This window comes from Squalius cephalus, assembly GCF_949319135.1.
Source record: "Squalius cephalus genome assembly, chromosome: 22".
NCBI classification, from domain to species: Eukaryota; Metazoa; Chordata; class Actinopteri; order Cypriniformes; family Leuciscidae; genus Squalius; species Squalius cephalus.
This window is the reverse complement of record NC_137143.1, coordinates 4768327-4884252: the sequence shown is the minus strand read 5'-3', so window position 1 is coordinate 4884252 and position 115926 is coordinate 4768327. Positions and strand designations below refer to the sequence as shown.

The 115926-nt window shown below is 37.8% G+C and overlaps 9 protein-coding genes across 15 annotated transcripts; 6 read left to right on the top strand and 3 right to left on the bottom strand.

Moving 5' to 3' along the window:
• Positions 1-3327: 3327 nt before the first annotated feature.
• Positions 3328-20649, top strand: nab2 (NGFI-A binding protein 2 (EGR1 binding protein 2)). 2 transcript variants are annotated; one of them, XM_079857381.1, is made up of 7 exons: positions 3328-3912; positions 8313-9220; positions 10617-10750; positions 13076-13139; positions 14698-14806; positions 15062-15247; positions 19693-20649. In XM_079857381.1, exons 2-7 carry the CDS (start codon positions 8315-8317, stop codon positions 19770-19772), a joined length of 1479 nt encoding a protein of 492 aa, XP_079713507.1. In that variant the 5' UTR covers positions 3328-3912; positions 8313-8314; the 3' UTR covers positions 19773-20649. The 2 variants fall into 2 exon arrangements, with proteins under 2 accessions (XP_079713507.1, XP_079713508.1); XM_079857382.1 differs by lacking the exon at positions 15062-15247 and having other exon boundaries at positions 3778-3912; positions 19693-20508.
• Positions 20650-22862: 2213 nt separating this feature from the next.
• Positions 22863-27286, bottom strand: LOC307150300 (uncharacterized protein). Of its 3 annotated transcripts, none has more exons than XM_079857387.1 (5): positions 27126-27286; positions 24847-24958; positions 24612-24725; positions 24161-24357; positions 22863-23279 (listed from the first exon to the last, which is right to left on the bottom strand). In XM_079857387.1, the coding sequence occupies exons 2-5, from the start codon at positions 24956-24958 to the stop codon at positions 23106-23108; spliced, it is 597 nt and encodes a 198-aa protein (XP_079713513.1). In that variant the 5' UTR covers positions 27126-27286; the 3' UTR covers positions 22863-23105. The 3 variants fall into 3 exon arrangements, with proteins under 3 accessions (XP_079713513.1, XP_079713511.1, XP_079713512.1); XM_079857385.1 differs by having other exon boundaries at positions 24847-25022; positions 27126-27242; XM_079857386.1 differs by lacking the exon at positions 27126-27286 and adding an exon at positions 26921-27024 and having other exon boundaries at positions 24847-25022.
• A 5037-nt stretch (positions 27287-32323) lies between these two features.
• mcrs1 (microspherule protein 1) lies at positions 32324-43259 on the top strand. 2 transcript variants are annotated; one of them, XM_079856445.1, is made up of 15 exons: positions 32324-32490; positions 32707-32761; positions 33172-33334; positions 33424-33562; positions 34976-35140; positions 35220-35329; positions 36301-36409; positions 36553-36691; positions 36776-36851; positions 38127-38155; positions 38264-38356; positions 38439-38521; positions 40442-40529; positions 41120-41247; positions 42453-43259. In XM_079856445.1, the coding sequence occupies exons 2-15, from the start codon at positions 32752-32754 to the stop codon at positions 42537-42539; spliced, it is 1419 nt and encodes a 472-aa protein (XP_079712571.1). In that variant the 5' UTR covers positions 32324-32490; positions 32707-32751; the 3' UTR covers positions 42540-43259. The 2 variants fall into 2 exon arrangements, with proteins under 2 accessions (XP_079712571.1, XP_079712572.1); XM_079856446.1 differs by lacking the exon at positions 32324-32490 and having other exon boundaries at positions 32683-32761; positions 42453-43120.
• Positions 43260-43774: 515 nt separating this feature from the next.
• suox (sulfite oxidase) lies at positions 43775-54116 on the top strand. The gene is made up of 4 exons (XM_079856442.1): positions 43775-43886; positions 50591-50657; positions 50799-50991; positions 52278-54116. Exons 2-4 carry the CDS (start codon positions 50599-50601, stop codon positions 53760-53762), a joined length of 1737 nt encoding a protein of 578 aa, XP_079712568.1. The 5' UTR covers positions 43775-43886; positions 50591-50598; the 3' UTR covers positions 53763-54116.
• A 1971-nt stretch (positions 54117-56087) lies between these two features.
• Positions 56088-60597, bottom strand: LOC307149858 (tubulin alpha-1B chain). The gene is made up of 4 exons (XM_079856443.1): positions 60135-60597; positions 58627-58849; positions 58174-58322; positions 56088-58078 (listed from the first exon to the last, which is right to left on the bottom strand). The coding sequence occupies exons 1-4, from the start codon at positions 60135-60137 to the stop codon at positions 57098-57100; spliced, it is 1356 nt and encodes a 451-aa protein (XP_079712569.1). The 5' UTR covers positions 60138-60597; the 3' UTR covers positions 56088-57097.
• A 401-nt stretch (positions 60598-60998) lies between these two features.
• On the top strand, positions 60999-65733 carry LOC307149859 (tubulin alpha-1A chain). The gene is made up of 4 exons (XM_079856444.1): positions 60999-61277; positions 61852-62074; positions 62379-62527; positions 62623-65733. The coding sequence occupies exons 1-4, from the start codon at positions 61275-61277 to the stop codon at positions 63601-63603; spliced, it is 1356 nt and encodes a 451-aa protein (XP_079712570.1). The 5' UTR covers positions 60999-61274; the 3' UTR covers positions 63604-65733.
• A 4395-nt stretch (positions 65734-70128) lies between these two features.
• On the top strand, positions 70129-86847 carry prph (peripherin). 2 transcript variants are annotated; one of them, XR_013819718.1, is made up of 10 exons: positions 70181-70838; positions 78832-78892; positions 79547-79642; positions 81133-81300; positions 81378-81503; positions 82106-82326; positions 82413-82465; positions 84459-84532; positions 85685-85948; positions 86067-86666. XR_013819718.1 is itself a non-coding variant. In XM_079857640.1 (9 exons), exons 1-9 carry the CDS (start codon positions 70345-70347, stop codon positions 85751-85753), a joined length of 1362 nt encoding a protein of 453 aa, XP_079713766.1. In that variant the 5' UTR covers positions 70129-70344; the 3' UTR covers positions 85754-86847. The 2 variants fall into 2 exon arrangements, 1 of the variants encoding a protein (XP_079713766.1); XM_079857640.1 differs by having other exon boundaries at positions 70129-70838; positions 85685-86847.
• A 1196-nt stretch (positions 86848-88043) lies between these two features.
• sarnp (SAP domain containing ribonucleoprotein) lies at positions 88044-98657 on the bottom strand. 2 transcript variants are annotated; one of them, XM_079858180.1, is made up of 11 exons: positions 98570-98657; positions 97570-97669; positions 96566-96648; positions 95381-95439; positions 93975-94026; positions 92196-92269; positions 90502-90533; positions 89676-89695; positions 89513-89581; positions 88523-88609; positions 88044-88228 (listed from the first exon to the last, which is right to left on the bottom strand). In XM_079858180.1, the coding sequence occupies exons 1-11, from the start codon at positions 98600-98602 to the stop codon at positions 88187-88189; spliced, it is 651 nt and encodes a 216-aa protein (XP_079714306.1). In that variant the 5' UTR covers positions 98603-98657; the 3' UTR covers positions 88044-88186. The 2 variants fall into 2 exon arrangements, with proteins under 2 accessions (XP_079714306.1, XP_079714307.1); XM_079858181.1 differs by having other exon boundaries at positions 96566-96645.
• A 1215-nt stretch (positions 98658-99872) lies between these two features.
• cdk2 (cyclin dependent kinase 2) lies at positions 99873-113669 on the top strand. The gene is made up of 7 exons (XM_079857004.1): positions 99873-100229; positions 101311-101388; positions 101538-101658; positions 105723-105893; positions 108971-109072; positions 109160-109363; positions 112910-113669. Exons 1-7 carry the CDS (start codon positions 100114-100116, stop codon positions 113012-113014), a joined length of 897 nt encoding a protein of 298 aa, XP_079713130.1. The 5' UTR covers positions 99873-100113; the 3' UTR covers positions 113015-113669.
• The last annotated feature ends 2257 nt before the right edge of the window (positions 113670-115926 follow it).

The window sequence follows — 115926 nt, the reverse complement described above, 5'->3', positions numbered from 1 at the left end:
TAGATAGATAGATAGATAGATAGATAGATAGATAGATAGATAGATAGATAGACTGACAGACTGACGGACAGATAGATATGGATGGATATAGATGGATGGATGGATGGATGGATGGATAGACAGACGGACGGACGGACGGACGGATGGATGGATGGATGTTTTTAGTGGACGTTTAACCAGTCCAAACATATTTTGTACCACCAGAGGTCTCAGTCAGCCCAGAATTGTGATGTGTTACAGCAGTTACTCACATATTAATCAATCCTTACTGACTCATAATATCTTGTTGGTAACCAAACTGGGCACCATTTACTTCCTTAATATGGGAAAAAAAATACTATGGAAGTCAATGGAGCCCATCAATATCATCTTTTGTGTTCAGCAGATGAAAAGAAATTCATACAGGTTTGGAACAACTTGAGGGTGAGTAAATGATGACAGCATTTTTATTTTTGGTTGAACAATCCCTTTAACTTATCCCGTTAACTTTTTCAGAAAAAAAGCCAGTATTGGGAGATGTAAACTCGCAAGTGTGAGGATAAAATGGCATAATTATGTGATAAAAAGTCACAATTATATTTTAAATTGCATGGCAGAAACAAGCTTTGGCCATGCCCTCTCCTGAAGCCATTGCTTTTTTATTTATTTATTACAATACCTTGTCTGTTCCATGAGCTGTAAATTAAAAATCTTTACGGTAATTCATTTGCTTGTGGTGCTGTGGCAGGGCTCAGATCAACCTTAAACCTTTTATGTTGTTGCGTCTGCCTATACCCGTAGACTCATGCAGGACGTAACAATTGACATTTTGAAGTCATATCACAATTGACAATTCTTGCATTTTCTTATGGAATATTGCAATATTCATAAATGATTTATCTGAGCAAATTATTATTATTATTTTTAAATAACCTCGTAATCTTCAATCAAAATAACATCTCTTCCCTCTTGCAGTGACTTCTCTTCTCCTCTTCCCTTCTCTTCTCTTCTCTGATGACGTGTCTACTTGCGCGAGGGCGGGGCAACCTGTCACTCACGTGAGATCCACCAATAGCAAACTAAAGCCATCCAATCAATTCCGCATGGGCAAAATAAAGACCCGCCCTACATTTGTTCTTGTTCTAGAAGCGTTAAACTCGTTTTTGGAATAAAATCGCTGACTCGTTGCTAAGGCTTATTTCAAGCTAACAGTTTATGTATCCTAAATATACACACATAAAAAAAATATTGAATTTGAATTTTAAAAAAAATTGATCGACAATGGCGCAAAATAAAAATATTCTATCGTTATAGGCAATTCTATATACAGTGAGGAAAATAAGTATTTGAACACCCTGCTATTTTGCAAGTTCTCCCACTTGGAAATCATGGAGGGGTCTGAAATTGTCATCGTAGGTGCATGTCCACTGTGAGAGACAAAAAAAAAAAATCCAGAAATCACAATATATGATTTTTTAACTATTTATTTGTATGATACAGCTGCAAATAAGTATTTGAACACCTGTCTATCAGCTAGAATTCTGACCCTCAAAGACCTGTTAGTCTGCCTTTAAAATGTCCACCTCCACTCCATTTATTATCCTAAATTAGATGCACCTGTTTGAGGTCGTTAGCTGCATAAAGACACCTGTCCACCCCATACAATCAGTAAGAATCCAACTACTAACATGGCCAAGACCAAAGAGCTGTCCAAAGACACCAGAGACAAAATTGTACACCTCCACAAGGCTGGAAAGGGCTACGGGGAAATTGCCAAGCAGCTTGGTGAAAAAAGGTCCACTGTTGGAGCAATCATTAGAAAATGGAAGAAGCTAAACATGACTGTCAATCTCCCTCGGACTGGGGCTCCATGCAAGATCTCACCTCGTGGGGTCTCAATGATCCTAAGAAAGGTGAGAAATCAGCCCAGAACTACACGGGAGGAGCTGGTCAATGACCTGAAAAGAGCTGGGACCACCGTTTCCAAGGTTACTGTTGGTAATACACTAAGACGTCATGGTTTGAAATCATGCATGGCACGGAAGGTTCCCCTGCTTAAACCAGCACATGTCAAGGCCGTCTTAAGTTTGCCAATGACCATTTGGATGATCCAGAGGAGTCATGGGAGAAAGTCATGTGGTCAGATGAGACCAAAATAGAACTTTTTGGTCATAATTCCACTAAACGTGTTTGGAGGAAGAAGAATGATGACGAGTACCATCCCAAGAACACCATCCCTACTGTGAAGCATGGGGGTGGTAGCATCATGCTTTGGGGGTGTTTTTCTGCACATGGGACAGGGCGACTGCACTGTATTAAGGAGAGGATGAACGGGGCCATGTATTGCGAGATTTTGGGGAACAACCTCCTTCCCTCAGTTAGAGCATTGAAGATGGGTCGAGGCTGGGTCTTCCAACATGACAATGACCCGAAGCACACAGCCAGGATAACCAAGGAGTGGCTCTGTAAGAAGCATATCAAGGTTCTGGCGTGGCCTAGCCAGTCTCCAGACCTAAACCCAATAGAGAATCTTTGGAGGGAGCTCAAACTCCGTGTTTCTCAGCGACAGCCCAGAAACCTGACTGATCTAGAGAAGATCTGTGTGGAGGAGTGGGCCAAAATCCCTCCTGCAGTGTGTGCAAACCTGGTGAAAAACTACAGGAAACGTTTGACCTCTGTAATTGCAAACAAAGGCTACTGTACCAAATATTAACATTGATTTTCTCAGGTGTTCAAATACTTATTTGCAGCTGTATCATACAAATAAATAGTTAAAAAATCATACATTGTGATTTCTGGATTTTTTTTTTTTAGATTATGTCTCTCACAGTGGACATGCACCTACGATGACAATTTCAGACCCCTCCATGATTTCTAAGTGGGAGAACTCGCAAAATAGCAGGGTGCTCAAATACTTATTTTCCTCACTGTATATATATATATATATATATATATATATATATATATATATATATATATATATATATAAGATATATATATCTTTTAAATTAACATAATAGCATTTGTAAAGTATCTTAATGATAAAGAGCTAACAGTTTATGGATCCTAAATACACTCCCAAAAAATTTGCATAATAATTCAATAAACATATTCTATCGTTATAGGCAATTCTATAAAGTTATATCTTTTTTATAAAAGATACGTTTTTGTAAACATAAAGGCATTTGTAAAGTATCTAATATGAATGATAAAAAGTAATAATAACTAATCTTTTTAAAAACCAAGTCGCGCATCAAGCCAGATCACCCTGACGCAAACGCCGGGGATTCCCGCAGCTCAAGCCGCGTCACTGAGCGACGTTCACCGCCCACAGACCCGGTGATCTCCGGCACTCCTCCGCACAGCTGACGGACTGCAGTCATGTTTGCTCATGTATAAAATCGGCTACTTATTATAATATGATTGGTCTCTGTAATGCTGTTTAGTTTCCTATCCTATCCATTTTATACAGACATGAGCTTAAACAGTGAAACGGACAGATTCCCCGTCCCTCCACACGCCCTGCTGTGAGAGCGAGAGGAAGGCGCTCCCCCCTGAGCTCAGACCGGAGAGGAAGGCTCTTATTCGGTCAGATGGCGTGCCGCAGTCCGCCCACGCGTTTCTCGCGCCCACACAGGCAGCGAAAGAGCGTCATTAACTCACCGCTTCTGCCAGCACAGCAGAGAGAGACTAGACAACACAAGAGTTTCAAGAGTATTTCAGTTCAATCTCACATCTGTGGAATAAGGTCTAACAAGCACTGACAACAAATATGAATTTCTTGTTTGAGGCGTAAAGATACAGGTCTATAAATAGAACGAAAAGTTTGAAGTGAGTTATAGCAGTGCACATCTATAGATTCCGTCGCTTCGGTTACTGAAGCTCAAGTTTCTTCTGGATCCTGTCCTGGATTCTGTCTTGAAGTCTCTCGAGGTGAGTAGTTCAACTAGCCTACCGATGTACATTCAGCAGTTACACTCTCAAAAACAAAGGTTCCTTATTGGCAGTTTATTCAATGAAGAACTTTTAACATTTTACACTGGACAGAAGGTTCTACTTTATAGTGGAAATGGATTCTTTGGATTTTTAAAATGTTCTTCATACTAAGAAAAAAAGAAAAAATTTAGAACGGTACATTGAAAGGATCTTTGGGGAACTAAAAATGGTTCTTTATGACATCACTGTGAAACCCCCCTATTGGAACATTTATTTTTAAGTGTGTACTATCTTTGTTATACATTTTCACAGGAAAATACTGTAGGCTGTATTTAACACCATTGCTGGATATGAATGGCTTACACAAACTATGCTCATTATTTGTGAATTTTAACTATGTAAGCAAAAAAAAAAAAAAAGAGAGAGATGTAGCCTGTATGTTTTACTATAACTGTAATTACTGTGACTGTGTTGCAATGTTTTTGCCAGGAATTTTCCCTCTGTATTATTGTAAATAAACACTTGTTGTTTGCCTTTAGCGCTTTGGTTTCATTTGCTTGCACTGACATCAGTCCGTGTCAATAATGTTATTCCCTAAAACCCTTAATAACGCCAGGGGACGTAACAAAGACCTTCGTTCATCATCGGAACGCTGTACAACGTTGTTTACATTGTAAATACATTGCAGCGCTTCTGGGTTCTACATCCGAATGCTGGCTCATTATTGGCCGATGCTGGTCACGTGTGCACCACGACACGTGTGTGATGCTGATGCAGGAACTGGCCAATAATGAGCCAGCATTCGGATGTAGAACTGGGAAGCACTGCAATGTATTTACAACTTAGACAGCGTAGGAGACTGACGCAGACAAGAAAAAATTGTTGAATGAAGTCGTTATTTTTGTTTGTTTTTTTTGCGCACAAAAAGTTTTCTCGTCGCTTCATAACATTAAGGTTGAACCACTATAATCACATGGACTATTTTAACGATGTCTTTACTACCTTTCTGGACCTTGAAAGTTGCAATGATGTTGCTGCCTATTGCTGGTTCAGAAACCTCTAAGAATTCATCAAAAATATCTTAATTCGTGTTCCGCAGATGAACTTAAGGTCTTATAGGCAGTGGTATAGTCGTACCCACTTGGAAAGGTCAAGGGTTACTGTATACCCACTTAAAAAAGTACGAGGATACATAACCACATCGTTTTGTGACAGAACTTTCACACTTTCATTCATAAATTCACCCCGTCTTTGATGCGAAGCGACAGATCGAATCACTGAATCAAGTCACAGATGAAACTTACTGTATAAAGCAGAACGTCACAGAATTTGGCCATTTTTGGCAATCTGTTGTTTATGGATCACAACTTGTCGGTATGTCTTATTATTTGTAGTTGTGTTTTCTATTAACAGTTCCAATTATAAGCTCTATGTAGTTGCCAAAGCTTTGTCTCCGCTAACGTGCTAACTAACATTACAGTATTGATGTAGTGTTGACAAAATGGTAATGGCTACGTCTTCAGGAGGTTTGTGCGTATACCCTGCATTGTACTGTTCTCCGTAAAATGTGCAGCGCACAGACAAACCTTGAGGTTATAAGGTTCAGGAACAGTGTTAAAAATACATTTTAACCTCTCTAAGTTCGTCAGCCTTAAGACAAAATTATTCTGGGGTGTAAAAAACAACAGCAACAACAACTCTTCCTCTTTTCTAAAGCAGCCCAACATGGCCTCACCCTCTTTGTTGCGTGTTCTCAGGGTTTGTGTAAATTTGAGGGTTTGTGACGTCATCAACACCCGGAAGAAGCTTGTTGTAGTCCCTACCAGCCGTTTGTTGTAGTCCTTAAAAAGCAATTTCTTTAAAAGAAAATATCTCCCTTTGCTTTGAACTTTGAAGGTCGTATAACTTTGCAGATGTTGTTTATGCTCAAACAGCAACATTACACACTAACTAAAGTTAGAAAAGTGAAATATTCAAGGACCCCCTTAAAATTGAGATATTCTGAAGTCTGCATGTCTCTGAGTGAATGAGATAAAAAACAACTGAAAACAGGTCAAATTTTATCATAACGGTCATTAATCGGCTGTCGGTGAACATGTCAAACTAACGATCCAACACTTCAGATTTTAGCCTAGGATCAGAGGAATCTTTTAGGATTTAAATTTTTTGTCTCAGACGGCCAAATTGTGGCCAAAATCGTACAGTGTGAACCCGGCTTACGGGTGAAGATCATTTTTAATAATCTAAAGAACCTTTTTCCACTATGAAGAACCTGTTGTGGAATAGAAAGTTTCCATGGTTCTTCATTGACGCCTGTAAATGAACCTTTATTTATAAGAGTCTCCATATTGTACTGTGGGAGGAGCAGAAGGAAATCTGACTGCACTGCAACTGGACTGAAAAACACTTGAAAATAAAAATAGTTCCCGAAGCTCTAGTTTGGATCCAGCTTCTTATGAAGACATCAGAAGAGAAGACTCCAACTCCTGCCAGGACTTCAGATGGTGTAAAATCTGAATCAACATACATTTTCTATATATTTTAATAATTATTTTCTCAACTTAAATAATTACTTCAATGAGCTCATTGTTTGTGATCTTGAATGATCTTATTTATTACGAATAAATACATACTCTTTATTTCGAAACAACACCTACAGCTCCATACTGATAAACTAAACAGATATTTGATATAATCAAGGGAGCAGCTATATGAAGTCTGTTCAGAAACTACAAGATCCACATTCATTATTCAAACAAACACTTTCTACCGCTGTTGATCAGACCTCTGCAGTGGTGAGGTGACCGGAACAATTATCTATAAAACTGTATTTATAAAACTGTATCTAACATTGCATGAAAAGTATCATTTTTATTCCGTATGTTTTTAATCGCATGTTTTTTATATTTCCTGTACACACAACAGTTATACCAACAGTTCACTCCCAGGATTTCATTTATCACAATTTTCTTACTTGCTTAGAAACTTCCAGTTGTCTGGAGCCCCGTCTATATTTTACCATAAGCTTGTGTACGGCTGAAAACAGTCTGTTAAGCTGATTTGTATTGCAAACTTTTTATTGTTATCGCAGAAATTTCAATTCATTATTGTAATTATAAGAACACTGATTAGTAGTTCAAATAGTTTTACCGTTTACCGCAATTTGCACAAAAAAACTGTACATTTAAAAAAATTATTGGAGTATGTTTTACAAGAAAGTACTATTATAGTCTTTGTACATCAAAATTGAATGTGTAAATCAATGTGTTGCTTGCCATTTCTCTGTAATTATTTGTGAAATTTACTAGCATCTTACTGAAATTCTACACCTATTTGTTTATATATATATGGTAACACTTTACAATAAAGTTCATTAGTTAACATTAGTTAATGTATTTACTAACATGAATTAACAGTGAGTAATACATTTGTTACAGTATTTATTAATCTTTGTTAATGTTAGTTAATAAAAATACAGCTGTTCATTGTTTGTTCAATGCTAGTTCACAGTGCATTAACTAATGTTAACAAATACAACCTTTGATTTTAATAATGTATAAGTAAATGTTGAAATTGGTATTAACAAAGGTTAATAAATGCTGAAGAAGTATTGCTCATTCTTAGTTTATGTTAGCTATTAAGGTATTTAAAGGTACACTATGTAGTATTTTATTAGCTAAAATCAATGTCTTTATTCATAAATATGTCCTTATTGGTGTAAAATTACCTCTGCCAATGATCTGACTTATCCTCGTAAGCGAAGAATTTGTTATCTTTATTTACATTGGACGGGTAAGTCCAAGGAGGCTTCCATGTCGTTCCGCCATTTTGAAAAACTATAATAGCTGAGAGGGACAAAAAGCATTAGCCTACCTCAATGCGTTTCCACTGCGCGTTTCCGTTCAGAGCCAGCCTCACGTGACTGAAACCAGCTGAAACGGACAAGGAGATCAGTGAGAGGCGCTTGTCATTTCCCCGGCAAATTTGAAAGGCTGCACTGCACGGTACTTCATAATGCAGGATCATACTTATGCCGAGCCACAGGAGAAGGAATCCTCGTCGCCAAAAAAGTGAAAAATTTAATTTAAAAGGAAGCGTGACCGGCTAAACCTCATCACCCGAAAGAAAACTCGATGAAGTGCTATTGGAAGACATGTTGTCATAGCTTCTTGGTACATAACGGCTACCGTAGGTGCAACACGCATTTGAAAAAGCGAGGCGCTAGAGAGCACTATTTGTTTGAATGCAAAATACAATTTCACCACTAGATGGGAGAAATTCCTACACATTGTACCTTTAACTAATGTTAACTAATTAACCTTATTGTAAAGTGTTACCATATATAGTATATAATGTATATGGTACTAATGACATGCTTTGTGGGAATCCTGTTGCAGTCATGTCACTTCCCCGGACGCTGGGCGAGTTGCAGCTCTACCGAGTTTTACAGAGAGCAAACCTTCTGATGTACTACGACACCTTCATCCAGCAGGGAGGCGATGATGTCCAACAGCTGTGCGAGGCAGGCGAAGAGGAGTTTCTCGAGATCATGGCACTAGTTGGCATGGCCACAAAACCCCTTCACGTGCGCCGCTTGCAGAAAGCCCTGCGCGACTGGGCATCAAACCCAACGCTGTTCAACCAACCACTAGCCACCAGTGTGGCTCCCAGTGGAGTCCCTCTCCTCAGGATCGACAGCACCAGTTCTGCTGGCTCGGTTATGGGTGCAAGAAAATCTTTAAGCAATGGTCAGCCAGGTTCTCCATGTGAACGAGAAGAAGTGGGGTCTTGCCTTACGCCGCTCAGAGATAACAGTCCGAGGAGTCCCTGTTCACAGGCGTCTCCTGTTCCTCCAGACCATCTGTACAGAGAAAAACTGTCCCCCATGGACCCTCACTGGCTCAGCCCTGAAATGTATGGAGCTGGTGAGTTAGATGAAGACCAGCCCATTCCCTCTCTGCCTTTCGCTTGCCACTCGCGTCTTCTGGGTCCTCCAACCCCTAATTCTTCCTCCTCCTCTTCCTCTTCTGTGGTGTCTCCGTGGCCTGGAGGTCAGCTGGACTCTGAGACCATTAAAGCCGTGGAGGAAAGCGTCGATCGGCTTCTGAGAACCATGCCTCAAGCCGATCAAAGCGAGCTGAAGACGCTTTTGAGACTCAATAAGAAAATGGCCAAGACAGTGGGCCACATTTTTAACCTGGAACCTCATGACAAGAGCAAAGAGGAAGAGATACGCAAATACAGCCTGATCTACGGGCGCTTTGACTCCAAGAGGAGGGAAGGGAAACAGCTCACCCATCATGAGGTTTGTGAAAGAGAACAGTTTGAAAAGTTTCAAGCTTCGGAAAGCCTAACAAGTTTGAAGTAGTTTAAGGAGTTTTCTATTCGAAGCAGTTTGAAGTAGTTTTAAGTTAGAAAGAGTTTGAAGTTTGAAGGTTTTATGTTTGAAGCAGGTCCAAGTTTGACAGGTTTAAGTTTGAAGTGTTTTTTAAGTCCCCCTGTAGTCAATAATTTTAGGCATCGGCTATTTGCATTAAGTGATAATAGCAATACATTCTATTTACACTATATATAAAAGCAGCAGTTCTTTGCAATAAGTGCAAATAGTTGTTAGATCCCATGCATACTTATAAATAGTGGCAGATACTATTTTCACCCCAGTATTGTTGTAAATAAACAGTATGCAATAATAACATAGAGTGTCAATTATTATATTTATTAAAATTATTAAATGGATGCCACCTTATTGGGACAATATGCCCTCCCTACACCTACCCCTAACTTTACCCGATAAATACTTTATTATTAAACACTCGTTAGGCACTTTATTTACACTTTTATCTTCATTATCACACATCTTAATTTTTATTGAAAATAAATACCTTTCTGGTCTGATATGTGAGTTTGGCAAAAGGCGGACTAGAACTCGGGTCAATCATGTCAAAAGGCGTGCGTCTTTTTTAATCTTGTGTGGCCCAACCAGGCATTGGTGGGCGGAGTTAGTGTAAATAGCCTTTGAAATTGCCTGTGTAAGTATCCCTTAAAACTTTGATCACCAAAATTACACATTTAAAAGTTTTGTTTTTTTTCCTGGGAAAAATGCTTCATGCCTTAAAATAGCTTGAATGTAACACTACACCCTTGCTTCATTTAGTAAACACAGACCCATGAATATGCAAATTAGTCCCGCCTCCACTAACTCGCACCAACTCAGAGATCCACTCGTTCGGTCAAATTTACTGTAGTAAACGCTGCACAATGGTATTGCTCTTTACAAGCAATGTCAGCGTTCTTATTAGCAAGCGAGATTTGATTCTACAATTTTTTGATTACAAGCCCATTTAAAACTTTTTCAAGAAAAAAAGAAAGAAAAAAAACAACATCATTGATTTAGATGACTACAGTAATGCAACTATTTCATTTTCAGAGAATTAATATCACATGAGTCTTTGCATGTGTTTTTCCAACTTAAAGTAAATGTATGATACATTTTAAAGATAACTGCAACTCCTAGATTCTTGTACAATTCGACCATTTTAAAATATGAGATGTTGTAAATATAAAAAAAATGACAGCAGTTGTTTATGTTGTTTAATGCATTTTGTAGATGGTAGTTTTTGCATGATTTAAGCACTTTCATAGAGCTCAGATGATCTGCTAAAATAACATCAAAGTGTTGATTCTCATATTTCCACTTTTAGATGCTCATCAATGAGGCGGCGGCTCAGTTCTGCATCCGGGACAACGCTCTGCTGTTACGCAGAGTTGAACTCTTCTCATTAGCACGACAAGTGGCGAGAGAATGTGCCTACACCTCAACATTTAAACATCACAGGTCAGGAATGAATCTTACTGTGACTTTTAGTTTTTTCAAGATTTGTATGAGGTGGTTGCATATATTGTTAAATATATTTGAATTTTATAGACCCAGACATTCAGATGAACACATGCACGCACATATACAGCTCTGGAAAAAATTAAGAGACAAAATTACCAGTTTCTCTGGATTTACAATTTTAGGCATGTGTTTGAGTAAAATTAACTTACTTGTTTTTTATGTAAACTTTTTTATGCCATTTCTAGAGCAAAAGTTTTGTTTGATGGCTTTGTTTGATGCTTGTGGCCATCCATCTTCCTCTTGATCATACTCCGGAGGTTTTCAGTGGGGTTCAGGTCTAGAGATTGGGCTGGTCATGACTGGGTCTAGATTGGTCTGGTCATGACTGGGTCTAGAGATTGGGCTGGTCATGACTGGGTCTAGAGATTGGGCTGGTCATGACTAGGTCTAGAGATTGGGCTGGTCATGACTGGGTCTAGAAATTGGGCTGGTCATGACTGGGTCTTGATCTGGTGGTCCTCCATCCACACTTGGAGTCACATTGGGTAACATTTGAGAGCAGAAGGAAGCAGGTGTTCTTCCAGGTTAACCTTGTACATGACTTCATTCATCTTTTCAGCCTGATGAGTCCAGTTTTCAGCTTTGCTTTGACAGAGACCTCGAGAGGCCTATAAGCCACGGTATCTAGCACCCACTTTGAAATTTGGTGGAGGACCGGTGATGATCTGGTGGTACTTAAAGGGATAGTTCACCCAAAAATGAAAATTCTGTCATTAATTACTCACCCTCATGTTGTTCCAAACCCGTAAGACTTTCGCTCATCTTCGGAACACAAATGAAGATCTTTTTGATGAAATATGAGAGTTTTCTGTCCCTCCATTGACAGCTACGCAACTACCACTTTGACACTTCAAAAAGTTCATAAAGAGATCATAAAACTAATCCATATGAATTAAGCAGTTCTTCATTTGTGTTCTGAAGATGAACGAAAGTCTTTCGGGTTTGGAACCACATAAAGGCTGAATCGGACAGATTGTGAAGACCCAGCCCAATCTCCAGACCTGACCCCAATTGAACATCTCTGGAATGTGATGTGAAGGATTGGTGGAGAGCATTCCAAGATGCAGGAAAGCTGGGATTGGGTTATTCCACCGAATCTTGATTTCCAAACTTTTCCTAAATTAAAACGTTAGTATTGTGTTGCTTAAAAATTAATAAGAACTTTTTTTCTTTGCATTATCTGCAAATAAATGCATTAAATGACAGTATTTCTATTTGGAATTTGGGAGAAATGTTGAGTAGCTTTTCCATTTTATTCAAACACATACCTATAAACAGTAAATCCAGAGAAACTGATCATTCTGTACTAGTCTCTTATTTCCCAGTGCTGAATATGGAGAGCTTTTCCAAAGTTATAAGCAAAATCTTTAGATTTCATGACCAGTAGGTAGCGCTGTCTCCAAACTGCTCAGGTACCCTCAGGTCTTGGTTGTGATGACATAAGTTTTATTTCATTATCTCAGAGCGCTGTGAAGATACCCTCATGTAATTTTAAGTGTGCTTTCTGTTGAATTATTTGAATCATTACATGATTTGGTTTGATTATATCAAAAAAGCTTTGAAGATGATATTAGCTCAATTGGGTGAAGATGATCTGATGAACGCTGTAGGTTAGAGTATGTTCTTCAGAAAAGTTGGGCAGAAATTGAATCCATGGTTTGTGTTTGACTTGGCTCAAACCCAGTAATCAGAAAAAAATAATAATTATGTTTCAGACCATATGGTGCAAAGACATAATCACAAACTGAAGTGCCAATTTTAATTGTTGGTGCTGCTACACGGTTTGAGATAAAGAGCGCAAATTTGAAGATTTAACTATTTACCTTACAGTTATTTGTTTTTACTCTGTTTAGTTGTTTATCCAACAGATTCAGCAGAAATATGATGGACAGAATTCATCAAATTTATTCTAATTTAAAAAGGTGTTGAAGAACACACAAAATCAGTGTTAGACTTTGTGCATTAGGCTGAGCAGAATCTCACCAACTTTTTGTTTGTGTGACCTGGTAACATGCTAACTAAATATATAGTCTAATAAATGCATCTGACAGAATCTTTCAACTCATATAGGAAAAACAGATTTGTGTAATTTGACATTTGACCTAAAAACTTAAAGTTAATGCGATATTTTGACTGCGAGCCAATCCGCCCCCTACATTTGTCCTTGAATATTGAGTAGATGAGTGTTTGACTTCATTACTGTGACTTTTTTTGAATTCTGAGCTGGGAATCTGAGCTGAGTTTGTTATATTATTATCTCAGGACATACTCAGATGATTGTTCTCCCTCTGTTGACTGTACTGCTCAGAAGAGAATCAAGCTTGATGTAAGTACATCAAGATATGTGTCTATTTATACATTTGCATAAAAAGGAATACAAGCCTTCTAGAAATATGCTCAGGTGAAGTATTAATAAAATGATTAGAAAGGTAATAAGATACCTAAGGAGATGAAAACAAAGATATGAAGTTAGTCATTGACTTTAGCTATACTTGGGGTGTCAAATAGAGACCTGCGTGGGACGGATTTTTCACAAATAAATGTCACCACCTCCCAGTCCCACCCGAAGGCGAATGCATGCATAGATTTTTCCATTACGTCCATGAAAGTTCAATGAAACGGTTTAAAGTTACGTGCCACCTAGCCACAACATTACCATCCCAGCATAAATGCTCCCGATAAATTATTTGTTATCAAAGCATCTACATTCACGAACCTGTTATTTTCAGTGGTGAGGGGAACTTAAACACCTCTGATTGGCCACTGCGTTCAAGAAATCAACAGATATGTCTGTGATTGGCTAAATCACTCAACGCTGCAAAAAACACGTTGTAAATAGAAACCTTTGATGCTCTCCGGAGCGCAAATACAAATACGCATTGGATCGCTTGCCAAATCTGTTTCGCTAATATGCTATTATTGTAGAGAAAACTGATCCTAGACCTGCAGTTATGGGCAGCTTGGCTTGCGCCTGTAAATAATTTGAACTTTATTTTAGTTGTTCTTGTTGCTTTTGTGCAATAGATAAATAACAATTTATTTGCTTTAATTTTATTTCTTAGATATTTCTATGTTGCAAGAGTCCTGCAAATCATTTTATTCTCCCGTAACCCGCAATCGCTCATCAAATCTTGTCCCGCATCGCAAGGTAGTCCCACGGGAGTGCAGGTCTCTAGTGTCAAACTTCAAAAAGAAGCTTTGAACTCCTTTTGAAATATTGATATTATAACGATATCTGTAACTTTATCAAACAGGTTGAAATATTCAGTGTTGGGGTAACGCATTAAGAGTAACATGCATTATGTAATCGGATTACTTTTATGATGTAACTAGTAATGTAATGTTTTAATTTGCTTAAAAGCACTGAATTAAAATTCTCTCTCTTCTCCATAACGTAGTCACTTAAACATGCATGACTTACATGCACTTAAACATAACTCATGCATGCGCGCAAACAGATAAAAAGTACAAAAGTAACAAAACACATTACTTTTCAGTTGTACGGTATGTTATATAACCCATGATGTTAAGAAAGCTTATTTATAGCGTACAAGGATCAGGAAATATTCAAAGTGCTCAGAATAATAATATTCATATGTGTTTTTACTGAAGGTGGATGTTATATAGACTATGTTGTTGAATAAATTACTGCGTTAAACACTTGCTTAAAAAAAATCTCGAAGAGCTGAGAAAAAGAAACGCAAAAGTAACGTAACGCATTACTTTACAAAAAATGTAACAAAGTAACGTAATTAATTATTTTGGGGGGAGTAACGGAATATTGTAATGCAAAGTAAAAAAGTAACTTTCCCCAACACTGGAAATATTTTATATTGAAACAAATCAACTACTGTTACAAAACACATAATACTAACATGTTACAGGTCACAGATTCGGACAGGCTGTCTAAGGACCCAGTAGCCAATAGTGATATCAGATCTACAGCAGATGACAACAGCCTCTCTGGAGAAAGTCTAGATAGTTTAACACAAGGTAAGAATTTTAGTATTATTACTTTGACTCCAGTGTTTGTCAGTAAATCCTAGACGTGTAACCCCAAAACCATCACTGTCCCACATTGTGCCATGCAGGGCCTCTTCACACGTAAAAAGGGTTACTTTGACGTAAAGATCATGCAAGATTTTCCACATTTTTGTCCATTCATACTCGTGTCTGGTTGAAACATTGCTGAAAGAAACCGTAACGTGATTGAGAGGCATGTTTGTCTAATTGTGTGTGTCTTGATAGATATCAGCCCTCAGTTGCACCCGTCCTCATCCCCTCACCCCCCCACCGACACCACTGGCCTCATCACCTGGAGTCGCCAGCTCATGCAGCAAACTCTCATGGATGAGGGCCTCAGATTGGCTAGAATGGTGTCACGTGACCACGCAAGCAAAGTCAGCCTAGGGTCAGAAAAGAGACAGATTTCAGGTGAATTCTGTGATGTTTTATAACATAAACCACGCTTTTCATGCACCATGAATAGGGTACAAAACATAGTTTGAAACTTAAATTGCCAAAAAAAGAGATGATTATACCATCAGATGATTATCTGCCTTGTTGTTTATCTGCCTCAACGGGTAAAACGTATATAAGCGTTTCATTTTTTTGATGACACTTTATTTTAAGGGGGTGTAGTTACGCTACATATACTTAATAACAGTAAAACACACATTATTGCAACTAATCCTAAAACTATAGTAAAGTACATGATGAGAAGGTTCTGTCAGTCGCTTCATATATAGAACCTTTTGAGGTTCCCATCATGGGATCAGTTTATGGATTTAGTTTTAATTCTTTCATTTTGTTATAATTATTTTTTCATTTTGATTAAATGTTATGAGTTAAACAGCATGTTAACATACTTTTTTAATTGAAATTATGCAATAATTTAAGACATTTTTATTAATACAGAACCTTTTTGGGTTCTTTATAATTAAGTCAGAACCCTAGGGATCTATTCACCTTATTATTAAAGAGTTAGTTCACGCGCAAATGAAAATTCTGTCATTAATTACTCACCCTCATGTCATAGACCGCTACGCAACTAAGCAATTTGTTCATTATATAAAGTGATCAAAACTCTTCAGAAAATTTTGACTAAACCGCTCAATTCACAGATTAGTTTTACGATCTCTTTATGAACTTTTTGAAGTGTTAAAGTGGTAGTTGCGTAGCTGTCAATGGAGGGACAGAAATCTCTCAGATTACATCAAAAAGATCTTCATTTGTGTTCTGAAGATAAGCGAAAGTCTTTGCAACGACATGAGGGTGAGAAATTAATGACAGAATTTACATTTTTGGGTGAACTAACCCTTTAACTAATGTTAACATATGAGATTTTATTGTAAAGTGTTACTGAAATTTCCTTTAAAGGCTTCAGGTTCGCTATGAAATAATTCATTTTTACTAGAGATGATAGTGAAGAGACTAACACACCTTGAAGTGTCTCAGAGGAATGTAAAGAAGAACAGTGACAAATGGATTTCTTGTACTTATCTGGTTAGCTAATTTTGCTCATCTTGGATGGGATGAATCAGAGATTGTCAATGAATTTGAGAAGCTCTTGCAGAGGCAAACATCTCAGTCAGACATCGTCATTAGGGACTGCAGAATAAAAGAGAAATGAGAAGAGAAATGTGTTTGGGCGGAGGGGGCCACAGGAAGTGTGTGTGGGTGATAAACTGGAGCCCCTCTTCCCTGTCTGACGTCAAAGCTCATGAAAATGTGTGAGTGGAGGGCGGATGGATGGATGGAGAGAAAGAGGGGGTGAATGAGTAGGAGGGAGTGAGAAGGGCGTCGCTTTGACTCAGAAAGACAGAGTAAAAATAAACCATGTGGGCAGTATGCAGTCTCTCTCTCTCTCTCTCTCTCTTAATGAGCAAACTCACCAGTGCTTCTGTTCAGTGGCCAAAAATGAGCTTTAATCAGTCTTTCTCTGGGTTTTTTGTCTCTCCTTCAAGTGAAAATGCAAGTTCCTCATTTCATTGCGCTGTCAATCATTCTGCACTTACATTCCTCAGCATTGTTCTGCCTTCACATAACAATAAAGAGTTTTAATATAATGTTTTATTGCATTGCTGTAACAAATACCGGATACGTTTGAAAACACATATTTTATATATTTTGGTCGTCCACACTGAGGGCACGTTTACTCGACAACGATGTAGGCTACTAAAAACGGATAAGACTTTCCTTTGCGATTATTTGCGTACAGATGATAACGTTGTCAAAACGATCCCCACACGGTTCTGCAAAAAACGACTAAAAACGCTTTATTCTGCAGCCAAGCCAGTTGCGATGTCACTTTGTTAAGAAACACTACGCGCCATAGAGTGGTGCAGATACTATCGTCAAGTTATGTTTAACACAGGCTTTATTTTACTCATAAATTTTAAACCCCATTATAAAACCCCATAGGTAAATCTTGAAGGAACCAGCAGCAAATCAGACTTCTGGGTTCTGACATCATCCCTGCTCCACTCTATAGACCTCACGTAGCTCCGCCCCTTTTCAGCGCTGCGCTCGTTGTGTTCTGTCTTCCGGTTTGTATTTCTACGGCATGAAGGTAAGATCTTACGGATTTATAAATTAACCGCTTGTTTTAAAAACTTCCCGGTCTACTGACATCTGTTATGTATGGAAGCTTGTTTCCGCCACAAAATAAAACATTTTAAAAGATAATTGCGACTTTTTATCTCACAATTGCGAGTTTACATCTCGCAATTCTGACTTTATTTCTCAGAATTGCGAGCTATAAAGTCAGAATTGCGTGAAATAAAGTCGCAATTGCGTGTTATAAAGTCAGAATTACGAGATATAAAGTCAGAATTGCGTGTTATAAAGTCAGAATTGCGAGATATAAAGTCAGAATTGCGTGTTATAAAGTCAGAATTGCGTGTTATAAAGTCAGAATTGCGAGATATAAAGTCAGAATTGCGTGTTATAAAGTCAGAATTGCGAGATATAAAGTCAGAATTGCGTGTTATAAAGTCAGAATTGCGAGATATAAACTCGCAATTGCGTGTTATAAAGTCAGAATTGCGAGATATAAAGTCAAAATTGCGTGAAATAAACTCGCAATTGCGTGTTATAAAGTCAGAATTGCGTGTTATAAAGTCAGAATTGCGAGATATAAAGTCAGAATTCTGACTTTTTTTCTCGCAATTCTGACTTTATAACATAATTGCGAGTTTATATCTCGCAATTCTGACATCTTTTCTCAGAATTGTGAGATATAAAGTCCAATTCTAAGGAAAAAAAAGACAGACTTTTTTTTTTTTTTTTTTTACCTCAGAATAGTTTGTATCTCACAATTCTGACTTTATAACACGCAATTGCGACTTTATATCATGCAATTCTGACTTTATATCTCGCAATTGCGACTTTATTTCTCAGAATTGCGACTTTATATCTCCCAGTTGCGACTTTATTTCTCAGAATTGCGACTTTATATCTCGCAATTGTGACTTTATTTCTCAGAATTGCGACTTTATATCTCGCAATTGTGACTTTATATCTCGCAATTGTGACTTTATATCTCGCAATTGCGACTTTATTTCTCAGAATTGCGACTTTATTTCTCACAATTCTGACTTCATATCTCGCAATTCTGAGAAAAAAAGTCACAATTCTGACTTGATAAATCGCAATTGTGAGAAAAAAAGTCAGAATTGTGAGATAAAAAGTCACAATTATTATTATTTATTTATTATTCAGTGGCGGAAACAAGCTTCCATAGTTATGATATCCGCTTCAAACATGATAACTTTAATTAACTCTACAACAAGAAAAATCCACTTCACCAGCTAAAGCGATGCCGCAAAAACTGAAGTTCAAAAACAAAATACTAAAGGTGGCTGCACTATTGTTTCTCTGGCGCATAAGGTCTTATTGACTGAACACATAATACGCATGACATCACTGTTTTCACAAATTAGTGCTTTTGTTAATTACACAGAGATGAAAACAGTATCATAGTCAAAAACTTATCCTGTGAAATATTTTTTTTAAGACACTTTTTTTACATTTGAAAATGGCATTGTAGTGTGTGGACTTCGAAAATTGAGGCATTTAAAAACGATGACGCACGTTTAGTTATGACGCATATTGTACCAATAGAAATCTGTTTATACCGATATTTGCCCAATATTTACTTTTATGTGTTGCTAAAGATAAATGTTACACTGTACAATCGTCCTATTTCCTGCAAAGATAAGAGAAAATTTACTTGAATGCTGTCCTGCATCAAAACAGCGATTGAGTGCAATTTGATTCTCACCAAAATCAATAAAATGATTGTGCCAGAAGAATAGTGTGAGATCTTTATTATATCTGGTCTCTCGGTATAATTTCAGTGAGCTTTTATTAAGTTTTACGCATGTGCAGTAAGACGATTTGAACGTTTTCAGTTTGAACACGCAACTTAGAAAATGCTAGTGTGGACATTAACATTTCAAATGTATCCGGTTTCAAATTAGACGTAGCCTTAGTGTCAGCTGTTTAATCAATCAGGTATCCACTTGTCTAAAAGCATAATCACCTCAATAATAACACAAGTAGAAATGCAATGAGAAACCTAGTGATACAAACTCTCCCAGTTCCATATACTCTTGATAACTCTTTACATCAATGTGCAGGACAATCCTGACAATCAACTGTCTTGCTTGTTGTTTTCAATGGGAATGTGTCACTTTCAAAGGCAATTTGCTCATTCAAGTTAAGTCAGTTTAACCTTTAAGAGTGTCAGTGTGAGCAAGCCTATAACAATTGATGAAATTGTGATACTGTAAAGTACTGTATTGTGCTCCCAACCCTATTGATAGTCAAAAATGACTCAAATTTAAATAAAAGTAACTTTGTTTATATTCTCGTAGATATGGAGGAGAAGGTGTCCGAGAGGAGAGGATCGAGTAACAGAAGCATCAGTCCAGCGAACACCAAAGACGACCCATAACCGGCATTCTGTGTTGAACTCGGGTCGGATATCACGCAGCCATGGTGTTCGGTTCGCGACCTTCATTATTAGAACATTTACAGACAAAAAGTTGTGTCTTTTCAAATGAAAGTTGAAGCAAACGCAGGCTAGCACAAACAACGTGTTACAAATACATTTCATTTTCTTGGTCAGGATATTTTGACTTGACAGACGGTGCTAATTTTTATCCATTACCAAACCATTATTTATTAGGATAAATGGCATGCTTCTCGTTTGAAGAGCTGTGAGACATTGGGATGTAGGTTTCAGTACATTTTCTCAGTTTCGATGCCGTTTTAAACAAAAGTTCATGAGGTGCGTGTTCATTTAATCCAACCAATGACAATGCTAGAATACGCTTTATATAAACTGCTCAAACACTTTATTATGTAGCCTACAGCGGGCAAAATAGGTTAACCTTTACATGTTTTGGATCATGAAATTGATTTTATTGAGAAACCCTGACACTATTTACTTCTACTGATGCAGTGAATATTAATATATCAACTCTAAATGCTCATATTTTAGTAGATTTCCGAGGTTACAACAATGTGTAAATGATTCAAATGAATCATGGGAAGAATAGTATTCTCACTGTTTAAAGGTTGAATGGCTATAATGAATTTGTGCTTTACATCTCCAATATTAGAAATATATCTGTGGCCTCTTTAATGACAGAGTATTTATTTTTTAATTCCTCAATAAATTATATCGTAATGTTTCTGTTTTACGTCTTGAGACTGTTACTTGCTAATAGTGTAAAAAAATATAGAAACTTTGTTTTACAACAACTTTTGTCCCATATGCTGCTTTTTGTCTGTCTCAAGAAATTAAAGTACTGCACATGAAAATGTATAGAGAATTTTGAGGTTTCTGTCACACTGATCCATAACCCACTCGCCCCAGTCTCATCTCAGCAAACCCAGACAGATGATGCCTGTGATTCACTGGCCCGATCCTGACATCATCATCATCATCATCATCATCATCATCATCATCATCAATCTTACAGATGGGGGAGTGTTTTGGAAACCTGTCTTAATTGTTTAAATTCTGAAAAATTCACCTTTACTGGATTAATCAATCTGTAATCATTAAATTGATGCAATGTGCTTGTAAAGACCAGTGATTGAAGGGAAAGTCAAATATTTAAATTCTGTCATCATTCAATTACCCTCATGACCTGCATAGATTTCTTTATCCGTGGAACACAAAAGTACAGAGGACAGAAACCCAAACATGCATACTGGATAAACTGGTTAGCATGTGTTTAAAGCAACACTTAATAAAAAGTAATGGCAAGTAGGATGTATACAAGACTAAAGAGATTCGTCATGTCATGTAAAAATCTTTATCAAATTATGCCTTAATGGCAATAATCATCTCAGGTAAAAAAAATAAATTGTTCCACGTACATTTTCCTAACGTTCCCATTAAGTTATGATTCTGAATGTTATCTAAACGCTCAAAACTTTGTTTTTGTCATATTTGTAAAGTTTTTTTTGGTGAAAAATCATTTCTTCATGCCTTAAAATAGCTTGAATGTAACTCTACACCCTTGCTTCATTTAGTATAGGTGGTTCTATGAATATGCAAATGAGCCCCGCCTCCACTCACTCACTCAGCTCAGAGATCCACTCGTTGACGATCACATGTTGACCTGATTGGTTACAAGATATTTTGTGACGTCAGAAACACCAGCGATTTCAAAAATGTTCTCAGTTATACAAATGTTAAGGGAACATTTCATTTTGCAAACATAATGATAACGTTACTTTTGAATGTTTTCTGAATGTTCTGAAACAAGTAGTAACATTTCAAAAATGTTAGACGAATGTTTCGGAAAAAAAGCGTTCCATTAATGATGTTTAAATAATGTTTTTGATAATAACATTTTGAGAACATTATTAAAGACCAGATAACTTTGAATAAATGTTCTATTATTGTTACTGAAAGAATGTTTCTTTACAACTTTGAGAGAACCTTGCCAGAACGTTAGCTGAAGTTCTGAGAACATTCCCTGTTTGCTGGGATACCATTGATTTACATGTAGCCTAAACATAATAGTAATCTAATGAGGTTTTACAGCATTCATGCCGCCTGTTGGTATGATCCATTAATGCCCCACAAAACATCATTTTATAGTGTATTTAATCTTTAATTGATAGACAGCACTATTCACTATCATAGGGTAGTGAAAATACAGCATTTGGGTAAAAACAGTCAATTCAATTTAAAAAAAAGAAAAAAGATATATTTCTATTTGTACAAAGCAAATACTTTTCTGAGATGGAACCATATAATTAGGACAGGAGATGAATCATCACGTGATAAACAAATATGTGCATGTGTAACATTTTTGTTATTCTTCCTGCTTTATCATATTCCCCTCAGTTTCACAGATAAGGCTTAAACTAGTCCCCAACTAAAATGCATGTTTGAGCTGTTTTAACTGAAAGCATCTTGCAGTGATTTATCTTAAAATATGGCATTGTTTTGTCTCAAGATTCACACCAGTAATGCTTTTTTAAGGCATGTTAATAAAAGCTACTTAAAGCTGCAGTCGGCAAGTCTGGCAGATTGAGGGGACTTAGCCAAAATGTTGAATGTTTACAACTATCATGCCCCTCCCCCACTACCAGCGAGCACCCTCCCATCGAGTTCGTGCTCGTCAGATTTTCTGTGAACACGCCCGTCTCTTCAGCATCGAAGCATCTTTTTATTTTCCTTGGTTGTTTTGGACCTCCTAGCTCTGGTTGTTAACCGAGGAATTGGAAGCTTGTTAGTAGATTTTCTCTCCGCCATCACGTTTCGTACAATCCAACACACCTGCGAACTTCAGGAGTGTGCATGTGATGTTGTAACGTGCACGGGGGAGGGGGGATCTGTGGCGTGTGCACGAACTGTGATTGACAGTCAGATCTCACACAGCCCTGCGCTGATTGGACCAGAAGAACCGGGAGCGGTGGCTTTTTGCAAAACAAATAACAGGCTCCAGGTGGAGGTAGAAGCGCGGGTTTTTTTCTAAAACAGGCTGATTTTTGTTGTTCTGTCGGATCATAGTGTCGGTTTCAGTGAATATGATCAAAAAAATCTTGCCGAGTGCAGCTTTAAATGTCCTAATTGAATGAAGGCTTAATCCTGGCTTAATCTAAACCCTGTCTGTGAAACCAGGCCATTATGTGTTTGCACTACAGCTTAGTATGCATTACAATTTAATAAAAAGAAATCTTGACCATCACTGACCTAACCTTAAATATTTTCAAAATCCACTTTTTTTTGTGTGAATTTGATTCCCAGCACTGCTTTTCTTCAGGTCATGTGTGTAGTGAGGTGACGCAGAAACTCTCCACGGGTGCTTGTGTGTCCCGGAAACACAGCGTGACAGAACTCACACACCTGCGACTGCAGCGTCATTCCAGACATGAACAGCCCTCCCGCTTGACTGACCAACTCGCTGTCCAGAAAGGAGGATGACCAGGGCCTCTGTGGGACAGACAAACACTCTTTTCACACACATCAGATTGTAAACTCTTAGGGCGCGCATCAAACGGATGGCTGTGTCCTTCTTAGTCTAGTCCTTGTCATTTTTATCCCTTAAAAGTCATCTTTGATCACCAAAATGAACAAAATATGTCACATTATGACTGTGTGGTGTTTTTAATGTGATTTAAGACAAACCACGAGTAAATTCATAAGTTGACAGCATTGCTGAGTATTTTCTCCTTAAAACTGCAGTGAACCAAAGACAGTCTCAAAAACACGCTTTGAAATCGCTGGTGTTTCTGACGTCACAAACTACCTTGTAACCAATCAGATCAACGTGTGATCGTCAACCAGTGGATCTCTGAGCTGAGTGAGTGAGTGGAGGTGGGGCTCATTTGCATATTCATAGAACCGCGTATTCATAGTTACACTCAAGCTATTTAAAGGCATAAAGATTTTTTTTCAAGGAGAAAACATTTAAATGCGTCATTTTGGTGATCAAAGATGAGTTTTAAGGGATAAAATTATTGACTACAGGGGGACTTTAAATTCTTGCATAATTCGTTTATGGGGGTTACTTACATTTTTTGTCTAGTTTAGTTTACGAGCTGTTTAAGTAATAGAATTTCATTAAAAAATTAAACCAAATCCATAATATGTCTTATTAACCACTGTTTCTATATATGAAGTGTCTGACAGAAGGCTTTCAAGGTTTTATATAGAACCTTTTCTAACAAGAGTGTAGAAAGAGGTTTAGCAGGAGGTGTGGTCAGAAGGACTAGGCACAATAAATTAAAAGTCATTCTTAAAGTTTAGGAGCTTAAAACCGAAAAGAAAACCAGAGTGAACCAAAGCTAACTAAAAACAGCTATAATACAAACCCGCAGCCGCTGTGAAGTCTGGTTAGCATAATAATGTTGCTCAACTTTCCTCAGGTCATCCCAGGCACTGTTTTCAGCCGTCTTTACGGGATTATGGAAAACCACATTATCGTGGCTACCTCGTTTCTGATCGGACACGTCCAGGTTAAGAAGCAGTTGGTCTAGTCCTCTATCAATGTGACTGAGATCATGAGCAGCTGAAAAACAAACACATAAACAGCAGAATGAAAAAACTGGCGCTCAAAAGATTTACAAAAGGAAGTAATATCAATGGTACACTGACAACTTTCACTCAGAAATTGCTTGTAAATTTCACAATTATTTACAATGAAATGACTTGTAACACTGAATTAAAAATGACATTTTAAAGTAGTATTTTCTTCTAATCTTTGTTGTATTTTAAAACTATTTACATCAGTGTAGAATAACTTTCATAATGAGAATCCTGTACTTTGAGGGTTCAGTATGCGTGTTTCAGTGGGATGTCTCCGAGATTCGTGGGATTCTGCAGGATGGGGTTGGCGTCCCGTCTCTTTCGCTGTACACTGGCACAGGTTGGCCGACTCTGAAAGTGAACATCAGTGTCATTTAAATCATTTATCACAGTCTCTACAATCATTTAATACATTAAGATATGAATAATACATGAAGTACTGAAAACTGGTGGTTTATTTGAGTCCTTTGACCTTGTTGTCGTTGCAGTGTGTCAGAGAGATGTTGTAGCATTGCTGCTTGTTTTAAGCAGAGAGACTGGAGACGGACAAACTCCTGATACAGCGCTGTATACGCCTCCTCCATCTTTATGAGTGGAGGAAATTCAAAATAAAACTTATTGGAAAGTCTTCGAGCTTGTAGTCAACTTCTGTATAGTAAGAAATAGAGAAAGAGAGAGAGATTTCCACCATTATTAAAAAAAAAAAAAAAAAATTACAAACGTACATTTCATTGATCAAAATGGAGCAAGTTCACTCAATGTCATTAAAATGCCTATTTACAGCTTATGAGATTTTTTTCCAGCAAAATTTAACAGCAAAAACGCTGTGCATATAAAAGTAACATCCGAAAATTAAGGCTGCTCTGTCCCTGCTCAAACTTCTGTGTAAAGTCATAATGCTGCATAAAAGCCAGAAATTATGCCTGCTCTGATCCATCTCAGACCCTAGAATCAAATTATACAGTAGTAATTGCTGTGTAAATGCAACTATGCCACCTCTGAGCAGCATTAAAGTCAGCATGAAACTGAAGTTGCGAATCTGCGATAGTCTTTTCTTTTCAATTGCGACATATATCTGATTGAACAGTGTCATGACGAAATCGGGTCCTCCCTCGAAATCAGTTAATGATTATACTAAGCACGTACAAACAATATTAATTGTAAATATGTGTAACTTACTATATAGTGCATAGCCTAAAACAAAATGAAGATTTCTTTCACTTGATAAAACTGTAAGTTAATAAATAAATAAATAAATAATAATAATAGCCTGTTAAGTGAATAAATTAACATGATTACATTCTTTTTAAAACTGAAATATTTGGAAATTTAACACTTAATTTAACACATAATTACATTGTGAATACATGTAGGGTAAGTACAAATGCATGTATAAACTCAGCTATCAGGCTAATCGGGTATCTGTATGCTATGCTAGTACATAGGCCAATTAATACAAACATTAATGGTCATTATAACGTTAATTCAAACAGCATTTATCATAACATGATTTTGTAGGAATTGTAAACGGGCAAGTGCCTATTCAAAGTAATTTGAGCCAATGTGATCACTTGGGGCCCGAGACCCAATTTGCGAATAGGACCCAATTCGTCACCACAATGGCTTCTGGAACAAGAACAAATTTTTAAGTTTAGTTAACTACTTTATTAACCACACAAGGGGAAGTTATGGGCGTGGCTTGATTCTGTCCATGGGGAATTGATTGGATGTTTGTGGTTTGCGATTGGTGGATCTCATGTGAGTGACAGGTTGCCCCGCCCTCACGCCAGTGTAAACATCATCAGAGAAGAGATGTTTCTGCAAGAGGGAGGAAGTTATTTTGATTAAAGATTTCAAGGCACATGAATTTAAAACAAAAACTAATTTACTAATAAATACTGCAGAATTCCATATAAATTGTCAATTTTGATCTCGACTTTAAACAATCTGTGTAGACACCTAATTGCTGCTTCAGAAGCCACATTTGTAATGAATATTTGGGAAATAAAGTTTTTTTTTTTGGTTATGACTCAAAAAAGCAAAAAAGCATTGGTTTGGTACCCGCCTCAGAACAGATTAGCTTCGACAAACAGGGAAGTAAACACAACAGATTCTGGGTGCCACAAAAAAGGTTGCTGTTTATTTTACCATCGGGAACTAGAGGGGAGACAAGTTAGTTGTTACAGGTCATAAACTGGGTGCTGTCACAAAATTATAACATCTGAATATTTTTGCCCTCTTGACTTGACATTAAAAAAAAAAACTTGGCTACAACCTGTCAGGGTGAGAACAACTGTTCAGTTTTCCCTTCAGAGCGATAAGAATCAGAATCTGTACGGCTTTACAGAGATGGCGACAGCTTCGAAGTCGAAACATATTTTCTGACCGAGGTGACATTTTTCTTGTTGGACATTTCAGTTAACCGATAGTTAGCTAGGTTAACAACCATGGGTAAACCTCAAACCATCAAAATCATCCGCAGTGTTCCTCCGGCTACTTCAACCACAGGTGTCAACCGAAAGCACAACAAATACAGAGCAGCCTACCTTTGTTTGTACCAGATATTCAAGACTAAATCTGTAGCAAACAATAGCAACACGTTTCTACATTGCATTGATGTGGCCACAGAATGAAAGCATAAAGAGGAAGAACAGATTTGCATAATAGTAGCCTATACATAATCTACGTGCTTACTAATATCCAGACATTCGTAATCAAATCGATACAATGGAAGATATATATATATTTTACGTTTGTCACTCTGATGACCGTGCGATGAAGAGTCCGTATATGCAGTCCAGAGTAAACTTTACAAATTTAAGAAAACAGTAAGTTGGCTGTCAGGAAATCCAAAACAGGAACTCGAGCAGGAACCTCCTCCCGGGTCAGTTAAAGTGACCCAACACAGAATCAGCGCATTATCTCTTATCACGTCTGTTCTCGAGTGAACTGTCCACACTGGATGTGTTATCATGGGAGCGTAGTGTTGTGCGTGTTACAGTGGGCTACTAGTGTGTACTGTACTGTATGTGTAATTTTCTTTGTTAAAGGGGACATAAACTGCATTGTTTTATAATGTTTCCTGGGGTGCACTTATAATGTTAGTATGATTTTTACATCAATTTTTGTTGAATTTGTCCTACCCTGATTTTAGCCTCTGATTTAAAGGGGCGTGTCTGCTGTGAGACTTCAGTGTAAACGCCCACTGCTGTGATTGGCTGACATCTTTGCATATAAAATAGTTAAGTATTACATATGGAACTCTCTCGCAAACTTTAACCACATTTTTACTTTTACAGCTGTCAAGGTTAACTAATCGTAATTAAGCTTGATTGATGAATATTTTCTTGTTCAAAAAGGATAGAGGATTCAAGCTCAATCCAACCTCAAACCCCAAACTTTTTTGCCAGCCGAACCCCTTAGACATAAAATATGAACCCCCTGAGAAATTAAGTTAACATTTCAATAATTTAACAACACATTTACATATTCACTCTTCTCTGATATTTTTAAATAGTCATATGACTAGCAAGTAAATAGATTTAAATAAATATTTGATATTTTTTAATAAGTGTTTTATTTTGACATTGTAGCTGGACTTTAAAGTGGACTTTTTAGTTATGATGCCTTGGTTTTCTTTTAAAAATGTCACATGATCCTTCAGAAATTAATAGGTGTGTTCGACTAGAAGTGCCGCTGTGCAGACCGATTGGTGTATGACATAATCAAAGTACCAAAAGAGCGATTCAAAAGCATTACAGGGGAGCCGTCTGCTCTCTAATTGTTCTCGCCCCGCCCTCAGCAAATGCCCCATTGTGATTTGTGAGTCTGTGAGCCGGCAACTACCGTGCCAGAGAGAATCAGGGGCCACCATGGCCTTTTAAAATACCTTTTTTCTGAGGATCTGCCTCAGAGCTTCAGTCCTCCAGCTCGGCCCAGTAGGGAGGTTCCCCTGGCTCCGCTCCCAGCCTGCGAACTCATCACTCTACTCCTGTGGACCTGTCAGCTCCACCTTGGCACCTCCCTCCCTCGGCTCCACCAGAAACCATCATCCTGACGGCTCCACAGGGCTCCCTCGTCCCACCGGCTTCGCATCAGCCCTCAGGCTCCTTGGTTCCACCTCGGATGCTCCTCGCCGAGGCTCCACCTCGGTCTCCAGTGCCAGCCATGTTGCGTGGGCTCTTCGTCTCGTCAGCTCCACCTGGGTCTTTATCTCCAGCGGCTCCATCTCCATCGGTCATCCCCAGCCAAGACTCCACCAATCCTCCTCCCTTCCTCAACTCAGCCCTGGGGCCTCATCCTGGCTGGACTATCATCTGGCTCCTTCTCCACTCCCCCATTGACTGTTTTGTTTGCCCTGGACTGTTCGTGTCTTTCTTCTCTTCCACGTCCCCCTCCAGAGCCCCCGCCCTCCTCCTCAGTTGTAACTTGTGTACTCCGGAGGAGTATACAATGCTGTTTTTACTTTGTTTCATTGGGTTTTTGGTTCTGTCCATAGACTGTAAATAAATATGGACGTAGTGTCCATGACGTCACCCGTAATTTTCTAAAGAGCATTTTTTAAGCCCAAAGTGGGCGGAGCCGGCCGTCACCATCTTGGCAGCGCGTCACTCCTGGATAACCGAAAATGGGCAAAGAGACGGGATTAGCTGAGGTCACGTGACGCTAACAGCCAGCAGACAAACGGCTAGTAGTGACAGCAGCGGCAATCCACCTGTCACTCAAGTGGCCACGCCCTTAATTGTGCAGAATTTTAAGGCTTAATATAATTTCAACGGAAGAGTTATAAAAAAAATTCACCCCCTCACAGTTTTCAGGAAGGGAAAAATTAGCTATATAGACCAAAACCACTTTTTGTACCTTTTGAAGCGTGTCTCTAGCGGTCAGTCGATGAATTGCAGTCTAAGTCACTTGCGTGTTGGATTCAAGAGAGAGACCGGAAGGCTGCCGCTTGGTTCTGTCCTGTTTACCTGTGTGCCCTGTCAGTTGACCTTATTTCCATGTACTGTATGTGCCTGTTTCATTCAGTTCACATGTTGTTTAATTAGCTCAATAGTTCCCTCGTTTAGTCTTGTATATATGCATATATGCTCCCTGTTCTATCCAGTTCTTTGTCCTGTCTAGTCAATGTTGAGGTGTTGTGTATTCTGTTTCCCTGAGTATTTCTGAATTAAAGACTTTTTTCCTGGATTATTCCTGTCATGCACTTTGTTCAGTGCTTTGATGAAATCATTTATTATCAGGCATTATCAATCCATCCAAGTCCTCCAAGTATTCACACATCAAGTCTTCTCACATAGGCTAGTGACTTTGACATTATTGTCAGCATTATATTCAATAGTTTATAGTAGTCATCAGTAAATATAAATTTTCTGCAATATGCTCTCATGTTCACTGCATTGCTCTTCTCGAAACGATAACATGTGCTTACATGATGAGAATAAATCTAAAAACCCTTTAAACTTGCATATATTCAGCTCTGACACATTGGTTTGATACTGTAATCGTGGCATGACGTTGCATTTAAATTATAGGAATTTGAACAAATCGGTTGAAGGATTCACTGACTCATGAACACTTGCTGCCACCTATAGCGGCTTTAGTTTCCCATCTAAAAGTAGGCCTATTATTTAATATTTTCCCTACATTTCATATTTCTATATGCCTATTTATAGTTTTATATTTAAAACATTAATCTCATAACATTATTTAAGCAATTGTAATTGCTGTGCAAATGCACAGCTAAATACCACATCTAAATATCAGTTATTGTTAGCAATATCCAGTTATTCATTCTCATTAATGAAGTATTCAGAGGGAATCTGGTCTGTTTTCATTTACAACTAGCCTGTGTATTTATGAAAGTTTGAATTATAAATTAACACAATACTGCATCTGCATGGTATGGCGATACTTAGGCTGTATCGTAGGACAATTTTATGGTATCGTGACAAGACAAACCCTTGTATTTAACTCCAGTTGTGTGTGTGTGTGTGTCACTAAAGATAACTTTTTAGTGGCACAATTTAGCGTTATTCTAGCAGCACAGTTAGAAAATAATGTAAGATATATTTCTACCTAGAAAATTCCATTGTTAAATGGTATGTTTGATTCTGAAAGTTGCTCGTATTATGTTACGCTTGTGTTTATATCAGGTCTTGTTTATTCATTGCATAAAATATGGATCAACACAAGTTACCATACACAACTCATAATCTTTACACGTTGTCATGTGAATAACAAGTCAGTAACGTGCTTAAGTTTCAATAAATGTACAACATGGGTTTATTAAGTGGGACACCTTTTTTTACAGTCTATGGTCGGACATGACGAAAGTAATAATTTCGGGTTCAAGATCTGATTCGGATTAACTCAGTAAACACTCAGTCTGTTTTTGTTTTTTGTTTTTTTATAACTAAAATGAATCGATTAGTCAAGTCAATTAGATGTAGATTTCCCATAATAAAAACGTAATGTACTCATCATTACAGCAGATTTACAGCAGAACCAACGGCTAGGCTACTTGTCAAGTCAAGTCAAGTCAAGTCAAGTTTATTTATATAGCGCTTTTCACAACATAGGTTGTATCAAAGCAGCTTCACAGTAATAAATTAAAACAATACATCAATGTTTGTTTCTAGTGGAACGTCCACGTTTGGTAATGCTGATCAATGGTATCGTTGATTGATTAATTCAATTAAATATCCCCAAATATCCCCAACTGAGCAAGCCAAAGGCAACCGTGGCAAGGAACCGAAAAACTCCATCAGGTCAGGTGACCTAATGGAGAAAAAAAAACCTTGGGAGAACCCGGGCTCAGTCGGGGGCCAGTTCTCCTCTGGCGTTTATGAACTAGAGACCGGATTTAACTGTAAGATTAAAAGTATTATATAAATGCCTGGCTGAAGAGATGCGTCTTTAATCTAGTTTTAACTTTTACTTGTGTCTTCCCGCGCTCACTTCTCTTTCGCCTCGTAGACATAGAGGGTTAGGGTTAGGGTTAGGGTTAGGGTTAGGGTTAGGGTTAGGGCTCGTAGACTGGGATCTACGTCATTGGTCACATTGCACGAGCGCCCTCTACTGGCGGAAACAATCCATTTCTATCTAAACTCAGTCAGATTATTCAATTATATTATTCAATAAGCTTATTAAAACTCGTTTTGACCTCAATTGGTTTCTTGCTTTTCACCTGCCTCTGACTTTTGAGCTGACAGAAGAGTCGACACGACTGTTTTTAATAGACAAAAATATTCAATAAAGCACTGAATCTAACTATATCAAAGTGTGGCCATATAGACACCCTTCTCAGTCATGACTGGGTGAAGCTTGAGCAAACTGGCAGAGCTATTAGCTTTGTAGAAAAACCGAAAGACCTTTGAGAGGTTTGCCATTCCTTCTGAAATGTGACATTCACCTCTAATTAAATGGGTGTGGTGGAACAAGGCCAGCACGATTTTATTAGATTTAATGAATTGTAATATTTATGCTTGACTATTTTGTTCAATTTAACTGCTTCTAATGTACCACATAGATTGCCAAGCCCTGCCTAATAACAAACACAAAACAAGCAATATATTAAAGAAATCAAATTTGACAGAAACTTCATATTTAATGCTACTTAATTTGTAGAATGTATTTAATAGATTATGCTTTCTTGAAAACATTTGCTATTGGTTTGTAAAAGATGTCATGATTCATTCTACATGTTTGAGATTAGTTTTCGTTGCATTTACACACAGGTGCCGCTAAACTGTGGCGTTATTAGCGCTTCGAGTGAATCGTTGGTTCAGTTCATTCAGAGTTTTCAAAAAGCTTTGTTTCTCCTATCGCTAAAGTTTAGCGCCATTAATAATACATTACATTTACTGTGCATGTATCACAATCAGTGCAGTTATTTCAAGTCTTTGGTAACTTTGGACAGAGATTTGTTGCTCTCTGGAACGACATTTCCGGTCTAACCCGGAAACGATCCAAACTCCACAGAAGCCTCCAGTTAGCTTAGCCTCGTTGCTTATTTTTTGATTATCAAATATAAGAATAACATATTGCGTAATATTTGAATTTTATATTATATTATATTAATCAGAGTCCGCGCGCAGCGATACCTATTCTAAAGGTAAAACATACATCGCCCGAATTCTCGAATTTTAATGTCTAAATGTCTTGTTTTGGTGTCATGGTTGATACAACAATTGTCGCTGTTAGAGCTTACAAAGCAATTCAATTATATAATACACATCTAACATATAAATAATCGATTTATTATAGTGTCTTTCTAACGATCCACTTGTATTAATAGTGTTTATTAATACTCTTCTCTGTCTGTGTTCAGTATTCATGATTCATCATCGGGTTTCAAAGAGTTAATCAGCTGATCATGGAGAAAGGTAAGTCAACTTGAACATGATATTAACAGATAAATAACATTAATATGTTATAAGACTGAGCTTTTAGTACGTTTGCTGGATCAATAATAGATCAGTTTGACAGACAATGCTATTATAGTACAGTAATTCTGCTGTAGTAGAGGACACCTTTTTGTTATCAATTTCATATAATCAGATATTGTCTGTGATCTACGTCAGGGGTTTTCAAACTGGGCTCCAGGGAGTGACAGAAAGTCTATGGAAAATTCCTGAAAAAAAATGTAAAATAGATCATTTAAAATATGTGGGTGGTCAGTGGCATCTAAAATATTGAAAAGCTGACCGGATGTGTAGAATAATTACTATGATCACTCTCTGTCCTCGCTCCCAGCGTGTTTACACGTTCTGTTTGATCATGTGATGTGTTGCAGACGTAAAGGCGGGCATCTCGTCTGCCGTGGCTGCAGGAGCGTCAGTCGGGCCGATGGTTTCACAGAGCAGGTCTGAGGATGAGGAGGCCACTGGTGTGAAGAGAACCACTGCTCAGGCCTTCAGTGGAGCGGGAATGATTCCCAAACGCAGGAGCTCCTCCAGGTCAAGAGAGTTCATCTCCCACCGTCCGCTTCACTACTGCTACTGTACATGTCATTGTAAATCAAAGGTGTCTTGTCATTATATTGTAGATCAATAAAGAGAAAGAAGTTTGATGATGAACTGGTTGAGAGTAGCCTCGCGAAATCTACCAGTCGGGTCAAAGGTCAGCCAGTCATTGAGCCAATCAGATGCCCTGGGAGTGACCTCGCATCCAGTGACAAGAAGAAGGTAATGAAGGTTACTGTATGTCATTATATAACTCTACGGAACATTTGATTGTGGTTAATCGTATCATTTTCTGGTCAAGCATCACTAAACTGTATAATTGACCTCTGAAAATGGGCGTGTGAGAGAGACTGAAAAACGTGAGTTAATCACTACCGGTCAAATGTTTGTAATAATTATAGTTTTCTAATGTGTTTGAAAGAAGTCTCTTCTGCTCACCAAGGCTGCATTTATTTGATCAAAAATATTGTGAAATATTATTACAAATTAAAACATTTCACATATTTTAAAATGTAATTTATATCTGTGAATCTTCAGCATCAGCAGCATTACTCAAGTCTTCAGTGTCACATGACCCTACAGAAATCATTCTAATGTGATGATTTGATGATCAAGAAACATTTCTGATTATTCTGTTTGTTGAAAACAGTTCCTTAATTTTGTCGATACCATGATGCACTACCATTTAAAAGTTTGGGGTAAGATTTAAAAAATATTCTGCAAGGATGCATTAAAATGTTCATAAGTGACAGTAGAGACATTTATAATGTTACAAAAAAAATGTTTCAAGTAAATGGTGTTCTTTCTAATCGTTAAATAATCCTTGAAAATGAAGTATCATAGTTTCCACAGAAATATTCAATAGCAAAAACTATTCAGCATTGACAGTAATAAGAACCATTATTAATAACTGAGCAGCAACAATAATTGAGACATTGAAACATCAAATCTTCATATTAGAGTGATTTCTGAAGGATCATGTGACTCTGAAGACTGTAGTAATGATGCTGAAAATCCAGCTTTGGTCACAGGAATAAATTACATTTTAAAATATATTCACATAGAAAATTATTTAAAATCATTGCATCAATATTTCACAGTATTACTGTTTTTACAGTATGTCTGATTAAATAAATACAGCCTTGGTGAGCATAAGACACTTCTTTTTAAAAACATTTATTTACATTAAAAATGTTCTTATTCCAAACTTCTGAGCCGTAGTGGAAGTGTGTGAGAGTAAATGTGAATATCCGAGGCATGTTTGTGTGTTGTGCGCTTATGCGATTATTTCATGTGAATGTGAGAAAGTTTTATGTAAATGGTAACATTTAAATTATGGCCTAAACTGCACCTGATAATAATTGTCCCAGGTAACAAATATCCTACATGGCTGCAGTAGCATGTCTTGTGTTACTTTGCGATTTTTCTTTTTTTTAATGTAATTGAATCATTTATATAAGAAGTTATATGTCATTCCCTTTCATTTATTTTGAAGGTAGGTGCAGTATAATACAGGTTTATATTCAGTGACAGTGTTTTTCTCAATACTTACGAAATTGTTTAGTGTCTGTGATGATAAACTCATTTTCATTGAATGTGCTTTGATTTGTTGTTGTTGTTCTTTCTGAACCGTAGGGTTTAAAGTCCGGTAGCTCTCTCACGCCTCCTCTTACCATGGTGATCACTCCTTCATCGATGTCCAAACGAATGAAGAAAAACAAGCAGCCGTTACAGATAACCAAAGACCTGGGCCGCTGGAAACCCACGGATGACCTGCTGCTCATCAATGCTGTCCTACAGGTCAGCTGTCAGATTTGAGTGCGCTTAGAAGCTGACTAGTTCAGAGATGAACAGAAGTTACATGTACATTTATGTTCAGACTACAGATCTCACGTCAGTTCATCTGGGGGTGAAATTCAGCTGTCGCTTCACACTGCGGGAGATCCAGGAGCGCTGGTACGCTCTGCTGTATGACCCTGTCATATCAAAGTGAGTTTTTGACCAAAGCATCATTCTTATATCGCTATAAGCCCTGTTTTAAACATTAAAGGAAGAGAAAAAATAAAACTGCCATCAACGTCATGTGGTTCTGAAACCCTATTGGCTTCCACAAAACACAAAAGGACATCATTTCAAGAACGTTTTCCACATCAATTTCATAATAGTATCAGAAAAGATATACCTTTTGTCCTATAGCTCTTTGAAGATGTCCGATTTGTTTTCAAATATAGCTAACTTAATTTGTTTCCACACTTTTAAGTTAGAAAATAACTATATTTCAATTTATATTTTTGACATAAATTTTAATGGGACTATTAAGCAGAGCTGCTAATGAAGTCTTATTACAAGAAGCTTCCTCAGTTGCTAACCATTCTGGCTTGTCACCTAACTCCACCAACTATACTTTCTGTTTTTAAATAGATTATTTTTTATTATTAATTATTTTAATAAATGTTTTGCAAAATAAATACTGCTCAAATGTGTGTGTGCATATATATATATATACATACATACACATACAATGCACATACATACATACATACAAACATATAATGTTGGTGGCAGATGTTAAAAAAGTTGCATTACATTGGTGCAATGAATTCTATTTTGTATTACAGAATATTAAAATTTCAAATGAGAGCCAAGTAGGTACAAAGTAGGTAATGTCTAAGTATTAAGAAAACCACAGATGTATATTTGCTTTCCTGAAGCAGCTCAGACACACACACAGAGTTTGCCATTAAGAATCATTTGATCCTACACAGATGAACTTTCCCTCCAGTGAGTCTTTACCGCTTTGCATGTAAAACAGTCCTCAGGTTTTGTTGTCCGGAAGCGTTTGGAATGATATGAGGGTTAGTAAATAATGAAAGAGTTTTTGTTTTTATTTCATTTTTTTACTCTTTACTTGATCTTAGAATCTGAACGTCCATTTTGTAAGGGTTTTGTCTGTTCCTCAGGTTGGCGTGGCAGGCCATGAGACAGCTTCACCCAGAGGCCATCGCTGCTATCCAGAGTAAAGCTCTCTTCAGCCAGACAGAGGAAGCCCTCCTCGCCAAGATCATCTCTGTGAGCAAATGACATCTGCATTTTAATCCCATGCATTTGATGATACGTAGCAATGAATGCTTTCTAGATTTTATAAATGTTTTAAATGTATCTGTTCTGTTTACTTCAAATGTAATTGATCCTTGCCTCATGTTTGTGAGTAGAGCAGTCAGCCTAAGCTGGAGGTGTTTCAGGATTTGCTGAACAAGCACCCAAATGTGTTTTACCCATCACGCACTGCTAAGAATCTGCTGGTGCACTGGCAGCTGCTGAAGCAGTATTATTTACTGGAGGATCAGAGCGGTGAGATGCTGTTAAACGTCACTCGGTCTGATGATCCTGCTTGTGCTGATCGCTGTCATTTAATTTCATCTGATTTGTTTCTAGTTCAACCTCTGCCTAAAGGAGAGCAAGTGCTGAACTTCTCTGATGCAGAGCAGGTGGTTGATGATGCCAAACTCAAGTAAGTAAACCATTTTTTCAACTCCCCTAACAATATACCATCATGTGTTTTGAGTTTACTGACAAATAATACTTCACAGTAACACTTATTCCTCCAGTGTGCAAATTAAAGCCACCAGATAAATTAGCCACCAGAAAGCTGTTTAAGTACAAAGTATACTTCCTTTTTTACGTGTATGCTAGCATACATGCACAGTTGTACGCATGGCCTTTCTAAGTATTCTCCATTAGCCGTTTGCACTCTGTCTACACAATGTTTTGTCACGAATTATAACCCATATGCACAGCTTTATAATCTTTTAGGCTAGAGTTGTACAAATACGGCTACTTTCTAACCTCTTTGCACAATCTCTCATCCAGTTTACAGTATGTGCGTATTGTACTGATGACGAGATTTTGCGTAACGCACATTATACGTGAACCCTAGCATACGCCTAAAAAGAGAAGTATTCTTTGGGTTTTAGCATATTCTGCTTTGCACATTTAAGTATTTTACACCTTGTGCTTTTCAAAAGTTTACATAACATTAGTTCATAATAGAGCGCTGCAGTGATGATGTATTTTTTTAGGCCAAACCATAAGTTTGCATCACCCTGGTTTATCGCGACAAAACCCAATAGGATTTTTCCTATTAGCTTTTGGATTATTGCAGGACTAAACGAAAGTTTATGATTCTTACACATTTTTCTCATGATGATAATCTTCTCAAGTGAACACAACTTTAATTTGGAAACCTAAACACAATCGGCAGCAGTAAGAACGAAGCCGAATGTAGGCTATAAACGAACTACAATACGGTCGCTTGACTTCAACGACACCATCACTAAGCTTTTGACAACGGTTTATTTAAATATATTTTCCTTGAAAGTTTGAGTTATAATAGTTGGTAAGAGTGCAATTAATAAACACACCGAGGATGTAAAAGTGGACTAGTGTGTAAGATGAGTTTACCTGTTTGGTTTGATGATATTTAATGTTTTTTGAAGACAAGTGAAAGCTTTAAAAACAAATCACAAAGAGGGTATTAGACTACAGTTTGAAATTATCTTGAGCTTGTGTTCACCACAGACCTTTTTTCAGGCATTTAACCAAAAACCCATTAAAAAAACCCATTGACTTAAGGACGATGGAACTGGAAGTGCTAAAATGCAGGGTTTTGACCTGCAGAAAATCTGCAGATTCTGGTTCATAATGTGTTGCTTCATTGACTAGCTTGCAGCCTTTTGTGGTAATCATGTGTGACTGTCAGGTTCTGATCATGTATCATGTTCATCAGGGACAGCAGAGATGAAGTCCTGGAGCATGGTGAGTTATTTCATACAGCCTCTTGTTGTTTTTAATGCGTGTCAGTGTAGTTGTTTGAATGCTCTCTCCTGTGGCTGTCTATGACGTGTTATGTTGCATGTCTTATAGAGCTCATGATTGCAGACAGACATCAGAAGCGTGAGATCAGACAACTGGAGCAGGAACTTCCTCGCTGGCAGGTGTTAGTGGACAGCATCACAGGTCGGATTTGTGACGTTGTTTTCAATATGGTAATGAGATGAATGGTGATCACTTAAGTAATTGTGTGATGTAATTATTTCAGGCATGAATTCACCAGACTTTGATAATCAGACGCTGGCAGCTTTACGTGGACGAATGGTCAGATATCTGATGAGATCTAGAGAGGTCAGTGAACATTTGCTAAACACAGGAATATTGTACTTTGACATTATAAGTGTGTATGAATGGTAAACATCTATTGTGCTTCTGTGATCCCTTCGGTATATGTCAAATCAGTGCATTGACTTGTACCTGGACTTTAACCCTCTGAGGTCGATTTGTTTTTTACATAGCAGCAAAATAGACTTAAAGGGATAGTTCACTTTGAAATTAAATTTTGGTATGTTTTAGCTTACCTGAAGGGCATCCAAGATGTAGGTGTCTTTTTTTCCGCAGTAGTTTCAATTTTGATATTTTTAGGTCAAACCATCTAGTGTATATACCTATGCACCAGTCTGCGCACACGACACACACCAGGATGCGCTCGCGCCCTCAGATCACTTGGACGTGGTTGTTATAAGAGGTAAAAACGATATAAATACTGTTCGTTTTCTCACACAAACCGCTCGTTTCGTGTCTTAGGCCATCAATGTGTACTTACGATGGGGAATTGTTTAATTTGGACGATGGGGAATTGTTTTAATTTGGACTCTGTGCATGCTCTTTGAGACCGTGACCATAGACCTGCATTATATGACTGACAGACAAGAACGGTTTGACCTAAAAATATCAAAATTGAAACTACTGCGGAAAAAAAGACACCTACATCTTGGATGCCCTTCAGATAAGCTAAAACATACCAAAATTTTATTTCAAAGTGAACTATCCCTTTAAGAAATTTGACAAAATAAACTGTAAAATGTCTACTTTTGTATGTGTCCACTTACAATTGAAACAAAGCATTGTGCTTTTGTAAAAAAAATAAAATAAACGGGGTGTGCTTTCTGCCTCTCCATCTCTAACTTTTTTCTGGAGCAAGTCTCTAAACTTAAACAAAACTCAGCGAATACTATTCAACCAGGCATGAGCAATTTATCTTTATAATCATTTAAGTGTCTACTATTAAATTATCTAATTCAAAATGAAAACAAATATTCTCTGTTTATGTAATCTTTATGAAAAGAGAGAGATGTCATTTCAGCTCATTATCTGCTAATGTGAACACGCCTACTGAGAGCGCGCGCTATTCAAACGCAAATGATCTGAGGCAATCCATGCAAACGTGTCAACGCCACATCAGCTCGATAAAATACATCAAGTTTAATCAGGCATGTACTTTACGTCGTCTTGCTACGCTGTGAGGAATAATACTATCTTAATAATAATCCTAGAAAATTTACCTCAGAAGTGCTGGTTTAGTTTCACTTCGAGGAGCAATGGATCCATCTGAGGATTGTGAATAGTAAGTTCTTTATTCTTAAGTGCTTTGTTCTAATCGCGATATGGAATGGTATCTGTAAACCACAAAAAGACTGTTTAAATATGATTTCCTTATTTCAGAAACTTTAATTTATATTTTTTTCAATAACCATACATAAACATTATTCTCTCAAAAATACAAACATGTACATACATGTTGCCCACATATTATGGTAGCCCTGTTTGTGCTAAATAGAGTGTAATGACACTTTTACCATTAATATGTTTATAAACAACTGAAAAAAGCACAAATGTCAGGGCATGTCAAAACATCTCAAGGACCCCAAAACACCTCAGACCCCAGAGGGTTAAAGGAGACTCAAACCCCTTTTTAGTTGTGATAGTGTCTTCAACTAAAGACACTTACTACATAATAATAATTGCACAAGAAAGTTCTGAGTAATGTAAAGTAACTGCATAAGTTTACGGTTCTGGTTGTGCTTTATTTATTGTTCTAAAAACCTATCAAACTTTTTTTGTCAAATGCTTCACTTGAAATGTGTTTTTGTGCTATCTTTTTAAAAGTGACTTGCTTTGATATTTAGTCATCTAATGCAGTGTGAGGTGTTTTTAAAGGAACAGTTCACCCTCAAACGACCAGTAACAAACTCTATTGCCATGTTTCAGATCACACTGGGTCGTGCTACTAAAGACAAGCAGATAGACGTGGATCTGTCTTTGGAGGGACCTGCATGGAAGATCTCCAGAAAACAGGGTCATTATTTATGACATTGATGATTGAACTGCACAGTGCTTTCATTTGTCTGTATGTGTTCAGTCCTGCTCCCGGATGCTAAATATTATGCTAAATGTAGTTTTGCACCACTAAACTTATACAGCTTATTCACTAAACTATCACAACGACACTTTAGTTACTTTTTTAAAAGAGAGGGAATTATGTTTTTGAGTGACTTAATGACTACTTTTCAGCACATATTAAACTGTCCAAGTGTGTCACATGACCACTGGCTACACATTACAGCATCCCGTTTAGGTTCACTGCTGGTATGCCAAATGTTTCTATACACTGACTGTTATCCTTGTAAAACATCAGCTATGTCTGTTAAGCGTGGTTTTCAATTTAGTCCATAGTCCATGCTTTCCACAGCTTTTTCTTGTCTTTTTTCATGTCAGCTGTGACTTTACATTGAAGCACATAATCATTTCAGCCAGTGTTTAATGTCACAGACGATTCATGTCATTTTAAACATTTTGATGCTTTGAATTATTATCACCAGGACTTTTGTGTGGCATTGAGTTACGTGAACACTAATAAATGAAATAATGTTTGTTTTCTAACACCAGGGATCATTAAACTGAAAAACAATGGAGATTTCTTCATCGCTAATGAAGGGCGGAGACCCATTTACATTGATGGACGACCAGTTTTATCTGGAAACAAGTGGAAACTCAATAACAACTCTGTGATGGAGGTATGGAGGGACACAATTGCATTTGAGTCACAAAATTACAGCTGTTAAAGGGGTGGTATAATGCCCTTTTCACAAGATGTAAAATAAGTCTCTGACGTCCCCAGAGTGTGTATGTGAAGTTTTAGCTCAAAATACCCCACAGATATTTTTATATAGCATGTTAAAGTTGTCACTTTTTGAGGGTGAGCAAAAACGCACCGTTTTTGTGTCTGTCCCTTTAAATGCAAATGAGCTGCTGCTCCCAGCACAGGGGGCGGAGCTTCAAGAGCTTGTGTCATTTTACCTCACACAGACATGCACTGAAAATTTCAAAAACTTTTAGCCTTTTATGTTCAAACCGGAGTCAGAATGATAGAGAGACTCCATGTAGACAATATTTCTGAATGTTAGTTGATGTATTTACCTTATGTGCAGTTATCTTCTAGTCACTTATTAGCATACTCTGTTTTGATAATCTATAAATCGTGTTTATGTAAATTTTAGGGTTGGTGATGTCACTAACCCGGGAGGACTGTCGTGTAGTTCCTACCAGCCGTTTGCTGTAGTCCTTAAAAAGCGATTTCTTTAAAAGCAAATATCTCCCTTTGCTTTGAACTTTGAGCGTTGTAACTTTGCAGATGTTGTTTATGATCAAACAGCAACATTACACACTAACTAATGAAATCATATTCAACCACCCCTTTAAAAATAGTGATTTACCTCATTGACATTTTGTACATGGTATATAAATGAATATTGTTTCAGGTGTTTAAATAAACTGAAGTACTATTAAAAGGATTCATAGTTTGTAAAAATACACATTTGTGTCTTTAGAAGCAGCAATAATATTTGAAGAACAAAAAAATTAAACATAAGTTTGACCACTTGTTTTATTCACATCAATCACGCATTGTGTTGGTCACTATAAAGTTTACTCTATCTTTCTCCCAGTTGACCGGCCTCTCACTCTCATGTCTTTGGGGTGAAGTGGACGATAGAAGCAATATTTAGTTGATTTTGCCTTTTTCAGCAATGTCATATAGTTTTTGTAGCTGGTTAACCAGATGTGTATATTATTGAGGATCTAACTGTTGAAATGATATTAATGAATGAATATGATTGACTAAAAATTTTGCCATTAAAAAAAAAAAGTATTATCTAATCTAATACTGTTATTGGATAATAAACATCCTGAATAAAGCACATCTGTGTTTGTTTTTGTCCAGATTGCAGGTCTTCGCTTTGTGTTCCTGATCAATCAGGAGTTGATCTCTCTCATTAAAGCTGAAGCTGCCAAGATGAACCAGCCGTGATGCTGAACTCACCTGTCAAACACCATTCAGTCCTACCTTTATCTCTGCGTAGAGTCATAAACAGAAGACCTTCAGCACAAGATTATACGGGCTCCCGTCGCAACCGCTGAGCCTGGATCTGGAGTTCAGATCCGAGGAAAAGCATTTGAAGATTTTATATGCCTATTATTCAAGGCACATTTGAACTGAATGAACTGACTGTTTGAGAACATTGTCTCAGTGTGTGTGTGTGTGTGTGAGATAGAATTGCTGTTATTTGCATAAGTGAACCTTTTTCAAGTCAGTGTTTTGACCTGTACGTTTTTGTTTGTTTATAATTAAAAACTCAGTAGCCTTGCATTGTCTAATCAAAGACGGTATGCTAATATTCTGCCAAGACAGAACTAGTGTAAATATATTCATGAAGATAAATTAAAACAAAAAAATGTTTTAATGATACATCCGTGTAAGTAAAGTAATATCTTTGTTTGTAATTGTCTTTTTTTGAACTGAGTGGCAAACTTTGCGTGCGTTCCTTTGGATCTTGACATGAACTGGTGCAAGCCCAGAGTGGACATAAAAGATGCATAAAAGAACATTTGAAATAATGGTTCAGATCTAATTATAAAATGCACAGATAGTAAATACACAACAGGTCAAACGGTTGGAATAATTCAGGTTTTTAACATGTTTGAAAGAAGTCTCTGAAATGTACACCTGTGATGCAAAGATGCATTTTCAGCATCATTACTCCAGTCTTCAGTGTCACATGATCCTTCAGAAATCATTCTAATATGCTGTAAAAATGGTTGTCAACATTGATAATATAATCATAAATGTTTTTTGAGCAGCGATTTCTGAAGGATCATGTGACACTGTAGACTTGAGTAATGATGCTGAAAATTCAGCTTTGATCACAGGAATAAATTACATTTAAAAAAATATATTTAGAAACAGTTGTTTCAAATTGTAATAATATTTCATATTATTTATTGCTATTTTTTACTGTATTTTATATTAAATAAATGCAGACTTGGTGAGCATGAGACTTCTTTCAAAAACAAGGAAATCAGTAGTGAATCGGCTTTTGTCCCTCACTGTACTCAAAGGCAATTTGACAATGGTATTAAACGATATTATGATGCATAACCATTGTCAATGAACTGGAGGGAATTAGAATGTTTGAACGTTCCCTTATGGAATGTTCTAGCGTGATTCTAAAACGAGCTAAGTTGATGTAGCCGGAGGCTGCGGCCACGTCACACTCGTGCGTCACGCTCAGTTTCCAAGCGTGAATGAAGGATCAGTAGCTCGAGATCGCGAGCTCATGGAGTGTCCTGCTTCTCTGGGAACTGCAGTGTAATTACAGTAAGAATACGCTTTCCTCGTTATTCATAAATAATCGGGAAACCGTCAGTAGTTGAAATTCAAAGCAACACTTTGTGTGTGTGTGTGTTTATTTGTTAAGTTGGAACCGTGAAGGGCAGAATCGTAAGCTGGTTGAGTTTTTTTTGTGTGTGTGGCACATGACGTTTTTTAGCTTATTGTATATAAATGTTTTAAGTTATTGCTTTTGGTTAAAACATGTGAATGGATGCATATTATGACAGACAGACTACGTTGAAAATAGTTCCATTTTAGAACGATTTCCAAGTTCCAAAATAGTTTTTTTTTTTCTTTTTTGGAAAGTGTTCCATTGTTATGTTTTTTTTTTTTTTTTAATTGGCAGTATGTACCTCAGTGGGAGCTTGTCATTAGATATGAATAATGGTGCATTTATTTATCTTTTAACCCATCCATACTCTTTTGTGTGTATAGCATGTTTGACTTTAATTGCAAACAGGGTTTGAAATTCACATTTTCACGCACTGGTCAATTTGGCTACTAAATTGTTAAGTTATCGGCCTTCAGAACTTCTACTTGGCAAAAATAAATAAATAAACCAGATAAACAACGTCACAGCTTATATAAAAGTTGTATTTCGTACATTATTTCTTATTCATCAGTACAAAGAACATACAAAAATGTAGGATATTGGAAAATAACAATGTCTTTTCTGTTAACCAAATGCTTTTTAATCTTCGTTATTGCAAATGCAAATGAACACCAGGGGGGTAATCCATCAACTGGAAAGCGTATCTTCCCTGGGCGCTGCCATTGATTAGCGGACCATCACCTGCTGTTAGCAATCCATTGACTCCCATTCATTTTGGCGTTGCTTAAACAGCGAATAACTTTACATCTGAGGCGTTTAAAGACTCCATTTGTCCATTATTTATTTCTAAAGAAACACGACAATGTATAAAGGCTCCATTACCTTGTATCTTACGTTATGGCCCCATAGAAGCAATTTTTGTAAAAATAGGCTAACGATTGCGTCATAACCACGCGACTCTCGGTCGCACAGTAGAGTAATTACCGTATAGACAGGAGGAGAAGCTTGCGGGCAATCGGGGGGACGTGGAGGCATAAAGTCAAGGGAGAAGCACATAGAGAGTCATAAAGTTGCTCCTGCTCCTAGCTCATGCACAGCTCCTACTCGCGCTCTCCGTCTCTGCAAGTTTCGGAAGGGAATGATTTAGATTTTTCTTGGCACAGCTACTAGAAGACAGACGGGTTGCTCACGTCACATCTACGTCGTCAAGCTCAGTTTGAGTCTGCGCAGTACGCTCAGCCATCAGGAAGTGAGTGCTTCTAATTGACTTCACTTTTCTCTGTTGAAGTCTATGGGATCGCTGTGTCCATTTCCATTACTGTCTATGAAGCGTACCGCTATTTGTTGCTTAGTGACGTGCATGTTCAATTAAGCCAGAAATGGCAGATTCTGCGCAATACTGTATTTAATATCATGATAACTCACGAGTTGAGTATTTGCGTTAAATCTGCGCAGATTTGGTTTACACGAACTTCCACAGCAAAGTCAGTAAATATAATAAGTAACCGCCAAATTGGCTAGTGATTTGACCGCGTTACTCGCAGTTAGCGGGTGTTAATTTAGCTGTTTCTCAAACTGTGGCTTTTTACAACAACATGCCTTTTAACTTCCTAAATAAGATTGAACTTGCGAAGCTGCTAGAACGTGATTTAAAACCGTGCTTGGTGTAAGTAAACCGATTTAAATCATATCCCACTACTAAATGTAATGACAAGTGAGGACGTGTTGGACGCACAGGTCAAGAAAGATTCACTCTCGCTTACAATAACATTTATAAGAATTCAGTAAACATTTGTTTGGATGTTTCACATGAAACTCTAGATGGCACAGTCAATCTCAATCTGCTTGCAATCACGTCATTCTCTATAGGGCACAGCTGATTGGTTCCTGCTGTATCAGTAGCCAATGAGATCGCTGCTCAACATTCAAATACTTGGTCATTGTCTGCTGTAGCAGTTGCAGCGTGCTTTCAGAAACCCTCCACCTTCCCCAGCTCCACCTGTGTAGATCTGCTACGGGTCATTCATGAACGCTATATTGTACAGCAGCAGCAGCATGTCTTACTTGCTCACAGCAGTGTGTTGTGTGTGTGTGTGTATTGGCAGCAGCAGCAGCATAGCAGATCTATTCCGCCACGACTAAACATCAATATGGTCATATCCGTTACAGTGCCAAACACTACGAGAGTTGTTATGATAGAACTAATTTAAGGGGAAAAGCTTTATTCAGCACAGCACACACTTCAGTCACAGAAATGTCAAACCATCCCTGGACACAATTAATTACAGTATTACATCATTTTAATCCAGTGTATAATAGCCTAATGTTAAAGTTAACTTTAATATCGATTAATGTAAGTCAGTACTTTGAAATAAAGTCAGTGGGATTTGTTTTTGGCCCTTTATGTTGTCTAGTTAATGAAAATGCCGAGAAGCCAAGATTCCACACTGCTAGTCCTGACAGCAAGGTTATGTGTTCTGTACACAAGAACAGCATGTACCAAAACAAGTGTATAATCTGTTATGACGCAATCCATTCAGTCCAAATATGTTTGCAACAGCTTCTCATTTCAAACCTTTCATTTCATTAGCACATAGCTCATTGGTGGCTTGTTTAAAACGAAATCTAGTTGTTTCCAAGAGATTTTCTCTGTGCCAGAAGTCTTTCTGCTTAACCCCGCTTCCCCTTGTCTTATCATGTGCAAATATATGTTTATGGTGGGTCATAAACCGTTTTAAAACCAGTAGCCCATGTGGCGCATGCATCGCTGATATCAAGCTAATAGACTGATATGTGATGTTGGAGTAAATTAATGTTGCAATGTTGAAACATGGGATGTAAATTTCTTTCAGGTGCAGTGAGACATTCAGAGATTTAAGCAACTAGAGCTTGAATTCTGTTTTCATTGGTCATTTTAGGACATGTTTTTTTTTTTTTTTTTTTTTTTTTGGTCATAACCCAGCAGGCTTACATGTGGTTGCACTGATAATACAAATGTTTAAGTTTTGATGAGTCATGATGTTAGTTTGTAAAGATCTATGCAGTATGCTTTTAAACTCACCAAATAGGCCTATTTAATATATTGCTGCTAAACCGAAAGGTAAATTTAGGAAGGAATGGCTCTATTGACCCCTATACTTCCCAATAAGTCCTAACTCATTGAACCACATAAAAAAACGGTAGTAACAGAACACTTCCTTTTAATTCATAAACTTCACTCGCATTGTTTCATTGTAGTGAACCGTAATGGACTAGGGAATATAGGCCCTTGAAGTAAGGGAAGTCTCACAAGATTGATACAAGCAATTATGAAATTATTAAAGGATTAGTTCACCTCAAAATGAAAATTTTCCAGATAATTTACTCACCCCAATGCCATCCAAGATGTTCATGTCTTTCTTTCTTCAGTGGAAAAGAAATTCAGTTTTTTGAGGAAAACATTTCAGGATTTTTCTCCACACAATGGACTTCAATGGTCATCAGATTGTTGAAGTCCAAATCAATGCAGTTTCAAAGGGCTTTGAAGTGCTTCAAAAGGGCTCTGCACGATCCCAGCTGAGGAATAGGGTCTTATCTAGCAAAAAATATTAATGCGAAAATCCTGAAATATTTTCCTCAAAAAACGTAATTTCTTTTCCACTGAAGAAAGAAAGACATGAACATCTTGGATGGCATTGGGGTGAGTAAATTATCAGGAAATGTTAATTTTGAGGTGAACTAATCCTTTAATGGCCCCTTAAGCTGCAAGACTTTTATTTTGACACATTAGATGTTTTGCCCCATCTGCTTACAGAACTGACTGTGTTTGTTTGCATAATTGGATGTCTTTGACCCATTTCGTGTCTTGCACTCTCTACTAGTAAACTTTAGTCATAGTAGATGCCATACTGAATATAACATGAAAACGAGTTTGTGAGGGACACACATAATTTACAATGGCATGCACTGCATAATGATCCTGATCACATTTTTAAAACTCACAACTTTTAAAACTGTATTATGGAGTTGTCTACTGAAAAAATATTTAATTAGTTGAACATCTGGTAGAAAAAAATGTAATATGGGTGCAGCCATATACTGCCTGCCTTCAAAAATTGATCAGATGAAGGTATCTCAGGAGACGGGATGTGACACGATGATTGAATTTGGATGTGACTTGTTGCTTTCATGCCTCCTGTGGAGCTTTCAGACACCACCATGGTGCTATTAGCCAAGTTAAATCAGGTGATCTGGACCAGTGGTTCTCAACTCCAGTCCTCGGGACCCGCTGCTCTGCACATTTTGTATGTCTCCCTGATTTAACACACCTGAATCAGATCATCAGCTCGTTAAGAGAGACTCCATGAACTGAACTGAGTGTGTCAGATAAGAGAGACATACAAAATGTGCAGAGCAACGGGTCCCGAGGACTGGAGTTGAGAACCACTGCTCTGGACTATTGTAATGCTCTCTTGGCAGGCCTCCCAGCTTGCACTGTCAAACCTCTGCAACTGATCCAGAACGTTGCAGCTAGATTGGTCTTTATCGAGTCGAAGAGAACCCTCGTCACATCTCTCTTCATAAACTGGTTGCCAATTGCAGCTAGCATCAAATTCAAGGCACTGATGTTAGCCTACAGAACAACCACTGGCTCTGCTCCCTTTTACCTAAACTCATTACTCCAGACTTTGACTTTGACTGCAAGTGGACGTCGGCTCGTGGTGCCATCATCTCAAAAATGGCACAATATCACTTTCACTGACCTTCACCTGGACTGTTCCCTGCTGGTGGAATGACCTGCCGAACTCAACCCGAGCTGCTGTGTCCGTAGCCATTTTCAAGAAACGGCTCTGAAGACGCATATTTTTCAGCAACAATACTAACACTTTATTTTTCTATTGTATATATAAATATATATTGTTTTAAATGTATGTGTACTGCTTTAGACTAAACTGGGAAGGGTCACAGTACTTGCATATTGTTGTCTTATTGTTAGTTTAATTGCTTCTATTGCTCTCATTTGTAAGTCGCTTTGGATAAAAGCGTCTGCTAAATGATTAAATGTAATGTAAATGTAAGTGTTACATCAGGGAGACATTCAAAATGTGGAGTGTAACATGTTGCATGGCTCTTCAGGACAGGTTTGAGAATCACTGACTTAAGCCTGCACCAAGCCGACGCCGACAAACTAGCGCTGATGAAAGCCGACTGTTGTTGCCTCGCGTCGGGGTAAAAAGTTGCACTTGAGAGAGAACTACTGCCGACTGTTAGCTAGAATGCGCGTTCTGCACCTGCGTGCGAATGAGACAACTGTCTATTTCTGCAGATATATTCATCTATTTTCGTTATTCAAAAAGGGAAACCAACGCTGCAGGTTGCAGATACACAAACTGTAAACAAAGCAGCGCGTGCTTACCATTTTGAATATCAATCCTGCTAAACTCTTTATTCCACTCTGCTCATATTAATATTGAAATATTCGCCAAGGAACACTCAGGTCAGATGACATAACATTAGAACGGCCTTCTATCTGTACCGTTTTGACTACTTTGCTCGCTGTTTTGCTATTCTCATGCACTGACTCGTTCACTAAGCTGAACAGCCAATCAGAGTTCCCTCTTTCACCGACGGCCCGACTTCGATTCAACATGTCGAATCGGCCGGAAAAAAGCTGACGAGGACCAATTTCAGCCGACAGTGTGGAACACACTGAGAAAACACCAACTGCGGAACGGCGGCGGATTCAATAGGTTTCCATTAAAGTCAATGTGTGTATTTTCACTGACTGCGGAACGGCTGCGTTCCGACTCCGGCGATCCACAGCCCTCCGGAGCAGATACGCAGAGCTTCGATTTTTGCCGGATGCCGGAGTAGCAATTCAGTAATAGCAGCAATTCAGCACAGGGCATCCTGTTATATCACGTTTATATTCGTGAATTCACGAGATCTCGTGGGTCCTCGTGACTTCAGTCATGGCCGCAGCCGTTCCACAACAAATCAGGACCTGGTGGTGACTATTTAAGGACAGCGGAGCACGGAGCCGACACGCAGTGGAGCCGTTCCGCAGTTGGTGGAAATACGGGATTAGTCGGCTGACGCACAAAAACTGCCCGACAGCCGACCGTCGGCTTGGTGTGTTCCAGGCTTTAGAGCGGTGGTTTTCAGTCCTGGTCCTGGCTTCCCAATGCTCTACACATTCCTTATGTAACACACCAGGGCCGAATTCGCAAAACATTTTATCTTACCACTAAGAGTTCTCCTAAATAGCAGTAAAAGTCTTCCTATTCAAACCTATTCACAAAGCTGGTGAGACCAACTTTTACTAAGGAATAAAGAGAAGTGTTAAGCTAAGAGAAAGGGTGGGGTTGATCGGGGTGTGTAAACGATGATGATATTTTTATTTTTGGGTGAACTATCCCTTTAAGTACCTTCTAGGCTATATCAAATACATTTCAATCAGTTTTTTTTTTTTTTTTTGCATGTCAATCATCACCATTTGAAGTGCACGTGTATAAATGCTTAAGGGAAAGTGAAAAAAGCTCCTTCGATCCATTATATGAGCCTTTTACTGTTGATTCATCATAACAGATCAAACCAGAGCTTTTAAACTGTCGTTGTACTTTGACACCTTGTTGTCATTCATTCTCTCTTTTCTCAGAAAGTGCAATGCAGCACCTAAAACATTGCCAAGGTCTTGCTTCGGTCTTCCTTATCAGGAGTCAAAGGTAATTATGCCATTTCATATAAACCTTTGTTCCTTATTTATTTCAAGGCCAGATTCTCTTTCTTTCTTAGAAAGTAGGAGACTTAAGAATAATGCTGTTTGTTATTATGAAATTGTTGCATAAATTTCTCTTAACTCTCAGTTCCAGGATTTCAAAGAGCATTATCCCATCATTGTCTGTGTGGGATGGGCACCTTTCTTCCCGCTGGAGGAGCACTGGTGGCCATGGAAGGCAGAAATACTTCAGTGACAGTGTGCCGAAGTTTAGATTTGCTCTGACGGGGCTGCTGGTGGGTACCGGAGCTGTTTTAGCCTACAGGCTCCACCAAGGCAAGGTGAGACATGTTCCCCAATTAAAAAATTTAAAAATCTCTAAAGATATAACTAGGTGAAAGATTTCAAAGAAGGATATCTACAGCAGCTGACTGATGCATTTACACTATATTGCCAAAAGTTTTGGGACGTCTGCCTTTACATGCACATGAACTTAAATGACATCCCATTCTTAATCCGTAGGGTTTAATATGGAGTTGGTCCACCCTTTGCTGCTATAACAGCTTCAACTATTTTTGGGAAGGCTTTCCACAAGGTTCAGGAGTGTGTTTATGGGAATTTTTGACCATTCTTCTAGAGGCACATTTGTGAGGTCAGCCAGTGATGTTGGACGAGAAGGCCTGGCTCGCAGTCTCCGCTCTAATTCATCCCAAAGGTGTTCAATCGGGTTGAGGTCAGGACTCTGTGCAGGCTAGTCAAGTTCCTCCACACCAAACTCGCTCATCCATGTCTTTATGGCCCTTGCTTTGTGCACTGGTGCGCAGTCATGTTGGAACAGGAACATCCCCAAACTCTTCCCACAAAGTTGGGAGCATGAAATTGTCCAAAATGTCTTGGTATGCTGAAGCATTAAAAGTTCCTTTCACTGGAACTAAGGGGCCAAGCCAATTTTACACTTTACACACTTTACAAACTTTACACTTTGTGTGTTTCAAGCACGTTTGGATGGCAGAAATTGTGCTACTGTTGACTAAAGGCTTGCCACTATTTGTTAAGTATAATTTAGGCAACTAATTAAAAAAAGGAATCTGCACATTAACCAAATGAATCTATCTACTAAAGGTCCGGTATGGTAAGAATTATGTGTACAAATACAAAGTCATTACTTATACCTGAGAAAGAGGGAGAAGAATAATCATGTTTTGCAAATATATCTTGTGTATCTTATATATATGTTAAACATTACATGACATTAAAAGTGCACTTTTAAGTATATTAAAATAAAAAGGCACGTCATGTTGTGTCATGTGTGACAGTGTCACATAGTCACGTCCCCCTCCCCCCCAGCCAGCAGCTTTGGTACCTTAAAGTTTGTGTGTAAATAAGGATGTCAAAGCGAACTGCAAATTCAAACGCTGTAAATCATTACTAAAGTCTTGGCTAAGATCATAGAGTTTGACATAAAAGATAACTGATTTCTCACAATCTGTCTTTCCGTAATATCTCCCTGGGCTCAATCATACAATTGTTAAGGAACAATAGTAAAATTAAATTTCACAGTGTTCCCTTGGCTTTAGTTGTCATTGAGTAATCTTTTTTTTTTGTGTGTGTGTCTATTTTTGTTCAGGTTGAGTGGGCAGCTTCATCAGCACAGTTACCAGTAACGCAGACTTCAGCTCTTCCTGTGTACACCCTAGAAGAAGTCACAAAGCATTGCTCCCTTGACAATGGTGTGTGGGTCACCTATAAAGGGGAAGTTTACGATATTACTGCCTTTGTAGCCATGCACCCTGGTGGCGACAAAATACTTCTGGCTGCAGGTGGATCTCTAGAGCCTTACTGGGCGTTATATGCCGTTCATGAACAAGACCATGTTTTTGAAATCCTCTCAGAGTATAAAATTGGTGTTCTTAATACAGAGAGTATCAAGAAGCAAGAGAGCGTCAACACTTTAGACCCTTACTCTGCCGAGCCAACACGTCACCCTGCCCTTCAGATCAACAGTCTGAAACCCTTCAATGCTGAACCACCTTCTTCAATACTCTCTGATAACTACATCACCCCCTCAGTCATATTTTTTAAGCGGAATCATCTTCCAGTGCCCAGGGTGGATCCTGAAACCTACAGACTGGAGATTGAGGGTCTTCCTGGTGGAGTAGTATCACTTACACTAAATGAGCTGAAGTCTTGTTTTCCAAAACACACAATTACAGCAACGCTTCAGTGTGCTGGGAACCGTCGGTCTGAGATGAACACAGTCAAGCAAGTCAAAGGACTCAATTGGGGAATTGCCGCGATAAGCAATGCTACGTGGTCAGGCGCACTCCTGCGGGATGTACTGTTGCACTATGGATTTGGACCAGAAGTAGCAGCAAAGGCTCAACATGTCCAGTTCGAAGGGTTGGACAAGGATGTGACCGGTACAGCGTATGGTGCATCAATTCCACTGAACAAAGCTGTGAGTGAAGAAGGTGACGTTCTTCTTGCTTATGAGATGAACGGGGAGGATCTTCCGCCTGATCATGGCTACCCTGTTCGTGTGGTTGTACCTGGAATTGTTGGAGCCCGCAATGTCAAATGGTTGGGGAAAATTGTTGTGAGTGAAGAGGAGAGCAAGAGTCACTGGCAGCAGAATGATTACAAAGGCTTTTCTCCGGGTACCGACTGGGACACTGTGGACTTTAAATCAGCACCAGCCATACAGGAACTCCCCATACAGTCAGCAATCACTCATCCAGCAAATGGAACCTCAGTAGACGCCAGTGACGGGGAGGTGACTGTAAAAGGCTATGCATGGAGTGGAGGAGGAAGAGAAGTTGTCAGAGTAGATGTTTCAATAGATGGTGGGAAGACGTGGCATGTAGCCAAACTTCGCACTGGCGATAAGGGACAACAAGCTCCTCCTCCTCCACCTGGAAAAGCCTGGGCTTGGAAGCTATGGGAGATTGACGTCCCACTACCTCATAGGGCTCAGGAGCTGGAGATTGTATGCAAAGCAGTGGACAGTAGTTACAACATGCAGCCAGATACTGTTGCCCCTATCTGGAACTTACGGGGAGTGCTTAGCAATGCGTGGCATCGAGTAAAGGTAAAAGTGAATGAGGATTTGTAAGACCAAAAATTAAGTTTGTAGCTGTTTGAGCTTGTGAGTAAATCCTAAAATCCTGAAAACTTGGGACAGACTGATTATTCCAAACATGTTTATCATTTGTCATTCATTGCTATCACCAAATAGTGAAATATTGTATGACGTGAAGACCACGTGAAGTTACACTGTTCATAATTGTGAACATCAACATAGGCTTATAATGAGGTCCCACATTTCCACTGCGCACAAGGTTTAAGGTCTGATTTTGATAATCTTAGTTTTTTATAAGTGCTTAACAAGCAAGGATTTCATGTCCAGGCTCCTTGCCGAATGTCACTCTTGACCAAGAAGAACTGGTGAATCTTGACCGTGCGACTGGCATCAAGGATTCTTTGAAGTATCAGGCCATTTTGTCAAAGAATGTGAAGCCTTCAGTTCATACTTCAGCAGAGTTTCTCAACGCTGGCCCTCGAGATCCACTTCTCTGCAGAGTTTTGCTCCAACCCTAATCAAACACACCTGAACAAGGTCAAAGCCACGTGAAGGCAAGCCTGCAGGGTTGGCAAACAAAAGCGTAACGCCTGCTAACGCAGGGAAGGAGACCAGAGGCCGTTTTTTAATGGATGTCAATAGAAGAGAGGCCTTTTGTGAAGGAAATAGCTTATCATTTAATAAATCGACAGCCCATCGGCTAATCTCTAAAATGTTTGCTCTTAAACATTTAAATAAGTGCCGTGAACTGAATCATACCTATTGCAGAATTGTCCGTGACTTATCTTCTAAAACAGCATTTTTTCCCCTGAAAATAGATAAATAAGTCACAGACAATTCTGCAATAGGTATGATTCAGTTCACGGCACTTATTCATTTCAATGGTATCCGCAAACAGTGATTGACTGTCACACAATTCTGAACGAATTTCAGTAACGTGAAGGCTGTCATGTGATTAGTTATCAAGGCACACGTGATTCAAGTTAGCCATTACGCTTTTGGTAGAGCCACTGGCCCTTGTATCTCCCAATAATAAGACCATCTCTGCTTGAAAGCTACCAAGGTTTGCATAAGTAAACCTTTAAGTTTGATCAGGGTTGGAGCTAAACTCTAGTGGATCTCAAGGGCCAGAGTTGAGAACGCCTGCTCTAAAGTTTGATGACTCTTGGACTAAATCTACATAGGTTTGGTTTAGGGATCTGGGGCCGTTTTTACAAAGAATTTTAAGGCTAAAAGTAGCTCCTAACGGGCGAATTTAGGAGCAACTCCTAAAAATAATGGCCGTGTCACTCCTAACTTTAGGACTCCTAATTTTTTTCACTAAGAGTAATTCACGAAGCATTTTAGCCCTAAAAGTAGCACCTAAGCCTGGGACAGCTTAAAAGAAGTCGAGAGGACTCCTAACTCACTAAGACCTTCACAAACCGCTTTTTGTGGCATTTCACATTGTGATGTTTTGAAATGCGTATGCGGCGGCTACAGGAGCTTCCAATCGCGAGGGAACAATTCTGCATTGTAGGCATAACTAGGGATGCAATAATGCCACCAACAACAACCAAAACTAGGCTACTCATTGCATGTAAACTAATTGTAACGTTTCATTGTGAATCAAATTAAAATGTTCTTCTCTTTGCAAACGTAGGCAGAGGCATATAGTGACAGATTAATTCAATAATGTTGCAAAGATATTGCATCAATCCATATGTTTTATTAGGCTACTAGGCTATTTGTTTTGCCTTACTCTTTATTCATTTAGGCTATTTATTCAGTTATTCATCATCTTCCGTCCTTCGCACTACTTGTGTAGCGCACGCATTCTCAGACCTGTCACTCATCATCGTAGGGGAGGTGTTTGAATCATTCCCGCGTTACAATCATCAGCCAATCAAGGTGGTCACTTCAGTCAAGCTCGTGCATGAGTAATGACGTCATCCATAGCAACGAAGACTCACTCTTAGTTTAGGAGTTGTCATTTTTCTTTACTAAGAGTAGGTCTGAAAGGCGTTGTGAATAACTTTTAAGAGAAAACTCCTAGCTAAAATCTTTTAGTGCGATTTAGGAGTACTCCTAGTGGTAAGATAAAATGCTTTGTGAATACGGCCCCTGATCTGGAATGTTCTCAAGTGCTTGCTCAGTCTCCAGATTTAAATCCCATCTTTGGTAAATTGGAAGAAAGCAGTGGCAGTAAGAACCAAGAAATATCAGTGAACTGGAAGCTTTTGCACAAAATCTATAAGCTAACAGTACAGTACAGGCAGCATTTATTGAAGATTATAAAAGGTGAAGAATTCAAAGTCCTTCTGGGGGTGGAATCATTTTGTACATGGATGTTTCAATTTTTTTCTTTTTTTTTCTTTTGAAGTGACAAATTTATTCTCATAAACATGCAAATGTATATTAATAAACTTTATATGACTATTTAATGATGCCTTGGTTGATGTTTTTTTGTATTATTTGTTCACAAAACCAGAATTTATTGCTGGTCAGGGGGTTAAATAATTTTCACTGCAATTATGTGTTTGGCATTTTTGCTTTATAGGGTTTTGGCACTGACAAACCCAGCTTAATCAATAATCTTGACATTGCTAACTAAAGCACTTTAAATTTTAGACAAAAGGAAAAATAAAATGCTTATGCCAGAATAAGGTTAGGAGTACCACATCACAACAAATGTAGTTTCCCCATAGTAAAATTACATTTTACAATTCCACTTTTTTAAATGACATTTGAATATTTATATATATTTTTTAACCTTTAATAAGTGGTAGTTATTTTAGTGTAATAGGTGTTGATGTTGGTGTATTATGTTGTAAGAGTAATCTTTAATACAATTTGTAATGTAAATCTAATTGATATTTTATGTGAATCACTATTTTGAAGTAAATGCTCAATGGTCTCAAACTATATTAAGCAAATTTCATTATATAATATACTTCATGTCAAACGTTTGAGGGAGCAAGGGAAAAGAGAGAAAAATACACTACATTCAGTCTAAGTTTTTTTTCAAGTGGGTAGGTTTGATATTTAGTGAATAAAATAAAAGTAAACAAAGTTGTTGGATAAAAACGTGAACATAAATATTACCACACCTGAAATGAATATAAATGTGTGTGTGTGTGTGCTGATTCAGTAAAAGCATACACAACTCATCCCTTCAAATGATCAATTTATTGCAGACGTTGTTAAGGTCAGTGCATAATTTTATTTTATTTATACACAGTTTTTGGATGATCCATAAAATATGGCTTAAAAATCGAAATTACTTGCAGGATCAAGTTTGTGGTTAACATGATGTAAAGAACGAATATTTACAGCATGTTTTCTACATTGCAATAGACAAACTGAATGCTCACTTGATATGTGTCATCTTAATATTCCTCACCTTCCTCTTCTCCTTCTCCCTCGACTGAATCTACACCCACCTCCTCATAATCTTTCTCCAGAGCTGCCATGTCTTCTCTAGCCTCCGAGAACTCGCCCTCCTCCATTCCTTCACCTACATACCAGTGCACAAAGGCACGCTTAGCGTACATCAGATCGAACTTATGATCAAGCCTGGCCCAAGCCTCTGCGATCGCAGTGGTGTTGCTCAACATGCACACGGCTCGCTGCACCTTCGCCAGATCACCACCGGGAACAACAGTGGGAGGCTGGTAGTTGATGCCAACCTTGAAACCAGTTGGACACCAGTCCACAAACTGGATGCTGCGCTTGGTCTTAATGGTGGCTATTGCAGCATTTACATCTTTAGGCACAACATCACCGCGGTACAACAGGCAGCAGGCCATGTACTTCCCGTGACGTGGGTCACATTTGACCATCTGATTGGATGGTTCAAAGCAAGCGTTAGTGATCTCAGCCACTGAGAGCTGCTCATGATAAGCTTTCTCAGCAGAGATCACAGGAGCATAAGTTGCCAAAGGAAAATGGATACGTGGATACGGCACCAAGTTGGTCTGAAACTCGGTAAGATCAACGTTTAGGGCGCCGTCGAATCGGAGAGAGGCAGTAATGGACGATACAATTTGGCTGATCAACCTATTGAGATTGGTGTAGGTAGGACGCTCGATATCAAGGTTTCTACGACAGATATCATAGATGGCCTCATTGTCGACCATGAAAGCACAGTCTGAGTGCTCTAGTGTGGTGTGTGTGGTGAGGATGGAGTTATAGGGCTCCACCACAGCAGTAGAGACCTGTGGAGCTGGATAGATGGAGAACTCAAGCTTGGATTTCTTTCCATAATCAACAGAAAGACGCTCCATCAGCAAAGAGGTGAAACCAGAACCGGTTCCTCCTCCAAAACTGTGAAACACCAAGAAGCCCTGAAGTCCAGTGCACTGATCAGCCTATGAAGAGAGAGGAATGGAAAGAAAGAAATGTATTCAGTTAAAAACAAACGCTGAATGAAAACAGGCTGAGTGCGATTATAAAGATTCCTCACCAGTTTGCGGATCCTGTCAAGAACGAGATCAATGATCTCTTTGCCAATAGTGTAATGGCCACGAGCATAGTTGTTCGCTGCGTCCTCCTTTCCAGTGATCAGCTGCTCCGGGTGGAAAAGCTGCCGGTAAGTTCCAGTGCGGACCTCATCTGAACCGCAAAAAAGCAGTTTGAGAGAACGAACTCGTGGATCAACCATAAAGGCCAGTTCACACTGCACTGACAGACGCCAAACAACGGCAAGAGACACTTTGTCGGGTTTTGCTGGATCGACGTCACCCTGTCGGTGTGTGTTGCCGTTGGTCAACGCTTGTTTTCTGTTCCATTCACCGTTTGTTGGATTGTGGAACGTCTGAGAAGTGAATACTGTAATCTGGTGACTGTCCGCATTGTTCGCCGTCTGTCGGTACAGTGTGAACTGGCCTTAAGAGACAGCAGGAAATCAGATACTAACCGATCACAGTGGGCTCCAGATCTACAAACACTGCTCTGGGTACATGCTTTCCAGCTCCAGTCTCACTGAAAAAAGTGTTGAAGGAGTCGTCCCCTCCACCGATCGTCTTATCACTGGGCATCTGTCCATCCGGCTGGATCCCATGCTCGAGACAGTAAAGTTCCCAGCAGGCATTGCCAATCTGGACGCCAGCTTGGCCCACGTGAATTGAAATACACTCGCGCTGTTGTGAGGAAGAAATGCAACCGTTTTAATGCTATATAATAGTTCGTTATTTGCATCCTTCAAATCTGATATACTTTAGGACTTTAATATATTGCAACTGTGAATTATGTGTTGTGATATTTGCAGTTCAGAGCTTTAGACATAAAACTGAGAGGATAGAGGCGAGACATTATGGGAAAATACTGGGCTGAGCAACCATGGATGCCATGTTCCTCATCCTCTCTTATTTTAAACCCACAAACTTCATCTGGCTGTTCCCTATTTCCATTTTAAATCAATTTTACCAAATTGTATGTTTCAATGTACAGTAGCCTATATGCAGTAGGCCTATAAGAGCAACCCATACAAAGGCTGAGAGCTGTATTTTCATTCTGGGTTTATAATAGTCCTCACTCTGCAACTGAGAATAATTATGAATCTGTTTAAAGCATTTCAAGCAACATATGTTTCCTGAGCTTAGCTGGTCAGGGTAATACATTTTAATGAGATTATGGCTGTCTGCATATGCTGCACTGTAGAAAGATTAGTGTTTTCACTCCCTTAACAACACAATTAACCATTGCTATAGGACACAATTTTCAGGATAGTCCTTACCAGAATCAAAAGTCCAACATTAGTAACTTGATTACAAGTGATTGTGATTTAATCCAGCCGTTTGAAATGTACCCCTCCGTTTTAAAAGGTTAATAATGTAGCCTATTTGCTCACTGTTGCATTGTGTATTGTATTGTCGTTTTAATACTGTATCGCCACGTTTAAACGCTCATCTTCTCCTCGACGAAAAATATGAACACTGATGTGACCATGTTAACGTTTGAGCCGCGTCAAATGCATGCTGAATATTCAGCATGAACATCTTATCCCTATAGCCTACTATCGAGCATATCGTTCACCTACTATCGATCAAATACACTCTGCAGCCTCGCATCAGTTGAGGAGCATCACTATCTGCTACTACACGTGCATATTATTATTATTATTATTATTAATAATAATATCTACAAAGATAATTTACCCGATTTAGTTTAGGCTTTGGCTAATAATAACTTCACCAATCACTCAATTATTGCTGTAATTGTTTTATTATTCGTATCCTGTCTTTAAAATAGTATACAATCTTAAAAATAAAGGTTATTTATTGGTATAGTTCCATGAACCTTTAACATCCATGGAACCTTTTCATTGCACAAAAGGTTTGTTATAATGGGGAAAATATCCCTTTTTGAAACCTTTATTTTTAAGAGTGTAGTCTAAAAGTAATAATACGTTAGTCAGCTACTCACCATTTTCCTCTAGGCCTAATTAGGATTGATCTGGAAACGAGATGTTGCTCTACAGCGTTACTGTTCTCGACAGTGAAGAGTCGATGTAGTAACTGCGAGAAATCCTCGAGTCGCGCCGCTTTTATACAGCGACAGAGCAGCAGGATCTGACCCACTTCTTTATGTAGCCTATGTGAATATAGAAATTGTAATTTTATTGCACCAGAACACTTTCGTTTCAATCGAGCTTATGCATGCCATTGATGTCTAAATAACCTCTGAGCATAATTGTGTTAATATGTAGCCTAGGCTATAACTAGATTGTTCAATTTATCTTAATATAAATATGATACTGAGTCAGTTAAACCCCTCTTGCAAAATATTTTTAAATCTATCAATCTTAAATTTTTAAGTCTTTTTTTTTTTAATACACAATGTGCATCACTTGGTATAGTCTGCAGCATTATGACGCCATCACTGCAGCAGAATCTCTAATACGGGCGGTGGCCGAGCTGGTCGTGTTTTAAAAACCTGTGAGCTGACTAGTTAGGGAGCTTGGAGTGGTTTATTATACCCTAGACTAGAATACTTTAGATGCAGTTTATAGGTTTTGAAACACATTCTGTCTGTCTGGATATTGTGCATCCATCAAATCTAAAAGACATATTGTAAATCATGTTTAACGTTATTATAGGCCTACCCATCAATTTTGCATGTTATTGATTACTGTGTCCAGCCGGGTAATTGAAATGTAACGGTACGGTCCGAAAAAAACACGAATGGAAAAATGTTAAATGATTTTAGGATGCATATGATGTTGCAGGTCATTTGAATAAATTTAGGCTACACGAACTGCACTATGTATGATGTTTGAATCAACCTTTAGCACAAAGAGATAAAGGATTTAACAGCATTCAGTGGCGCGCGGTAAAACAGCGTTTAGTCTGGAATGTTATCATCACACAAAGGCTTGTTTTTTTTGTTTTTTTGATGATGATGAGCCACTCCCTCCTGCAGCCAGTTCTCTCTCTCTCTCTCTCTCTCTCTCTCTCTCTCTCTCTCTCTCTCTCTCTCTCTCTCTCTCTCTCTCTTCCTCCATCTTCTCTGCAGTGAGATCAACACACATCAGCGCCGACAGCACCTGTGAAAAAAAAACACAAAATGGTGAGTTTACACTTTAATTTCTCAGTTAATTTCTTCATATGTTCATATATTTTGGTGTTTTGCTCTGCAGCTTTAATTATATAGTTGCACGCCATTGCTAGAAGAGGAGATCGAATTCTGCATTATACAATTCTGCCAATATTTCTAATCTGTGAGACCAAAAAGGATCATATATGTTATGTACTGTAAATTATACATTAACTTGTGAGATTTAGCCAGTATTATTGCTTTTAAAGAGAGTTAAATCACCCCATATGTCATAAGTCAAATTTTGGGATTGTAATGCTCTTTAGATTTCATGACATTGGTGCCATTGGCTGTTTAATTACGAACAATTATGCATCTCAAAATGGTGCTGACATCATGTTTTTATAAAGTAGACTATTGCTATGTTTCATAACATAAAAAATCTTCCAGAAAATAAATATGTATTTGAATTTAAGATGGTATGTAATCAAATCTATCATAAGAAAATGACATTTTTTAAAGCTTCATTGTGTCTCAGAGCTGGACATGATCCAAAATTTACAGGATATATGTTCATGACAATGCACATTTTTATTTTCTACAACAGCGCGAGTGTATTTCAATTCACGTGGGTCAAGCTGGCGTCCAGATTGGCAATGCCTGCTGGGAACTTTACTGTCTCGAGCATGGGATCCAGCCGGATGGACAGATGCCCAGTGATAAGACGATCGGTGGAGGGGACGACTCCTTCAACACTTTTTTCAGTGAGACTGGAGCTGGAAAGCATGTACCCAGAGCAGTGTTTGTAGATCTGGAGCCCACTGTGATCGGTTAGTATCTGATTTCCTGCTGTCTCTTAAGGCCAGTTCACACTGTACCGACAGACGGCGAACAATGCGGACAGTCACCAGATTACAGTATTCACTTCTCAGACGTTCCACAATCCAACAAACGGTGAATGGAACAGAAAACAAGCGTTGACCAACGGCAACACACACCGACAGGGTGACGTTGATCCAGCAAAACCCGACAAAGTGTCTCTTGCCGTTGTTTGGCGTCTGTCAGTGCAGTGTGAACTGGCCTTTATGGTTGATCCACGAGTTCGTTCTCTCAAACTGCTTTTTTGCGGTTCAGATGAGGTCCGCACTGGAACTTACCGGCAGCTTTTCCACCCGGAGCAGCTGATCACTGGAAAGGAGGACGCAGCGAACAACTATGCTCGTGGCCATTACACTATTGGCAAAGAGATCATTGATCTCGTTCTTGACAGGATCCGCAAACTGGTGAGGAATCTTTATAATCGCACTCAGCCTGTTTTCATTCAGCGTTTGTTTTTAACTGAATACATTTCTTTCTTTCCATTCCTCTCTCTTCATAGGCTGATCAGTGCACTGGACTTCAGGGCTTCTTGGTGTTTCACAGTTTTGGAGGAGGAACCGGTTCTGGTTTCACCTCTTTGCTGATGGAGCGACTTTCTGTTGATTATGGAAAGAAATCCAAGCTTGAGTTCTCCATCTATCCAGCTCCACAGGTCTCTACTGCTGTGGTGGAGCCCTACAACTCCATCCTCACCACACACACCACACTAGAGCACTCAGACTGTGCTTTCATGGTCGACAATGAGGCCATCTATGATATCTGTCGTAGAAACCTTGATATCGAGCGTCCTACTTACACCAATCTCAATAGGCTGATAGGTCAAATTGTATCGTCCATTACTGCCTCTCTCCGATTCGACGGCGCCCTAAACGTTGATCTTACTGAGTTTCAGACCAACTTGGTGCCGTATCCACGTATCCATTTTCCTTTGGCAACTTATGCTCCTGTGATCTCTGCTGAGAAAGCTTATCATGAGCAGCTCTCAGTGGCTGAGATCACTAACGCTTGCTTTGAACCATCCAATCAGATGGTCAAATGTGACCCACGTCACGGGAAGTACATGGCCTGCTGCCTGTTGTACCGCGGTGATGTTGTGCCTAAAGATGTAAATGCTGCAATAGCCACCATTAAGACCAAGCGCAGCATCCAGTTTGTGGACTGGTGTCCAACTGGTTTCAAGGTTGGCATCAACTACCAGCCTCCCACTGTTGTCCCCGGTGGTGATCTGGCGAAGGTGCAGCGAGCCGTGTGCATGTTGAGCAACACCACTGCGATCGCAGAGGCTTGGGCCAGGCTTGATCATAAGTTCGATCTGATGTACGCTAAGCGTGCCTTTGTGCACTGGTACGTAGGTGAAGGAATGGAGGAGGGCGAGTTCTCGGAGGCTAGAGAAGACATGGCAGCTCTGGAGAAAGATTATGAGGAGGTGGGTGTAGATTCAGTCGAGGGAGAAGGAGAAGAGGAAGGTGAGGAATATTAGATTTCCTTTATTTCATGTCTTCCAGAATCAAAATGAGCAGGTAGCCTAGACTGAACAATCTTACAAACTTAAGAAAATGGCAAGTGACATAATGGTATTGGTGTTAGTTTCAATCCATGTAATTCCCTGATAAACATTACAAAAGCTAATTGTGGATATTCTGTTCAGTGTACGTTTTGGTTTTTAAGAACTCAATAAAAACCTTAAAATAATCATGTTACGTTTCTGTTTACATTCATATGCTCTTGATCACTTACTTATGTAATTAATAAAATGAATGCCACATCAACAATAAATTGACCGTTAGTTCTGCATTTTAAGGGGTCATTAGAAATCAGTTTTCCCGGATCTTTGGAAACAAGAGTTTGATGCATTATATAGATATACTGTAACTTTCAGAACGTCCTCCTGTGTCTTAAAAACTCAAACAGCTCATTCTGAAATCATTGACTTTGTGAATTTGTGCTTCCTTCCGTCCAAACTAACGCCAATAAGAGTAGACAAAGAACAATACAATTTTCAGTGATAAACCTACCCTAACTATAACTTTTTTGTAAACAACTTCACTAACAATGCAATAGGACAGATATTATTATTCCAAAAACCACAAGAAAAACTATATTTTAACTGGGTTTTACTAACAAGAACAGTAAAATTGTATCAAATTTTAGTGAATCGCAAATGTTTCTCTTTCCAAATCAAATAATGCAATGTAGTTTTTTTGTAATTTTACAAGCATAATTTTCTTCAAAGATGTGTGAAGTCTTCTAAAACCTTATCTGAAGTGAAACGAAGCTTAGCACTAGTAGAACAGGGCTTGACATGTTTTGTTCCTTTCACATTTTGAACCAATTAGTAAAGGTACTGTGCAGGTATATTTATTTTGTTTTTGATATCACATGATACTGTTGTAAAAGCACATCCCAGACAAATTTGACACTCTGTTAAATTTTAAATTGAACACAATATAAGAATATTACAGACCTCCCCCTTCACATAATCCATATTTCACAAGTTCACACTTACAAATAATCAGATTATTTCAGAGTATGTATTCCCCAGTATCCCTGGCTGGGATAGGAACCAGTTGAGAGTGAGGAGTCGGCATGGCGGAGGGATGCAGAAAAACTGTCGAGTAACAGATGAGTCAGCGATGTAGGCTATATATTGGCCTCCTCTCGTGTTGATTGAATAGATCATTTGAACGTGTTCCTCCCAAACTTTGTTAATAAAACATATATTTTACACATTTTTGTTGCTGACTTAAAGGTGACCTAGTATGCCCCTTTTTACAAGAAGCAATATAATTCTCAGGTGTCCCCAGAATGTATCTGTGACGTTTCAGCTCAAAATACCCCACAGATCATTTATTATATCGTAATCCCGTCTAAATCGGTTCAATGGCGGTATCCGATAAAACGGGTGAAGGTCTCTGCGCGTTACTGTCTTTTCCACGTGCCAAAGTAATTTAGTTCCAATTAAACTTATCTGACTCCATTATATCACGACCTCAAATTTAGGTTAGAATGCCAATTGGTTAATGGTCATTTATATAATAGTTTAGCAGCAAATTTTGTTATTCTTTTCAACTCTTTACTTAAATTTTACACGTTCATATTAGGAAGCTATGTCGCTTTGAGGTCTTCACGCCTTTTGTTTAACGCGAGTCTCACGATCACAAGCTCGCCAGCTTCGGTCACCAAACAGGTAATTGGCTATATACCTGAGATGGTCGCATTCACGCTTACACAATCAAAGATACTGGTATTTCCCCTGTGGTTTTGCATACACTTGAATTTAAAGTAATGTTTACTTCAGGCAGAGGTATGGCCACTACTACAGATATAAGTAGATCAACATTACTTCTCTTATAATAGCTTTGGATTGGCCATGCCGTGGTTTCCCACGCACACTTATCTAAAGTAACATTCAGTTAAAACAGAGGTAAGACACACCCAAATTTAGATTGGTCAAGCAGCATTTTTGCTGTTCTAAACAGAAATACACTTCTTTTCTTTGCAAACCAAGTACACTTGAATTAGTGCCAAATATTAGTCGTCACTAATCTGATGCAGACTTGTGGTAAAATACAAATTTGTTTAATCTACTTGGCAAAACAATTTCTACTTGAAAAAAAAAAAAAAAAAGTCAGTCAGAATATAATCAAATGTTTCCACATTTATTATGTCAGGTAAATGTATCATGCCAATTTCATAATCAGTTCAAAGATAATGAATACAAAACATCAAATGCTCTGGAATAAAGAGAAAAGATGCGAACCTGACATTAGAAAATACATGATGCTGGGTGTCTTGCCCACACTCCGCATCACGGGCTACTTTGAGTTACAAATTGCCCTGAGCCTCTTGTTGCATTTCTTTTATATACCCAGACCAAGACAGAAACTTCTTTCACATGGAAACATTTGCTAACAATGGGAATTTGCATTCAGAGTTTATACCTTTTGAGGGCCGATGCCATTTGCCTGGAGGTCTTACACCCTCCTCTGTAAGCAAGTTATCTTTAAACTCTTAAAAACTGTATTACCTTTCGGTTTACTTCTTTGAGGATGAGACATTTGTACCAGTCGCACTGAGAGATTTCAAATGATACCAAACATATATAATACTGTATGATAATTATTCACATTAAACCATATAGATTTTTGGGTGAATTTTGGTGATCTCAGCATGAGAGAGAAGGAATGGGGGAAGAGGGAAAGAGGTGTAAATTAGGATGATTCTGAGGTGAGACTTGCGTCTCAAATGGTGATGCTAACTTCACAAGAGAGAGTTCAAATGTTAATTTCCTTTGTTTTCTCGGAGAGTTGCCCTCTCTTCCAGTTCTTCCAGTTTTTCCAGTCTTACAATATCATGTTGTACATTTTTGAGTGGAAGGAAAATCATGCTGTTTTCGTGCATGTATGTTTAAATGCAAATTAGCTGCTTGATCGCCTTTCCAGAAGAGGGCGGAGCTTGTACCGCTAGTGCTTTGGATACTCTGCCAAAAACTAAAACATGTGTTTGGTTTTGATTATCTCTATCGCGGTCACTCTGACGTGACATTGCAGTTCTTCATCATCATGAAAGTGTATCTGCATGCGTTTTAAAGCCCCATCAGTCTAAACTTTTGATATATGGTTTTCTGAGCACACACACCCGAAGCACACGCAAAGAAAGTCAGATGAGTATTAAACTGCTCTCTTTTACGTCTTTTTGTGCTTAAACTTTCAAAAACACACAAAGTTTACATACAGTTATGTCTGTGAACATAAACTGCAGGGAAAGAAATCTCATGTTAAACATCAAAAGAAAAACAGAAAATCACTCACTGCTCTTGATTGAATTACTTTAGTAGCTTTAAAGCTACAATATGTATTCATCATGTTAAGCTATAACATTGATTTGCTTTATGTACATTTGCTCACCTGTCTAATAAAGTACATGCAAGAGCTTCTCTGTCAAGTCAAAGTTGATCCTCGTTTTATTTCTCGTTTTGTTCCAAAGTCTGCTTGTCATGGTCCATAATGTTTGAACGAAACAACAACAGCGTGAGCGTGCCGCTAGACGTAACCCAGTTGTCCACGTCTGTCACCATGGTTACTATGGCGGTACAAGCGGAAACCAGGGATAACGCGGATATTACGTCATTGACAGGCGACAAGTGACAAGGGATGGGCACTATTTAAAATGTGAATTTCTCTGAATTTACAAATTCTTGGAAACATTTAGGATAATTTAAGTACACAATTGAAAAAAAAATATAACACTGTGCAAGTGGTTTTTGGATATTCTGATACAAAATTCTTAGATATTGTACCTTTAATAAGAATACATTTCTTACTTGAATGCTATTGTTAAATGGTCTGGGGCCGTATTCACAAAGAATTTTAAGGCTAAAAGTAGCTCCTAACTGGCGAATTTAGGAGCAACTCATAAAAATAATGGGCGTGTCACTCGTAACTTTAGGACTCCTAATTATTTTCACTAAGAGTAATTCACAAAGCATTTTAGCCCTAAAAGTAGCACCTAAGCCTGGGACAGCTTAAAAGAAGTCGAGAGGACTCCTAACTCACTAAGACCTATTCACAAACCGCTTTTTGTGGCATTTCACGTTGCGATGTTTTGAAATGCGTATGCGGCGGCTACAGGAGCTTCCAATCGCGAGGGAACAATTCTGCATTGTAGGCATAACTAGGGATGCAATAATGCCACCAACAACAACCAAAACTAGGCTACTCATTGCATGTGAACTAATTGTAACGTTTCATTGTGAATCAAATTAAAATGTTCTTCTCTTTGCAAACGTAGGCAGAGGCATATAGTGACAGATTAATTCAATAATGTTGCAAAGATATTGCATCAATCCATATGTTTCATTAGGCTAATAGGCTATTTGTTTTGCCTTACTCTTTATTCATTTAGGCTATTTATTCAGTTATTCATGATCTTCCGTCCTTCGCACTACTTGTGTAGCGCACGCATTCTCAGACCTGTCACCTGTCACTCATCATCGTAGGGGAGGTGTTTGAATCATTCCCGCGTTACAATCATCAGCCAATCAAGGTGGTCACTTCAGTCGAGCTCGTGCATGAGTAATGACGTCATCCATAGCAACGAAGACTCACTCTTAGTTTAGGAGTTGTCATTTTTCTTTAGCCTACTAAGAGTAGGTTTGAAAGGCGTTGTGAATAACTTTTAAGAGAAAACTACTAGCTAAAATCTTTTAGTGCGATTTAGGAGTACTCCTAGTTGTAAGATAAAATGCTTTGTGAATACGGCCCCTGGTGAATAGATAAACATGGCGGACTGTGTTCAGCTCACTGTGGGCGGGTCTATGCTAATGAGTCGAGTCCATCAGCAGTCATGGGCGGGGCTTAAGCATTTGTGACTCACATATTCTAGAATCTGCAAACGGCTTGTTCTGAGACTCTGCTCATGATTTATGGGGATTAAAGAAAGAGGAGTGGGTGGATTTATACCATTATAGAGTGGTTGTGTACACATTGCCGACACACATTTATGTTTAAACATCATGTAAAAGTGAATTTTGCATGTCCCCTTTAAAAATGTTGAAGTATCCTACAGATTTTACTTAGAAACTGAAAGCAAATGTGTCAGGGCAGGGGTGACACTGCATTAAAACTTGAAGAGACATTAAAAGAGAGATATTTAGAAATTCTTGGCAAGGTGTCACACTAATTGCCACATAATTAGTGTTAATTTTGATATATATATATATATATATATATATATATGATAGAAAATATGTGATGTGTTATGCTTGCCTTAATGTGAAGTTTACTGTATTTCAGTCATGATGCCTTTATAAATTGAAGCTATTTATGAATTATTAATGTGGGCATACAGTGAGCACATCCGTTATGTTTATGTGGTACAGTGTGCAAAAGAATCATTTAAATAGTTCTACATTTCCTGCAGAATGACTCGGCACATTCGCTGAAAAGCAAAGGAATACAATTAACTCACTTTTTAGAAGGCAAAGGCTTGATTTACATTGCTCTATGGTTTGGTTGTCAGACAACATGTTGAATAATCATCTTTTATGTCAATTTCTTGAATTTAATATTTAAATTACAGTAGAATAAATAAATGTTTTTTCACTGTGTCCTCCAAAGTAACATTTTTTTTGTCTATGTAATTCTTTATACAATTTGTGTATGTAATGCTTAATATCTGAAATGTTTACCTTTGTAATTATGTATGTACATTTTGAAAAATGTCTTATGTAACTGTTTTGTTTATCTTGTATAAAACAAATCCAATGAGAGAAGTGACTCTCATTAGATAAATATGTATAAAGGGTAGGTATAATAAGCAAAGGCTTCAGCCTACATATTTTTCAGTTATTAAGTGTATTTTTTTAATTATTATGGAAAATTGTCTGTGAGGGAATAAAACATTTTTTTTTTGTTGAATTGAAAAACTGAAACACAGAAAACAGAACTAGAACATGTGCAAACCCACGCAAAACCATCACAAGAACAGAACTAATCGTTGCTATTTATGAATGGGTCATTGCATTAGTAAAAAAAGAGAGATGTCTGCACTCTGAAGTGAAACCTCCAGAAAGGTATGATTCCAACCAAATGCATTTGACCAGTCAGTTGGGAAATGTTGTGCTAGGTTGTAAAACTTGGTTGTTAAAAATGTTGAGCGCACATCAATGAGCGCACATCAATCTTTCATGTGTGTTTATTGCTCCTACAGATGAGCCCAATCTGGACCCAGTCTAGTCCAATGGTATACGTCTGGCCTGGAAATTTCTTACATTCTCCCAGCACATGACATTTTCTATGCAAAAAAAGAAATGCATTTATCCTTTTGCTTTTGTCTTTCACTGAAAAATGCCTCTTTCATTTCTTTTAACATTATAAATGTAATGATTAAACATAAAGCTGTTCATTTTCAGTGCATTAATTCACATATCAAATGGAAACCATCCAAGAAGTGCCTAGGTTGTGCCTGTGAGGGAGTGACTGACCGTATGGATGAATGATGAATTACATGAAAGAGGATGAGATCAGGGGCTCGGGAGACTGGGAATGGGCTGGGCTGGGTGGAGCTCAGATGAACTGACCAGCTTCATGTATAAAAGCCTCTCAGTCTCACATCCTGCCGTGACTCAGCTTTGATCAAAACAACAGGCACCCGGAGCAGAAGAAGAGGAAGATACAATACTTAATAATTTAAGAAAAGTACAAGGATTATAGGCAACATCATGAGTCACTCCTCATATCGCACCTCTTATCAGCGCACTTTTGGGGCGCCTGTCTATAGCCCAGTGTCCAGTCGTGTTGGAGGCCGTTACATCTCCTCCTCCACACCCACCCGCTCTGTGGACTTCAGGAGCCGCTCCAGCGCTCCGGGCCCCCGCCTCTCTTATGATAAAGTGGACTTCTCTCTGGCAGAGGCCGTCAACCAGGAGTTCCTGACCACGCGCAGCAATGAGAAACGAGAACTGCAGGAACTCAACGACCGCTTCGCCAGCTTCATCGAGAAGGTGCGGTATCTGGAGCAGCAGAACTCAAAGCTGACTCTGGAGTTGGGTCAGTTTAAGGAGCAGCAGCAGGGGCCGTCGGGACGGGTCAATGAGCTGTGCCAGCAGGAGATGAGAGAGATGCGCAGACAGATGGAGCTCATGGGCAACGATCGAGACCAGATGCAGGTGGAGAGAGACAACCTGGCTGAAGATGTGGCCCTGCTCAAGCAGAGGTGTGTGTGAGGGCTGGTGGGGTGTGTATGCATCTACACATGTTAATATTTCTAGAAAACTTCTGACCTTTAATGTTTGACACTGGCTAGTGTAAGTGGATTGTTCACTCAAAAAATTAATCTTTTGCCTTCATTTTCTCACCCTCATGTCATTCTAAACTTTGGAATACAAAAGAAGTTAATATTATTGTATGTTTATTGTATGTATATATGTGTTTGGCTGAAGACAGAGAGTCATGCAGGTTTGGAACGACATGAGGGTGACAGAATTTTCATTTTTGGGTGAACTAGCCATTTAAGAGAAAATTGGACTGGGTGTTAAGTTAAAAGTGACAAAGATTGAGTGTCAAGTCAGTACTTTGAAAAGTGAAGGTACAGTATGTTGTATCTTGTAATTTGGATGCATTGATTTGTTATGGATACAAAATGAGTAGCCTATAGGCTACACTGTAAAAAAAAAAAAAAAAAAATTCTGCAAAAATAAGGCACAGTGTACTATGATTATAAAGGATTTTTTACAGGTGTTTACCTGTATTTTGAATTATGCATTGCATTGTCCTGGCAAAAAAATTACCAGTAGCCTACTCTATTGTTTACAGTGAACTTTAAATTTGCTCAGGTTTTTGCTTCAGCTATAGGCTATATGTTTATTTTGATAAACAGGAGTTGCTATAAAAGAAAAGAGATTTGCTTTAGTGGAGAAAATCTGAAATGTGCAGATTTCATTAGAGGTAGGTAATTAAGATTAGATCTTTAAAGGTGACCGTATGTCTGTAGCCTATAATGAAGTTCATGAAACATGGGTGTGGCAGCGAATGAAAGAGACAAAGAAACCGCTGCAGGGATCCTCCCATCATCATCTAGACTGCGGTTTACAATGTGATAATGGAAGAGACACTTAAACAACTAATGCTTCATAGCCTAATTAAGTATCATGACGGACCCAATTTCATTCTTGTACTGCAAAAACACAAAAGCTCATACAGATGTGCAACTCATTACTGCTTAAAACTACTTTAACCTCATCACTTTTTGAACTATATTAAAGTAGCCTAAGTCTTTACGCACGTTTCACACCGTGCACGAATCGAGTGAGTGCGCGAATCTGATGACAGCATCAGGAGCGCGTGTTCCGTCGCGCCTCGGAACTGACTGAACTAACGGATGTCACGCTGGGCGTTTCCCCCGAGGACAGAAGGTAAGTGTCTCTTCAACAAAGGAGAAAGTAAAACAACAATATTAAAAAATATGAGGTCAAACTGTGTGCAAAGCACTTTAAAAAAATAAAAAAATAAAGTAACACTATCCAACAGACACCAATGGATACGATTATGATGGTTTTGTTCAATATCGATCATAAATTAATATGTTTTAAGGCAATGTTTGTACTTCCCATGAAGAACACACTGTATTAATATGGTCTGCTAGTAAAATCAACGTGGTTCAGTGTTGGGAATGTGACTTTGGTGTTCAGGACTGTTTGTCAGGAGTCAGCAGGCCTATAGACCTTTTAGCCAGCGGGAATTTATATATATATATAAAAAAAATTGTATGTCTAATAAAATGAAACGACTGTAATGTCCAATACTATAGAAAAGCACTGCAAAAAATGTTAATCTAAGGCTAGACATGACCTACTAATGTACTAATAACAAAAACACAACTAGAACATTGACAACACTTGTAGTAGGAATAAAATGATAGATACCGATTGATCATAATGCACTGTCTTGGCTTCTAAAATAACTTTTTAAGTTACAAGAAAAAATAAGATCTTTTTTTTTTTTCTTTTTTTTTTTTTTTAAAGGTGTAAGGATGACCTTTCTAAGTGGCCAAATTTTGTGTCAATATTGTAAAAATTAATTTGAATTATTAAAATATTGATTATGATTAGTTTTCTTTTTAATTTTGGACATTCATCTCTTTGGTCAGTACAAAATAAGTGACAATGTGCAGGGGCTGTAGTTGGACACCAATGATATAAAGCAGAGGGACTGTTTGATTTACTTGCATGCAATTGCTGTCCTGCGGCAAAACATGAGGGCAAATGTGTTTGGACCAAACAAGGAATAGTGATCGAGTGTGACCTGGACGCACCAGTGAGTGGTGAGATAGTTTGGTAATGAAACTATCGTGTCAGAAGAATGGCAGGAGATGTCATGTATTATGTCTGGTTTTTTGGTATCAGCTTGTGAGATTTTATTACGTTTTACGCATGCGCATTAAAACTATTATTCAGTGTGGACAAGAAATTTCCGGAAAACCCTTGAAAACGCTAGTGTGGATGGGGAAGTTTTAAAAATGATCCAGATTAAAGGTAGGGTAGGCTATGTTTTTCATACATTTTTTTCTTATACTAATTGAAAGTCTCTTCATATCTTGATATCAAACAATATTTTAATATCTTCTGTGGAAGTCTCAGGACCAAAAAATGTTCGTTCAATCATTACATTCGGGCCTAATGCAACGATAGGATGTCCTCCCTGCCTGTCATCCTGCTCGCGCAGACATCGTAATCATCAGCGTGTTCAAAGTTATAGACACACTGCTAGTCACCAAGAAAGAATGGCAAACAAACAGCAGCCATCTTTTACCGCTATGAGTTACAGGCCTACTAACACACTCAGGAGAAGAATCTCCAAACTCAGGAGATGAATTGCAGACCGCGTTCAGACACTATGTCTTCCTGAAGGCTGTAATTAAGGGAACAGCGCAGTCTCAGTGGCTGTGGCGAGGCCCTTCAACGGCACTAAATGACAATCCTTAGAGAAACAATCCTCTACGACAAGCACACACAGGTGAACGCATCTGATGCCGTGTGATTCTGATGAAATCCACCCAGAGGTGTGACTAGGGGTGACAACTCTCTACAATGCGACTAAATCATTTGCAAATGCGACAAAATTTTCACTCTGCGCGACTAAAAATGTTTATCATTAGCCATTGGCTAATACATTTTTAGTCCTTAGACTGGCTATAAACACTAACCAGTGTGTGTGTTCGAGGCTAGTATAACTTATATATTTTCACTCGTTGAACAATGACTGAGCTACCCTGGAAATCCAGAGTTCTCGCAAGAGCACAAGTTGAATTTGCTCAGCGAGTTTACTCTGGTGTCAAATAATGATGCTCATTAAATATGCCCCTCGATCTGAGCTGCACCAATCACATCAGGTTATCTGATATAGGCGGGCCAGAGGCGAGCTAAACAGATGATGACAGCGCTGTGACGTCCAAGTCATTAGTAAACATTGCAAGATGGCTATGGATGAACACCAGTTGTTTGAAACGGCTTTGGCCGCTACAATGAACGAGTTAGACTTGGCTTTTTATCTAAAAGAGGAACAGAACACGGCGATCGAATCGTTCCTTTGCAAGAAGGACGTTTTTACTGTTTCGCCGACCGGATACGGTAAGAGTATAATCAGAGAATGTCTAATAAGGTTAGCTCCGCTGGTAGCTGGGGTTTATTGTTGTGATTGGTCGTAGTGTTATCCAATTGCGTGCAGCGAGATTTTCAAATGCATGCTTGGTGCCGCCCCTTGAGCTGGGCATTTTCATTAGTCGACGCCAGACCATTAATCTTTTAGATTTAGGTCTGGATTTCCAGGCTATGACTGAGCTATTTTGCTTTACAGAAACACTGAATGACCAACAATATCTTAAGCACCACCACCAGTCTAAGTTCAGTTATAATGACAAATATGCATTCATATATGGTTACCAAGTTAAATTTCTAAATTTCTATCATTAAATAGTGCTTGATTATCATGATATAATATAATGCTTGGTTGACTGATATGTGTACGTTCAGATAGTTAAAAAGCTGTGAGAGCTATAAAGATAAGCTGATTTGATGGAATCATATATATTATATATATATATATATATATATATATATAAGCTAATTGCGATTCTATTGCAAAGGTATGCGTAGAGGGTTGGATGATGAGGAACGGGCAGAGGAAGGAGCTTGTCTGCTGGAAGCTGATATGGAGATTTTGAGACGGCACAGTCTGGACAACCCTGGATGAAACACTGAACTTCTTGGGACATACAGGGCCACCAGTAGAGATTTCTGAGCCTCAAGAGGGTCTGATGAGTGTCAGTCAGGGTGACGAGAGCCCAGGGAGAAGTGGACGGAATCTATGAATGTGCATTTGAATGTGTATAAATTAATGTGTAATTTGATCGTCGAGAGTCCATTGGATTGCAAAGATCTCCAGGTTGTCAATGTCGTAGCTCTGCTTCACCGGGGACAGTCTATACCAGTCTAACACCTGAGGAAGAGGCATCAACTTGCATGATGAATGGGAGACTCGGTTCAGGATGCACAAAGATGGGAACACTGGTGAAGGCATCCTTTACACGTTGAAAGTCAGATGAGGCTTGGGTGTTGCAGGACAGAGACTTGGGTTTTGCCTGCAGGAGGGAGGCGAGTGGAGCTCTATTATGGTGGATGGTAATTATATAGCTTAGACATTCCTCTGGTCCATTTGTTCCCCCCAGGACAGATATTATAGCAGAGAAAATGGATCAAAGGCTGCTGAAACTCACACTTCTCCATTTTGGGGAACAGACGATGCTCCTGCAGCCCGAAGTCAAGGAGAGCCATAGCTATGAGAGTAATGTAGGAACGGGTCACTGTGAGTTTAGTACACAAGAGTGAGTGTATTACAAGGAGAGTATGAATGGACCTAACTGGAAGATGAGGATGTCTCTTCTGGTTCTGGAAAGTGAGGCGTGCATTTAGGAGATCATGAAGGCAGAGCTCGATGAAGCTGTTCAACCAGTTCCTCAATAGCATCAGCAGCACGTGATGTCCCTGTGATGATGTTGGTGTGGTCTTCTGTCACAGACGCATTGATTCACTGAAGATGATTTCAATAGCAGGGTTTATTGACAGTAGGGTAGAGGAACACAGATGAGTAACAAAATCAATCTAACTGCCTTGTTCGCTGGAGAGTCAAGTCACCTTTTTTATATAGCGCTTTTTACAATACAGATTGTTTCAAAGCAGCTTTACAGTGATAAAGTTTGTTTCTGCTGTACAGCAGATCTAAAAGAAATAGCATCATAGTTCAGCTTAAGTAAGTTTAGTAATGGTTAATTTTTGTTGTAAGAAGTTATTAATTTTGTCGTCATCCAGCTCGGTTCAGTTCTCATATAATGGTGTCAAAGCAGGCAGTTCAATAATATTTGTTAAATATATAAAGTGTCCCCAACTAAGCAAGCCAAAAGACAAAAGCGACAGTGGCAAGTCACACAAGAAACAACACAATGGGAGAGTACACAATTTTTTTATTAAAGTCTAAACTTAACTCTGTACATAAATAGCATAGAACTCTAAAATTATCACAAACATAAAATAACAACAAATCACAACAACAATCAAGTCATCCATTATATAGCAAATCACTGACATTTCTCAGACCTAATCAAACGCCAAAATCCAGATGAGCCAAACGCCTCAAACACAACTGTGGGACAGTAAACACATACTCTGAGAGGAATGCAAGAGTCTTTGAGATTGGTGGCAATATATTATGAAATGGATACAGCAGTAGTAGGACTCCCTCTACGTGTTTGGCTTATAATATGATTCGCTTATTAAATTTGTCATAAGAGCATTTCTCCCAGCCGGTACAAATGTAATCTCAGATGCTTTTAAGCTAATCAGTTTATCGGTTCTCTGACTCTCTTCCAGGTTAGATTTTATATTTATATTACAACCTTCACTTCAGGCATACAGTCTTCAAGGACAGTTTCTTTTGTCTCTTGAGGACTAAGAGTGGTGCAGGTCTGACGTCACTTTGTAGGCCAACTGGCAATTAGCATCACACTGGTTCCCTCGACAAAAACCCAATAGGATTTTTCCATATTGGATTATCACTAAAAACAAGCTCTGTTATCAACAAAAGTTTATGATACTTGCACATTTTGTCCATCAAGATAATTATCACAGTACAGATGAACACATCTTTTATGAGTTTTTTGAAGCCTAAATGCAGTCGCCAGGAGTAAAAAGCTAAAGGTAGGCTATAACGAACTACACCATGGTCCCACAAGTTCAACGTCACCATCGCTAAGCTATTTTCCCAGAACGTTTGAGTTAGAATAGTTTATAAGAGCACAATTATAAGCATAACGAGGCTGTAAAAGCGGTTTTACCTGTTCGTCGTGATGATGTTTAATCTCCCAGACAGCCTATAGTCCTGTTAGCAACCACATTTTTCAAGACATATAACAGCTTAAAAAAATCATGAGTGGGGTCTTACTGATGTATTTTATGTCGTAGAATAAAACGTGAAAATGTCTTGAGCTTGTGTTCACCACAGACCTTATTTCAGCCATTCAGAAAATCCTTCTGGACTTCTGGACGATGGAACCGGAAGTGCAAAAATGCTAACTCGCTTCCGCGTTTTGGCCTACAAAGTGATGTCATACCTGTACTACTTTATAACGCTTTTTCACTGCATGGTACGGCTCGGCTCGCTTTGCTTTTCCACTGCAATTTAGTACCACTTCAAAGTGGGTGGGATTATATACTAATCGTTATAGTTACGGCGCCTCTATTGTCGTGACATCATCGTAAACACGACAAACAAACGCACAACACAGGAGCAACGGAGTATATTGATGTATTGGTGTTTTTGATTCTTAGCATGTGGATGTTTTTCACTGCAAGACGAAGAAGTTTTTTTTAGCGGGTTTGGTGTCTCGCGTGTCGCAAATCCAATGACGCTGGTAGTGATGATTCTCTCTGACCAATCAGTGATCTGCAGTGTTTACATGTCACATTTTAGTATCGGTACGGCTCTCTTGAAACCTCAACTGAGGTGGTACTGTTTAAAGGGTAACTCTCGCCAAAATGCAACCTAGGGTCTTTTTGTTAATCTACCCGAGGCAAACTTTCGTTTAAAAGCATAGTTAGAATGGAAACGGCACTTTTAAGTTTGACCGTATTTTCGTTTTCGGTCAAATTGCCTTTTGAATGGGAGTGCTTGGGGCACTTCTATGATAGCATCAAAAATCACTATTTTTAAAACACTAAGAAGGCTCGACACAACATGAAACTTTGCTCTCAGTATCACCAGGGGCTCTACACATGAACTCCAGCATTGAGAACATTGTTTGTGTACACAGAGTTTACTAAAAAGAAAGAAAGACAACTCACTGTGTTTCCGTCCGCCGGCATTTTGTCAGTCAAAAATAGTCGATCTCCGTAACATGAGGAGAGTAAAGATGGAAAGCTCCTAAAGCTTAGTTCCATATAAATTCCATAAAATTATTTGTTGTTTTGTCGTTAGTGAAAATCAATATTGACCTTGTATTTGAAAAAGGATGCTCATATAAGAAGCAATACTAAAATTCAGAGTCAGTTCATTTGCATTCGGAGATCGACTATTTTTGACTGACAAAATGTCTGCGGGCGGAAACACAGTAAGTTGTTCAAAATCTTTCTTTTTATTAAACTCTGTGTACACAAACAATGTTCTCAATGCTGGAGTTCATGTGTAGAGCCTCTGGTGATACTTCCAGCAAAGTTTCATGTTGTGTCGAGCCGCATTAGTGTTTTAAGCACCTAAGCACTCCCATTCAAAAGGCAATTTGACCAAAAACGAAAATATGGTCAAACTTAAAAGTGGCGTTTCCATTCTAATTATGCTTTTAAACGAAAGTTTGCCTCTGGTAGATTAACAAAAAGACCCTAGGTTGCATTCTGGCGAGAGTTACCCTTTAAGTGAGCCGTACCAAACCGTACCATGCAGTGGAAAAGCAACATTAGTCACAAATTTTAATGCATAAGCTAAAGACTTCAGAGAATATCACAAAACACAAATGGTCACCCAACACAATATCAAATAAAAGATAGATTACAAGATTAAACCCAAATTTTTTTTTTTAAGTTAATTTTCTGTGACTCCCAACAGGAAAAGGTTTTTATTATTATTATTGAAGTGGACTTATATTTTCTCTTAATTGTTTGCAGGTTAAATGAGGAGATGCAGAAAAGACAGGAAGCTGAAAATAACCTGAATCTCTTTCGTAAGGTAAAGCGATAATGGAAAGTATATCTCACAATATGCACTTCTGCTGAATGCTATCTCTGAGCTTTATTGTTTTTATACAGTCATTGTCATACAGTGGGTATAAAAAAGTCTACACACTTGTCACGATGTCTGGGTCTTAGGGCTTCGCTCGCAAGGGAAAAAATGAAAATTCTGTCATCATTTACTTTTTATGTTTCACAGAAGAAAGAACATCATACTGTTTTGGATAGACACAAGGGTGAATATATGATGACAGAATTTTCAAAAGGGGAGATGAAGTGCGATCATATAATAAGCATATAATAGTGCTTCTACTAATATTTACACTTTTAATAATATCTAGAAACAGATATAACAATAATGGCAACACTTTATTTTAGGGTCCAATTCTTACTATTATAGTTACTTATTAGCATGCATATTATTAGGATATTGGCTGTTTATTAGTACTTATAAAGCACATATTAATGCCTTATTCTGCATGACCATATTCCACATCCCTTAATCCACCCAATACTTAATTTTAACAACTACCTTATTGACTGTTAATAATAATCAGTAAATTAGGAGTTTGAGGCAAAAGTCGTAGTTAATAGTGAAGATGTGTTCCCCACACTAAAGTCTGACTGTGTGTGTGTGTGTGTGTGTATGAAGGATGTGGATAGTGCTACACTTGCCCGTCTGGAACTGGAGAGGAAGATTGAATCTCTGATGGATGAGATTGAGTTCCTCAAGAAGATGCATGATGAGGTGAGAGACATAAATAATGAATGAATGATGAAAGTCAAAAACCTGCCTGCTTTTACTGATGATATCTTTGTGTGCTGCTTAATGAAACTTATATATGTGCTTTCTGTTACCATTGCATTGACTATCGAAATGAACATAAATTCAGTTTGTAAGAACAAGTAACATTTCTAGTATAGTTTATTCATAGTTTTCATGTGACATAACAAACTTATAGGAACGCCCACCTGAAAGACTAAACAATGCTTTGCTCCACTGCCTGCCAGTCAATTTTTCCCTGGTTTAAGTACTAATGTAGTAAGACCAAACTAAATATAAACACTTTATTGATGCTGCACAATATAAACAGGCAAACAGATTTTTCCATAAAACTATGAAAATAATGCACCAAGAAATTTTTTTAAAAATGTTTTTTCAAAATGTTTTAATGAATTGGATTTTCAATAAATTCATGCACTTTTTTTAATGCAAGTACAGCTCAAATCTAATTTAATGGGGAAATACTGAAATCTTTATTTCAGTAACAAATGAGTTATAACATAAATCAGCGGTATCATGGGAACATTGTTTCTTACTCTCACACGAAAAAAGCCCATGCATATTCCATCACAAAAAAGTCAGTTTCATTTTATGAAGTAAAAGAAAGAAAAGCACAAGTTTATTTCTTAAGTATAGCCTACTTTATGTAGCAAGTAGCTACTAAAATCAATGTACCAGTAGTTGTAAGTATACTTATTCAACATTTCTTGAGACTCACTTTTTAATTTATAAAAGTTTACTATTAAAGGGTTAGTTCACCCAAAAATGAAAATCTGTCATGATTTCTCACCCTCATGTTCTTCCAAACCTTTAAGATTTTCGTTCATCTTCAGACCACAAATGAAGATATTTTTGATGAAATCTGAGAGATTTCTGTCCCTCCATTGACTTCTACACAACTCCCACTTTGATCTTCAAAACGTTTATGAAGAGATCATAAAACTAATCCATATGAATTGAGTGGTTTAGTCCAAATTTCTTTTAAGAGACATTTAGGTAATTCATTTAGGCTTTTATTCAGTTTATTCTCTCAAATTTCATTAAAATATCTTCATTTGTGTTTTGAAGATGAACAAAAGTCTAACAGGTTTGGAATGACATGAGTAAATGAGAATGAGTAAATGATGACAACTTTGTTTCACATTTTGGGTGAACTATGCCTTTAAATGTACATTTTAAGTAATATTTTTACTCAGATTTTTTACAGAAAAAACAAACAAACCTTTTGCCCTATAGACATCCATTGCAAGTGCATTACTGTAAAGCCAGTGGTGTACGGACGCACTGTGTAATCTTTTTTTTTAATTGAAGGAGTCGTCAAAATTATAATTGCCATTTTCTGCTTGATTACTATAGCATGTCTCTCAATTAACCTGGAATGTTCTTTAAAATGTAATTCTAAGTCACTGTTGTAAACATTTAAATAATTGCGTGTATTATTTCTTAAAATGTAGGAAATTCAGGATGTGCATGTGAGCGTTCAGAATCAGCAGCTGAAGATGGAGGTGATGGAGACGTCCAGAGGGCCTGATCTGACCGCAGCGCTTCGAGACATCAGAGCTCAGTACGAGACCATCGCCTCCAAGAACATGCATGAGTCTGAGGACTGGTACAAGTCCAAGGTGAGTGTGTGTGTTCTACTGATGACAGCACAGTACTGCAATACACACTGATCGTCTTCATGTGTTTTCTCTGTTAGTTCGCAGACCTGAACGATTCAGCCAAGCGCAACGCTGAGGCAATGAGACAGGCTAAACAAGAGACCAATGACCTGAGGAGGCAAATTCAAGCCCAGAACTACGACGTTGATTCTCTCAAGAACACTGTACATATGAAAACCTAACCTCTTGCTAAACAGTCATGTGTATTTCTGTAGTCATCATAGCTCAAGGCCGTAACCACGTCTTGAACATTGCATGTAAACATACTCACTGTTATAACCAAAGCATTCCTCTTCTGTGAACAGTAAGGCCCGCCTTCTTTGATCTGATTGGCCAACATGAGCACAGTTAGAAATGTAACTTTTTGGCCATTTTTAATTATGACTATGGTGGTTACGGCCCTGTTATAGTTAGCTTTCTATACAGGTGAAACTCGAAAAATTTGAATATTGTGCAAAAGTTCGTGTATTTCAGTAATTCAGTAACTAATATATTTAGTAGATATAACTATATACATATGCATGATTATACTTTTCAGAGGGCCGACATTTCTGTATTTAAAATCCTTTTTTTTTTTTAACTGATTTCATGTAATATTCTAATTTTCTGAGATTTTGAATTTGGGGTTTTCATAAACCGTAAGCCATAATCATCAAAATTACAACTTTTGCACGATATTCAAATTTTTCGAGTTTCACCTGTAAAGACAATATAAGTCTTTGGGACTCCCTTATTTAGAGACATAACTGTGTGTTTGTGACGGTAGAATGAGGCTCTAGTGAGGCAGATGAGAGAAATGGAAGAGCAGTTTGCTGGAGAGGCTGGAAACTATCAAGAGACTGTGGGACGTCTAGAAGAGGAGATACAGCGCCTGAAGGAGGAGATGTCACGCCATCTGCGGGAATACCAGGATCTGCTCAACGTCAAGATGGCCCTGGACATCGAGATCGCCACCTACAGGAAACTTCTGGAAGGAGAGGAAAACCGGTAAGAGTGACGCCACTGAGCCGCTTCAACAGGTTTCTGCATGTTTTACTCCTGGTAACTGATGACCTTTATACTTCATCTTTCAGAATTACGGTTCCTATCATGAAAATGCCTTCAATGAGTGGACAGTTCAGTGGTGGTGAGTCTATCATAACTTATTAAAGAATGACCTGGAGTGTTTATTAGGGGCCAAGAACCGAAGGTGCGTAGGCAGATATTGTAATCGTTGGCGTTCTTATTATTTATCCGTTTCTTCTTCTTCCACTCAGGAAGTCTATGGCAGCCCATAGAACCGCTTGCGGGAAAGTTATGAAATTTGGCACACAGATAGAGGACAGTCTCAGTTGTCACCACAGCAAATTTGGACTCTTTAAGTCAAACATTTTTTTTTTCCTCTCATTCCTTGGCTAAGACGATTCGATTCATCATGAACTAATTTTCCGCCATTTTGAATTTTCCGAAAAACCTACTTTTTCGAACTCCGATTTTCACCAAAATTGAATCATATCATCTTCAGGTCGCTGCTCGGATTTTCCCGAAAATTGAACCAGATAATCTTCAGACAATGGCGACAAAAAGTTATGGGATTCAAGTCGATTTGTCGAACCGTTTTGGAAAACCCGCAAAAAAGGCTCTATCTGCTCAACGTATTGTATTTAGACCAAACTTGGTCCAAGCCATCACAAGCATGACCTGAGGCTACATGCTGCGTTTCGTCTTAATAGATTCCTTGGCTCATGCTGAGAACATAGATACAAATTTTTGCCATAGTCGGCCAAACTTCCTGTCCGCCATTTAGATTTTCTTTATAAAAACTACTTTTTCGAACTCCTCCTAGAGTCTAAACCAGTGGTCCGATTTTCACCAAAAAATCATCTTTAGACCATGCTGGCAAAAATATATATTTTTCTGTCCATAGGCAAAATCATTTTTGTTTACTGCATTAACAAATTTAGGCATGATGCCAAAATGCTTTGGCATATTGACACCAAACTTTGCATGTGTCATTGTCACATCAATTTGGTCACAGCGCCACCTTTTGGTTGAGGGTGAAAAATCTAAATACTGGTGCCTGTATTTATGATTTTTCAGCCATTTTGCCTAAAATCATCTTAAGTGAGTGCCACCTAGAGGGGGCGATATTGAATTGCTCTTACAGAGACGTGAACTGTTTTGGATTTTTACCCTTCAGACTTTATCACCTAGGGGTATGAATGATGAAGCATTATTTAATGTGATTTTATAAAAAGTTATTTTTTTTTACTTTGATATTATTTACAATTATGTTTGTAACTGTTTATAATGATGTGGTGTTAATTATGTATTCAGTCATTGAGCCTAATTGGTTACAAATGGATCTTTACATTGGTTGGTCATGTGATTATTTTAAACGGGATTGAGTTTGAATGTTTGTTTATGCCTGATGAAGGTCATGAGACCGAAACGTTGCTAATAAAATTTTGATACTCATTTGCAAGTATGCAAATTGCAAGAGAGTGTGCGGGAGCATATATTAATATATACTTATATATAATAAGTATATATTAATTGATGCCATACAAGAACCATTTTTGGTTCCCCAAAGAACCTGTTAGTGGAAAGTTCAGATTTTTCCACTATAAAGAAACTTTGTATTTGAAAGTTTCTACACTGTACAAAAGAAAAGAAAACATTTGCTGCCTTAAATTTTTAAGTTCAATCAACTTGGAGGTTTAAGTCATTTTTCAAGTTGTCATTACTTGTTTATCTTTTTTTATGGATGTCAATGGTTCTTTATGGAACCATCAATGCTAATAAAATTATGATTTCTGAATTTTCATTTGTCATGTAATTTGTAATTGGTAATGAACTGCAGTTTATAAGTAATCTAGCCAGCACTGACCACAACTTTTCAAAAAGTTTCAAAAAGCAAATAAAGGCAGCATAAAAGTAATCCATGCGTTTAATCCCAGAATTCAGAAGCTAGCTATAGCTATCCATGAAATTCTACTCCTTTTCACTAAAAATCATGATGTGATTCATTGCAATCACAATGTCGAGCTTCAGAAGACATTATTTTTACTACTAAATCATGAAGTTGTTTTACTCCACCTTTGCATCATATTTGATGTGTGTGTGATTTTTTTGAACAGATTATGGTCAGTTTTCTGATCCTGGACCTGGAAAGAAAGTCCTAATCAAGACTGTGGAGATTCGTGATGGAGAGGTGAGGAACTTTAGTGAAGTTCTTCAATAATAAAAGAGACTGCATCACATTTTATTCACATTTTACTTCATTTATGTTACATCTCTCCAGAGGTGGACAAAGTACACAACTTCCTTACTTGAGTGAAAGTACAGATACTACTGATCAAATATTACTCCAAGTAAAAGTTGTAAAGACCGGTTTTTACTTGAGTAAAAGTACAGAAGTACTCGTTTTTAAAAGTACTTAAGTATCAAAAGTAAAAAGTAAATGTCAATGCATTGTTTTATTATTGTTGCATTGTTGTATGTTATACTTACAGTAGCCTACCTTATGCCTCTGAATCTATGCCTGCCTACCCTCATATCAATATCACATTTATTTCTAGAACACAGTTCCAGTAGTGGGATTGAATGTGTGATTGAATAAGTCACTCAATAACATCCACAATGGTTTTGGACACCCGAATGGCTGTTCCTTCAAAGAGTGCCCTATTTAAAGTTTTTTTGGCTTTTAGTATTAATATGTTAGCCTTACTGTTATCTATAAGCTAGTGTGCTCCAAAACAATGACTAAATTCGCATTTAGAAGACCAAACCCAACGTTGAAAATGAAAATCAGGTTGATGTCAGAATCCAACATCAGATTAACGTTAATCTCCAATGTTGGACAGACGTTCCAACCAAAATCCAACGTCGGATGCTGACGTCAATATGACGTCGGGTTTCTGACGTCAACCCGACTTTCATTTCCAACCAAAATGCAACCCCTGACTAATGCTACTACTTTCTACTCAAGGATCTTGACAGAAATGTAGTGGGGTAAAAAGTACGATATTTGTCTTTCAAATGTAGTGAAGTTAAAGTAAAAAGTTTCCAGAGAAAATAATACTCAAGTAAAGTACAGATACTCAAAAAGTATACTTAAGTACAGTACTCAAGTAAATGTACTTTGTTACTGTCCACCTCTGCATCTCTCCACATTAAATGGTATTAAATGTTTATGTTTTGTTTGTTAAATTAAAATTTGCAGCAACCCAGACACTATAACATAGTGTCTGCCCAAATCCGGCCCACATCTGGAATCCACACGTACCAGATGTGGGCCGGATCTGGGCCGGATCTATGTCGCTGTCTGGGAAACATCTGATTGATTCTTTTGCTCATTGCTCAGGTGGTGAAAGAATCTACGAAGGAAAAGAACCGAGATGAGAAGAAAGATTCACACGGTCAAGGAGATTAGAGCGTCTAGATAAAGAAATGCTTGACTTACTGATTGTGTGTTGCAATTTTAAAGGGACTCTAAGAGTTAAATTTAGAGTGTTGCTTGTAGTGTAGTGAATAATCAGCAAATGTTTGACTCAGTATTGTGTATATGATGGTGCTATCAACATATACAGCTCTGGAAAAAATTAAGAGACCACTGCAAAATTTTTCAGTTTCCCTGGTTTTACTATTTATAGGTATGTGTTTGGGTAAAATTAACATTTTTGTTTTATTCCATAAACTACTGACAACATTTCTCCCAAATTCCACATAAAAATATTGTCATTTAGAGCATTTATTCGCAGAAAACGACAACTGGTCAAAATAACAAAAAAGATGCAGCAGTGTTGTCAGACCTCGAATAATGGAAAGAAAATAAGTTCATGTTCATTTTGAAACAACACAATACTAATGTTTTACCTTGGGAAGAGTTCAGAAATCAATATTTTGTGGAATAACCATGATTTTCAGTCACAGCTTTCATGCATCTTGGCTTGCTCTCCACCAGTCTTTCACATTGATGTTGGGTGACTTTATGCCACTCCTGGTGCAAACATTCAAGAAGCAGCTCGGCTTGTGACCATCCATCTTCCTCTTGATCACATTCCAGAGGTTTTCAATAGATAAATAAACGCTTGAGTTATTGTGTGTTGCAATTTTAAAGGGACTTTAAAGAGTGTTGCTTGTAGTGTAGTGAATAATCAGCAAATGTTTGACTCAATATTGTGTTTATGATGGTGCTATCAACATATATGTGCATAACATGACTGCCTTATCTGAATAAATCACGTGTGTAGACTTAAAGTCACTAACTCTAGATATCCAACAAACATCAAAAACAATATTTCAGAAGCTCACGTCAATATAATCTTCAAATAAAAGTGAATGTAAACAGATTTGGTTGGTTGTCTATAATGGAGGGTTTGAGCATGCTTGGTTATTATAAATTACCCAAGGAGAATTACAAATGATTTTGATCATTTTAAACTTGACATTTTTAAATAGGCCTTGTGGAAGAAAACCGGCCCTTCAAGTTGTAACTTTATATTTAAATAAAACCTTTAACAAGTCATTTGGTGTTAAATTACACTTTACCTTGATGGTCCACTTTAGATACTCTAACTATAATTAACTTTGCAACTATTTCATCTTCCTCAGAATATTAGCAGACTTAGGTTTAGGGTTCAGGTTTTTAGATTAAGTTGACGCATTTGAAGTTACTTATATAGTTAGCAGAATGTCTAAAATGGACCATGGAAATAAAGTGTAACCTGAATTCTTTTGGTTTGATATAGCATATGAGGTGTGCAAATGTTCAATTTTACCTCAACATAGTGAACGGCACAATTTACCCCCATTGGGCTCAACTTACCCCTCATTGGGGTCAAGAGACCACTGTTTTCTTTGGAAAGTCATATTTTTAAAACAGTATTTTAGATCCTAAGTGATTATTTTCAGGGACGCAATTCATACTGAAAATGATGTATTTTAGTTGGAGACATTTCTGTAATGCCCTCTGCTTAAAAACTGGCTCAACTCGCCTCGCCGTCCTGCTAAACCCAAATGTGTCCAATTTATGGCAAGTAGGTAAGGAATACAAAAGCTCCAACGATGAGCAGATAAATACATTACATAGCAATAAAGAGAGAAAATACGGTCTTTGGTGTTTTATGCCCCCAACGGCGCCTTCCAGGCAGCGAGGGGATGGGTAGGTTTAAGGTTGAGGGTAGGGTTAGCTGCCTCTAAGGAGCCATTGGGGGCTTAAAACACCATCGAGCAGAAAATACCCCTAAAAAAAAAAAAAAAAAAGTAAAATGTCTTCCCTTGTTTGTCAGGTTTTTTTGTAGAAGTAGTAACTGGCATTGTGTGCAGATCTAGCTAACAGTATCAAAATAAAGATGCATCTAAAAAAATCTTTGGGTTACACTCAATTTTAAGGTTTCATTGTTAGTGTAATTATACATTTAAGTACTGAGTAATATTAACATGTACTTACTATAGGGTTCGGATTAGGTTGAAGGTTAGTTGGATGTAATTATGCATAATTTACTGTTTTTACTATGGTAAGTACATGTAACAAGGACACTGTAAAATAAAGTGAAACTGATTTCTTTTTGTGTTGCATTGATAGATCATATATTCCATGTATGGATGCATTCCTGATATAATCCCAAAGGATGCATATAATACATTTAGACCTCACACACCTATGGCAAACAATGAAAATCAGCAATCAAGCACATCAAGACAGATAAAAGAGAATCTAGTAAGGAACGGGGATATTTTTAATGTAAATAGCAGAAAAAAAAACCCAGCATGGCACTACAGGGATTACATATGTATCACAAAATCAACCTCAAAGAACTCTTCATTTTAAAAAAAGTAATAAAAAAAAGGTCAATCCATTTGTCTATACATTTCCAAACCGCTCCGCACGTTTTCGCTTCTTTGCCTGAAAGAGAAAGAAAGGGAAGGGTGAGGAGAAGGTTACATAGTGAGAAACTCAAGATTGTAACATCACGGGTCTATCCCAATCCACTTCACAACCGTTCCCCGGATAATCCGTTTCGTTCAGGTGTACAACACAATACGGACAAAATATCGGTTGCTATTTCCATTACATTGCGACTTTAATACTGTGTAAACACTCCATGAAGTGAGAGTTGGGAGAGAAAAGAACTTCATTAAATAAACCCTTCACACCAATTCTTCAGAAATCTGAAAGTCTCCTGATCAGAAGTCGTACCTCTGAATCCTCGGCTCCAGTGGAGGCTGCACTCGTCACAATGCCAAATCTCTCCTTCCTCTTCTTAAGCTTTTCATCATCCTCAACCTGTGACACACACAAAAACTCCCATAACAGTTGTACTCGTTTCCATAGGTTTCATGCTCACACCCAAAGCGGACTGTGCTCTTGTATTTTTTCCTCAGCTTCTTTGTGCTGTGTGTAAGCTTCTGCACAAAAAAAATCACCTCATTGTAAAAACACAAATACACTGAGTGAGCAAACATTGGCGAGATTGATGTAATGGTAAATGATCAATGTTTATTTGTGAATAAAATCTTAAATTAAAATCTGTTTATCATATAAAGCGATCATGAAGACGGATTAAACTGCTCCATTCATATGGACAACTGTTACTGTGTCATGTCTTTTGAAGCTTGAAAATATTGATTGCTTAGAATTTCAATGGACAAAAAATAGTATAAAAAATGTAAATAATAATAAAAATATATAATGGCGTTGTATCGAAAATCAGTATTTTTCAAGGTATCGTATCAAAGTTAGAAATTCCAGTATCGTGACAACACTAATAGATTTGCATGCATCCAAGGTCAAACCACTTTAATTTTCTCATGATATCCATTGCAACATCAGCTCTTTTCTCAGAGACTGAAACGGCTTGATATAAAGGATTCAGCCTCTTTAAACCCCGCCTTTCCGAGAGCTGCTCTGCTCTGATTGGTCAGATGACCCAGTCTGTTGTGATTGGTCTACTCTGCTCTGATTGGTCAGATTGGTCATCCAATTGTTTGAGGAGGCACTGCCTCTCTTGCCTCCTCGGGGGAAACGCCCCCATAGATTCCTTGATTTGAGAGACAATTTATCTGCTCTATGAAACAAATGTTTGTCTCATTTTGCTTTAAAAATATCTTAGCTTCATTTGGCATATTACTTGTCATTTGTGTCCAAGATTTGTTTTTGATCATTATATGAAATATAAAAAAAAGTTACCTTTTTAGAAACTGAGGAGACATTCATGCCAAAACGTTCTGCTCTCTTCTTTAATACCTCAACGTCAACCTAAAAGAGAGTGGCATGTTTAAAAGTGATTTTGCACAGATTTAAGTCAGTTATTTAACATTACAATTTCAAAGTTTGCAAGCAAATTACTTACACTTATTTTCGCTGAAGTTCCTAAACAGAAAAAAATAAAAAAAATAAAAAAATCACTGGATGGACATATCCATTACATTTTCATTAATTAGTCATTGAACACGAAGCCTTTAATTTGAAGAAATAGACTAGGTGCCACGACACAGTTGTCTCTCACACACACACACACAATGCTCAACTGCTGCACATTACAAACACAGCGCAAGCAATGATGTCTGACTGCAAATGTCTGACTGCAGTCTGTTTTATTGCTTAATAAATTTACAATTCAGACAGTGAATAAATGGCCTATGCTCAGATATTTTTACTGACCACATTATCAGTATTAATGCTTCACAAATAAATTGTACTAATGTTTTAAAAAAACACCAAGTAAACATTCCTCAGGTTGGAACTTACAAAAGATAAGTATTAACATTAAAATATTATATTTCATAACTGTTAATTAAATTATTTAACTGCATTACTTAATTTTCTTATCAAAATTAACCAATTTGAACATTAGTTATGAGACAAATTCAAACAACTGACAGAATTAAAACCGACTGGTTGTTCGAATGTTATGTCTTTTTACTTATTTTTAAGAAATGGTAAAATACTATTTTAATTGGATATTGTAAAAGTGGACAACTAATGTGTGTACTGTATACTAATCAAGGTTTTAACTATGGTTTGTTGTAACAGCATCGAATTTTAACAAAACAAAAACTACAAAAACTTGCTTAACTTCATATAAAAAAACAATAGCAGCAGTATTTATTTTCTAATAATGTGTGATTGTAGCATAAGACCTCTTGAGAACACTTTTGAGATGCACGTCAACTCACCTTTGGAAGGTTCAGGTTCTGGCAACCCAAACCTAATAAAACAAGAAAAAGAATTAAGATTTATGGATGCTTCAAAACAATCATCACACACACACACAGGTTTGTACATCTATCTTTGTGAGGACATTTATTGTCACCGATTACATTATGGCACTGCCCCAACTGTTGTTTGGCTTTTTATAGAAATAAAAACCATTTAGTTCAGTTGGACAACGGACATATACACCTCGGTGTACAGGGCAGTAGGAATCAGAGTTCACATATTATGTGACGAGAGTATGGAGAGATGCCTGACAGGACGATGGCGGAGGATTTGGTGTGCAACCAGGGCCTAAAGTTCACACTCACCAAACTTCAAATGAGAGTAAAAATCAGCATTGACAAGTATATGAAACCGTGTTAATCACCAGTTGGTTGATAACATTTTTATGAACTCTTTTTTATTTTCAGGGTTTTTTTTTTATTGATTCTAAACACAAATAAGAGTGTAAACAGTGACAAAAGCAACATTTGTATGAATTCTAAAAATGCAATGTTGTGAGAACAGTAAAGTAAACAAATGTGAACGACCCTTCGGACATCGTCACAAGAGTTTAAGCCTTGCCGATTTAAATAATCAAGTGCAAGAAGATGTGAATGGGATCTCAATATGTTACTTGCTGTGTGGAAAGTTTTGTGAGTGCACACATCTCAGACAGCATGCAAATACTGAATTGAGCTCTGTTGTTTTATGACTTCTTGCACTTTAACAAATTCACAAAAAAATTGTGTCAAAAAATGCCTGTCTCTGCGAGTATCCTTCTAAACATAGTTGGTAATGCCTTAAGTGAACAAACAGTAGAGAAAGGTGTATACCAGTATCAGTGTATTGGATTTGTGCATTAGGTCTTAAAGTGACAACATCACTTTAATCAAACAACAAAGGACAAAGAAAAAAAAATCATTCACAGCTCTTGAATGAATAACTTTTGTCATTTAAATTTATACAGTGAAGACTATCCAGTGTTATTTTATATTAAATTACTTTATTCAATGATTTTACCTGAAAACTACAGTTACTTTTCTTTGATAATGTTTTACATTTATATTAGTTAGGTAATAGTTTTAGCTGTGGTATTGAAATTGGAATAGAGAATTGTGAATTTTCACTGGTGGAAAATTTTGGTGTCAAACTGCCTGTTTTTGCAAAAACATTTTAAAACATATTTATGGCTGGTACAGTTTCTTAAGTCACCAGCCATTGGTAGGTGTGGCAAAAAGTTGGTCAGATCCTGAGCATCAATGACAAATATCTTGTAAAATGAACCACCGCTCCCAAGACAGGGTGTAGCCTACGCGTGATCACAAAGTGAAAGTGAAAAGCGAGCAAGCATTAAAACCTTAAATCTTAACCCTCAATAGAGCCCTTTAAAAAGCTGTCAGAAAGTGAGGACCAGCCAAAAGATCCTTATTTGTCCTCACAAATATGGTCTAAAATGGTTGTCGATTTCTTTCTTTTCTCATTCAAATACACAAGTGTGTGATAGAATTTTAACATATTTCTACAAGATAAAATGTAAAGCTTATGCAAGAAATATAAGCCACACAATAGCACGTTTGATCACAGCAAAGTTATTGTTCAAACAAAAAAAAATTTCAAACTCTTCAGTCTTTGACCCTCTAAAGAGATTTTTTTCCTGTTAAAACAGACAAACCTTGCTGCTCGCGCTGCCTTTTTGGTGTCCCCACTCGGTGGAACATTGAAGCGCTCCGCTCTCTTCTGAAGCCTCTGCAATGAACACAATTGTAATAGTTTAAACAAGAGCACATTCAACATGTAAACAACCAGAGGAAGGAAGCCTGTAGTGAATACTCAGTGACTATTAACTAGACTAGTACTCAGTGAAATGGTTTAAATGGTTTTCCAAATCAAACTGAATTTATATTGATGAATGATTAATCATATTTGAACGATTTCATTATTTCAATAGTTGAAGAATTCAAATAAATAGATGCTTCACTTGGTCTTAAAGTCAAATTTTTTTCACAGCCTGCTTAATTTTTCCCCAATAAAATTGGAACCTCGAGTATCACCTGGGTTAAACATTTAATTGTTGTAAGGGTTAAGGGTTGTAATTCTACATTTTTAAATGGATAAAAAAAAGAAGTTTGAAGAGTTTTACTAAGATTACATTTTGCTACTACAATTTTGGTATCGTGACAACATCTACAAATGTATGATACTACGGAAGAACAATGGTAAAGTTTAATAGTAGCAATTACTAGGTAGAATCAAGGGCTGCAGTGTTATTTTAGTTTTAACTCTTTCCCCGCCATTGACAATTTTCAAGCTTTCCGTGTTTCCACTGTTATATGGTAGGGGGCGCTATAACACATCTTCTAGAAGAGTATAGAATCTACTGATCAAAACACAGGAAAAGAGGATGTAGAAGGAAGTGATATCATATGTAATCATATGTATATGTAAAATAACACGATCATCAACATTTAACAGCATATAAATCAAAACAATGTTACAGAATGAAATGTCGACCCAGGTAGGGTTAATGACTGAAGCTTTTGATGGACTCGATCTACTCCATCTGTGTTTTGATCATCGTTCTGAATCCCATCTGGATGTAGTCCTTGACAAAAACGCGATTTTCTCAGCTTTTTGCTCAATATGTTTTTTTTTTTTAGGATACTCAAATATGATAAAAAAAAAGCATGAAGCTAGAATAATAATTATATATATATTTTAAAGCAGAGGCTCTGTTTCTTTCTTGTGATATATTGCATATTCAGATATTCATACAACAAAATATTCTGGGGGCCATGAAACTTTTGTGAAAATAATCAAAAACGCTGGCGGTGGCCATTTCAAATTAGCTTATTTTTTGTTTTCATGTTTCATAGTAATTTTGTTTTGTGCTTTTGTCATTGTATTAGTTTTTCAAGAAAATATTGCTATTTAGCATAATTTTTTACCTAAGTTTAAGTTGAAGCACTACAATTATTAACTGGAAATTAACTAAAACTGATTTCAGTCAATTGCCATTTCTAATTTTTGTTTAGTTTATGTTTTTCAACTAATAGTTATATTTTATTTCAGCTTTATTTGAATTAACAAATGTTTTAACTGTTTTAGTTTCAGTGAACGACAACCCTGCTGTAGAGTCTAAACTCAGTCGTATGGTAAGATTTAAACTTTGTGGTGGTATGCATTTTTGACTACCACTGTATGTGGTTTCAGTTATTAAATACAACTCTACTGAGCACTTGTAATCGGACCACCAAAAACCTACCAGCTGGGAATGGGCCATTCACATTACAGCACACAAGTCACATTGCCTACTTTATTCACTTATTCATGGTGTTCCACGTAAGAAAGAAAGTATTACAGGTGTGAAATGACATGAGGGAAGGAAATTTTCTTTTTTTGCATGAGCTGATACTTTCCAGTAATTAATCGCAGTAAATGATATGATCATTACCTCACCAACTGTAGCAGGAGGGCTCATCTTGACCAGCTTTTTCTCAGCCACCCTGAAATCAAAATCAAGAACACAAACAACATTTTTTTCTTAGTATTCACATAAAAACAATTGGCTAAATCTTCTGTAAAGTTAAACAGTTGGGGGAATAGCGGATATGCGTGTACATCAGTATGTTGGATCTGTATTTTCAGTCTTAAAGTGACCGCAGCCTAATAAACCTGATGCAGTTTGCGTCATTAATGTTAATTAAACAACGTAAGAAAAAAAAGAACACTGTTACTTATTTTATTACTGATTGGTTGCTTAAATAATTGCTAAAGAAGATTTTACTTATTTTAAGCAACATACACACAAAGCCAGAACTTTCCCTATCTGATGTTTTTTTTCCTCGTTCTAAAAATAAATAAAAAAATTCCGTAAACACGGCGTCGTCTCAAGAAATATCTGCGTACACACGAAACGACTCAAAACGATGTAGTATACATGCCAGACCAGTATGTGGCGCTGTAATTCTGCCACAGAGATACACTAAAATCAGAGAAGAAGACTTAGAGCATGCGCATAAACCTTGTGCGCTGTATACAATAATATTAGCCCAGTAGCTTCTTTTCTTTTTTACCAAGAACTTTATTGAACAATATAAACAACCATAAATGGCCTGGTACAAAATAGGGATGAGTCACGATATTCGTTAGTTAGCGGACGCATAAAGCTTGCCACAAAGAACCGGCAAAAGTAATAATTATTAATGTGTCAAATATAGCAAGGAGACATTTTAATTGTTTAATAATAAACTAGTGTTTTCTTTGTCAGTCTCGGCTGCAAACATGTTGACGATGCTGACTCGCCACCTTCGCAGTATTGTGAACGTGCCTAAAGAGAGAAATGCACACTTCATACGGAGGATTACATAAGAGAGTTGTCTGTTTCTTTTTGTTTTGAATTGTTTTGTTTAAAAGTAGACATTTCAAGCTTTCTATAGATATATTTCTGAGTTTCGGTTCATTTATGAGACGAGCTCCAGTTCACGAGCAATGCAAGTTGTATCGCGCCGGTGCCTCCGTGTCCTGATTATACTGTCTGCTATATTTGCTATACTTCTTATTTATTAAATCCAGGCAATTGGTTGATGAAACATTGATTAAAATTAAGATACAATTTATACAAAACAAAACTTAATGTGGTCAAGTGTGGACAGGGCCTTAGGCTAGGTTTGCCGTGGTATTGTAATGGGGTGTGACATTGTGTCAGAAGGGAGGCCAACTGTCTTTGAAAACCCCAGGTTTAAGTGGTTAACTGCAAAATTAGCTTTATGTTAGCCAGACACAAATATTGAGAAGTACAAAATTTGCTGATGTATTAAGGAAGTTGACTTAAATTGGAAATGTAAAAAAAATACATACGTTTCCGGTGGACTTAGCTCTTCTTTCTGGTCAGTGCTCTCTTCTTTGGCAAAAGACTCCTAAAACACAGGTGAAGTAAGTTATGTTGAGCTTATCAATCACCATGACTGTGTTTGTGCCATCTGGAACCTGACACAAGAAACATTATTTGTCGATTTACATTTGGTATTAAAGGCACACTATGCAGTTTCCTTTTTTCTCAAACAGCGACCCCTAGAGTCGCTGTGGAGTACTTGTATTTAACGTTACTGTCGTAAATACCACACACACAGAGCCGTCGTTTTCTTTTCCTTGACTCTTCCGACCGCGCTTTCTTCATCGACTCTGCCATGATTCACGTCTGAAATGCGTGCTAGTATCTTCCATAGAGGCTGCTTCATATGTTGTTGATGTTTGTGACATCGGGCCATAAAGCAAGTCATGATTCTCACGAGATTTGTCGGGGTGCCACCTCTCAAACTTGCATTGCTGGTTTTGCTATCGGGATGATTCGCCCTACTATGAGTTCGTTTACCATCGAAATGATTTCAAAGCTGTTATATTAAGGTACAGATCCTGCATAGTGTGCCTTCAAAGCCCATCTCAGCTGATTTGCTGGGCCCAAAACGTTTTGTGATTGATTAATGAAAAACAAAAATAGGCGGATGTAAATGCACGTGACCACACTACCTTATAGTGTAAACTTTGATTATTTTGATGCTTCCTGGGCAGCAAAGAACCACCTACTCACCAGTCAATCATCACTGCCCTCTGTTATCCTTAAAAATAAAACTAGATGTGTCAAGTTCAAGTAAACTAGGGCTGGGCAATATGACAACATATCCTGGCGACAACAAAGTGTGATTTCTAGTCATATTTTCAGTGTTGCTCAGAGGTCTGACTTCAATTCTTCTGAAGTGATGGTGCTTTATGTAATGTTATCTAGTGTAAACAAATTCCTTTTGACATTTGTACTGGCTACTATAAACAGGTAACTACACATCAGAGACCCTCCTCTCGAAATCTGTTTGTGGCCACGTGTGATCAATCAGCTAGGCAGATCTTAATACCAAGTGTAAACTGGTTGAGCACTTCAGAGTGCACACACACACAGTATTCCTTATAAACAAAATAACACTGGAGCTACTAAAACTGAACTTTGCCCTGAAACTACCATGGAAATGCATTACATCCAGAATATCTTACCTCAGCCTCACCATCACCATCACCATCACCATCACCATCCCCATCACCAAACACTCCCAGAACTTCCTCTTCATTCACTTCTTCTAAAAAAAAAATAATAAAAAAAATTAAAAAACCACACACATTTTAAATGTTAAATGGGCATTATAACCAGAGTCTGAAATTAACACCTGCCAACTGCAGGAGAAAATCATGGCAGGTTCCGCATATCAACTTACTATTTTCGCAGGGAGTTTGATTGACACGCGATCTGACCAATCATAATCCGCCGAATACACCATTTTTGCAGTCAGGAGAGTTAGTAGATTAACTTTGGAGAATTTGAACTTGAAAAACAGAGTGTACGGATGTCTTTCCGCGGTTAAAACAACACTCCTTCTTATGTTCTTTCATGTTTATTTGATGCTATAAATTAACTAGAAGGAAGAGACGATCGGTTCACGAGCAGCTTTAACTCTACAGCGATCTGTCAGACACATTAAAGCGCCACAAAACAGTATTTATTGTTTAAATTTCTTTTTTTTTTAAATGACCAAATTTGAAAGTTGAGACTTTGTTACATATCAAAAGTAACCTGGTCTGTCCTGTCTGTCAGTGTGTTGTCAGTGTCCTCTCTGCTCCGAGATGTATGTTTCACTGTGTGAGAACATGATGTGTCGTGAGAGCGGTGTGGCTTGTCAGACATAGTAACAGTAACTAAAGGGGGCGGGTCTTTGCGAACGGTCAATTTGGTGCATGACGGGTTGTGATTCATAAATTACGTCCTGCCACTTTGTATGCCATCGCTATCAGAGCCCCTCCCCAAAAAGGAGCCTCCAACATTAACAAAATAAAGCATAAAGAGTAACAGCCCTCTATGATTTACATTTATCAAGAAAAAAGGTAGTAATAACAATAGAGGCAGTATTACACTTTGATATAAAACATCTAAGAACATAATTGTAATCAGATCTGTTAAAGAACTGGGCCATGAAGTAAAATATCTTGCATTAGAAAACACCTACCATGCTCTTCCAGGTACGCCTGCAGCCGGGCAATCAGATCTCCTTTATTTCCCTTGGCATCCAGCCCTCGAGCAGTGCATTCTAGCTTCAGCTCAGCCAACTGAGGAGATTATATCACTTTAATGACTGGAGTGACATTTCTCAACCACAAATAACACATCTGCGGTGTCAGAACCAATGCTTTGTCAGTCCATAAAAAGCTGGCATCTGAACAAACATGGCTATGTCTATATAGATGAGTCCTAACAAACTGAACTGAACGCAATATGAAATTTCTTGAAAGAACAAATGACAGGAAGAAAAAAAGACTGACAGAAAGATGGACAGACGGAGACATTAAGACAGACAGATGGACAGAAAGACGGACTAACAGAAAGACAGACTGCCAGAAAGACAAAGACAGACAGGCAGATTTTTTTTTTTCTTGGTGTCATTTAATTTAAGACTGTAATTTAATATGAATGAAAAAAGTGAAAGACCAATAAATGAAAAATCTATAAACTACGTAAAAAAACAAAATCCTAATATATTAGCTATATAATAATATAATATATTTTCATATAATATAAAAAGTCGTTTAAGCAAGCAGCTAACTTGTTTTTAAGACTATGCCTATTTACAACTCACTTTTTAGATGGACAGGCACGTATGTTGTTGTTGGGATTTATTTTATATATATTTTTAATAAACCACTGCAAGAGTAGAGTGTATTATCTCAATGGAGGGGGAACAAAGTCAAAGTCAAAGTAAGAGTCTTAATGACTGAGCTAAAAAGCTGTTTAGGTAAACAGGTTCTTGTGTTTTAAAGCGAAGGCGAAGAACGAAAGACTGTCTATAGGAAGCTCACAGAAGTGCTGAATGAACGATTGAAACGTTATATCTATTATTCCTTAATCATCATACCGTAATTCAAATTAGCACAGCTAGGAACAGCTTACTGTTACAGTCATATCCAAATAATATATAGAAAGTAAAACATTTCTTTGTACTAGTCTCTTACCTTGAGTTTATGCAGCTCCACGACTTCCGCCATTTTCTTGAAGAGGTTTGTATTTTGAAATCTGCATCCTTCCGGTTTTAACGTGATTAAGGACAATTTGCGCTGCAGCGCCACCGGTCGGTCAGAAGACCGGGACAAAGCATAATGTTGGGCGTTATGGTGTAGTTACCCCCCCCCCTCCAAAAAAAAATTAATTCATAATTTACTCACCCTCAAGTTGTACCAAACCTGTATGAATTTCTTTATTCTGTTATATTTGAAAGATTATGGCTAACGCTAACCAAACAGTTGATGGGGCCCACTGACTCCCATAGTATGGGGGAAAATTACGTAGTAAATTTTCTTAGTAAATTACGACAGAATATATATATATATATATATATATATATATATATATATATATATATATATATATATATATATTTTTTTTTTTTTTTACACTGAATCAGCATTGAACTAAATTGAGCAAAATAATGACACTGTTGTCTTTTGTAGAGCTGCTTCGTTTCATAATAGGTTAAAATTGCTGTTAACTACTGCGAAGCTGCTTTATTATCTACGATAATCTGTAATATATTAAGCGCTGTATAAATAAATGTGACTTGACTCTCTCACAAAATCTATCAGCACGGGTACTAATCAAAATGATGACATGTTAAGCCATCATTATGAAATTAAGTTTTTTTGAAAAGTAATTTATGACATATGAGATTTTTTATCTCATAATCGACTTTTTAATCTTATGATTTAGTATGTCATAATTATTACTTAGTGTGTCATAAATTCAACTTTATCTAATAATTTCGACTTTTTACATCATAATATGAAAGACAAATATGAGGGATAGTATGCCAATTTGGACTTAATATGTCATAATTATTTTGTAGTATGTGATAATTTCGACTTTATCTCATAATTTCAACATTTTACGTTATGATATAAAAGTTACAAAAATGGGGCATATGTCATATCATTTCGAGTTAATGTAATAATTAGGACTTAGTATGTCCTCATTTCGACTTTACCTCATAGTTATAACTTTTGTCCCCTTATTTTTGTAATGTTTTTTCCTCCTGATATGTAGGAAATGGGCTAAAATAGAGCCGATTGTTTCAACTGACGGTGCTCGTGTCCGTTTGTATCCCCGGCGTAAACGTAAAGAGGGGCGGGCCTTACTCTTCTCTCTCAGCTCATTGGTTAGACACAACACATACGGTTTTTTAAGTGTGGTAGTTTTTTACGTAACGTGGGAGGCCTTTGTTGTTTCACTCAGCTCATTGGTGGACGTCAGAAGGCTGACGTTTCTTCGGAGGGCGTGGCCTGTTTTTGTGCTTTGTCGCGAGGGCGTGTTGTTTGAAACGCGGGAATTGGCGGTATTGATGTTAAGTTGTGACATGATTTTCGGTCGCCTGTATTTTTACGAATCAAATAAACGATTTTAATGTTTCTCATCGCCGATTTGCAACTAAAAGTACTCTCGCCACACATCTGTAGTTTTAAATAGATTTAGAGTGGAAGTGTCCCCGGAAAAGGGGGAGTTTGACATGGAGTCCTTTCAGAAAGTGGAGAAGATTGGAGAGGGAACATACGGGGTGGTTTATAAAGCCAAGAATAAACTCACCGGAGAGACCGTTGCTCTGAAGAAAATACGATTAGACACGTAAGTGTTTGTCATTGGTTTGATGTAAGTTAGTCGAGAAGCCTTTCAGATTTAAAATAACTCAAATACAGTCGCGATCCAAACTGTAACTCAGTGACGCGAATGTTTGTTTTATGTTTACGAGTGATAAACGGACCTCTTCCGTTATTTACGAGAATAAGTGCTTTTAAAAGTCAGTTCATCTCTGTCAAAGCTGATGTACTGGATTGTTAAACACTTTAATGTTCGTTTACAAGCAGATAATAATGGTAACACTTTATAAAGTTCCACTATGTACACACTAGTGTCATGAACAAACAAGAATAATAAGTTGTTTATATAGGTTCATAAATGTACTGTTGTTCATTGAAGTTTGTTTATAATACAGTATATGTTAATATATGCAACTCAATTGTGAATGTACAGTAACGATCAAAAATTTGGAAACATTACTACGGTTAATGTTGTTGAAAGATGCCTCTTATGCTCATCAAACCTACACTGATTTGATCAGAAATACAGAAAAAAACACTAACATTGTGAAATATTATTACAATTTAAAATAATAGTTTTCTATTTTAATATACTTTCAAATATAATTTATTTATGTGATGGAGAGTCTTCAGTGTCACATGATCCTTCAGAAATCATTCTAATATGCTGATTTATTCATATATTTTTTTCAATAACCTGTGATACTTTTTTCAGAATTCATTGATCATTTTTGATCAAATAAATACAGGCTTGATGAGCATACGAGACTTCTTACAAAAACATTAATAATAGTAATGTTTCTCAATAGTAAATGTTCTGCTGGTCATTGTTAATTCATGTTTGTTTATAATGCATTATAAAGGTTAATATATACAACTCGAAATTAAGAGTATATAAAAATTGTGTACGTGGAAATTAACACTAACCTAGATTGATAAATGTTGTATTCCTTATTGCTATTTTGTGATACCTGCTTTAACTAATCTTAACTAATTTAACGGTCTGTACGTTTTGAGGGCTGTTGCATTGGCTGTGAGCTTCATATAAAGAGATGTTTGTCTTCGATGAGGGATGTGTTTGAATGACATGATTGTTTGCTTGGTTTCAGGGAGACTGAAGGTGTTCCCAGCACTGCCATACGTGAGATCTCTCTGCTTAAAGAGCTCAATCACCCAAACATAGTCAAGTATGAGCAATGTCTAAACCTTAGTCCTATTCATGATTTTAACCAGTGCATAACTAGTCCTTTGTTTCACATCATGATGTAGAGTCAATGCACAATTCTAAACAAACTGCCCCAAGGCTTCTTGAGTCTCACAGTTTTCTCGCCCACAGGTTGCGTGATGTGATACACACAGAAAATAAGCTTTATTTGGTGTTTGAATTTCTTCACCAAGACCTGAAGAGGTTTATGGACTCATCCTCGGTTTCTGGCATATCCTTGCCACTCGTAAAGGTGAGTTTAAACGGGGCCTTGATCTTTTGACGTATAAGGGGGTCATTGTACTATATAACATCCTTTACATTTCAGAACTCAAACCTTCCTTGTTAGTCCAAAAACAGCTAGTCACCTTTGGTGGAAATTTGCCATTTTGGATAAAAAGAGGTAATTGTGATCCATCTAGATCTGATGAGTTTTCAGGCCGATTGGAGTTTGACATCAAAGTACTAAGAGAGCGAATCGAAAGCATACAGGGGTGCATTTCCTGAAAGCATCGTTAGCCAACTATGGTCGCAAGTTCCATCGTTATCAGCATAGTTCAACGAGTCGGTGTTTCCCGAAACCATCGTTCCAACGAACATTCGCAAACAGCATCGCAAAGGTGTGTGTTTGGAATGACGGCTCTTGATCTGTGGTTAGAAGCAGTTTCTTGTTTGCATGACATGTGAACTCAATAAACCCTTATCTTGAGCCAAATAAGCAAGTTGACATTCAGTACAACCTGTGTCTTTTATTTAGAATACATACAAATGTAATTTACGTCTTTTAGTTTGTCAAGAGATTTAAAGTGTCATTTTTAAAGAGTGCGCATGTGTGAACGTGCTCTAGTGCGTAAGAACGAGTCTATGATTGAATCTGGAAATAAAGCAAAATAACTGAGAAAAATGAGAAATAGTCCTCAGATGCCATGTCTGTAATTTATAGCAAAACATCTAGCGTTAATTCTACCTCAAACAGATTCATTAAAAGAAGTTATTACTCCACCATGTGTGTGACAGCATTAACCAGCGTGGTTGAACGACCAATTTGCGACAATACGTTTTCGGGAAACAGTCGTGACTAGCTAGTTGATTTCTTTAGCGATGCATCTACTATAGTAGTTAATCAGCGAGTTACGTCGTTGTACGGGAAACACACCCTTGTCCGTCTGCTCTGTAATCGTTCTCGCTGCACTCTTATGTCATCCACTGATCGGTCTGCGCAGCGCCGCTTCAAGTTGAACACACCTAGGGTCTCATGAAATCATGAGAATAATGCCTTCTGGAAAAAAAACACCCTCCTCCTGTCTTCACACATGCAACGCTCCTGGGAAGAATGAACATGACTGAAGAGAGCCATCTCTAGTGGCGCTTTTCCACTACACAGTACCAGCTCGCCTCGACTCGACTCGACTCGCCTTTGTTTGGTTTTCCACTGTGTAAAAGTTGTACCTGTACCTGCTTCCAGGTACTTTTTTTCGTATCACGAGGTTCTAGGCGAGCTGAGGCGATACTAAAATGTGACGTGAAAACACGGCAGACTGCTGATTGGTCAGAGAGAATCGTCACTATTCACTGCGTCATCATTGCACGCGCCAGACGGAGTATCCTGAATAAAAAACAGCAAAAACAAAAACATCCAAAAACAGCATACACTCGATTTCCTCCATTGTCCTGTGTGTGTGGGTAGCGGGTGTGTGTCGCGTAGAAGATTAAGTCACGGCAGTTTCCTGCGGCGTCGCTATGACGACCAGGTACTATTGTGGACGTACTGTCTGCAATGGAAAACGGAGCGAAAAGCGAGACGAGACGAGGCGAGCCGAGTCGAGTTGAGCTGGTACTGGTAATGGAAAAGCGCCATAGGAGTTCTGCCCGCATGCCTTAAACGTACACCATGTAATTTTTTTCGCCGCTAGGGGTCGCTAACCTCTTACAATAACAAAGGCGTAGTTTGATGACGCAACATTTGCTAAGAATTATGGATCTTGTCGTCAACGTCAAGCCGACCGATCTAATAATGTTTATGGATGACTGAATACATAGATGTTTTTATCATGACTGTGATATGAAGCAGTTCGGGATTGCTAAGAGACAGCTATCAGCTCCACACACGACGCGAGTCCCGCGGATATGAACACACCTAGGGTTTCATGAAATCATGATATAAAAGGATATAAAAGGAATATGGACATTTCATTCTACCGAACTACACGCAAGTGCAGAATTACAACTCACAGGTCAGTTTATTAGACAAATTAAACTTGTGAGGTAACGCAGCGCTGTTTTACTTGGTCTAACATTACACTATCACACTAAACTGCATTTAAAAGCTAGATCAACATTAGAATAACATACAGATCATATTATAACATTTTATCATTGTTGAACTATATAACATTGATTAGTTTTATGTAAATGTGCTCACCTGTTAATAAAGTACATGTAGGAGCGGTCGAAGTCTCGGACGTGGAGCTCTCGTTTATATACTGTCTATGGGAGCGCTAGGCATCTCGAAAACACCGCACTGATATTGATTCTCGTTTTAGTTCTCCTTTTTTGTCCATAATGTTTGAACGAAACAACAAGAGCGTGCAAATAGACATTGCGAACTACATTGTTCACGTCTGTCGCCTTGGTTACTATCAGAGGGCTCTGGTTACCATGGCAGCACGAGCGGAAACCAGGGACAACGCGGATATGACGCCATTGACGGCGACAAAACGGAAATAAAGAAACGTGCCGTGTCTTCGAATTAAATTAAAATTTCTCCTGGTTTGAAAGTTGTTGGAAACAGTCGGGATAATGTAAGTACACAACTAAAAAAAAAATATAACATAGATATAGTGATTTTTGCTATTTTTATAGCAAAAAAAAGTTACATATTGTGCCTTTAAATGGATAGTTCACCCAAATTGAAAAATTCTGTCAGTAATCACTCACCCTCATGTCGTTCCAAACCCGTAAGACTTTAGTTCATCTTCAGAACACAATCTTTTTGAGGAAGTCTGAGAGATTTCCTTGTGAAATTCCTTCACTGACACCACTTTGACGTTTCAAAAAGTTAATAAAGAGATCGTAAAACGAATCCATATGAATTTAGTGGTTTAGTCCAAAGAGGTTTGTTCTCGCACTTCAAGAAGGTTCGGTTGAGCTTCTGTTTATGTTTGCTGATCAATGTTTATATGTGAATAAAAGCCCAAACGAAATCTGTTCATATAAAGCGATTGAGTCTCTTCAGAAAATTTGGACTAAACCGTTCAATTCACATGGATTAGTCTTATGATCTCTTTATTAACTTTATGAAGCATCAAATTGGTAGTTGCGTAGCTGTCAATGGAGGGACAGAAATCTCTCAGATTTCATCAAAAAGTTCTTCATTTGTCTTCTGAAGATGGACGAAGGTCTTTACGGGTTTGATGACGGCGAGTATTTAATGACAGAATTTTCATTTTTGGGTGAACTATCACTTTAACTTCAGAATGTCTTAAAGTAGTGTTAAGATAACCTACATTTAATTGGCATAAGTATCGATATGTAAAGCTTGGGACTGTTAATTAGCCTGACATGGATGACTGGTTTTGTTTTTATGTTGTTAGAGTAGTTTCCACAAAATCTAATACAACTTGTATAACGCTATTACCATTACCATTTTATCAACGAATATAACTTAAGTTGAGCTCTACTGTAATAAACTGTCTTAACCACTAGATAATTAAACAGTTTTCTTTTACACACAGAAGATGTTCTGTGCAATTTCATAATGGCAGGGTTTGAAATTAACACCCATCAAATGTGGGTTAAAAATCAACTGTGGCGGGTGACGATGTGAACTCGAAATTACGTTCACTCAATTTGCTGGTGAGGTTTATGTAAACTGTGCAGATTTAGCGCACATACTCAACTCATGAGTCAATATGAATATTAAATATAGCCACACCTGTGCATTTCTGGCTTACTTCAACAACCATCATTAAGAAACAAACAGAGGCATGTTGGTTTGTTTGCTTTGAAGGGAATAGCGCACACCCAAGAAACATAGTAATGTTTAATGTCTAACCCCAGTTTAAAAAAGAACCACCTTGATCCTTCAATGATGAAGCACATCTGCCACTTTTTAGCAGACCCTGAGCTATCCTGTCTATTTGTCCTTTTATGAGACATTTGGTTTGACTGTCACTAAGTGGTAGTTTTTTTTTTCCGGGTGTGACGTATTGCTATTAAGGGCTTATGGGAAATGCAGCCCACAACTAATAAACATCCAAGAAGGTGTGGTAATGGCCAAATGTCGGGAAGTAATGTGTCTGTCTATTTGTTCATCAGAGTTACCTGTTCCAGTTGCTCCAGGGATTGGCCTTCTGTCATTCCCATCGGGTTCTTCACAGGGATCTCAAACCCCAGAATCTCCTGATCAACGCTCAGGGCGAGATCAAACTGGCTGACTTTGGTTTGGCCAGAGCGTTTGGTGTGCCTGTGCGGACTTATACACATGAGGTGAGAGGAAGAAACATTGCTCTAGGGTTTTAAAAGATATGTTCGGTGTGTTTCAATCCTAAATCGAGTGGAATCATATTGAGCGAAATGTGTTTGCTACAGTTGAAACTTGGGCTGGGCGATATGGGCAAAAAAAATATCACGATCATTTTTTTTATATCAGTCGATATCGATAATTATCACGATAAAAGTCAAATCTTTATTTCTTTCAAGTTTAAAGGCAGATTTTTGCTCCTAAGTGAAAGTTGTAGAAACCAGAGCATTAATTGTGGTTTTAAACTACTCTTTATTGTCAGAACATATCAGGACAAACACTTGCCAAACTGGTGAACATTTCACAAATATGAGGTAGAACATTCAAACTTTTGTCATTTTTCCTTTACAAAATAAATATCTTTATTGGACAATTAATTTCTTAGTTTCTGCATGTGCTAATTTTTATTTGGTAAAATGTAATATTCTGACTGTTTGAGTTTTATTAAACTTAACCATTGGTCATCCAGTATCATGCATTTAGATCATGATAACCTCACTATCATGGCGAAATGTAACTTTATGGTTTCTGTGGTATTTGTATGAAAAACAGTAGCCTAAATACATTATTAAATACTGTAATTATATTCCATCAGTCCTTTAATACATCGTCTACATTAATAATATAATACAATTCAATATGTATATCCCACATTTCAAGGTGCAGTTAATATTACTTGGCTAACGTTACAGTAAATCCATGGTAAATGATGGGAATTTGTAGACGGAAAAGCCTTCTGCGCACAGTGTTTCTCCTGTTTGTCAGCACTGTTTCATCTGCCTTTTAACTGGTTTAAATCACGGAGACACTGTGTTCTTCGTTGAATTCAAGCGCTTCTCACTGGATCTCGTGACGAGAGAGATCAGAGTAAACGCATCGGCTCTAGTGAGCTCGCGCTGCCGTTTGGACTTTGAGCCGAGCGGATAAATGGTCCGTGTGGCGCGCGGTTCAAGTGAGTTTTGTTCCGCTTTTGGCGCATAAACATTATCGAACTCTTGATATCGTTTTATCGAGAAAAATTATATCGCGATAATTATCGTTATCGTTTTATCGCCCAGCCCTAGTTGAAACCTCTTTTTAGGTGTTTGCTGGGAATTAGAGCTGCATTATTCTGGATAAATTGAGAATCACAATCAGGATTCTCCCACATTTCTGAATGGACAACTAAACAAAAAAAAAAGTTAATTGCTGCATTATATTTAAAAAATATTCTTGAAATTGGTTTGAATGAATGATTCAATGACTTACTCATAAAGTCTTCACTTGTTTCAATACTGGATGAATCAGGGTTTTTTAACAAATCTCTTGAATGAATGATTCAGTGACAATTTTTTTAACGTCACTTGTCGCCACCTACTGGTGTAACAATGTAAAATGATGCAATCTTTATTTGAAGCATCAAGTTACTTTCAAAAGGTGATTTACTCTATTTTGATCGCTAATCGACATCAGTGTTTATATCTGAACTATAAACTCTTATCCCAGCACTTCTGTGATTAAGTGAATTGTTGAATTTGTAACAAAAATAATGATACTATGGTTGAAAATACTGTTTGTGTGTGAATCAAGATCCCCTTCTTTTATCGATTAATCATGCAGCTCTGAAGACTACTAAGCAGATGCAGTAATAGTTTTAAAATAATTGTCAAATATAAAATCACCATCAAGAAAGCTAGACTTAGGGAACCTAGAAAAGCTGAAAGAAAGATACAACTGAAAGCGCAGCTTGAACAGGCTCTAAGCGAGTTGTACTGAACGTAAAGAAAATGTTGAGGGAGACAAAATTTGTATGACAGTAAGAAACCAGTTTATAAAGAGTTTAATCTCCTCTTTTTCATCTCACATGTATGACTGCTGATAGGCAGCTGCTTTCAAACGCTCCCCTGAGTGTGTGTAAGCTCTCGGTGAAGAGCGTCAAAGGTTTCTGTTTACACCGTGTTTTTGAACCGTTGAGCATTTTAGCCAATCACATATATGTCTGTTGAGCATGTGATCGCAATGGCCAATCAGAGGTGGTACAGTTAGTCAGAATCCACTCAATACAAATATAATCGACACTTATTGCTGCATAAAATCATCCTGTGACCTTAAAAAAAAACGGGAAAAATGGAGACTTTCTTTATCTCTACTTAAGACAAGACAGAACACAACATAAGATTCAATTATAATATGAAAATGAGAATCTATATAACACAGGTGTATGTATGTTTGCTTGTTTGAAGCAGCAAGCCTAGATATATCACTATTAAGAAATCAAATTATATTCTTAGATGCTTCTTGACTCTTCTATCTGGTGTAAGTATAAACTTCAGTTGGGAATAATGAATGAACCAGTTTTGCATGTGTGCATGACCATGTACTTAAGCTACCATCAAAGACAAACCCTGTGTTCTGCACAGCTGATCTGTAACTAGTGGTGGGCAGATCGGCGCTTCGAAACAACCCGATACCCGTCTCCACGGTGACCCCTAGTGGTCAGAACAGTGTAAATGCAACAAAAACCTGGGCCAACATGCATAAAAACACCTTTTACAAATCTGTTGCAAATTTTTTATTGAAAGTAAAATCTTTCAAATGCTATTATCTAATCATCTAATAAGATTATCAAGTGTCTATATGTTCTTTTATCAATTGTCAGGGTTTGTTTTGTTTGTTCTATGAATGGCGCAGCTAAACAGGCCAATAAGAGACTACCATTATTCATTTTAATTATACTAATGTCTAATTAAAACGTCTACAGATGTATAAAACTGATCAGAGATCAGGTAAAACCCACAGGCACTTGTTCATTGGTTCTCAGTAACTCCTCATGATTCATGGGTTGCCAGATCTTCGCCACCAGCGCTGAACCATCGAAATTTCGAAGTCTTTCGAAACGTTTCGTAACAGTTATGATGTAATGAAGCCTTGTTTACTGAAATCTCGTGACTTTGGCAATTTGATACACGCTCCGAACCATTAATTCAGAACAAAAGATTCATAAAGGTTTCGAAGCTTCATGAAGCAGTGTTTTGAACCGTCTTAATTTGATTATTTTTCATAGGTTGTAACGCTGTGGTACAGAGCTCCAGAGATTCTCCTGGGATGTAAATATTATTCCACAGCTGTCGACATCTGGAGTTTGGGCTGCATCTTTGCTGAAATGGTATGTTTTTATTTATGTACACATCTTATCAGCTTGCTATAATTGATGGCTTAAGATGTTCATTTACTTTCTGGCTTTTCATACCAGATTACTCGGAGGGCATTGTTTCCTGGAGACTCTGAAATAGACCAGCTCTTCCGAATATTTCGAACTCTGGGCACTCCGGATGAGACTATATGGCCTGGAGTCACTTCAATGCCAGACTACAAACCCTCCTTTCCCAAGTGGGCCCGACAGGACCTGTCTAAAGTGGTGCCTCCTCTGGATGAAGATGGGCGAGACCTTCTAGGGGTAAGAGGGCAGCAAAGGTTATCTAGTTCCACAGCCTGACCGGGGTTTGTGAAGCTACTTTATAGTGAACTTTTGAGCTGCTTGTAGTTTGACAGAATGCAATCAAGCTACACTACAGTATAAGCTAAGTAAATGTAGCGAACTACACTTTTATTTTTTTAAATGCATCTGCATCTGATGGTAGGCGGAATTTTTAAATTAATTTTATTAATTTAAAAACAAGTTTATCATTAAGTTTATCTCTAAAAACAAGTAAAATTCACAGCCTTCAACAATAAATTTCAAGGTAATAACTGACGATCTATTGTAAGGCTGGGCGATAAAACGATTGTAATATATTCTTCCTCAACAAAATTTTTAAAAAGTTCGATATAGTGTTTATACAATATGCAAATGCACTATTGCGTGTTTCAAACCATCACACTGGTGCCAACATAGGCAATTTGGCTAACATAGTGCGAAATTAGTGTGTGGCTTCTTTTGTTTTTTACTTTTTTGAGTGTTTAGCATTTTTTCTTTGATAAAATTCTATGGCTGCCCTGATTGAAATGTATAACTCTTCCAAAAAACATTATCCGGACCTCCGCTGGGAAGGAAATAGAGGAAATATAGAGAACTTTAATTGAAAACCCCTGCTCTGCGCTTTGCCCACTCTGTTTATGAAGGACTAACGAAGGAGAAACATTAAAGCAGAACGAAACAGAGCTGCTCGTTTGAACCGCGGAACATTTATCATCTCGGCCCAAACGTTCTCGATCACATGACGAACAGCGCTGTGAGATCCAGTGAAAAGCGTTCGAGTTCGGTGCAGAGTTATACAAACCATACAAATCAAATGCATCGTGATTTAAACTAGTTTAAAGCCTGATGAAACAGCGCTGACATTCTCAACAACATAATACACTCACCTAAAGGATTATTAGGAACACCATACTAATACTGTGTTTGACCCCCTTTCGCCTTTAGAACTGCCTTAATTCTACGTGGCATTGATTCAACAAGGTGCTGAAAGCATTCTTTAGAAATGTTGGCCCATATTGATAGGATAGCATCTTGCAGTTGATGGAGATTTGTGGGATGCACATCCAGGGCACGAAGCTCCCGTTCCACCACATCCCAAAGATGCTCTATTGGGTTGAGATCTGGTGACTGTGACTGTGGGGGCCATTTTAGTACAGTGAACTCATTGTCATGTTCAAGAAACCAATTTGAAATGATTTGAGCTTTGTGACATGGTGCATTATCCTGCTGGAAGTAGCCATCAGAGGATGGGTACATGGTGGTCATAAAGGGATGGACATGGTCAGAAACAATGATCAGGTAGGCCGTGGCATTTAAACGATGCCCAATTGGCACTAAGGGGCCTAAAGTGTGCCAAGAAAACATCCCCAGAAAACATCCCCCACACCATTACACCACCACCACCAGCCTGCACAGTGGTAACAAGGCATGATGGATCCATGTTCTCATTCTGTTTACGCCAAATTCTGACTCTACCATCTGAATGTCTCAACAGAAATCGAGACTCATCAGACCAGGCAACATTTTTCCAGTCTTCAACTGTCCAATTTTGGTGAACTCGTGCAAATTGTAGCCTCTTTTTCCTATTTGTAGTGGAGATGAGTGGTACCCGGTGGGGTCTTCTGCTGTTGTAGCCCATCCGCCTCAAGGTTGTGCGTGTTGTGGCTTCACAAATGCTTTGCTGCATACCTCGGTTGTAACGAGTGGTTATTTCAGTCAAAGTTGCTCTTCTATCAGCTTGAATCAGTCGGCCCATTCTCCTCTGACCTCTAGCATCAACAAGGCATTTTCACCCACAGGACTGCCGCATACTGGATGTTTTTCCCTTTTCACACCATTCTTTGTAAACCCTAGAAATGGTTGTGCGTGAAAATCCCAGTAACTGAGCAGATTGTGAAATACTCAGACCGGCCCGTCTGGCACCAACAACCATGCCACGCTCAAAATTGCTTAAATCACCTTTCTTTCCCATTCTGACATTCAGTTTGGAGTTCAGGAGATTGTCTTGACCAGGACCACACCCCCTAAATGCATTGAAGCAACTGCCATGTGATTGGTTGATTAGATAATTGCATTAATGAGAAATTGAACAGGTGTTCCTAATAATCCTTTAGGTGAGTGTATAACAATATAATAATAATCAGTTCTCAAAGTCACAAACCACATTCAACAACATATAAAAACTAAATAATTTTATGAATTGGGAAAATTAAAAACAAAACTTTATTTCAAGTCATCTTAAATTCCAATGCAGTGAAACCGCTGTCGGCAGGGCCAGTTCCCACGGCCATGTTAACGTGATCCAAGACCACATTTAACCATTTAAAATGAGGTTGTTACAATTTTTGCAGATGCTACTGTTTTTGCTAATGAACATGAATTTGTATCTGCATCCCAACTCAAGCTACCGCTACTGTCACTCAACTCAAGCTACTGTCCAATGTGTGTTTCTAAGAGACAAAACGTAATAGTAATTTGTGAAATGTCCATCTGTTTGGCAAGTGCTTGTCATGTTCGATGATAAAACCACAATTACCTGTCTGGTTTCTACAACTTTTACTCGACTTGACATTTATCGAGATGATAATAATCAACTGATATGAGTTTTTGTTGTTGCCATGTCTCCCAGCCCTGATCTACTGTGAGCGGTGTTCTCATGCAGAACCCTGGTGTTGAATAGAGATAAAACAACAGTATATTTCGGATCAGTCTGTTGGTGATTCATTAATGTGTGGCACTCACTCAGCTCAGTCTGAACAGTTTTTGGGATTTATGTATTTTTTCTTTCACTCTGCTAGAGGGCGCATAATCAATTTATATCGGCACACTGAGAGATGGTCAAACTAACTTTTTCACCGTGATGGACTCGAATGGATTTGTTTTATAAAGTGCATAAAATAGCTGCTTCTTTTCAAAAAAAAAAAAAAAAAATTATTTTTTTATATAAATGACCAAAATAGACAATAAATTAATTTGAATATCCCAGCTTTATTTTTTAAGGTATTGACATTGCATTTTATTTGAATCTGTTCAAGAAACAAATGCGTCAAAAAACGATGCAGTGTTTTATATTACAATTCCTGTACCTGAACTGTTCAGTTGTATTTATTTGTGCTATTGCTAATTTGATAATTTGTTCTTATTTTATTACTCTGTTAACTTTAATAATGTTTGAAATTTATATTATTTAGTCCAGTTGTTTTTGCTGTGGTATTTTTGTAAAAATGTTAGTGTTTTTTTTTAGGCTGCTGATTTTTGATCATGGCTGCAACAAAACATTTAGCCAAAAAAGACATCATAACCATGTTTGATATAAATGTTATAAACATAAATATTTTTACCTTCCTAGAATAGGAATCTTAAGAATCGGAATCACTAGGAGGCCTAAACACCCTTATTACCCTCTGCCCACCCTTATTTTTAACCATGCGATTGAATTTTACACATCCACAACTTTAACCTGAAAGCAATGTCAATTTGATTTGAATATTTCCCATTTACATTTTTTTTTTTTTTTGTCCACAGCAAATGATGATCTATGATCCTAACAAGAGGATCTCAGCGAAGAACGCCCTTGTTCATCGGTTCTTCCGTGATGTCACCATGCCAGTGCCTCCCTTGCGCCTCTGAACCTGTGCTTCAGCACCAATGGACTGAGTGTTGGGTCAGCTTTTTCTCAGAACTATTTCCCAGCTGTTTGGAAATTGTTCTGTTTTATAATCCATGATCAGTTGTACCTTTTCTCAAATCATTCTGGTTTATTTTAATCTGAAGTTTATCCACTGTTTATCCATCCATTCCACTGGAAAACTGTTGTGCTAATAGTAAGCATTTCATTAAAATGACCTGGAAGATGTAGATTTGCATAGACGAGATGTGGTGTTTCCTCATGTGCTCGTAGTTTGGAGATGACACTCCAAGGTTTTGCCAGTGTGGAATTGTATTATTCATCTATGCCATAAGTACATATCACACTGAATGCTCTGTACCAGCCTTAGACCAAATGAAACAGTTTAGACTGCCAATATCTTTTTTTTTTTTTTTAGATAATATATTATTCTAATACTTGTTTTAAACCTGATTTGTTTTGATAGTTTCATAAAACAGTTCTCTCTGCAACTTCAATTAAACTCGTGTTACCTTTTATTTACATTGTGTTACATATTGTTTCCACATTCTGTTTCCTGAACCAACTTTTCCAACAGGCAAATTATAAAGGTGAAATATAAAAGATTTTATCAATCTTTACCATTTAAACAGCAATAAACAATGGATTAAAACCATAAAGAATAACGTTTCATTTAAAATGGGGTCTATCTTCTCGGTTTAAAATGCTAGTTGGATAAGTTTAATACAAGTCTTGTATTACTTTGGAGAACTCAATAGATACTTTGGATAGTCAGTGTAAGGAAATGAATGATTTAGTGAAGTCAAGTCACATTCATTTATATAGCGCTTTTAACAATATGGATTGTTTCAAAGCAGCTTTACAGAGATAATAGGAAATTACCGTAACAGATTGTTTAGGCTTTACAGAAGCTCTAGGATAAAGTTATTGTCCAGCTAAAGTTAGTTTTGATTGACTGATTCACTTCCGTTGCGAAGATCATTAGTTATTAACTTGGTGCCGCTAACACAACACCTTTCTAACAGGAAAACCCTTATAATACAGACATTTTGTTTTTTGTCGGGTCTGTGTAGCCTCGCAAACCGGAATTATCCCGACAACATTTTATCTGTACTGAGGTAAAGGGAAGGGAAGTCATTCATCCTTTGTGAAATCCGTATCAGTTTCATTTTTTTAAGTTTCTTTTTTTGTGCTGCTTGTTTAAAGCGTAACTCTCGCCAAAATGCAATCTAGGGTCTTTTTGTTAATCTATCCGAGACAAACTTTCATTTAAAAGCATAATTAGAATGGAAATGCCACTTTTAAGTTTGACCGTATTTTCGTTTTCGGTCAAATTGCCTTTTGAATGGGAGTGATTGGGGCACTTCTATGATAGCATCAAAAATCACTATTTTTAAAACACTAAGAAGGCTCGACACAACATGAAACTTTGCTGGAAGTATCACCAGGGGCTCTACACATGAACTCCAGCATTGAGAACATTGTTTGTGTACACAGAGTTTACTAAAAAGAAAGACTTTGAACAACTCACACTAGCGGTGTTTTGACAGTCAAAAAATAGTCGATCTCCGAATGCGAATGAACTGACTCTGAATTTTAGTATAGTTTCTTATATGAGGATCCTTTTTCAAATACAAGGTCAATATTGATTTTCACTAACTAACAAATTATCAAGTGAATCTATATGGAACTAAGCTTTAGGAGCTTTCCATCTTTACTCTCCTCATGTTACGGAGATCGACTATTTTTGACTGACAAAATGCCGGCGGACGGAAACACAGTGAGTTGTCTTTCTTTCTTTTTAGTAAAATCTTTTTTTTTAAGTCAAGTCAAGTCAAGTCATCTTCATTTATATAGCGCTTTTAACAATGTAGATTGTCTCAAAGCAGCTTTACAGAGTGTAGGATATTTGTAATTTGTAGTGATTACAATTTAGCTCAAAGGAATTATTAATTAATTTATAGGGAATTCAAAAGAGTCACTTATTACAACCGAGCAAATGACTCGTTCGCGGTTCATTTGAACTGGCTGTAACTATCAACTCTGCAACGGATATAAATATCCGAACTATAGTGAAACACTATATAGTTAGCAAGGTAACTTAGATCAGAAGTTTAAGACATTAAATTTGTAAGCAAAATAACACAAGTAATATTTCTCTTTAGAATACAAACAAGACTTTATTGATTATTCTAACACATAACTAATATCTAACACAGACACACACATTCATACGCGTTGCAGAAAGAAAGAGAGTAAGGAAAGATTAAGTTTTTAAGAGTGAGTTTAAGAGTGAGATGATGTAATCCCAAGTTTCTATGCACTTATAAAACACAACCTGAATGAACCATCAATCATTAGTTTAACCCTTTTATCGTTTCCTAGGTTATTAAATCAGTATCAAATACACCAGTTCAGTTTAAGAGTCTGGAGGCAGTACTTGCTTGTCTTTGCTTTTGGGGATTCCCTTTTGTTGCGTGTAAAGGGTTTTCCCGGTCCGTTCGTTGGCTGGTCTCCGCGTGCCTGATGTCTGGGTCATGTGGTCAGCCACGTGGCGTGCTGGCGGAATGAAAGTCTTTGTTTGAAGCTGGCTTTGCAGAAGAAACGTGGCTCGAAATCTTGTCGCAAAACTTAACTTAGAACCGAGACTCACAACGGAAAAGAAAGGAAACTAAGAAAAGAAAGGAAATTGAGAAGAGTAGATGATGGCTTGAATGAAGCTGTTTAACCCATGTTCTTCAGATCTTGATTTGGGTTATTTCGTCTGCGCGTTTTACATGGTTACTTGTCGGTCTTAGATCTTCATCTCCCGCTGCATTTTTGGTTCTGCACTAAAAACTCTAAACTTTGTTCTGGTGTTAAGATTTTAAACTCAAATGTCCGCCCAGCCTCCTGGATCAGTTCTAACCAATTA

Coding starts and splice junctions, on each gene's coding strand:
- sarnp (XM_079858180.1), bottom strand. CDS start 98,602: ATGGCGGAAGTCGTGGAGCTGCATAAACTCAAG. Junction 90,534..92,195: donor AAGGCAGCGCGAGCAGCAAG/GTTTGTCTGTTT, acceptor TTGTTTTATTAG/GTTTGGGTTGCCAGAACCTG. Junction 88,229..88,522: donor CTGGAGCCGAGGATTCAGAG/GTACGACTTCTG, acceptor TTTCTCTTTCAG/GCAAAGAAGCGAAAACGTGC.
- LOC307149858 (XM_079856443.1), bottom strand. Junction 58,323..58,626: donor TCTGGAGCCCACTGTGATCG/GTTAGTATCTGA, acceptor TTTGCGGTTCAG/ATGAGGTCCGCACTGGAACT. Junction 58,079..58,173: donor TTGACAGGATCCGCAAACTG/GTGAGGAATCTT, acceptor CTCTCTTCATAG/GCTGATCAGTGCACTGGACT.
- LOC307149859 (XM_079856444.1), top strand. Junction 62,075..62,378: donor TCTGGAGCCCACTGTGATCG/GTTAGTATCTGA, acceptor TTTGCGGTTCAG/ATGAGGTCCGCACTGGAACT. Junction 62,528..62,622: donor TTGACAGGATCCGCAAACTG/GTGAGGAATCTT, acceptor CTCTCTTCATAG/GCTGATCAGTGCACTGGACT.
- LOC307150300 (XM_079857387.1), bottom strand. CDS start 24,958: ATGGAGGAGGCGTATACAGCGCTGTATCAGGAGTTTGTCCGTCTCCAG. Junction 24,358..24,611: donor ACGCATACTGAACCCTCAAA/GTACAGGATTCT, acceptor TTTGTTTTTCAG/CTGCTCATGATCTCAGTCAC. Junction 23,280..24,160: donor AGACTTCACAGCGGCTGCGG/GTTTGTATTATA, acceptor TCTGTCCCACAG/AGGCCCTGGTCATCCTCCTT.
- mcrs1 (XM_079856445.1), top strand. Junction 35,141..35,219: donor TCATCAATGCTGTCCTACAG/GTCAGCTGTCAG, acceptor ATTTATGTTCAG/ACTACAGATCTCACGTCAGT. Junction 38,357..38,438: donor GTTAGTGGACAGCATCACAG/GTCGGATTTGTG, acceptor TAATTATTTCAG/GCATGAATTCACCAGACTTT.
- prph (XM_079857640.1), top strand. CDS start 70,345: ATGAGTCACTCCTCATATCGCACCTCTTATCAGCGCACTTTTGGGGCG. Junction 78,893..79,546: donor ACCTGAATCTCTTTCGTAAG/GTAAAGCGATAA, acceptor GTGTGTATGAAG/GATGTGGATAGTGCTACACT. Junction 79,643..81,132: donor TCAAGAAGATGCATGATGAG/GTGAGAGACATA, acceptor CTTAAAATGTAG/GAAATTCAGGATGTGCATGT.
- nab2 (XM_079857381.1), top strand. CDS start 8,315: ATGTCACTTCCCCGGACGCTGGGCGAGTTGCAGCTCTACCGAGTTTTA. Junction 9,221..10,616: donor AACAGCTCACCCATCATGAG/GTTTGTGAAAGA, acceptor TTCCACTTTTAG/ATGCTCATCAATGAGGCGGC. Junction 13,140..14,697: donor AGAAGAGAATCAAGCTTGAT/GTAAGTACATCA, acceptor AACATGTTACAG/GTCACAGATTCGGACAGGCT.
- suox (XM_079856442.1), top strand. CDS start 50,599: ATGCAGCACCTAAAACATTGCCAAGGTCTTGCTTCGGTCTTCCTTATC. Junction 50,658..50,798: donor TTCCTTATCAGGAGTCAAAG/GTAATTATGCCA, acceptor CTTAACTCTCAG/TTCCAGGATTTCAAAGAGCA. Junction 50,992..52,277: donor ACAGGCTCCACCAAGGCAAG/GTGAGACATGTT, acceptor ATTTTTGTTCAG/GTTGAGTGGGCAGCTTCATC.
- cdk2 (XM_079857004.1), top strand. CDS start 100,114: ATGGAGTCCTTTCAGAAAGTGGAGAAGATTGGAGAGGGAACATACGGG. Junction 101,659..105,722: donor TATCCTTGCCACTCGTAAAG/GTGAGTTTAAAC, acceptor TTTGTTCATCAG/AGTTACCTGTTCCAGTTGCT. Junction 105,894..108,970: donor TGCGGACTTATACACATGAG/GTGAGAGGAAGA, acceptor TATTTTTCATAG/GTTGTAACGCTGTGGTACAG.